This window comes from Hyperolius riggenbachi, chromosome 10 (assembly GCF_040937935.1).
Source record: "Hyperolius riggenbachi isolate aHypRig1 chromosome 10, aHypRig1.pri, whole genome shotgun sequence".
Lineage (NCBI taxonomy): Eukaryota > Metazoa > Chordata > Amphibia > Anura > Hyperoliidae > Hyperolius > Hyperolius riggenbachi.
In genome coordinates, this window is record NC_090655.1 from 257010442 (window position 1) to 257153410 (window position 142969).

Genomic DNA, 142969 nt, shown 5'->3' on the forward strand with positions numbered 1-142969 from the left:
AAATTTTAAGATTTTCGTGACAGATCCTCTTTAAGGCAACAAAAAGAAAACAGTTTCACTTACCTGGGGCTTCTAGCAGCCGCCCTGTGCCCGCGCCATCCTGGAACGACCCTGCGGTCCCCCGCAGCAAATTATTTTTTATTTCGGCAACAGAGCCAGACGCTGGTCACTGCACCTGTGCAGCCGGCTGCATGCATCCTCAATCACACTCCCATCGCCAGGAGCGCCCTGCGCCTGCGTGGTATGCGGAAATCTCAGACTGCGCATGTGCAGGACGCTCCGCTCGGGGCGATGAGAGCGTGATTGAGGACGCATACAGCTAGGGCTGCGCAGGTGCAGTGACCAGCGTCTGGCTCTGTTGCTGAAATTGAACCTAATTGAAACAGCGGAAGCTGGCGGCTCGGCGTGCGCATTGCCTCTGAAGACGTTCAGGAGAGCGAAATGGTCGTAAGGCGGCCCCTATCGCTCCCATCTCACCCCACAGCCATCATATATCTGGTAGGACTATACGTACAACTGCATGCATTGCTGATTGCTTTTTGCATTAGCCAGAAAAATAAAGCTAATTTTATGCTGAATCTCCTGCAAGTGCCGACCTATCTCTCTACCTATGCCATATTGAACTGTTTTGTCTCTGAGGCCTGAGCACGCAATATTTCAGCTTATATACCAGATATATCCTCCCTGAAAGCACCTCAATGCTGATGACACTCTTACACTGAGATCTGCAGTGCTGGTTCTTTGTACCTACTCTGTGATTGAAATTGAAACTAAGCCGCTGCGGGGGACAGGAGGAATGTTCCAGGACGGCGCAGGCACAGGGCAGCTGCAGGGGGCTGGTAGAAGCTGCAGGTAAGTAAAAAAATGTTTACACTTGACTTTAGGTTTCCTTGAAGATGCTAGGGAAGTTCTATATACCATTGTTATTTACCATACCTATTATCAGCTGCAGATGTGGGAATATTAGAAGCTCCCATTCATCCAGACTGAACTGAGGAAAGGAGATTTCCCTCTCTCTGTCTCTCTGTGTCTTTGTTTTATATTCAGCAAACATGAAGAGATTTGAGCTGAATGTACAAAGTGCAGTAAGATAACAAGAGGGATTTATCTTCCAGCAATGTAAGCTGGACACACACAGGACTGATATTCAGAGCAATCAGATCACTGCGACTGTAACAGGATCTGAGGTGAGATACAGGAATTCTGGGGTGGAGAGGGGGACAGGTTATTGTTATGTGTTACAGTCACTGCTATAGACACCCCAATGCCTCAGTGCTGCACCCCAAATGTAAATTAGGAGATGATTGGATGCAGGTGTTTGGGGCTGGAGGTGAGATACAGGAATTCTGGGGTGGAGAGGGGGACAGTTTATTGTTATATGTGTTACAATCACTGCTATAGACACCCCAATGCCTCAGTGCTGCACCCCAAATGTAAATTAAGGAGATGATTGGATATAGGTGTTTGGGGTTGAGGTGAGATGCAGGAATTCTGGGGTGGAGAGGAGGACAGGTTATTGTTATATGTGTTACAATCACTGCTATAGACACCCCAATGCCTCAGTGCTGCACTCCAGATGTAAATTAAGCAGATGATTGGATACAGGTGTTTGAGGTTGAGGTGAGATACAGGAATTCTGGGGTGAAGAGGGGGATAGGTTATTGTTAAATGTGTTACAATCACTGCTATAGACAAATGTGGGAAGCTGTTGCTGGAAACAATTCTGTGTTATGTAGCAAAGTAAATCCTATTAGAATGGAAATCAGATGCATCTCCAAGTATCTATCCTGTGGATAAAGCTGCTAATACAGTTATTCCTCTGGATAATGTGCTGAATATCAGCTGTATATTGTTCCCACAGTGTGACGTGTTTAGTTCCTCTGCATGGAATGTAAGATGTACTATTACCTGCATCACTCAGATTTACTGTAATAAATAAATTGCATTGTTATCATTAATCAGAACGTGGTAAGCTCAGTGTTTGTAGCCGGAGCTCTGTGTAACATTGCAGGTCTGTAGTCTGTCACTGATGATGGTCAAGGACATGCAGAATGCAGCAAACGTTTTATGCAAAGTTTTTTTTTTTTGTAGCTGGAAAATGGACCAATGAAATGAAGCTAACGTGGGATATTAGTTTAACTTTAATCTGCATAATCCTGAAGCAATTTGGACAGACACAGGCTTGATCCCATCCCAACAGGGCAACTTCCCTTCACCTCCATCCACTCCACAAGATTCTGCCACAAAATACCAGATGCCATTGCCGACCTTCACACTACCCGGACTGCAGAGCTGAGTCACAGGAACCAGAAGCAGCAGGGATACCTTTCAGTATGGCCACACTGTAATGGGTGACACCGCAGGGGGATGGGGTGCTGCCCTTGTGTAGGTATAGAGTACAGAGGAACCTTAGCAGAGCAGCCACAAGGCCAGAGAGAACACAAGACCCATTTGTGAAGACTGGAGAGCTCTGGGGGGACAGGTCTGACACAACAAGGGACCTCTCACCATAACAGATGGCTGGGATAGCAGAAGTGCAGAGCCTCAGCAGCACACACTGTGCCTGTAACAGCCGGGACATGCTGGAGGCAGCAGGGGCAGATGGCTAGGATAGCAGAAGTGCAGAGCCTCAGCAGCACACAGTGTGCCTGTAACAGCCGCGACATGCTGGAGGCAGCAGGGGGAAAATGGCTGGGATAGCAGAAGTGCAGAGCCTCAGCAGGACACACTACCTGTAACAGCCGGGACATGCTGGAAGCAGCAGGGGCAGATAGCTGGGATAGCAGAAGTGCCTCAGCAGCACACACTGTCCCTGTAACAGCCGGGACATGCTGGAGGCAGCTGGGGCAGATGGCTGGGATAGCAGTGGTGCAGAGCCTCAGCAGCACACACTGTGCCTGTAACAGCCGGGACATGCTGGAGGCAGCAGGGGCAGATGGCTGGGATAGCAGAAGTGCAGAGCCTCAGCAGCACACACTGTGCCTGTAACAGCCGGACATGCTGGAGGCAGCAGAGGCAGATGGCTGGGATAGCAGAAGAGCAGAGCCACAGGAGCACACACTGTGCCTGTAACAGCCGGGACATGCTGGAGGCAGCAGGGGCAGATGGCTGGGATAGCAGAAGTGCAGAGCCTCAGCAGCACACACTGTGCCTGTAACAGCCGGGACATGCTGGAGGCAGCAGGGGCAGATGGCTGGGATAGCAGAAGTGCAGAGCCTCAGCAGCACACACTGTGCCTGTAACAGCCGGGACATGCTGGAGGCAGAAGGGGCAGATGGCTGGGATAGCAGAAGTGCAGAGCCTCAGCAGCACACACTGTGCCAGTAACAGCCGGGACATGCTGGAGGCAGCAGGGGCCGATGGCTGGGATAGCAGAAGAGCCTCAGCAGCACACGCTGTGCCTGTAACAGCCGGGACATGCTGGAGGCAGCAGGGGCAGATAGCTGGGATAGCAGAAGTGCAGAGCCTCAGCAGCACACACTGTGCCTGTAACAGCCAGGACATGCTGGAGGCAACAGGGGCAGATGGCTGGGATAGCAGAAGTGCACAGCCTCAGCAGCACGCACTGTGCCTGTAACAGCCGGGACATGCTGGAGGCAGCAGGGGCAGATGGCTGGGGTAGCAGAAGTGCAGAGCCTCAGCAGCACACACTGTGCCTGTAACAGCCGGGACATGCTGGAGGCAGCAGGGGCAGATGGCTGGCATAGCAGAAGTGCAGAGCCTCAGCAGCACACACTGTGCCTGTAACAGCCGGGACATGCTGGGGGCAGTAGGGGCAGATAGCTGGAATAGCAGAAGTGACTCAGCAGTACACACTGTGCCTGTAACAGCCGGGACATGCTGGGGCAGATGGCTGGGATAGCAGAAGTGCAGAGCCTCAGCAGCACACACTGTGCCTGTAACAGCCAGGACATGCTGGAGGCAGCAGGGGCAGAGGGCTGGGATAGCAGAAGTGCAGAGCCTCAGCAGCAGCACACTGTGGCTGTAGCAGCCGGGACATGCTGGAGGCAGCAGGGGCAGATGGCTGGGATAGCAGAAGTGCCTCAGCAGCACACACTGTGCCTGTAACAGCCGGGGTATGCTGGAGGCAGCAGGGGCCGATGGCTGGGATAGCAGAAGAGCCTCAGCAGCACACGCTGTGCCTGTAACAGCCGGGACATGCTGGAGGCAGCAGGGGAAGATAGCTGGGATAGCAGAAGTGCAGAGCCTCAGCAGCACACGCTATGCCTGTAACAGCCGGGACATGCTGGAGGCAGCAGGGGCAGATAGCTGGGATAGCAGAAGTGCAGAGCCTCAGCAGCACACACTGTGCCTGTAACAGCCGGGACATGCTGGAGGCAGCAGGGGCAGATGGCTGGGATAGCAGAAGTGCAGAGCCTCAGGAGCACACACTGTGCCTGTAACAGCCAGGACATGCTGGAGGCAACAGGGGCAGATGGCTGGGATAGCAGAAGTGCACAGCCTCAGCAGCACGCACTGTGCCTGTAACAGCCGGGACATGCTGGAGGCAGCAGGGGCAGATGGCTGGGGTAGCAGAAGTGCAGAGCCTCAGCAGCACACACTGTGCCTGTAACAGCCGGGACATGCTGGAGGCAGCAGGGGCAGATGGCTGGCATAGCAGAAGTGCAGAGCCTCAGCAGCACACACTGTGCCTGTAACAGCCGGGACATGCTGGGGGCAGTAGGGGCAGATAGCTGGAATAGCAGAAGTGACTCAGCAGTACACACTGTGCCTGTAACAGCCGGGACATGCTGGGGCAGATGGCTGGGATAGCAGAAGCGCAGAGCCTCAGCAGCACACACCGTGCCTGTAACAGCCGGGACATGCTGGAGGCAGCAGGGGCAGATGGCTGGGATAGCAGAAGTGCCTCAGCAGCACACACTGTGCCTGTAACAGCCGGGGTATGCTGGAGGCAGCAGGGGCAGATGGCTGGGATAGCAGAAGTGCAGAGCCTCAGCAGCACACACTGTGCCTGTAACAGCCGGGACATGCTGGAGGCAGCAGGGGCAGATGGCTGGGATAGCAGAAGTGCCTCAGCAGCATACACTGTCCCTGTAACAGCCGGGACATGCTGGAGGCAGCAGGGGCAGATGGCTGGGATAGCAGAAGTGCAGAGCCTCAGCAGGACACACTGTACCTGTAGCAGCCGGGACATGCTGGGGGCAGCAGGGGCAGATAGCTGGGATAGCAGAAGTGCCTCAGCAGCACACACTGTGCCTGTAACAGCCAGGACATGCTGGAGGCAGCAGGAGCAGATGGCTGGGATAGCAGAAGTGCAGAGCCTCAGCAGCACACACTGTACCTGTAACAGCCAGGACATGCTGGAGGCAGCAGGGGCAGATGGCAGGGATAGCAGAAGTGCAGAGCCTCAGCAGCACACACTGTGCCAGTAACAGCCGGGACATGCTGGAGGCAGCAGGGGCAGATGGCTGGGATAGCAGAAGTGCAGAGCCTCAGCAGCACACACTGTGCCTGTAACAGCCGGGACATGCTGGAGGCAGCAGGAGCAGATGGCTGGGATAGCAGAAGTGCAGAGCCTCAGCAGCACACACTGTACCTGTAACAGCCAGGACATGCTGGAGGCAGCAGGGGCAGATGGCAGGGATAGCAGAAGTGCAGAGCCTCAGCAGCACACACTGTGCCAGTAACAGCCGGGACATGCTGGAGGCAGCAGGGGCAGATGGCTGGGATAGCAGAAGTGCAGAGCCTCAACAGCACACACTGTGCCTGTAACAGCCGGGACATGCTGGAGGCAGCAGGGGCAGATGGCTGGGATAGCATATGTGCAGAGCCTCAGCAGCACACACTGTGCCTGTAACAGGCGGAACACGCTGGAGGCAGCAGGGGCAGATGGCTGGGATAGCAGAATTGCAGAGCCTCAGCAGCACACACTGTGCCGGTAACAGCCGGGACATGCTGGAGGCAGCAGGGGCAGATGGCTGGGATAGCAGAAGGGCAGAGCCTCAGCAGCACACACTGTGCCTGTAACAGCCGGGACATGCTGGAGGCTGCAGGGGCAGATGGCTGGGATAGCAGAAGTGCAGAGCCTCAGCAGCACACACTGTGCCTGTAACAGCCGGGACATGCTGGATGCAGCAGGGGCAGATAGCGGGGATAACAGAAGTGCAGAGTCTGAGCAGATACTTACTGAGGTAGAGGGAAGCCTCTGGATGATCCAGCTTCTCCGAGCTTCTCCTCAGCCCCTCTGCTGCTCACTGGGACCCTCCTCTTCCCAGCCATACTCCCCTCTGTGTAGTAGAGTTGGGCCGAACGGTTCCATGCGAACTTCCGTGGTTCGCGTTCGCGTCCCGCAGGCGAACCTTTGCGGAAGTTCGGTTCGCCCCATAATGCACATGGAGGGTCAACTTTGACCCTCTACATCACAGTCAGCAGGCCCAGTGTAGCCAATTAGGCTACACTAGCCCCTGGAGCCCCACCCCCCCCTTATATAAGGCAGGCAGCGGCGGCCATTACGGTCACTCGTGTGCTGCCTGCGTTAGTGAGAGTAGGGCGAGCTGCTGCAGACTGTCTCTTAGGGAAAGATTAGTTAGGCTTAACTTGTTCCTGTCTGGCTGCATACCTGTGCTGTGAACCCACCACTGCATACCTGTGCTGTGAACCCACCACTGCATACCTGTGCTGTGAACCCACCACTGCATACCTGTGCTGTGAACCCACCACTGCATACCTGTGCTGTGAACCCACCACTGCATACCTGTGCTGTGAACCCACCACTGCATACCTGTGCTGTGAACCCACCACTGCATACCTGTGCTGTGAACCCACCACTGCATACCTGTGCTGTGAACCCACCACTGCATACCTGTGCTGTGAACCCACCACTGCATACCTGTTCTGTTCAGTGGACCCGCCACTGTATACCTTTTCATTGAACCCACCACTGCATACCTATGCTGTGAACCCACCACTGCATACCTGTTCTGTGAACCCACCACTGCATACCTGTTCAGTGAACCCGCCACTGCATACCTGTTCTGTTCAGTGAACCCGCCACTGCATACCTGTTCTGTTCAGTGGACCCGCCACTGTATACCTGTGCTGTGAACCCACCACTGCATACCTGTTCTGTTCAGTGGACCTGCCACTGTATACCTGTTCATTGAACCCACCACTGCATACCTGTGCTGTGAACCCACCACTGCATACCTGTTCTGTGAACCCACCACTGCATACTTGTTCTGTTTAGTGAACCCGCCACTGCATACCTGTTCTGTTCAGTGGACCCGCCACTGTATACCTGTTCAGTGAACCCGCCACTGCATACCTGTTGTGTTCAGTGGACCCGCCACTGCATACCTGTTCTGTGAACCCGCCACTGTATACCTGTTCTGTTTAGTGAACCCGCCACTGCATACCTGTTCTGTTCAGTGGACCCGCCACTGTATACCTGTTCAGTGAACCCGCCACTGCATACCTGTTGTGTTCAGTGAACCTGCCACTGCATACCTGTTCTGTTCAGTGGACCCGCCACTGCATACCTGTTCTGTGAACCCGCCACTGTATACCTGTTCTGTTTAGTGAACCTGCCACTGCATACCTGTTCTGTTCAGTGGACCCGCCACTGTATACCTGTTCAGTGAACCCGCCACTGCATACCTGTTGTGTTCAGTGAACCTGCCACTGCATACCTGTTCTGTTCAGTGGACCCGCCACTGCATACCTGTTCAGTGAACCCACCGCATCAGTGCGCATACCTGTGCAGTTAAGTCGCCTAAGTCACAAAAGTGTTAAGTACCTCACCTTTATCAAAATGAATGAGGCATGGATCCCGGAGGGCTGCTGCCCGCCCCAAGACTAAGTCAGTCCCTGCACACACAGCATCTCTGCCTGCACGCCGTGTGACTGGCTGCCTGGCCTGCCCCAAGAAGACTAAGTCGCTCCCAGTCCCTCCACACAGCATGTCTGCCTGCAGGCCGCTTGACTACCTTCTCCGCCACCACCAACAGGGTCCGGGACTCCAGGCGGATTGCTGAATTTTTTAGGCCGCTGCTAGCAGCGGCCGCTGTAATAATTTTTCTGGTGCGTGTACATGACTGCCTAATTTTTCTGGCTGCACTGCGGGCAGCTGCAACAACAAAAGAAAAGGCATGTACATGCGCCCATTCCCCTTCGTGATCATTACCTTGCCGTGGTGAAGGGGCTTGCGTATCACAATGAAGCAATGACCGGCGCCTAGATGAGTGTCTCGGGGGGCACACCCACGATAATAAGGTCGTTGCCTCATTGTGGTCAGACCAAATTTGATCAGCTGGACAGTTACTGTTCTGTCATTCAGCTACATCAGCCAGGCGACCATATGGGCTGTAAAGCCACCAAAACCTGCACTCTCGCCATGGTGCGCACCAGTCCAGCACGGCCGTCACTACACAAACAGCTGTTTGCGCTGCGTTACACGGTGAGTTTGGTGTGTCAGTGTGAAGCAGTACCTTAATTACACTACCTGATTGATGTATACACATGCAAGATGTTTGAAAGCACTTTAGGCCTGTCATTTAGCATTCAATGTGATTTCTGCCCTTAAAACGCTGCTTTGCGTCAAATCCAGATTTTTCCCGGGGACTTTTGGCATGTATCCCACTCCGCCATGCCCCCCTCCAGGTGTTAGACCCCTTGAAACATCTTTTCCATCACTTTTGTGGCCAGCATAATTATTTTTTTTTCAAAGTTCGCATCCCCATTGAAGTCTATTGCGGTTCGCGAACTTTAACGCGAACCGAACCTTCCGCGGAAGTTCGGAGGTTCGGCCCAACTCTACTGTGTAGCAGTGACAGTTTGTACACTTTTTTAACCCATTGGCTGCTTCAGTAGAGTTCTTGCTTGAGATAAGTGCTCTGCTTTTCACCTCAGTCAGCGGAACTTGTTGTGCTGTAAATTTTTGGAATGCTTTCATCTCTTTCTCTACTAGCACAAAATATAGAAACTGAAAACAGGTGGTGTCTGTTATTGTCTCGCACTGCCCTCTAGTGACAAGTGGCCATAAATACACATTACAGCAGTACTAATTAGAAGGAAGGAAACGTAAGAAAGAATAAATAAAAAATGTGCTAAACTAAATTGGCCCGGAGCACTTGCAAGCCTCTAAATAAATTGGCTGCTAAAGTATTAAAAAATTGTAGCTGCAAATGTGCCCAGAAGGATTTCCAAGTTTGCTGCCATTAAAGTCAATGGGAATTTGTGAACAGTCTGGGAACATTTGCTAACAATGTTTGTCCTTCACTATTTGTGTTTTTCCTTTCACATCACGCAGCTTCCTGCTTCCTTTCACACAACGTGCGCATTCATAATTACAATGTATTCCGCTGCATCTATCAAATCTCCAACAAACATGGAAAATTGCAGTCTCAATAAAGGTACTAGGCAGCAGGATGGTGGTGAAAATCATTACTTTTTACCTTCATACAATTAATTTCTCATCTTTTTTTATGGTGAAGTACACCCTATGAGATTCGCTAGATGACATGAAGTTTGTGCAGGCATAGGGGCACTTTGACTCCCTGTAGACCACCAGGAAATACTTTGTGGGATGTATGGACAAGTGGACCACTAGACTACCAGGGTATGCTGTGGGGGCATGTTGGGACCACTAGGCTACAAGGGAATATTGTCCGGAGACCACTAAACCATCAGGGAATAGTGTAGGGGATGGTGAGACCACTAGACTACCAGGGAATACTGTGGGGGGATGGGGGATCACTGGACTACAAAGGAATATTGTGGGGAGATGTGGAGACCACTAGACCATCATGGAATAGTGTGTGTGTGTGTGTGGGGGGGGGGGGGGGTGAGATCACTAGACCGCCAGGGAATACTGTGGGGGGATCACCAGTCAGCCCAGCCAGCCCTGTATTCAGCCACTCAGTACAACAGCAAGCCAGCTAGCTCAGCATGGCAGCCATCCAGCACAGATGCCAGGCGAGGGGGACAGTTATATTTTGGACACATTGCTTAATTATGTGAAATGCTGCCCATGTATGTTTTTTTTATATATAATAAGTGGGGTGTAACGATCAGTGTAACACAGAGAGGGTCTGATTACCGGTGATCTGCAGTATCACCGAGAATGCAGATATATACCCGATTATTGTTGATCTGCAGTATCACCGATAATCAGATATATCTCTAACCTCTGGACACCTGAGTAATAAGAGTGTTTGGTGCAACAGTAATACTTTAGAGGATTACACCTGAGGGGCAGGTGCAAGGCAGTAAGAAGTACTGCACAAATGACAAGTTTCTTCCGCTAGCCTGAGACTCTCCCGAGGGAGGAGTCAGGCTGGAAGTGGGAAGGACAGAGTGTGAGTGACACCAATGAGGGATGTCACCAACAAATCTGTGAGCTATCTCTAAGTAGGGAGATAGCTCTCGGGGTCGGACAAGCCAGGTCGGTAACAGACAGACAGATCAGGTACAGAGACAGGAGACAGATACGGAATCCTAAGACAAGCAGAGTTTGGCAACAGAGTATCAGATATAGCGAAGTACCAAATCAGAGATCAGAAGAGTAGTCAGAAAAGCAGAAGGTCATAACAAATAATCAACAATGCCTAGTCTTGGGTGTGAGCTCCTTGATCATCAACACCCTGGAACTAGTCTGAAACAATAACTGGATGGTAAAGCTATTTTCTAGTCTGAGGTGTGAGGTCCTTGATCATCAACACCCAGGAACTGGTCTAGATAATAACACAGATAATACAGTTTCCCTAATCTGAGGTGTGAGGTCCTTGATCATCAACACCCAGGAACTGGTCTAGATAATAACACAGATAATACACAGTTTCCCTAATCTGAGGTGTGAGGTCCTTGATCGTCAACACCCAGGAACTGGTCTAGATAATAACACAGATACTGACAAGGTCTGAGTGCTACCACGTAGTGATCGCAACGCCAGACACCAGAGAAATGACCAGCACCCAGTATATATACTCAAGCGCTCTCCAGCGCCTCCCCTAAGTGCTGGACCAATGAAACCTGATGGAATTGTCAGCTGATCGGCTTGGTCAGCTGGCACCCTTCTGACTGTCATAAAGGCTCTGCCTCTCAGCGCGCGCGCGCGCGTCCTTCTGAACCTGTGTGGACTATCAGTCCCAGCCACACCAGACATGTGTTGTAATGCTTCCGCTGTTTTGAACGCGGGGCCAGCCGCACCGCTATTAGAGCATGCGGCGGTTTCCCCGCATTCAGCCATACTGCTGGTAGTGGGCCCCTGCGTGTAAACCGCCGCGTCGGACGCGGAATCCGCCCGCCTTGCTCACAGGGCATGCGGCGGTTTCTCTGCGCTCCGTCAGGCTAGTGGATGCAGGCCCATGCGTACCAGCTGCCATGTTGGACGCGGAATCAGCCGCCTTACTCTGAGTACTCGCGGCGGCTTTTCCGCGTTTTCTCACAGTACACCCCCCCCCCCCCCCCGAGGAGTGGACTCCGGACAGCTCCTACCCGGTTTCTCAGGATACAAAGCGTGGAACTCCCTCCTTAATTTATCCGCATGCATGCGACACTCAGGTACCCATGTTCTCTCCTCAATACCATACCCTTACCAGTGAACCAAATACTGTACTGAGTTCTGTACCACACGTGAGTCTAAAATCTTTTCTACTTCGTACTCAGGTTGGTCATCTACCATCACAGGAGGAGGAGGAATGGAACCCACATGTACTGCTGGCTTAAGCAGGGACACATGAAATGATCTTACACCACGCATGCTGGCAGGGAGATCAATGGCATAAGTAACATTGTTGATCTTCCTGGTTACTGGAAAAGGGCCCACAAATCTGGGTCCTAACTTGGGTGAGGGCTGTTTCAGAGTCAAATGACGCGTGGACACCCAGACCAAGTCTCCTGGCCCGGAATTTCCACTCTAAAGAGCGTCTTTTGTCAGCTTGACCTTTCTGACTTTGAAAAGCCTTCTCCAAATTCTTTTTCACGATCCCCCACATGTTCTTAAATTACTTTTGCCAGGCCTCCAAAGCTGGAAACGGAGTGGAAGCTACTGGCAATGGGGAGAATTTAGGCAACTTTCCAGTCACCACTTGAAATGGAGAAAACCCAGAGGAAGAGCTTTTCAAATTATTGTGTGCAAATTCTGCAAACGGCAAGAACTTGACCCAATCATTTTGCGCATCCGCGACATAACATCTTAGAAACTGTTCCAATGACTGATTAATTTTCTCAGTCTGACCATTGGTCTGTGGGTGGTAGCCTGACGAAAATGACAGTTCCATGCCCATTTGATGCCAAAATGCCCTCCAAAATCTGGAAACAAATTGGACTCCCCGATCTGACACTATGTTTTCCGGAATGCCATGCAGCCGGAAAATATGTATGATGAAAAGATCAGCCAACTCCTGGGCCGAGGGGAGTCCTTTCAGGGGCACAAAATGGGCCATTTTACTGAAACGGTCGATTACCACCCAAATGACCGACATGCCTTCAGACCTTGGAAGCTCACCCACAAAATCCATAGACAAATGGGTCCATGGTTCACTCAGGGTGGGCAAAGGCTGCAACGTTCCCACAGGTGCCAGACGGGAGGATTTGCTTTTAGCACATACTGCACACTCTCTAACATACTCCGTGCAGTCAGTTGCCAATGAAGGCCACCAAGCACACCTAGCCACAAGATATTGTGTTCTAGAGGCCCCAGGATGTCCAGCATTCTTGTGGGAGTGGAACATCTGCAATATCTGGAGACGAAATGGCAATGGTACAAACATAACCCCTTCCGGTTTTCCCTCAGGGACATCCTGCTGAAAGGGACTTAAAGTCTCCGTCCAGTTTTTCCAGGTCTCAGTAGCTGCCAACACTACTTTCTGTGGGATAATAGTTTCTGGGTCTGAGGGCTGTGCTGTCTCTGGCTCAAAGCATCTAGACAAGGCATCTGCCTTAATGTTTTTACTACCCGGAGTGTACGTAATTACAAATCTGAATCTCGAGAAGAACAATGACCATCGAGCCTGACGGGGGCTTAATCTTTTAGCCCCCTCAATGTATTCCACATTTTTGTGATCAGTGTAAACTGTAATCGTATGTTCTGCTCCTTCTAGCCAATGACGCCATTCTTCAAAGGCCAATTTAATGGCTAGGAGCTCCCTGTTGCCTATATCGTAGTTTTTCTCTGCTGGTGAAAACCTACGAGAGAAATAGGCACACGGGTGTAATCTTCCCTGCAGCCCAGAGCGCTGAGACAGCACAGCCCCTACCCCGACCTCCGAGGCGTCAACCTCTACAAAAAATGGATAAGAGGTGTCGACGTGTCTCAAAATGGGTGCAGAGCAAAACAAATCTTTTAAAATGGAGAAAGCCGCCAGAGCTTCGGGGGACCAGTGGTTGGTATCTGCCCCTTTCTTAGTGAGACTGGTGAGGGGTGCTATGACTGTGGAGTACCCCTTTATGAACCTTCTATAGTAATTAGCAAACCCTAAAAATCTCTGGAGAGATTTTAGTCCCACTGGCTGAGGCCATTCCAGGACAGCAGAGACTTTGGCAGGATCCATAGAAAGGCCCGAGGTGGAAATTATGTATCCCAGAAAAGCGACAGATGTCACCTCAAAAATGCATTTCTCCAATTTAGCATAAAGCATGTTTTGTCTAAGCTTGTGCAGCACGAATTTGACATGAGCCCTGTGCTCAGAGAGGTTGTCTGAGAAGATTAGTATATCGTCCAGATATACCAGGACAAATTTACCCAACACCTCCCTGAAAACTTCATTAATGAGTTCCTGAAAGACGGCCGGGGCGTTACACAACCCGAAGGGCATCACCAGGTACTCGTAATGCCCGTCGGGTGTGTTAAAGACCGTCTTCCACTCATCGCCCTCTCTGATCCGCACCAGGTTGTATGCACCCCGCAAATCCAATTTCGAGAAAATCTTAGCATTGGTGACTTGAGTGAATAAATCGTCTATCAAATGCAATGGATAGCGATTTTTTTACTGTGATCTTATTCAGACCCCGGTAATCAATGCATGGACGAAGGCCTCCGTCCTTTTTTTTAACAAAAAAGAAGCCTGCTCCAGCAGGTGACCGGGAAGGACGAATGAATCCCTTAGCTAAGTTTTCACGGATGTACTCTTGCATGGCCACTTTTTCTGGCTCAGACAAATTCTAGAGATGACCTCTAGGGGGCATACAACCAGATAGGAGATCAATGGGGCAATCGAAAGGGCGATGTGGAGGTAACTTATCGGCAGCTTTGGGGCAAAGCACGTCCGAAAATTCAGAATATTGATCTGGTACTCCCTCCACGACGTGAATCTTGGTCTGGCCCAAGGTCACCTTCACTAAACAATGATGGAAACAGTGGGCAGACCAGTTAGTTAACTGACCAGTGGCCCAATTTATCTGAGGGGAGTGAAGGTGTAACCACGGCATGCCAAGGATGACTGTGGAGGTAGTCATGTGTAACACAAAAAAATGTAACTTCTCCCTATGCAGCACCCCTATAGTGACTTCCACCTCTGGTGTCTGAGACAGAGGACGGTTACGTTGCAGAAGGGAATCATCCACTGCCGTAACTTGGATGGGTGGTTTTGCCGGGGTGAGCAGAATACCCAATTTCTTTGCAAATTCGTAATCCATAAAATTAGCCCCTGAGCCTGAGTCAACAAAGGCCTCAGTGACTTCAGATTTATCCTCCCATGCAATTGTACAAGGAAGGAGCAACCGTTTATCATCTAGGGGTAAAAATTGTACGCCTAGGGTATTACCCCCAACTACTCCTAGGCAGTAGCGTTTCCCGACTTCTTAGGGCAATTCTGTACTCTATGACCCCCTTCTGCACAATAAAGACACAGCTGTTCTGAAATCCTGCGTCTCCGCTCCACTTGAGGCAACTTTGACCGGCCAATCTGCATCGGCTCGGGTGGAGGCGAAACGGGAGGAGGTGGAGTCACAGGGGGCGCAGCATAGGATACCATTCTCACATGGTTTCTACCCCGGGTCTGTCTCTGATAGCGCAGCCGGCGATCTATCCTGATGGCCGATGAAATGGCCTCATCAATGGACTTAGGTTCAGGCTGACTTAACATAAGATCAGAGACCTCATCTGACAACCCCGATAAGAAACAGTCTAACAGGGCAAAGGTCCCCCACCTGGCTGATACTGACCACCTCCTAAATTCAGCAGCATACTCTTCTACCGGACTTTTGCCTTGACGTAACAGCTTGAGCTTCTGCTCAGCAGTCGAGGCAATGTCTGGGTCATCATAAATTATAGCCATGGCTTTAAAAAATTCTTCTACCGAAGTCAGGGCTAAGTCTCCGGTGGGCAGACTGTACGCCCAGGTCTGAGAATCACCCGATAACAAAGTTTTAATAAATGTGACCTTTTGGGCCATAGTTCCTGAAGATCTAGGCCTCAACTCAAAGTATGACAACACTCTACTCCTAAAATTTCGGAAATCAGATCTGTGACCAGAAAATTTTTCAGGTACAGGCATACGTATGTCTGTGCTAAGAGGAGATCGCACTTCATCCACAGCCGTCTGGAGGGTTTGTAAAGACCCGGACAACGCATCAATGAATGCCCGGTGATTACCCAGCACTTGGTTGATGTTATCCACCGAAGTGGTAAGTGTGCCCAGACGGTCAGTGGGTGCGTCCATTTGTGTTTTGGTCTGGCGTTCTGTAACGATCGGTGTAACACAGAGAGGGTCTGATTACCGGTGATCTGCAGTATCACCGAGAATGCAGATATATACCCGATTATTGATGATCTGCAGTATCACCGATAATCAGATATATCTCTAACCTCTGGACACCTGAGTAATAAGAGTGTTTTGGTGCAACTGTAATACTTTGAGGATTGCACCTGAGGGGCAGGTGCAAGGCAGTAAGAAGTACTGCACAAATGACCAGTTCCTTCCGCTAGCCTGAGACTCTCCCGAGGGAGGAGTCAGGCTGGAAGTGGGAAGGACAGAGTGTGAGTGACACCAATGAGGGATGTCACCAACAAATCTGTGAGCTATCTCTAAGTAGGGAGATAGCTCTCGGGGTCGGACAAGCCAGGTCGGTAACAGACAGACAGATCAGGTACAGAGACAGGAGACAGATACGGAATCCTAAGACAAGCAGAGTTTGGCAACAGAGTATCAGATATAGCGAAGTACCAAATCAGAGATCAGAAGAGTAGTCAGGAAAGCAGAAGGTCATAACAAATAATCAACAATGCCTAGTCTTGGGTGTGAGCTCCTTGATCATCAACACCCTGGAACTAGTCTGAAATAATAACTGGATGGTAAAGCTATTTTCTACTCTGAGGTGTGAGGTCCTTGATCATCAACACCCAGGAACTGGTCTAGATAATAACACAGATAATACACAGTTTCCCTAATCTGAGGTGTGAGGTCCTTGATCATCAACACCCAGGAACTGGTCTAGATAATAACACAGATAATACACAGTTTCCCTAATCTGAGGTGTGAGGTCCTTGATCGTCAACACCCAGGAACTGGTCTAGATAATAACACAGATACTGACAAGGTCTGAGTGCTACCACGTAGTGATCGCAACGCCAGACACCAGAGAAATGACCAGCACCCAGTATATATACTCAAGCGCTCTCCAGCGCCTCCCCTAAGTGCTGGACCAATGAAACCTGATGGAATTGTCAGCTGATCGGCTTGGTCAGCTGACACCCTTCTGACTGTCATAAAGGCTCTGCCTCTCAGCGCGCGCGCGCGCTTCCTTCTGAACCTGTGTGGACTATCAGTCCCGGCCACACCAGACATGTGTTGTAATGCTTCCGCTGTTTTGAACGCGGGGCCAGCCGCACCGCTATTAGAGCATGTGGCGGTTTCCCTGCGTTCAGCCATACTGCTGGTAGTGGGCCCCTGCGTGCAAACCGCCGCGTTGGACGTGGAATCCGCGCCTTGCTCACAGGGCATGCGGCGGTTTCTCCGCGCTCCGTCAGGCTGGTGGATGCAGGCCCATGCGTACCAGCTGCTATGTTGGACGCGGAATCAGCCGCCTTACTCTGAGTACTCACCGCGGCTTTTCCGCGTTTTCTCACACGGGGGCATCACATTGTCTAGCTTTGAGTAAAAGCAAATCTGAAAATTAAGTTAGAAATTATATCCTATAAGTGGCTGGATAGTGTACTGGTAATGGCCCTGCCTCTCACACAGGAGATCGGGGTCCAAATCTCAGCTCTTCTGAGTAAGTAAGCCAGCACCTATTCAGTGAGGAGACCTTGGGCAAGACTCACTAACACTGCTACTGAGTGTGCTCTAGTGGCTGCAGTTCTGGCACTTTGAGTCCAACAGGAGAAAAGTACTATACCAATACTGGAGTTATGATTTTAATGTGGACCCTGTCTCCTCATTCCAGCAGGGTCCCTAAAGCCATATTCAGCCAGTTGGTGAAATAATACGAATGGGGGGGGGGGGGGGGGGCAGTGCAAGAATGAGGGGACAGGAAAAGCTCAATAGGATCCAATGCCTTCCCACTCCATAGGAAATTATCTGAATTTATTTTTTAATTTAAATCACTTCAGATTTACTTAAAGTGTGGAGGAAACATTGCATGTGCTTTTTATTTATTTTTGTGGGAAGGAACTGAGCAGGTTTCAGCAACATGTATTGGTGTGCGATCCACAGGGACATCAGACAATGCATAGACAGCACTGCCTGATGGGCACACTTATGTATTGAGTGGAGGTTGGTTCTACCCACACAGTGCTGTAATATAGAGCTGTGCTATTCAGTGAAGGTGAATGGGAGCAGCGCTGGAGCAGAGAGCAATGCAGCTGGCAAGGGGTATTGTAAAATGCACTGCCACCTGTGTAAATGTGATCGTGTGCCCAGGACCTTATTATGTTGAAGCTGGCACTGACCCAAATAAGGTTTTTGGGGTATGTGCTGCTAAACGTGATGTCTGGGGCACAGTCTGTCAGCTGCTGGGAGGAGGAGCATGGCTAGAAGAGAATGGGAGTCCCAAGAGAGATATGGAGGGATTAAAGGGAATCTGAAGTGAAAATACACTAATGATATAATGAATTGTATGTGTAGTACAGCTAAGAAATAGAACATTAGTAGCACAAATAAGTCTCATTTTATTTCCAGAACAGGAAGAGTTAAGAAACTTCAGTTGTTATCTATGCAAAAGAGCTTCTCTGAGCTCTCCAACCCAGCTTGGCATGCCAATTATACAGCCACTAAGAGATTTGGGCACAGGGGAAAGCCAATAAACAGCTTACCCTGCTCCATCACAAGTCCCAGCAGTGTTAATTACTATTCCCCTCCAGGCTGCCATGGATAGTGGGGGAAAGATGTAATTCGTCTTCCAGCTAATGCTGGTGGCCAAATGACTGTGCTTTTGCAGGAATTTGGGCTACGTCTTTTGAAGGCAACCAAGTTACTCACTGAGCGACGCTATAGCTATAATTCCTATTATGGCCTATGGTGGCACCGGCTGCGCCCAAATCACCTGCATTGCTTTTACATCACTCCCCCAGCTTGGGTCGGCTTTAGTGCTGTTTTCTGAAGCACTTATCTCAACCTGTCTTTCACTGTTTCTTTTTTGTTTAAGGTTTTACTGCCAGGAAGTTGAAAGGGTCATTAGCCCTGCTCTGTTTCATCATTTAAAATACAAAGTGTAGTTTTTAAACTGCAAATATTAGAGAAAGATGCAATATTATAATAGTTATAGAACTAAAAATAAAAATGAGACTCTTTTTTTGCCACTAATGTTCTATGAAGTATCTTTACTGCACATTAAATTAATTACATCATAAGTCTTTTCCCCCTTCAGTCTCACTTGAAGTGGACAAACCCAGTCCAGACAATTTCTCCAGTAGTTCTGCCTCTTCCAGTCTGGTGCAAGAAACTGACACTTCCTGTAACTATGGAGCCACATCCATACAGCAGCTCTACATCTCCAGCAACTGCCTGGGGCTAAAATTATTATCATAATAACAGAATGTGATATGTCCGTACATGAGGATGTTGTTGAGTGACCGATGATAGTAATGATAATAATAGATTGCTGATTGCAGGTAATTCCACAAATAGAGGCTGCAGTTAGCCTATTCACCACACGATGGCGAACACGTCTCCCAGGTGGAACGCACAGGCAGGAAGAAGTGAATCAATTGACAGGAAGTGGTGTAAGACAGCAGGAATTAGAGGGGACACGTGTTTAGAAGAGGTAATTGTATGATTTCTGTTATACTAGCAAATAGCAGATTTATGTGGGTTAGCTTATGTTATAAATGAATCTCCTATGGGAGTCCCAGTGCTTGGGAGCAGCAGCCACTATGGGGATACACAGCAGCCACTCTGGAGCAGCGGGGAGTCTTACCCCCGGCCTCCTTACTGATCAGCTGCTGCTGCAGCCAGGATATGAGCTCCGGTCTCCTGTGTCAGAGGAGGTGTCTATATCCAGTGTACTGGCCAGCCACTGCTCCTAGTGCAGCACACATGGGGGGATTAGTGGGTGGTTTGCTGTGATTGAGTTCTTATCCATCTACAGAATATTTTTTTGATCAAAGAAAAATATCTGATCTGTCAGTCGATTGATCAGAACTCTGTGAAAGTATGGCTACTTTTATGTGGGGTTTTTGTGCATTGTGAAATGAGGTGTCTGGCTGGTCTGTGGGATACAAGGAAACAGTGTGAATATAATATGTACGTACCATCACAGTATGCAGATGTGTTATCATCAAAATCTTTAAACATGCACTATAAAGAGAATCTTTAGCGAAAATAAACTTATGAGACAATCACCCACAAGTGACAGCAATGGGGAGTGAAGGGGGAAGTGGGATGCTGGATCGGTAGTTTCACCACTGATAAGTGTACAACCAAGATTATAATTTCCTTATTATCTAGCAAAAGGCAGCAGCATCCTGTACAGATCACATGACCACATCACTGAGGATGAACGAGGACCAGAGTCACATGACTGAGAGGATATTCAACCTCACCCTGGAGATCATCTATCTGCTGACTGGAGAGGTGAGGAGGATTCTGGGAGGTCACATGACTACTCCTATCACTATTAATGAAGCACACACCTGACCAGAGAGGTAAAGAGGATTCTGGGATTCTCATCTCATGTGACTTTTTTATGTTTCTTCAATACAGAGTTTTCCCCCAGTGAAGTCTGGTGATCAAGTGACCATCACGGTGCCCCCACCTCACTCCCTGATATCCGAGAGGCACAAAAATGAGAGGATGCTTGAAGTTGCCAGAAAGATTTTGGAGCTGCTCACCGGAGAGGTGAGCGGTGCTGGGAATTATGAGTAATACAAGGGGTTTGTCTGGGTGGTAACGGTATCATTGTGTGCGTCAGGTTCCTATAAGGTGTCAGGATGTCACCATCTATTTCTCCATGGAGGAGTGGCAGTATTTAGAAGGACACAGGGACCTCTACAAGGACGCCATGATGGAGAATCAGCCGCCCCTCACATCACCGGGTAAGAAGAGATTTTAATTTCTTGTAAACTAGTGAGCAGTGCAGAGGGTCCACCTAGATCCCCCCCCCCCCTTTATCTAATAAACACATACAGACAATGTATTCAGTCTATTTGTGTGTTTACTACAGATAGATCCAGTAACAGAAACCCACCAGAGAACTGTACAGGTCCTCTTTATTCCCAGGATTTTCCACAAGAAGATCCCATGATCCCCCACCATCATCAGGTAGGGATAGCTACATCCTCATAGACTACAAACTGTTTGACATGTTTGCCTTCTACGTATGCTGTTATCTGTTTTCACAAATTAAATTACCTCTTGTTTTGTGCACTTAGGGTGGAGAAATAATAGATGTAAATGCTGTGGTTAAAGAGGGTGAAGAAGGGATGTATGTGAGGAGTGATCAGCAGTCTGTGGAGGAGGGTGACATGATGGGGATCAGTACAGAGGAAGAAGAAGAAGAGATGTATATGAGGAGTGACCAGTCTGCAGAAGGTGACATGATGGGGACAAGTCAAGAGGAGGACACTGTTACAGAGGAAAGAACCGGTGAGTAATCAGCAGTAATATAGAGTAATGTGTATCTGTATTGCTGTTATAACTGTCACTGCTCACAGACTGGCCATATTAGGGGTTATGCAGTGTGCTTATATTAGATTTTTGTCATCTAGAACTATAATCCCTGATTAGTAGTAATCTGTACAATACACACATTAAAAATATCATAAGTGATCAGAATATAGGTTAAAATAATCCCAATAAACACAAGAGATAGAACAGTTGGTGCCAGAATATCCCATCTCCTATAGACAATAGAAAATCTGATGTAAAAATAAATCTCAGTGCTGAAACTCAATACTTAGCCCAATCCAGCTGCCATATGACCCCAGCAGTTCATCTAAGTTGTAGATAAAGTCCTTCCAATGTCACTTCTCACAGCCAAACAACTACCCCCCCCCCCCCCCCCCACTTGCCGATCTCTATCCCTCACATGCCGATCTCTGCTCTTCCTATGCCTATCTTCCCTTCTCATGCCGATCTCTCATCATATGCCAATCTCTGCTCCTCCCCACATGACGATTTCTCCTGCTCACATGCTGATCTCTCTTCCTCCTATGCCGAGCTCTCCTCCTCCTATGCCAATCTCTCTTCCTCATATGCCGGTCTCTCCTCCTCACATGCCGATCTCTCCTCCTCACATGCCGATCTCTCCTCCACACGTGCCAATCTCTCCTCCTCACATTCCGATATCTCCTTCTACTATGCTTATTTCTCCATCTTGTATGCCAATCTCTCCTCTTATGCTGATTTCTCCACCTCATATGCTAACATCTCTGCCTCATATGCTGATCTCTCCTCCTCTCAGACCATGCAAAGAATCATCAGGGGAGAAAGACGGGGAAACTTTCTTAGATTTACAACCAAGAATACTTATTAATGAAACACCAATGTGTACAAACACAGTACTCACATTCTGGGCCCTATTCTATAGAACCCAATGAATAAACAGCGTATAAAATCACCACATAAAATGTCACAGGGCATCAATCGTCTGTTTCATATGATTGCCTCTTTTCAACCCTTCCGGCTTTGTCGGAGGTAATCCTTCATTGTAAATATGGCAGCATCCTCATGCCTCTCACGTCAAGTCCCATTTAATTCCTGTGTATATCAGGGTTTACTCCGTGAAATCTCAATCCACTCCCGGAGGTCAGGTACCACAATATGACGTGTCTTCTGTAGAGATCTCCTGAACAGTTCACTGGCGGACAGTTCCCGACGAACTTGGGCCATTCGCATTTAACGCAAATGTTTTTGAAAAAATTAGCTTTCACATTTTTTACATTAAAGTCAATAGTTGCCAACTTTAGCGGTTAATAGAAAGCCGTACTTACGTGCTAGAAACACCTAATTTGCAGGGTATGTTAAGGAAGACAATGGGAAGAAAAGGATTTTTTTTTTTTCAAGAAGACGTTATAGTTTTGGAGAAAATCGATTTTAAATTTACGATAGGAAAAAAGTATACTTTTTAAATGTGGTAAACAACAGCTAATGTACCAATCCAACGGTAGTGTAAATTTCCATTTATCAAAAGAAAGAGCAGTGAATTTCATGACGCGGAAACCCAGTGGCAGTGGCAACGCTTTGGCCAGGGACATATATAGCAGCAATATGGCTGTATAAGGATCCCTGGCAACTTGTCCTATTTTTTTTTTTTTTTTTAATTTGTTTGTTCAGAGTGTCATAAATCTATAAATGACATGAGGTCCCCCCTCCCGAGCATCTTTAACCTCTTGTCTCCCATGCAGGCTGGGATAGCCAGAATGCGTAGCCTCGGCTGAGTGGGGCTTTGCACCCTGAGCTATACCAGCCGGCATGGTCCATGGTAATGGGGGGGCTCTGGGGGGGAGGGGTGGCCAAGCCTCCCCCTTTTCCCTATAGCCCTTGCCCAGTCCATGGACAAGGGGCTCTTCCCCACATCCCTAGCCCCAGGAGGAGGTGAGGGCCGACAACGTGTAGGGGGTTTCATGGTGGCATCTGGGATTCCCCTTTAAGATGGGGACCCCCAGATACCAGCCCCTCCCCAGGAGAAATGAGTATAAGGGTACAAAGTACCCCATACCCATTTCCACAAAGGTTAAAATGAATTAAAACATAACCATGAAAAAAGTCCTTAAAATGTTCTTAATTAACCAGAAATACCTGTACCTTTAAAAAAAAAAAAAAAATCCACACCATTATCCTTGGAAAAGTCCCATGCCAATGTCCTCTCGCTAAGTTGATTGAAGATCTCCGCTGGCCGCCGCCACACATGACACTCCCCGCTGCAGCTCTCAGCTATACTGTATAGCTGAGAGTCCTGTCCTGTGCAGAGGCTCCAATGTCGGCTCCCACTGTCCTCCCTGCCCCGACACCTATCACCCCCACCAATGCTGGCCCCTAGTGCACCCATGGGTAGGGGGTGATAGGTGTTGGTTTTTGTTCCCTTTTGAATGCTGGCGGTACTTTAACTCTAGTGGTAGCATGAGACGGAGTCTACAACCTACTCAAGTGGCTCAGGTAATGCAGCTTATCCAGGATGGCACATCAATGTGAGCTGTGGCAAGAAGGTTTGCTGTGTCTGTCAGCATTGTGTCCAGAGCGAGGAGGTGCTACCAGGAGACAGGACAGTATATCAGGAGACGTGGAGGAGGCTGTAGGAGGGCAACAACCCAGCAGCAGGACCACTACCTCCACCTTTGTGCAAGGAGGAACAGGAGGAGCACTGCCACAGCCCTGCAAAATGACCTCCAGCAGGCCACAAATGTGCATGTGTCTGCTAAAACAGTCAGAAACAGACTCCATGAGGGTGGTATGAGGGTCCAACGTTCACAGGTGGGGGTTGTGCTTGCACCCCAACACTGTGCAGGACATTTGTCATTTGCCATAGAACACCGAGATTGGCAAGTTTGCCACTGGCGTCTTGTGCTCTTTACATATGAAAGCAGTTTCACACTGAGCACATGTGACAGATGTGACAGAGTTTGGAGACGCCGTGGAGAATGTTCTGCTGTCTGCTACATCCTCCAGCTTGACCGGTTTGGCAGTGGGTCAGTAATGGTGTGGGGTGGCATTTCTTTGGGGGTCGCACAGCCCTCCATGTGCTCACCAGAGGTAGCCTGACTCCCATTATGTATTGAGATGAGATCCTCAGGCCCCTTGCTAGACCATATGCTGGTGCAGTTGGCCTTGGGTTCCTCCTAATGCAAGACAATGCTAGACTTCATGTGGCTGAAGTGTGTCAGCAGTTCCTGCAAGATGATGGCATTGATGCTATGCACTGGCCCGCCTGTTCCCCAGACCTGCATCCAACTGAGCACATCTGGGACATCATGTCTCACTCCATCCACCAACGCCAAGTTTCACCACAGACTGTCCAGGAGTTGGTGATTGCTTTAGACCAGGTCTGGGAGGAGATCCCTCAGGAGACCATCTGCCACCTCATCAGGAGGCTGCCCAGGCATTGTAGGGAGGTCACACAGCCACATGGAGGCCACACACACTACTGAGCCTCATTTTGTCTTGTTTTAAGGACTTTACATCAAAGTTGGATCAGCCTGTAGTGGTTTTTCCACTTTAATTTTGAGTGCGACTCCCAACCCAGACCTCCATGAGTTGAAAAATTTGATTTCCATTTATAATTTTTGTGTGATTTTTGTTGTCAGCACATTCAACTGTGTAAAGAACGAAGTATTTAATAACATTATTTCATTCAGATCTAGGATGCCTTATTTTTGTGTTCCCTTTATTTTTCTGAGCAGTGTATATAGGCTGGAATAGTAACCTATTAAACTGCAAGATAGATTGTGTGTGTTTTATAATGAGGAGGTCCTTCTATGATGGCTAATTGAGTTTGGTGGGAGGAGCTTCTTATCACAAATAACTCTGACTTGTATGCAAATACGTTTGATTGGATTAAATTTGCATGCAGGGCAAAGTGTTTGTTATGTAATTTGCTGCCTGTAATAAGCACAACCTTCTGCAGTTCTATGTCTGGCTGATAACTAGTGATGGTCAGTGACATGCCAATAACTCTGAGATGGTGCAAATTGTATGCTAATTATATGCAAAGTTATGCAGCTGGTGTATCTGGTCCATTACCAAGTTACATAAACTTTGTATCAATTTGGAATTATCATCAGCTCACTGACCATCCCTAATGATAATTGTTCCTCCTCTCAGAATTATCTAACAGGAAGTGATGATGTTTCTCTATTTGCAGTGCGGAGTCCCAGCATCAGGAACCTCTCAGAGATTCGTCTCTCTGTATCCACAGACTGTACAACGGATGATGATGACGACACTGGACAAGGGTCTCCTGCAGATATCCTGGCTACCCCAAATATTCCCCCAGACTCCCCTCACCTGTCTAACCCAGAGGGGCCTCATACCCAGCACAGCCCTCCCCCTGCTGGAGGATCTTATTCCTGTTCCATATGTGGAAAATGTTTTGTTAAGAAAGCAGCCTTTGTGAGCCATCTGAGATATCACGCTAGTGAGAAGTCCTATTCATGTACTGAGTGTGGGAAATGTTTTGTTTGGAAATCAAGCCTTGTCACACATGAGAGATCTCACACTGGTGAGAAGCCTTATTCATGCGCTGAGTGTGGGAAATGTTTTGTTCAGAAATCAAACCTTGTCGCACATGAGAGATCTCACACTGGTGAGAAGCCATATTCATGTACTGAGTGTGGGAAATGTTTTCGGTATAAATCACTGCTTGTCAAACATGAGAGATCTCACACTGGTGTGAAGTCCTATTCATGTACTGAGTGTGGGAAATGTTTTGGACAGCAAGCACAGCTTGTCATACATAAGAAATCTCACACAGGTGAGAAGCCTTATTCGTGTTCTGAATGTTGGAAATGTTTTGGTTGTAAATCAAAGCTTGTCAGACATGAGAGATCTCATACTGGTGAGAAGCCCTATTCATGTGCTGAGTGTGGGAAATGTTTTGTTCAGAAATCAAGCCTTGTCACACATGAGAGATCTCACACTGGTGAGAAGCCGTATTCATGTGCTGAGTGTGGGAAATGTTTTGGAGAGAAAGGAAGCCTTGTCAGACACAAGAGATCTCACACAAGTAAGAAGCCCTATTCATGTGCAGAGTGTGGGAAATGTTTTGTATATAAAGCTGCACTTACCAGACATGAGAGAACTCACATTAGTGAGAAGCTGCATCTATAAGCTGAGTGTGGGAAATGTTTTGGACAGAAGTCCTGTCTTGATATACACAAGAGACCGCACTTTGGTGAGAAGCCCTATTCATATGCTGAGGGTGGGAAATGTTTTGGGAGTAAATCACTTCCTGTCAAACAGTTGTGTTGAGTATAGGAAATGTTTTGGCCATAAGTGTTCTTTTCCAGTGTTTCTTTTATATCTTGTAAATTGCATGTGGAAGCATTTACTCAGAATCCCATGGACTCTTTCGTGCTACTGAGTGCATTCGTTTGTAAAGCGTTAAAGTGAACTGAGGTGACATGATGAGATAAACAGGAGTACATGTAGTACTAACTACAGCTCTCCTGAAACCACTCCTGATAATATGAGAGTGATGAAAAGTTAATCATATGCTTTAGTTGGGGTCTGAATGAACCAGATTTTATTTCACACCGATATGGCTGATATGGCTATGCACAATTTAGACTCAAGACTCAAACTCGACTGAACGATTATCTAATTAATTCGGTTATTACAATCAAATGAAAATTGGTGCTGCCAAGTGCCCGCTCGATCAACAATTTCTGGCTGAAATTGGTTGCATGAGTCAGTCGGACATGCTGCAAGATGTAGGAGCGATTTGCTTTATCTAGCGCGTAGCGGTAATGGTGAGCAATATCAGGATGAGGGATGAACACGCCAAAACCCCCGACGCTGTCCCCCTTAATGGATAATGCCCCCCCCCCCCATTGCCCAGTGCACTATACATTACCTGTCAGTCGCTGGCTCAGGGCGCCGTCCTCCGTCCATACACGCGGCCCACATAGTTGCCGGAGTAACGTGGCCACGTGTGTGATGTCACACGTCTCCATGTGTATGCCGGCAATGACGTGGGGCACGTGTTTGGGAAAATGACACAGCCTAGACCGGCGGCGGCCACACACAGTTAATGTATAGTGCACAGGGGGCCACATTAGGGGGACAGCGTTGGGCCAATGAGGTGGTGGATGCGGCGTCACAAGGCCGATTCTGGATCGATTTCAGCATGAAATCAGTTGAGAATTGGCCTGCAGTGTATGGGCAGCCAACAGATCTCTCTCTAATCTGATTCAATTAGAGATTAGTCGAATCTGCCAATCATTGCTAGATGTATGGCTAACTTAAAGAGAATCTAAAGTAAAGTGAATAAAAAAAAGAGTTTCACTTACCTGGGGCTTCTACCAGCCCCCTGCAGCCACCCTGCGCCCGCTCCGACCTGGAATGATCCTCCTGTCACCCACAGTGGCTAGTTTAAATTTTGGCAACAAAGCCAGACGCCGGGCACTGCACCTGCACAGACCTGGCCGCATGCGTCCTCGATCACGCTCCTGTCACCAGGAGTGGAATTTCCTGCACATGCGCAGTACGAGATTCCTGCATACCGCACTCCTGGCGCCGGTAGCGTGATTGAGGACGCCAGGGCTGCGATCATCCAGTCGCCCGGATTTTGGCAACAGAGCCAGTGGCCGGCGTCTGGCTCTGTTGCCAAAATCAAAAATAAGCCACTGCGGGTGACCGGATGATCGTTCCAGGATGGTGCGAGCGCAGGGCAGGGCTAGTAAAAGCCCCGGGTAAGTGAAACTTTTTTTTTTTTCCACTTGAATTTAGATTGCCTTTAATGCTAGGTACACACTATGGGCCTGATTCACAAAGCGGTGCAAACTTTTTCGCGGACTTTTGCGCGCGCAATTTGCCGCAAATTGCGCGCGTAAAAGTCCGCGAAAAAGTTTGCACCACTTTGTGAATCAGGCCCTATGAGATTTACTGTCAGAATAATTATTTCCAACATGTTTGATGTGATTTTTTTATCGTTTCTGATCGATTTCTGATGGGAGTGAATGGAAAACAGTCAGAAATCGATCAGAAATCATATCGAACATGTTGGAAATAATAGATCTGACAGTAAATCTGCCAGAACATCTTATAGTTTGTACCTAGCATAAGACTCCAGGGAAGTTCTATATACTGTACCATTATTGTTTACCGATTATCAGCTGCAGATGTGGGAAGAAGCTCCCATTCAACCAGACTGACCTGAGGAGAGAAGATTTCCCTCTCTGTGTCTCTCTGTGTGAGAGGGATTTATCTTCCAGCAATGTAACGCTAGACACACACAGGACTGATATTCAGAGAGATTGGATCACTGTGACTGGATCTTACAGGGAATTCTGGGGTGGAGAGGAGGACAGGTTATTATTATGTGTTACAGTCACTGCTATAGACACCCCAGTGCCTCAGTGCTGCACCCCACATGTAAATTAGAAGGAGATGATTAAATGCAGGTGTTTGGGCTTGTGGGGAGATACAGGAATTCTGGGGTGGAGAGGGGGGCAGGTTATTGTTATACGTGTTACAGTCACTGCTATAGACAAATGTGGGAAGCTGTTGCTGGAAACGTTTCTGTGTTATGTAACAAAATAAATCCTATTAGAATGGAAATCTGATGCATCTCCAAGTATCTCTCCTGTGGATAAAGCTGCTAATAAAGTTATTCCTCTGGATAATGTGCTGAATATCAGCTGTATATTGTTCCCACAGTGTGACGTGTTTTGTTCCTCTGCATGTAATGTAACATGTACTATTACCTGCATCATTCACATTTACTGTAATAAATTGCATTGTTATAATTAATGAGGCCATTGTAGGCTCAGTGTGTGTAGCCAGAGCTCTCTGTAACATTGCAGGTCTGTAGTCTGTCACTGGTGATGGTCAATCAGATGCAGAATGCAGCAAACGTTTTATGCAAAGTTTTTTTTAGCTTGAAAATGCACCAATGAAATGCAGCTAAGGTGGGATATGATAGGTCTATTTTTAATCTGCATAATACTGCAGCAATTTGGACAGACACAGCTTGTTCCCCATCCCAACAGGGCGACTTCCCTTCATCTCCATCCACTCCACAAGATTATGAAACAAAATACCAGATGCCATTGCCGACCTTCACATTGCCCAGACTGCAGAGCTGAGTCACAGGAAGCGGGAGCAGCAGGGAGCAGGGATACCCTTCAGTATGGCCACACTGTGATGGGTGACACTGCAGGGGGATGGGGTGCTGCCCTTGTGTAGGTATAGAGTACAGAGGAGCTCAGCAGAGCAGCTAAAAGGCCAGAGAGAACACAAGACCCATCTGTGAGGACTGGAGAGCTCTGGGGGGACAGTTGTGACACAACAAGGGGCCTCTCACCAAAACAGATGGCTGGGATAGCAGAAGTGCAGAGCCTCAGCAGCACACACTGTGCTTGTAACAGCCGGGACATGCTGGAGGCAGCAGGGGCAGATAGCTGGGATAGCAGAAGTGCAGAGCCTCAGCAGCACACACTGTGCCTGTAACAGCCGGAACATGCTGGAGGCATCAGGGGCAGATGGCTGGGATAGCAGAAGTGCAGAGCCTCAGCAGCACACACTGTGCCTGTAACAGCCGGGACATGCTGGAGGCTGCAGGGGCAGATGGCTGGGATAGCAGAAGTGCAGAGCCTCAGCAACACACACTGTGCCTGTAACAGTCGGGACATGCTGGAGACAGCAGGGGCAGATGGCTGGGATAGCAGAAGTGCAGAGCCTCAGCAGCACACACTGTGCCTGTAACAGCCGGAACATTCTGGAGGCAGCAGGGGCAGATGGCTGGGATAGCAGAAGTGCAGAGCCTCAGCAGCACACACTGTGCCTGTAACAGCCGGGACATGCTGGAGGCAGCAGGGGCAGATAGCTGGGATAGCAGAAGTGCAGAGCCTCAGCAGCACTCACTGTGCCTGTAACAGTCGGGACATGCTGGAGACAGCAGGGGCAGATGGCTGGGATAGCAGAAGTGCAGAGCCTCAGCAGCACACACTGTGCCTGTAACAGCCAGAACATGCTGGAGGCAGCAGGGGCAGATGGCTGGGATAGCAGAAGTGCAGAGCCTCAGCAGCACACACTGTGCCTGTAACAGTCGGGACATGCTGGAGGCAGCAAGGGCAGATGGCTGGGATAGCAGTAGTGCAGAGCCTCAGCAGCACACACTGTGCCTGTAACAGCCGGGACATGCTGGAGGCAGCGGGGGCAGATGGCTGGGATAGCAGAAGTGCAGAGCCTCAGCAGCACACACTGTGCCTGTAACAGCCGGGACATGCTGGAGGCAGCAGGGGCAGATGGCTGGGATAGCAGAAGAGCCTCAGCAGCACACACTGTGCCTGTTACAGCCGGGACATGCTGGAGGCAGCAGGGGCAGATGTCTGGGATAGCAGAAGTGCAGAGCCTCAGCAGCACACACTGTGCCTGTGCCTGTAACAGCTGGGACATGCTGGAGGCAGCAGGGGCAGATGGCTGGGATAGCAGAAGAGCTTCAGCAGCACACACTGTGCCTGTTACAGCTGTGACATGCTGGAGGCAGCAGGGGCAGATGTCTGGGATAGCAGAAGTGCTGAGCCTCAGCAGCACACACTGTGCCTGTAACAGCCAGGACATGCTGGAGGCAGCAGGGGCAGATAGCTGGGATAGCAGAAGTGCAGAGCCTCAGCAGCACACACTGTGCCTGTAACAGACGGGACATGCTGGAGGCAGCAGGGGCAGATAGCTGGGATAGCAGAAGTGCAGAGCCTCAGCAGCACACACTGTGCCTGTAACAGCCGGACATGCTGGAGGCAGCAGGGGCAGATGGCTGGGATAGCAGAAGTGTAGAGCCTCAGCAGCACACACTGTCCCTGTAACAGCCGGGACATGCTGGAGGCAGCAGGGGCAGATGGCTGGAATAGCAGAAGTGTAGAGCCTCAGCAGCCCACACTGTCCCTGTAACAGCCGGGACATGCTGGAGGCAGCGGGGGCAGATGGCTGGGATAGCAGAAGTGTAGAGCCTCAGCAGTACACACTGTGCCTGTAACAGCCGGGACATGCTGGAGACAGCAGGGGCAGATGGCTGGAATAGCAGAAGTGTAGAGCCTCAGCAGTACACACTGTGCCTGTAACAGCCGGGACATGCTGGAGACAGCAGGGGCAGATGGCTGGGGGTGGCTGTTACTTCCAGCGACTCTCCGGCTGTTACAGGGACAGTGTGTGCTGCTGAGGCGCTTCTGCTATCCCAGCCATCTGATAAGGCTCAATGTACATGTAACCTCGGGGGGTGTTTGGGTTGTATTAGGGGGCATTTGTCACAGTCACGTGTATTACAGTTAGTTTGGGGATTCAAAAATGATAGATCATAAATAAGCTTTGACAAATATTTGAGTTAAAGCAAACTTGTGAGAAAATGACAGAAACACCAGATACTTACTGAGGTAGAGGGAAGCCTCTGGATGGTCCAGCTTCTCTGATCTCCCTCAGCCCCTCTGCTGCTCACCGGGACCCTCCTCTTCCCAGCCATGCTCCCCTCTGTGTAGCAGTGACAGTTTTGGACAGTTTTTACACCTTTTTAACCCATTGGCAGCTTCAGCAGAGTGCTTGCTTGAAATAAGTGCACTGCTTTTCACCTCAATCAACAGAACTTGTTGTGCTGTAAATTCTTGAAATGCTTTGATATCTCTCTACTAGCAGAATATATAGAAACTGAAAGCAGAAGGTCTCTGTTATTGTCTCACACTGCCACCCAGTGACAAGTGGCCATAAATACACATTGCAGCAGTACTAATTAGAATGTTTGCAACTGCAAAGCGCCACAATTAGCTCTACACACTGATAATGTCAAAAAGTATAACAATTTTATTGTATTCAATAACACACTATTAAGTAAATATCTAAAAACAATTAAAATGTTCCTCTCCAACAATGACAATTGCATATATATATATAGTAATGGATCGCACACTATAAAGAATAATGGCTAAAAGCTACTCCCAAAATAATAGTAGATCATATATTGTAGTATATGAAGTTATCCCCTGAGGTGCTCATGAATAGAACTCCCATCAGGTGTAGAACCCGGGTTCCAAAGTATTGATCAGAAAAGTGAGGTCCTATGCAGACCATAATATGTTAAATAGTAAGGCATGAAATGCATATAAACCAGTGCAAAGAAACACATATAATGTATACGTGAATATATAAGTGACAAAGTGCTGTGAAATAGAGGCGACTTTGATACCAGAATCACATAGACCGGGACTAGAGATGTCGCGAACCTCCAATTTTCGGTTCGCGAACCTTCGCGGAAGGTTCGGTTCGCCGAAAAGTTCGCGAACCGCAATAGACTTCAATGGGGATGCAAACTTTGAAAAATAGAAAAAATTATGCTGGCCACAAAAGTGATGGAAAAGATGTTTCAAGGGGTCTTACACCTGGAGGGGGGCATGGCGGAGTGGGATACATGCCCAAAGACCCAGGGAAAAATCTAGATGTGACGCAAAGCAGCGATTTAAGGGCAGAAATGACATTGAATGCTAAATTGCAAGCCTAAAGTGCTTAAAAACATCTTGCATGTGTATACATCAATCAGGGAGTGTAATTAGAGTTCTGCTTCACACTGACGCACCAAACTCACTGTGTAACGCACCGCAAACAGCTGTTTGCGTAGTGACGGCCATGCTGGACTGGTGCGCACCATGGCGAGAGTGTAGGCCGTGGAGGTTTTAAAGCCCATATGATCGCCGGGCTGTGGTAGCTCAATGATAGAACAACAGTGATTGTCCAGCTGATCAAATTTGGTCTGTCCACAATGAAGCAACAACCGTATTATCTTCTTGTATGTAGGTAGGCATAGGTAGGTGTCGCAGTAGTTAGCTAGGCATAGGTAGGAGTCCCAGTATAGGTAGGTAGGCATAGGTAGGAGTCCCAGTATAGGTAGGTAGGCATAGGTAGGTGTCCCAGTAGTTAGCTAGGCATAGGTAGGAGACCCAGTATAGGTAGGTAGGCATAGGTAGGTGTCCCAGTTTTTAGCTAGGCATAGGTAGGAGACCCAGTATAGGTAGGTAGGCATAGGTAGGTGTCCCAGTATTTAGCTAGGCATAGGTAGGAGACCCAGTATAGGTAGGTAGGCATAGGTAGGAGTCCCAGTATAGGTAGGTAGGCATAGGTAGGTGTCCCAGTAGTTAGCTAGGCATAGGTAGGAGATCCAGTATAGGTAGGTAGATGCCTCAGTAATTAGGTAGGAGACCCAGTATAGGTAGGTAGGCATAGGTAGGAGTCCCAGTAGTTAGCTAGGCATAGGTAGGAGTCCCAGTATAGGTTGGTAGGCATAGGTAGGTGCCTCAGTAGTTAGCTAGACATAGGTAGGAGACCCAGTATAGGTAGGTAGGTCCCCTAGTATAGGTAGGTAGGTAGGTGTCCCCGTATAGGTAAGAAGGTGCCCCAGTAGTTAGGTAGGCATAGGTAGGTGTCCCAGTATAGATAGTTAGGCAGGGCCTGGCTGGCACAGTAATAACAATTACCAAGGTCCAGCTGCAACAGATAGGGCTGTATAATTCAGTGAGCAACACACACACACAAAAAAAACACATCAGGAAAACATTAGAGCTTTCAAAAGAGCTGTTGAGGGGTGCTATTTTAGCAATAACAATCAGCCAGGAGCAAGCCAAGAGCCTAACTAATCTTTCCCTAGGAGAACAAGTCCGCAGCAGCTGTCCCTAGTCTGTCTCTAGCAGGCACACAAGCGGGTGTCATGGCCGGCAAACCTGCCTTATATAAGGGGGGGGTGGGGCTCCAGGGCTTAGTGTAGCCTGAATGGCTACAATATGCCTGCTGACTGTGATGCAGAGGGTCAAAGTTGACCCTCATAGTGCATTATGGGGCGAATCGAACTTCCGCAAAAGTTCGTTTGGTCCAGGCGAACACGAACCCCCAAAGTTCGCCGGCGAACCGTTCGCTACATCTCTAACCGGGACATGCATGTGAGAGAACAATACTATATCCAAGCAGAGCAGCATGTAGGAGAGCCAAACATGGAGAAGAGGAGGGAGCCCCCGGTGGACGGCTCCACCAGTATCACAGCAGTCACGCCACTTTGTCATTAAAGGTGGGGTAAACTCCAGTAGTGTTTGGTGTTTATTGCTGAACTAAATAGCGGAGTCGGGAGGTCACGCGTGCACGCTGAGATCAGCGGCACACGTGACTCCTACAGGATGTTGTCACCAGCGGGCAAAAAGGGCTTCCTGCAGAAGAGGAAGACCTCTTTTCTGTGACTGTTCAAAGTCCACCACTACCTCCTCTATATAAATACATATTTTAAGATTTCCTAGTCTTTTTTTTTTTATCCTGTTGGTGCCTCTGTTTGCTCTTATACAATACCTGAGTCCACCCCTGGTGAAGGGGTGCTAGCCTTTTTCCTGATCTACAGAGAGCGACTTCTTAATCTTGAGTGGGGACAGGTCTAATCTCCCCTCCTGCACTTACAGTGGTTGCCTTGGAGGTGACCCAGGCTTGTGAGTATAATTTACTTGCTTTACACATTCATCCTTTACCAGTACCTACTACACTATATTGGCTCTCGGTGACCCTTTTTTGTATTGGCCCTATGTCACTGTGCACCATTAGAGGCAGTATTTTTACATAGCCTCCATTTTATGACATCTTATCCTCCATTTTGTTAGTAAGCTTCATTTCTATATATCTGAAATATTAATTAAAGAAACATAATGGCTGAAGTTGTTTTGTTCTCTTATAACTGCAAGGTGTACACTGTCCTAATTACAGACGTTTTCCACTAAATGGCTCGCCATACATTCTGGGCGTACTTCCAACATAGGAAGTAGCTTAACCACTTAAGGACCACAGGCTTTACCCACCCTAGTGACCAGGCCATTTTTTACAATTAAGGCCACTGCAGCTTTAAGGGCTCGCTGAAGTGCCACACAACTCAGCACACAAGTGATTCCCTCCCTTTTTTTTCTGCCCACCAACATAGATTTGTTGGTGGGCTGTGATCAGTGTCAGGATGTTTATTTTTTATAAATATTTCTTTCTTTTTTTTTTCTTACAATAAATTTTGTTTTGTTTTTTTATTATTGTTTTCTATCCCTCCCTCCAGCCAGCCAGTTACAGCAATCGGCTGCCATAGGCTTCAGCAAGGGGTTAACCACAGTAGCACCACACCTGCATGCCATTTCCAAATGTATTATTTTGTACAAGTATCTGCAATACCTGTACACTGTCCTATACTACTACACATGTGCAAATGTTCTTTTCCTTTATGATAATGTTGTGGTTTTTGACATTTTGTTTGTTCATTTTCATCTGACAACTCTGGGTCTGTGTGCTTTCTTATGGACAGACCCCCTGGCATGCCATGCTATCGGGTCAAATCATATACCATTACGATTTCTGTGTGGTGTTAAATATACATTTAAATACAAATTCCTTTCAGTAGTTTATCAACTATATCAACCTTACGTACTGAGCATTTAATCTCTTCCAGTCCAAACACCGTCCTAGAGAATGGAATAGGAGGAGCCATGATGATGTAACAAATGGTCTGCAACAGATGGTCTGCAACAGACGTGAGGGTTTTACCCTCGCTTAACTACTTCCGGGCCTTAGTGATTGAAATCTACGCCCTGTTGTGATGCCTATCTTGGCTGCCAGGGCGTAGATATCAATTAACCGCTGCTGCAAGCATCAGCCATTTTCGTTGCGCCCGTCGATCTCGCCGCTGAATCCCCACTGTCTCCCATCGCAGCTCGCTCTCTCTGCCTGTCTCTATGACGGCAGAGCCCTGTGAGTGGGTCAGGAGCAGATTTCATTGGCTCCTGGCCTTGCCTTTCAATGTAAGCAACTCCCATTGGCTTACATTGAAAGACAGGGCCAGGAGCCAATGAAAGCGGCTCTGGCCGGCTCACAGGAACTCCGCCGTCATAGAAACGACAGAGTGGGTGGACCAGGTTCACAACGTGCGGCGATTCATCGTGATTCCGCCGTTTCTGTACCAGCGGGCAGAGACTGCTGGTACTTAAAGCCAACGGGTACTGGATTCAAAAAGAAAAAGTCAGATACTCACCTAAGGAGAGGGAAGGCTCGGTCCTAATGAGCCTTACCTCTCCTCTCCCGGTGCCCTCGGTGCTGCGCTGGCTCTCCCGTTCGCGTCCGCCGCCGCAGGGACTTCAGAGGTCTTCGGGAGCACTCGGGCTTCCGAAGATGGGCCGCTCCATACTACGTACGCGCGAGTGCGTCATAGAGGGTGCTCGCGCATGCGTAGTAAGTAAGGAGCGGCCGCGTCATCGGGAGCCCGAGTTCTCCCGAAGGCTTCCGAAAGCTCCCGAAGGCATGCGGAAGTGGCAGTATTTGACCGAACTGGTCGAATACTGCCACGGGGGATCCTGCGCGGGACCGGGCACCGGGAGAGGAGGGGGAAGGCTCATTAGGACCGAGCCTTCCCTCTCCTTAGGTGAGTATCTGACTTTTTCTTTTTGAATCTGGTAAACATTCACTTTAAGTGGTTAAACACATTCAGCGAATCTAATTTTGGATAGATATTGTCGGATTCATGTTTTGAGGGCATTCCTAGTTTGTCCTACATATAATTTGGGACAGGAGCATTTCAGGGCGTAGATCACACCTGGAGACCTACAATTTATATATTGTTTCAAGGGGTAACTCCTAGAGCCTATTGAGTGAGTCAGTGACGTTGGTCTGTTATCTCATGAATGGACAAGTTTTGCATGAAGCAGAAGGATAACTCCCAGAGATACCAGCACTCCGTGCTCTTCCCCCATATACTTCAGAAGTTACTGGGGCATAATCTGTCCTCAAAGTGGTCTGAAACTCCAACATAACATTTAATAAAAATGTGTTTTCCTCCTACTTTTTATTACTCGTACAGTTATCATATTTGCTTTTGTGCACAAGTAATATTGTCTGTTTACAAATTACAAGTTTTCAAAGTGTAGTTTATGTTACCCTGAAACCTGCCATTGCATTTTATTCAAACTGCTTTTTATTATATATTAACATCTTCTAATTAGCTGCTCTGAGCTGTTTGTGTGCTTGAAGCACAGAGAGCTTCACAGAGAGCTCCCTTTCACTTGTTACACTGCGTTTATACACATGTATCAACATTGGAATGCAAACAAAGATCCTGTTATCTCCAGTTTGGAGGCGGATTTGAAGCTGAATAGCAGGACAAAGTGCTTTTGTTTAACCATTTCAGTGATGTTCTGCTAAAAAAAAAATTCTGGGATAGTAGCTTTCAAGCTGTGAGGAATCTTTTAGAGCAAAGTAGAAATGCTGACTTTCAGACAACTTGATTGTGATCGACGGGTATGGGTTAATCTGTCTTTTTAAATCCACACCAGAAGGCAGAATTGGCCAAGCACCTTGCAGGGCCCTATGAATCTGTGGCCACCCATTTTTGTACATGCGACTGAGTCTAATGCTAGGTACACACAATACAATTTTCTGACAGATTTACTGTCAGATCAACTATTTCCAACAGGTCCAATCTGATTTCCGAGCGATTTTCCATTCACTGCTATGGGAAATCGATCGGAAATCAGATTGGATCTGTTGGAGATAGTAAATCTGTCAGAGAATTGTATTGTGTGTACCTAGCATTTCAACGTTGTCAGCCCGTCTGGAATTGTGGCTGATCATTCCATTTCATGTTTTCATTTTGGCTTAGTGGAAAGCTTTCTTGACCTTCCTAGGATAGCCGCATTCAAGAAATCTTTGTTTGAGGTCCTTTGCTTGTCTGAAAATAATCATTGTCAATGCACAATCACCTCAATCTGAAAAACTGGCTAACTGGGATAATGTCCTATAATGATTTATTATGAGTGCTCTGATAGTGCAATAGACTATTTACCGCTTTGGGTTTGTGGAAGAGATCAGGAAGTAAGGGTACCGTCCTCCTGTATCCTGATTTTAACATCAAGACATTCAACTTTTATGGGGGACATCTGCATAGTGAGAAAAATGTTCATATTGTTGGTATTCAATTATGTAAATAAATTGTTGACAAAGATCAGTTGGACCATTCCACATAATAAGCAGGTCATCAGTATAACGATACCAAACCAGGACATAAGGATGGTAAGAGGCAAACTTTTCACCAAACATGATCCCAGAACCCCAGAAAGAGGTTGGCAATGGCCAGGCACACTTGGCACCCATGGCTACGCCAGACAACTGCTTGTAAAATTTGCAGTTAAAAATAAAGTGCTTCAAAAAGGTGTAGAAAGAATGTGTGTAGATCTGATTGCGAGTGGTCTTCCATTTCCAAGAAGTATTTCCTGGTGAGTAAAGCCCATTCATGAGAGATATTAGTGTAAAGGGATTCAACATCACAAGTCATTAGGATCATTCCTGGGGAAGTATGATGTCATCTATAATACATAGTAGGTCCAAGCTGTCACAGAGATATGAGTCCAGGTAATGTGAAGTGAAGTCCACTCAACCATCCACTCAGCAGGGTCGTGAACAGGAACAAGGCAACTCAACCTCCAAGAGCAGAGAGCCAAAAAAAGGTGACGTTCTGCTTGATGATCCAGCAAATAACAATCTTTATTGGAACAGTAAAACACGGCACAACATGTCTGCTAACATGTTTCGGACACACAATTGTCCTTAACCACTTGAGGACCACAGTGTTAACCCCCCCCCCCCTCCTAGTGACCAGGCAATTTTTAGTTAAATAGGCCAATGCAGCTTTAAGGCCAAGCTGCAGGGCTGTACAACTCGACACACAAGTGATCCCCCCCCTCCTTTTCTCCCCACCAACAGAGCTCTCTGATGGTGGGGTCTGATCGCCCCCCCGTGTTTGTTTTTTTATAAATATTTATTGATGTTTATTTAAAATAAAATCTTTTTTTTTAATTCACTTTACTACCCTCCCTCCCCTGGCCAGCCAATCAGCGCGTTCGGCTGTGATAGGCTTCAGCCTATCACAGCCGATCGCTTCCCTGTGTCCCAGGGGGACAGCCGTGTCACGCGGCTGTCCCCAGTACAGCGCTGCTGCGGATCGCAGCACTGTACAAAGTAAATAGTGGATTCGCCGTCTAAGTCTCCCGAGCGACAATTGCCGCTCGGAGACGAGCAGGAGATGCTGCGCGCGATCTACTGCTAGCCCCATAGACCGCCGTTCACGCCAATGGGCGTGGAGCGGTCCTGAGGCTGCTGCACTGCTCATGCCAATGGGCGTGGAGCAGTTGGCAACTGGTTAATCATAGCATAAATCCACACCTAAATACATAAAACCACACCTCCAACAAGGGAAAACGCCTGAAAGGGCGGTCCGATGTTGAGGGAAATGAAATGCACTCTAAAATCATATAATGCACATGCTGAATAAATCTCAGCACCCAGCAATCAGTGTGTGCTAAGGCCTAGAGAAATGGATCACAAGTAGGGATGGCCCTGCTTAGGAGAACTCATGGAGAAGCATGTGATCAATTTGATCAGCTGATAGATTTGTAAGGCTCTGATTTGCTGGTTCTGATCACGTGTTAAACCAGGAAGTCATCACAGCAAATCAGGACCTTACAAATCTATCAGCAGACCAAACTGATCACATGCTTCTCCATGAGTTCTAATCAGGGCCATCCCTAATCACAAGCAAGAGCAAAACAACTATATGGCCCAGAAACAGCACCACACGCATATATATGGGAAAATATCACAATGTTTATTAGCAAATATCAAAAAGGACACTATCAATGTTAAAACATTTAAAAATGATCCACTCCACTGGATATTAAATTACCTCATATATCATACATTATATTGCTCATCATACACATGGGATATACACTCACCTAAAGGATTATTAGGAACACCTGTTCAATTTCTCATTAATGCAGTTATCTAATCAACCAATCATATGGCAGTTGTTTCAATGCATTAAGGGTGTGGTCCTGGTCAAGACAATCTCCTGAACTCCAAACTGAATTTCACAATGGGAAAGAAAGATGATTTAAGCAATTTTGAGCGTTGCATGGTTGTTGGTGCCAGACAGGCCGGTCTGAGTATGTCACAATCTGCTCAGTTACTGGGATTTTCACGCACAACCATTTCTAGGGTTTACAAAGAGTGGTTTGTAAAGGGAAAAGCATCCAGTATGCGGCCGTCCTGTGGGCGCAAATGCCTTGCTGATGCTAGAGGTCAGAGGAAAATGGGCTAACTGATTCAAGCTGATAGAAGAGCAACGTTGACTGAAATAACCACTTGTTACAAGAGGTATGCAGCAAAGCATTTGTGAAGCCACAACATGCACAACCTTGAGGCGGATGGGCTACAACAGCAGAAGACCCCATCCGGGACCACTCATCTCCACTACAAATAGGAAAAAGAGGCTACAATTTGCACGAGCTCACCAAAATTAGACAGTTGAAGACTGGAAAAATGTTGCCTGGTCTGATGAGTCTCGATAGTCAAAATTTGGTGTAAACAGAATGAGAACATGGATCCATCATGCCTTGTTACCACTGTGCAGGCTGGTGGTGGTGTAATGGTGTGGGGGATGTTTTCTTGGCACACTTTAGGCCCCTTAGTACCAATTGGGCATTGTTTAAATGCCACGGGCTACCTGAGCATTGTTTCTGACCATATCCATCCCTTCATGACCACCATGTACCCATCCTCTGATGGCTACTTCCAGCAGGATAATGCACCATATCACAAAGCTCTAATCATTTCAAATTGGTTTCTTGAACATGACAGTGAGTTCACTGTACTAAAATGGCCCCCACAGTCACCAGATCTCAACTCAATAGAGCATCTTTGGGATGTGATGCAACGGGAACTTCATGCCCTGGATGTGCATCCCACAAATCTCCATCAACTGCAAGATGCTATCCTATCAATATGGGCCAACATTTCTAAAGAATGCTTTCAGCACATTGTTGAATCAATGCCACGTAGAATTAAGGCAGTTCTGAAGGCGAAAGGGGGTCAAACTCCGTATTCGTATGGTGTTCCTAATAATCCTTTAGGTGAGTGTAGAAAAGCACTGAAATGAGATCACCAGAGGTGCTCACAGCGAGCTAACCTCAGATATAGAACCCGGGTTCCTTAGTATTAAAGGGAACCTAAACTGAGAAGGATATGGATTTTTCCTCTTAAAATAATACCAGTTGCCTGACTCTCCTGCTGATCCTGTGTCTCTAATACTTTCAGCCACAGCCCATGAACAAGCATGCAGATCAGGTGCTCTGACTCAAGTCAGACTGGATTAGCTGCATGCTTGTTTCAGGTCTGTGATTCAGCCACTACTTTGGTCAATGAGATCAGCAGGACTGCCAAGCAACTGGTATTGTTTATAAGGAAACATCCATATCCCTCTCAGTTAAGGTTCCCTTTAAGCCATAAAGTGTAGCAGGGGAAAGGGAAGGGAAGTGGGTAGGGGGCTATACGGACCAAGGAGCAATAAAGCAATAGTGCAAAATACAGTAAGTAGCATTCACATGAACATATATTGTGCAAGAAATCAAAGTCCAAAAATTGACAAAGTGCTGATTGATGAGGCGACTATGATCCGAGAGTCATAAGTATAGAATGGTACGCTATATTATACCCAGACCATATGGAGAGGTATCCAAGAGGAGGGAGCCACCGGTGGCTGTCCGTTTTTACAAGAGATGCAGGGGGAAGCTCCTGGATGTAATGGCATCTGACGCCAACTAAATAGTGCAGAGAGAGTCACGTGTGAGAGCTGAGCCCAGCCGCACACGTGACCCACATCGGATGTTGTCATCTCCCGGCCGGAGAAACTTCCTGTCATCGTGGAACCATGCTGGAAGTAAGTATATCTGCTAGACCACGCTGGAACACGGAAATAGGTATGCATACATATAATAAATAAAGGGGGCATAAAGGATGATAGAAATAAACAATTCGAAGAGCACTTTGTCACTTATAACCAAAATGTATGTATGTTAAGGGCAGAATACAGGCTACATACATACAATATGCGTAAGTACAAACATTATCTTAGAAACAGCAGCATACATGATAGAGGAACAAGATACTGTATATCAATAGACCAAAAATGAGGCCCAGATAGCAGTCCATAATAGACAGCCAAGTCCAACACAGAGTCCAAGAAAGGAATCCACAGGGTCCACCGAAAAGGAATGACGTATAATAAACGTGACGGTAGACCATAAATGGTGCACCCAATGCATAACGACCAAGAAGTCTGTAGAAAACCACCGTAGTCCAAATGGAGCCCAGAAAACTCTTAATGCAGAAGTCCACCAGAAAGGTCCATATGGCAATTATGATAAGAGTACACAAGATGGGCTACAATCATAATACATCTTTATTTGTACATATGTCATACAATTCTGAAAGGGAAACAAATGTGTTAATATAGATTATAAAAAAGCAGAAAAGTTGGTTTCCTCATTGAGGCCTCTAGGGGACTGGGTATCTAAATTGTAGATCTACCTAGCTTCTCTCTGCAACCGTTTATTAACCAAATTTCCTTTACATATGGAACTTTTTATCTGCTCTAATCCATACATCTGCAGACCAGTATAAGAGGAACCATGACAATGAAGGAAATGGTCAGCAACAGATGTCAACAGATAACAGATATTAGGTGGGGCAAAGTGGCCACCCAGTGCTGCTATCTGGGGTGAAAGGGGACAAACTGGCAACCCAAAACTGTTTTTCTTGGGGTGGAGGGGAGGAAAATATTGCCACCTGCCATGCTTTCTGGGGGAGCTGGACAAAGGTGCCACCTAATGCTGCAGTCTGAAGTTGGATGCAAGGAGGCCACCAACTGCTGCTGTTTGGGGTGATGAAGAATATAAAGTGTCCACCGAATTCTGCTATCTAGGGGGGGGGGGCGCTATATGGAGGGGCGCCAGAAACTGGGGACCAATAATTATTATAATTACAGAATTTTATACATTTGTAGATGAGGATATTGTGCAGCCAGTGACTAAAATTATTAATAATAATAATAGGCTGAGTAAAGGTACTTCCACAAACCGCGCCTGCAGTTAGCCTAGGCAACACAAGATGGCGATCGCACCTCTCCCAGGTGGAATGCATAGATGGGAACAAACGAAGACAAAGACAGTATGTGATCTAAAAGTCAGGAAGTTGTGTGTGGTCTGATGTTAGTCATGAAGACAAACTGAAGACATAACAGTTAATAGGTAATACCTTTGATGACTAACTATACAAGATTTCTTTGCAAGCCTTCAAAAATTCAAGTTTCTATTTCAGACATGATACAGAACTGGACATGAACAGGCAGGAAGTGATGTAACAGCAGGAAGAGAAGTTGCAGGAAGTGGGGAGAATATATGGTTGGAAAAGGTAATTTTGTGGATCTCTTTATATACTATTTACAAGCACATTTATGCCAGTTGGGCATTGCACAGGTTCTAGGATAGATTTATGTAAGTGTGTGTGTGTGTGTGTGTGTGTGGGGGGGGGGGGGTGAGCAGTGGAGGAATTAGTACAAACATGGGTATGAGCGAGCAGTGGGTAGAGTAAGTATAGAATGAAGTCACCACACAAAGGGGGAGGGGGTGCAAGGAGGACCTAAGGAGGGGGCAGCACTATTATCTCTGTTCAGTTATTAATTTGTCTCTCAATTTGTGCAATTAGGGTGGAGAATTGATACTTGTGAATGCTGTCATTAAAGAGAAAGAAGAGACTTATGTGAGAAAAGATCAGTTGTCTGCCAAGGAGGGTGACATGATGAGGACAATTAAAGAAGAAGAAACATATGTGAAGGGTTGATCAACAGTCTCTGGAGGAGGGTGATATGATGAGGACAATTAAAGAGGAAGAAAATGAGACATATGTGAGGAGTGATCAGCAGTCCTTAGAGGGGGGTGACATGATGAAGACAATTAAAGAGGAAGAAGAAGAGACATATGTGTGGAGTGATCAGCAGTCTATGGAGGAGGGTGACATGATGAGGACAATTAAAGAGGAAGAAAAAGAGACATATGTGAGGAGTGATCAGCAGTCTATGGAGGAGGGTGACATAAGGACAATAAAAGAAGAAGAGACATGTATGAGGGGTGATCAGCAGTCTGTGGTGGAGGGTGACATGATGAGGACAATAAAAGAGGAAGAAGAAGAGTCGTATGTGAGGAGTGATCAGCGGTCTGTGGAGGAGGGTGACATGATGAGGACAATTAAAGAGGAAGAAAAGGAGACATATGTGAGGAGTGATCAGCAGTCTATGGAGGAGGGTGACATGATGAGGACAAGTAAAGAGGAAGAAGAGATGTATGTGAAGAGTGATCAGCAGTCTATGGAGGAGGGTGACATGATGGGAACAAGTAAAGAGGAAGAAGAGACTTATGTGAGGAGTGATCAGCAGTCTATGGAGGAGGGCGACATGGTGAGGACAAGTAAAGAGGAAGAAGAAGAGACATGTGTGAGGAGTGATCAGCAATCTATGGAGGAGGGTGACACGACAAGAGCATCTAAGGAGGAAGACATTTTTACGGGGATGACTAGTGGTGAGTGATAAACATTAGATTTTAAATAGACTTATTGAGCTCATTAATATGTCCCCAGGAGGCACAGTATGGATCACAGGAAGCCAATAAGAGGGGGAGTTGGTATAATACTGTGGGCTTTATTCACTGAGCACTTTCAGTGGTGATATTATTATTTCTGGAGGTATTTGCTCATTTTGCATTTAAGTTTATCACCAAGGTGAATTCACTAAGCTGTTTGTTTTTCATTTTACCACCTTCGGTGCTGAAATAAACACCATTCTTAAAATACAGATTAAACTCATAAAATAAAGAATGTATGTCAATTCACCAATGCTCTGTTATGTGGTAATAACATCTAAGCCTGTTCTTATTTATCACCACTCTCAGCGTCTTCTTATTTTACCTCATCTGTGGAGACACAGAATAGTTATGTGAAAATTAAGCCTTTTGAGCATGTTTTGTACATTTTAAAAGGCTACAGAAAAGGCAGCAGAGAAGAAGAAGCGTCAGAGTAATTTCTACAGGAATATTTCCACCAAGGACAGCTCTGAACGATTTTAGTGATGGTGAACTAGTTTACTAAATTACAATCACCAAGATCCCTGCAAGCGACAGTCCTTGTATGTATGTAGGAATCTGATGGGCCTGAGCGCACCACTGCACTGCTGATCATATTTCAGCAACACGGCTCAGCATGTGATATGCAGCGACAACAGAAAGTGCAGAAACAGCCATGTCTGATGGGCTCTGGAAATGGACCAATCAAATTGCACCTCGGTAGGATTTGATTGGTCCGTTTGCAAGCAGCATAAATTTGCACAGAAAATGTGTATCATCCAGCCCTGCATTAAAGGAATACTATCGATTGAAACAACTTTTTTTTTAATACTCTATATTAGTGTACACATTACCACTAGTGCTAGGGGCACTTTATTTATTCACCCAGGTCTCTCTCTCACTATCCCTGCTTAAAAATTCATTTCTCACACAGCTCATAGTAGTTTGGGTCACCCTGAGCTGCTTGGTTACTCTGTCACACAGCTCACAAATGTATTTCACTGTATCACTCTCACAGCATGCAGGAGTCATGAGGAAAAATAGGCTGATCTGAGGTGGTAACAGGTAACTAAATGAGCTGTAATATTGCTGGAATATAACTAGCTATAACAATAGTATGTGTTTACACTCAGACTGGCTGCCTGCTTGAGGTAATTCACTCCAGGCTGCATCCACCTTACAAGCTGCTGAGAGGGGCAGACCACTGTTTACAATTAGCATTATTAGTATCTTTATCAGTCAAGAGAAGCAAAGATAATAAACACACATTGCTAGAATCTTTAACCCCTTACCACCATATCAATAAGAATCTTTCAGCAAGGTGATAATTAAACTATAAACTGAGGAGTTGATAGCAACTCCCCTGTGCAGACATGGTCTTAGCCCTCTGGGAGCCCTCAGTTTTTAGATACATTTGTATCCAACACTGACGCCAAAACTGATGGAGGATTTTACAGCTGAGAGGAACAGCTGTGTGAGGAATCAAATTGCTCCTAGTACTTGTCCTAATGTGTGCTACAACATACAGCATTTAAAAATAAATGCATACATCAATAGTATTCCTTTAACTTGTAATTATTTACATCTCATTGACTAAACTTCCCAGAATGGCATGGGACATAGAAGTGAGAGGGGGACCTGGTAGGATAGGTAAGTTGGCCAGTGGTGGCAGGAGGACAAAAGGATAGGAAGAAGGACAGAAGAAGGCAAAGAGGGGGACCAGAAGGACAGAAAGAGGCACTGAAGGACACAGGAGGAGACACTGGGGTGCACAGAATGACAGGTGGAGGCACTGAGGGTCACAGAATGACAGGAGGAGGCACATAATGACAGGGGTAGGCACTGAGGGACACAGAATGATAGGAGCAGGCATTGAGAGGCACAGAACAACAGGTGTGGGCACAGCATGACAGGAGGAGGCACTGAGGGGCACAGAATGACAGGGGGAGGTACTGAAGGGCACAATGACAGGAGGAGGCAGTGAGGGGCACAGAATGACAGGGGGAGGTACTGAAGGGCACAATGACAGGAGGAGGCAGTGAGGGGCACAGAATTACAGGAGGAGGCACTGAGAAACACAATGACAGGAAGAAGCACTGAGAGACACAAATAAAGGGAGGCAGTGTTGAGGAACACAGAAGAGGCACAGATTGATGGGAGTAGGCACAGAATGACAAGAGGAAGCAAAGAGAGGTATGAGGAGGCATAAAGGTCAGTAGGTGGACACTAGAGGCATAAGGGGAGAGAGGTGGCATAGAAGGGAACAGTGGCATGACGGGGGCAGTGGGAGTGCAAGGGGACGCTGAAGAGGTGGCAGAGAGCAGGGGCAGTAGCGGACACTGGAGGTAACGGTGGAGAGAGGTGCCATGGGGGCTCCATGGATTCACAGGAGGGGGATACTAGAGGCATAGGGGAACAGAGGGGGAGCTCGAGGCAGAGGGGGACAGAGAAGGCACAGGGGGACACCTTGCACAGAGGGGGTACTAGAGGCACAGGAGGACAGAGGTGGCACAGGGGTACAGAGAGGGACGCTGAAGATACAGGAGGACAGAAAAGGCACAGAGGGGGGACACTGGAGAAACAGGGTGGCACATTGTAGTGACTTAAATACAGATTCAAGTTAAGAACAAACCTGCATTCCCTAGTTTAGCCATGAATTGGGGACTACCTACTATTCAAGCAACAGATCTGGCAAGGATGTCAATTCCCATTGCCCAAGTTGAGGCAATTGATTTCATTTGGGGCTACTTTGTCTGGTCAAAGGGTGGTTCACATCAACATTAACCTCCCTGGTGTTCAGTTTCTGCTGGATTTCTGTGCAAAAAGTGATCCAATTAATGTTCATAACCTTTTTTCCTGTATCTTAGCAAAACGTGTCAAACAAGGGTCTAGTATATTATTATTATTTATTTATATAGCGCCAACATATTCCGTAGCGCTGTACATAGTACAAAACAAATAATGGGAAACAAATATATAGTACATAAGAAATTCAAGACACTGTACAGTCATGACATTCAATAATAGAAGTACAAATACATACATAGCTAATGTTTGAGATGTCTCTAAAGTTGGTACATGTGCATATGGTAATTTACAGCAGTATGAGAAACACTAGGAGGAGGTCCATGCCCTTGCGAGCTGACAATCTAGAGCTGGCATGGGCAAACTTGGCCCTCCAGCTGTTGAGGAACTGCAAGTCCCACAATGCATTGCGGGAGTCTGACAACCACAGTCGTGTCTCATAAAGGCAAATGCATTGTGGGATTTGTAGTTCCTTAACAGCTGGAGGGCCAAGTTTGCCCATGCCTTATCTAGAGGGTAGCGAGGAGGAAACAATAGGGAAGTAAACACAGATGTTAATGGGTGAAGCAGTGAATCTTTAGTGCTACCTATTGCACATTATAGGCTTGTCTGAACAGGTGTGTTTTCAGAATAGGTTTGAAGGTTTCCGGGCTCGGAGCATGACAAAAACAGCTGAGGGCGGAGCAGTGCTTTTCAGCGCTGCTAGATTTGGGCGCAGCCAGCACTGCCATAGACTGTAATGGAAATCAGTCTATAGTGCCACTCAGTGAGTAACGTTGGCGCCGCCAGAAGACAGAGCTGAAGTGCTTAAAAAACACAATAATTCGGCCTCCAGCGATCACTGGAAGCCGAATTATTTCATTCACCCACTATCCATGGCGGCCTGGAGGGGGAATAGTAATTACCACGGCCCGGACTTGTGCATAAGCAGGACCAGCCATATACCGGCTGTATCCTGCGCCCAAGTCTACCGGCGCCGATTTCAAATGTACGCACTGAGGGAGAGAGTTCCAATGGAGGAGTACAGCCCGTGAGAAGTCCTGGATGCGAGATTGAGAGGAGGTGACCAGGCTAGAGGACAAGAGGGTCTGGGCAGGAAGGTATCTGGAGATTAAAGAGGAAATGTATGGAGGTGATAGCTTGTGTAGAACTTTCTATACAAGCATGAGGAGTTTTGGGGTAATTGGTAACCAATGGAGAGATTGGCAGAGAGGGGCTGCCTCAGGGGATCTGGAAGAGAGGTGGATGAGACAGGCAGCAGAGTTTAGTAGGGACTGTAGAGGCCCAGTCTGCTTTTTGATAGACCACAGAATAGGGTGTTGCAGTAGTCAAGATGGGAGATGATTAGGGCATGCACAAGCATTTTGATTGCCTCTTGTGAGAGGAAGGGACGGATTCTGGAAATGTTTTTGAGATGGAAGTAGCAGGAGGTAGTTCATGTGTTGATATGTGGCATTAATAAGAGCTCAGAGTCCAGAGTTACCCCTAGGCAACGAGCTTTGGGGGTTGATGCTATTGAGGTGTTATCTACATTGATTGTGACTATGGGAGGTGGAACAGAGAGCGAAGGTGGAAATATCACAATCTCTGTTTTGCTCATATTGAGTTTAAGGAAGCAGGAAGACATGAATGTAGATACAGCGGATAGACATTTGGGGACTTTAGATAGTAGTGTGGAGAGGTCTGGGGCAGAACAATACATTTTGGGTATACATTTTGAGTTTAATAAAAGTTGAAACACAAAAGCAAATCAAAATGAAATTTCAAAATTACTCCCCAAAATCTCTGATTATTTACACTTCCGAGCTGCAGCTGCTCAACCTGCAGTAATGCAAATGTAAAGGTTGCCATACATCTAGTGATGATGGGCAGATTAGTCCAAGAGACAAATCTCTCGCTAATCGAATCTGATTAGAGAGAGATCGGTCAGCTGCCCATACTCTGCAGGCCGATTCCTGATCAATTGCAGCATGAGAATAGGCCACGTCCGCTGCCTCGCCACTGCCCCCCTAGTGTATAAATGTACCCTCCGTGTGTGTATTTATACATTACCTGTCCTGTGTCGCCTAACGTGTGGTGCCCATCTGTCTTCGGAATCCCCATGAAGATTATTGTGTGTAGGAAGCCAGGTCTAGGTGCCCCCAGTATAGGTTAGCCAGGTACAGATGTACCCCAGTATAGGCTAGCTAGGTTCAGGTGTCACCCAGTATAGGTTAGCAAGGTACAGGTGTCACCCAGTCTAGGCTAGCAAGGTACAGGTGTCCCCCAGTATAGGCTAACTAGGTATAGGTGTCCCCCAGTATAGGCTATCTAGGTACAGGTGTCCCCCAGTATAGGCTAGGTAGGTACAGGTGTCCCCCAGTATAGGCTAGGTAGGTACAGGTGTCCCCCAGTATAGGCTAGGTAGGTACAGGTGTCCCCCAGTATAGGCTAGGTAGGTACAGGTGTCCCCTAGTATAGGCTAGGTAGGTACAGGTGTCCCCCAGTATAGGCTAGGTAGGTACAGGTGTCCCCCAGTATAGGCTAGGTAGGTACAGGAGTCTCCTAGTATAGGCTAGGTAGGTACAGGTGTCCCCCAGTATAGGCTAGGTAGGTACAGGTGTCCCCCAGTATAGGCTAGGTAGGTACAGGTGTCACCCAGTATAGGCTAGGTAGGTACAGGTGTCCCCCAGTATAGGCTAGGTAGGTACAGGTGTCCCCCAGTATAGGCTAGGTAGGTACAGGTGTCCCCCAGTATAGGCTAGCTAAGTACAGGTGTCCCCCAGTATAGGCTAGGTAGGTACAGGTGTCCCCCAGTATAGGCTAGCTAAGTACAGGTGTCCCCCAGTATAGGCTAGCTAAGTACAGGTGTCCCCCCGTATAGGCTAGCTAGGTACAGTTGTCCCACAGTATAGGCTAGCTAGGTACAGGTGTCCTCCAGTATAGGCTAGCTAGGTACAGGAGTCTCCCAGTATAGGTTAGCTAGGTGTAGGTGCTCCAGTAAAAGTTAGCCAGCACGATCTTTTTTTTTTTTTTTTTTTTTTTTTTTTCCTTCTTTTTTTCTTCTTAAAGAGGATAATTAAAAGACCCCTTAAGGGTCTAGAGTTAGAACAAGGGAAGGGGATGGGTTGGGGGGAAACTTGTGGGTTCTTAGTCATCTCCGGCTCCTCGAGATTTATGTTATCTCAAATGTTTGATTGTTGCACTGTAAGGCTCGAATTAAGACTGGATAAATGTCATTACACATAACGTCCTGGAATGTGAAGGGGCTTCGCTCCCCCGGCAAACGATCTATGGTACTGCGGCATCTGAAGAAGCTAAAGTCAGACATAGCCTTCCTTCAGGAATGCCATCTTAGTGCTGAACAATTTAAGTACATGAGGAAGTCGTGGGTGGGTCAGGTATACGGGTCTCCCGCCCAAGGCCGCAAGGCAGGTGTCCTGATTCTACTGCACAAAAATCTACAAGGGGTAGTTTCAAACGTAACATCAGATAAGGACGGTCGATGGGTGAGTCTTCAGCTAAAGTTAGCAGGAGAAACCATTACACTATTCAATGTCTATGCACCAACTGATGAGGATAAATCCTTTTTCGCCTCACTATTGACAGCTACCCTTTCATCGGGCCCAGTCAAGATAATCCAGGGAGGCGACTTTAATGCCCTTGCCAATATTTGTGAAGATAGGTCCTTAAAAACTAATCCCAGCCCTTTAACACTTTCCAAATCAGTCCTATTCCAGGATTACCTGCGATCATCCGACTTAAACGATAGCTGGAGACTCCTCCATCCGGATGGAGAAGAGTTCACTTTCCATTCAGCGCCGCATAACGTCTGGTCAAGACTAGATTATTTCTTAATTTCCACACAGGCTATGCCACAAGTTGTCAAGGCAACCATCTCGGATTTAGTTATATCTGATCATGCACCTGTTCAGATAGAATACTCCCCGGTAATCCCTAGAGGGACGGATATTATTTGGAAATTCCCATCCTATTTATATGAAGATGAGGGGTTTGTGAAGCTCCTACTTAACTGGTAGTGGGAATATAAAGAGGACAATAAAGAGCATGCTAAGGATATTTTTTTATTTTGGGAGGCCGCCAAACCTACTATCAGGGGTAAAATTATCAGTTACATAGCAGGGAAACGTAAGCAGTCACATGAAACATATACTAAATCCCTGAAAGACCTACGCTCCGCTCATAAAGCATATTTAGACAACCCTTCTCCGGAACTTAAGATGAGTTGGATGAAGGCAAAATCTATTTCAGATGCAAATTTTAAAACCAGGGAAATGTATATTAGATCCTATAAAGATTTGTATTACTACAAATTTGGCAATAAAATGGGCACCCTGCTGTCAAAATTAGCTAAACCTCCCTTCCAGTCTACTGTGATTGCATCGCTACGCTCTCCCTCAGGCCAAATTATAAACAACCCTAAGGAAATTAATTCCAGCTTTCAAGATTTCTACAAAATATTATATACAAATCAGCCTGAAAGCGGGACATTGGAGGAAAAATTGGCCCTGTTGGCCAAAATACCACTACCCACACTCTCTGAGGAGGAATTACTTGAAATAAATGCTCCAATTACAGAGGGAGAGATCAGTGATGCCATCAAACAGTTAAAAAATAGGAAATCCCCAGGCCCGGATGGGTTTACCCCTGAATTCTTCAAATTATTACGGATGGAATTAGTCCCCTATTTAAAATCTTTGTTCAATAAAATCCTAAAAGAGGGTAGGTATCCTAATTTTGCAAATATGGCCTATATAAAACTCTTACTCAAACCAGGCAAGGACCCTTTGTCACCAAGCTCCTATCGACCAATCTCACTAATCAACCAGGACCTGAAATTACTTTCTAAAATTATAGCTGACCGACTCGCGAATATTTTTCCCAAGTTGATTAATTCAAATCAAGTAGGATTTGTGCGTAATCGCTCGGCAGTAGCCAATATACGTAAATTGTTATTAGTACAGGATTATGTACGGGCTTACCCCAAATCATGCAAAAATAGTGCAATTGTTTTAATAGATGCCGAAAAGGCTTTTGATAACGTGAATTGGGAATGGCTAAATTTGGTATTAGATAAAATGGGTTTTAGTGGGTCAATACGTAGACTAATTCTGGCAATGCAAACAAATCCGGGAGCACGGTTATATACCCCAGGTTTTTTGTCCGATAATATTATTCTGGAAAAGGGAACCCGTCAAGGATGCCCGCTGTCACCACTGTTATTCAACTTGGCTCTAGAACCAATGGCCAGATTACTAGCAATAGAAAACAAAGGAATAGACATTGGGGGGAGTTCTGTATCGCAGGCCATGTTCGCGGATGATGTGTTGCTTTTTCAGAGCGACCCTGATACCCAACTTCCTCGAGTACTTAATGTGATCCAGGAGGTCGGGAGTCATAGTGGATTCAAAATTAATATCACAAAAAGCGAACTGATGTTCCTGTCCTCCGTAGCACCCTCAGTTGATAGGACCAAAATACCAGTGAAAATTTGTACTCAGGTTACATATTTAGGAATAAAGTTCCATAAAGATATTGGCCAACTTTATGCTTTGAACTATCAGCCCCTCATCTCGGACATCAAACGACAATTGCAAAGCTGGGAAACATTGCCAATAAACCTTATGGGGAGAGCAGCTCTCATTAAATCAGTTAGTTTCGGAAGGCTGCTTTACCCACTACAAACACTACCTTTACTATTAAAGCATTTGGATATAAAAATCCTTAATAAAGCTTTTTCGGACTTCCTATGGAGACGTGGTAAGGTCAGGATAGCACTTTCTAAGCTTCACCTCCCAAAAGAGTGGGGTGGTTTGGCAATTCCTAATATTCGCTGGTACAATTTAGCCTGTTTGACGCGTAACATAAGGGATTGGATAAATGGGACTAGTTTCTACTCTAACTGTGCCCTGGAATCAGCTTTTGCAGAACCGTGGGATTTGACTGGTCTACTTCATACCCCTTTAAAACACTTCCCCCCAAAACTAAAATCTAGTAGAACGGTCAAAGATACAATGGTAGCATGGAGAGAGCTCTGTAAATTATTCCGTGTGCCCAGTCGCGTGTCAAAATATATGCCCCTATGGGGTCTCCCAGGGTTCCAAGCTAGTGTTGCTCATGGCGGCTTTTTAGAATGGCAGGCAAAGGGAATAAAAAGACTTGGGAATCTTATTGACCTAAGAGAAGGCAGGTTAATGTCTTTTCTAGAGATCCGCTCCAAATATGGTATTCCGAAACATCATTTCTTATACTATGGCCAACTGCAGTCATATGTCCGAGATGAGGGGGGAAAATCCTCATTGATATATTTATTAAATGATCTCGATAAATTTCTTTCTCCACAAACTAATAAGTTATCTTTATCAACCATACAATCAAATCTACAACAGGTCCGTATTACTACTAAAGCCTTAAATAATTTGACACGGTGGTCGAGGGACATTCCGGGGGAGGACATAGAAAAAAAAATCATGGAAGGATATCGGATATCACGGAAGTTAATCTTGGGGGAAAGTTGGAGAGAATCGCAATTGAAACTTATCCATAGAGCTAAATATGCATTTAACATAAAATATAAAAATCCTCCTCCTCATTATTCCCCAATATGCCCTAAATGCACTGCACCAGGGGCGGACCTATTTCACTGTCTATGGACATGCCCGATAATTTCAGCTTTTTGGGTCAAAGTAACAAACTATATAAACACAATTTGCAAAATTAAGCCAAAAATTGATCCATTACTGCTGCTATTCCATTACAGCCCACCAAATGTCTCTTCTTCGGAGGGTCCTTCGACACCTCAAGCTAACATGTCAAAACTAGCACATTTGATATTAATGGCATCCCGCAAGGTAATTTTTAATAAATGGATCTACACTAGCGTTCCGACGCTGTGGGATGTCAAGGAGGAACTTATTCATTTATTTAAAATTGATAAGTTGGAAGCTTTAACGCATAAAGATAAAAAAACCAAGGCATTTTTCAAAACCTGGAGACAGTTTATCTTAGGGTCTTTTACCAGGCAAGAATTGATTGAGGTTGTTTCCCCCTTCAAAGACACAAAGTGGTACTTAACAGAGCAGTTGATGGGTACACTAGGGAAATTGGAGGTAACATAGAGCTAACTTTCTGAGTAAGGGGGCAGCCGGAGATGACAAGAGTGGGAAGGGATGAGGGAAGGGCAGGGGTTAAAAGCACTTTGTCTTTAAATACTATGTCTATTGGGCTGATATATCTCAGTGTAGAAAGGAAAAATTTACCATTTTCTTCTATTGTGCTATATACTCGCTGAGCTATAATGATGTAGAAGTTATATCATTGCTTTTGACATATATTTCTGACTTTACCATACTTCTGCAAACTTGTTTCTGACGAATGCGTGCCAAAGAGAAAATTCAAATAAAATTTGTTATAAAAAAAAAAAAAGTTAGCCAGCAACAGGGGGCTAGTATATGTGCCCCCCCCCCCCCACTCCCTGGACCAGTGGCGGCAGGGGCGATGCATTGATTACTTTTTGAACTTAGCCTGTGCCTGTTGCTTGCAGTTGTGACTGCGTACCAGACGATAATGGAGGAGAGGATAGATGTGATGGTGGCAGTGTAGAAGCTGGTCATCTGTACACACAGCATTGCTGAACTTCTTTCTTTGCCTCAGGAAGAGCAGTCTTTGCTTGGCCTTCTTCTGGGCTTTGGTGGGATTCTCTCCCCATCTCAGCTCCCCCGCTGTACAAATACATAGAATGTCATATATACAATGATGTTATATAATCCCTGCATTCTTTCCTCAGTAGAAAAATGTCTCTCCCATCCCCTCAGGGACAGGTTGGTGAAGGAGGGCCCACAATTTGAGTCCATCACAGCTCCCTGCACCTGGAAGCAATGGGTATCCCAAAAAACAAAAGAATTAAGAATATAAACTCTAACAGGTCAATAATGAAGGCATTGAGAGGCTTTCTGTTTGCAGCCATTTCAGCAAAGAGTGTTTTTGTTATTTCGACACCCTTCTAGCGTGACACACAAGAATATAATATATGCAAAGTTATGCAGCTTCATCTGGTTCATTTCCAATCTGCATAAACTTTGCATCAACTTGGAATTCTCAGCAGCTCACTGACAATTAATAATTGTTCCTCCCCTCAGATATCTCTAACAGGAAGTGATAATGTTTCTCTATTTGCAGCGCGGAGTCCGAGCATCAGGAACCTCTCAGAGACTCGTCTCTCTGTATCCACAGACTGTACAACGGATGATGATGTCACTGGACAAGAGTCTCCTGCAGATATCCTGGTTACCCCAAATATTCCCCCTGATTCCACTCACCTATCTAACCCTAAGGGACCCATTACCCAGCACAGCTCTCCCCCTGCTAGAGGGTCTTATTCCTGTTCCACATGTTGGAAATGTTTTGTTCAGAAAGCACATCTTGTCAGACATGAGAAATGCCACACTGGTGATAAGCCCTATTCTTGCACTGAGTGTGGGAAATGTTTTGTTTGGAAATCAGCTCTTGTCAGACATGAGATATCTCACACCGGTGAGAAACCCTATTCCTGTGCTGAGTGTGGGAAAAGTTTTGGGCATAAAGCATACCTTGTCACACATGAGAGATCTCACACTGGTGAGAAGCCCTATTCATGTACTGAGTGTGGGAAATGTTTTGCACAGAAACCACACCTTGTTATACATGAGCGATCTCACACCGGTGAGAAGCCCTATTCATGTCCTGAGTGTGGGAAATGTTTTGGGTGTAAATCAAATCTTGTTAAACACATGCGATGTCACACTGACGAGAAACCCTATTCATGTGCTGAGTGTGGGAAATGTTTTGGACATAAACCCCACCTTCTCACACATGAGAGATCTCACACTGGTGAGAAGCCTTATTCATGTACTGAGTGTGGGAAATGTTTTGTACAGAAATCAGAGCTTATTTCACATACGAGATCTCACACTGGTGAGAAGCCTTATACATGTGCTGAGTGCGGGAAATGTTTTGTTTGGAAATCAAGTTTTGTCTGTCATGAGAGATCTCACACTGGTGAGAAACCCTGTTTGGATGTTATATAAGCAGATATAGCACAGGAGAATGGATGAGGTCATGAGATATAGCAAGAAACACATAGGAACTCATGTGCTGTTTTTAATGATTATATTGTGTAATTTCTTAGGCATTGGCTACATTTTAACTTGACTTTGTTATACGGTATTATGATAACTTGGATATCTGTAATTTGATTATCGGGATTTTCTGTGCTGAGATTGCTTCATGTTGAAGTTTCTATTTTTTTGACCAATAAAATATTGAAAATAAGAAGCCTGATTCATGTGCTGATTGTGGGAAATGTTTTGTTTGGAAATCTTCTCCTTTCAGACATGAGAGATCTTACACTGGTGAAAAGCCCTATTCATGAGCTGAGTGTGGGAAAAGGTTTGGGGCTTAAATCACTGCACATCATACACAATAGTCATCATACTGCTGAGAAGCCATATTCATGTACTGAGTGTGGGAAATGTTTTGCATGTAAATTATTGCTTGCCATACAAAAGAGATGTCACACTGGTTGAAACTCCTGTTCATGTTCTGAGTGTGGGAAATATTTTGGGTGTAAACCACTGCTTGTCAGTCACTAGTGTTGAGTGTGGGAAATGTACAGGAAAACAGCGTCCTTATAAATTTGATATTCTTTTTCCACCCTAAAATGCACATGGAACACTTTTATCTATCTGAACAAACACTCCTGGTAACAAGCAAGTGCTGAAAAGCTAATTATTTGTTTTTGTTGGGAGCTGAACAGCCCAGATTTTATGTCACACTGATAAGGATGCTTTGCACAATTTGGAGTCCGAATATAAGCCCTATAAGTGAAAATAAGAATGAATTTTGTATACGGTTGTCACTACACAAAGAATTCAGTATCTGTTAAATTTTTCACTTTAAATTTGCTTTAAAATTTCATGCTGTTCCTTCAGAATGTGTGGATTGGAATAATATTAGAGAAAGAAGCATTTCTCAGGTGAGAGGCCATATTCCTGTGCCGAGTGGGGGAAATGCTTTTGGTATTAATCGCAACTTGCTGCACATCAGAGACATCACTCAGAGGAGAAGCAATATTCATAGTATGAGTGTAGAAATCTACATTTGGGACAGGCCATACTCCTGTGCTGAGTGTGGGAAATGCTTTGAGTATTAATCACAATTTGCTGCACATCAGGAGAAGCAATGTTCATGGTGTGAGTGTGGGAAACATACATACCTGTAAACATGCACATAAATAAAGCACAACTTGTCATATATCAGAGACTCAAAACTAGAGATGAGCACTTGGGGAAATAAATGTTCAAAACGGAATGCTAAAGAACAGGCCCCAAAAAGGCAATACAATTTAACTTTTTCAAGTTAATTAAAATCGGGGGCAACAACAACATACATATGCACATAGTGCCGGAAACATGTTGTGGGTACCTCTGGCCGAGGTGTGTATACATCATACCAAAGAAGCCATAGTGCCTAATAATAGCTTGCACTCGGCCCAAATGAGGGCAAGAAAAGGTGTGTGAGTAGGTGGTGAGGATAAATGTAGCAACCCCCCCCCCCCCTTCCCATATAAACACAGACCCAACATGTTTCACCCAAGGAACGCTTTGTCAGGGTATACATTATATACAGGGCAGGGAGTACATACACAGAACAATAAAAAAAGCCACATAAACACACATAGATACTGTCAGTATACGAGCACAATGTCAAGACATTTGGGATGATTCTTCAACAACACAATGAACTACAACATGAATTACACGGATATGATAAAGAAGGGGAGGCGCCAGAAACCAATTGCAAAAATAGTCTCATATCTTTAATGTTCAAGAAAAGTGCAAAATATGCACAATCATACTCTTCAATAGTGATAAACCTCCAATAACGATAATAATCAGCTTAGGCCCATTAAAGCTTGAAATGTTACAAGGCTTGGTGTTTTCTTAGGAGACAATGCCGCCTTGTTTCGGCCTGAGTAACCCTTCTTCTGGCCTTATAAATACAATGCGTAGCTGAACAGAATCAGATTACAAATAACCCTGAGAAGTAGCAGCAGAACATCTGGACAAGATAAAGCCAGGAAAGGCCGTCCCTAAGGAAGCCAGTAGCCGGAAGTGCTAGGAAGTGATATGACCAGGCAGATTTTTGCAATTGGTTTCCTGGAGCCTTCTATTCTTTGTCACACCTTAACAGCCCAAGTCATAGCTGAATGTTGCCCAGCTCATAATCCTTAAAGGATAACTGAAGTGTGAGGGATATGGAGGCTGCCATAGTTATTCCCTTTTAAGCAATACCAGTTGCCTGTCAGCCCTGCTGGTCTATTTGGCCACAGTAGTGTCCGAATAACACCAGCAGCAAGCATGCCGCTAATCTTGTGATGTTTGACCTAAAATGTCAGAAACCCCTCATCTGCTGCATGCTTGTTCAGGGTCTATGGCTAAAAGTATTAGAGGTAGAGGGTCAGCAGGACAGCCCGACAACTGGTATTGCTTAAAAGGAAATAAATATGGCAGCCATCATACCCCTCTCACTTCAGTTGTCCTTTAACCTCCCTGGCGGTAAGCCCAAACTACGCACGGGCTAGTCGCCGGAGAGGATCGCATGGCCCCCAGAGTGTTTTTTTTTAATACATTTTGTTTTAAATGGTTAAGCTAGCACTTTGCTAGCTAAATATGCCTCTCATGTGCCGCCGGTCCCCCCCACCGCCCGATCGCCCCCGATCACAGCCGGTATACTTACCCCCCAGGGATCCTGCGATGGTGCAGCCTCCCAATCAGCTCCAGGCTTCACTATGGGGAGGATCGGGACTGCACATGACGTCATGACGTAGATGACGTCATGTCCCGATCGTCGCCATAGCGACGACTGAAGCCAAATACTGAAGCTGCGGCTCTCACGTGTAAATATTACCCGTGGCGATCGGGGATATCAGAGGGGTGCCGGGGGGCTTGGGGATCATATTTAGCTAGCGAAGTGCTAGCTTAGGCATTAAAAACAAATTTTATTTTAAAAAATCCTCCCGTGGACGCAGCATCGGAAACTGCGTACCGCCAGGGAGGTTAAATACCCTTATCAGTGGGAGGGTGTGATGTGGGTGTGGCAGCAGGAGTAGCCTCAATAAGTCTGCCCCAAAAATGTAAAATACCTGCTCGGACTTATCTGTAGGACAAATATGTAGCACAGCATGCAGGGCTTTAGGTGCCTTTACATTGTTCTGGAGAGTCATAACCCCAGCAGAGGCATTAAGCATACCTCCGTGTATAGCGTAGGACGCTGTCCAAAGCCACCGCATATATCCACAGAAAGTTCACGGGTCATGGGACCAGAAGTGCGTCACTCACCACAGTGACTGTTGCTAAGCGACAGCAAACACGGACCCAGTGAGCTGCCTACACCCCACTTCCCCAGTGCCTGGATGACTCACTCATTGGCCGCAGACATTTAAGTGGGAGGCACCATGCATCTAGGAAACCTCCCCATAACAAACCCGCCCCTTGATTGCCGAGCTCACATTGAAGGTATAACTCCAATGTCCATCGATTACATAGCAAGAAGTTTTCAATCAGGATGATACCATTTATTGGCTATCTTAAAAGAATAAGAGTAAGCCTTCGGCTATTCAGCCTTCATCAGATTCGAATCCTGTATGCTGACAAGATGTCGACCCTCACAGCTATATTCATGCAGCATCAAAAGGGGATATATGGATTGTTCTTGCAAGCATAAATAGGTGTCATTAAAATACCTTCATTGAAACAAGACATCCAAAAGGGGTGTTGAGAGGATGTTAGCTGATTTATGACAAATAGATAAGCTCCTTTGTGTACTCATTCCTCACATAACTGAGACTCTGCCTGGCAAAGAGGCATAGAAAATTCAGAGTTCAAAAGTTAGCCTCAAGCAGAATGGATGCAATATTGTCTAGGCTGAAAAAGAATTATGGCATTAAATACCATCAACCTCATACCGATATAAGAAATTGCTATCCTTGTTCAAACCATTATCTACAGATGTGAATTAATGCATGCATTTTGTTTCTGCTATTAGTCCTTCTTTCGGTGATGTGAAGCCACCCTGCAGGGCAGTAACCTGGGGCATTCACAGTTTCCTACCCAACCAGTAGTCCACGGGGGGAGGGGTAACATCAGGTCAGCCTAAAACAATGCACGTGGGAGCCATATATCCATAGCCCTCCAAGCATACCCTGTAGCACTAAGTGTCACATGTACCGCACGATAATCATATATCAGAGCACTGTATCATGCATCAAACCCTCAGATTCCCAAAGGAAAGGGTATGTCCATGAGAAGCCTTTGTTTGCAATTACAGAGGTCAAACATTTCCTGCAGTTCTTGACCAGGTTTGCACACACTAGGTATTTTGGCCCCCTCCTCCACACAGATCTCCTCTAGATCTGTCAGGTTTTGTGGCTGTCACTGAGCAACATGGAGTTTCAGCTCCCTCCAAAGATTTTCTATTGGATTTAGGTCTTGAGACTCACTAGGCCACTTCTGAACCTTGATTTGCATCTTTTGGAGCCACTCCTTGGTTATCCTGGCTGTGTGCTTCAGGTCATTGTCATGTTGGAAGACTCAGCCACAGCCCATCTTCAATGCTCTGACTGAGGGAAGGAGGTTGTTTCTCAAAATCTCACAAAAACATGGCTCCATTCATCCTCTCCTTAATACAGTGCAGTGGTTCTGTCCCCTTTGAAGAAAAGAACCCCCAAAGCATGATGCTACCACCACCATGTTTCACAGTAGGTATGGTGTTCTTGGGATGCAACGCATCCTTTTTCCTCCAAACATCGCGAGTGAAGTTTAGACCAAGAACTTCTACTTTGGTCTCATCTGACCACATGACTTTCTCCCATGCCTCCTCTGGATCATCCAGATGGTCATTGGCAAACTTCAGACGGGCCTGGACATATGATGACTTGAGCAGGAGAACCTTCCGTGCAATGCATGATTTGAAACCATGACAGCGTAGTGTTCTACTGACAGTGACCTTTGAAGCTGTGGTCCCAGCTCTTTTCATGTCATTAACCAGCTCTTCTCTTGTAGCTCTGAGCTGATTTCTCACCTTTCTAATGCTCAGCCTCAGTGATACCCCATAAGGTGAGATCTTGCATGGAGCTCCAGTCCGAGGGAGACTGACATTCGTCTTTAGGCATTTTCTAACAATTGCTCCAACAATTGATCTATTTTCACCAAGCTTCTTGGCAATTGCCCCGTAGCCCTTTCCAGTCCTGTGGAGGTCCACAATTTTCTCTCTGGTGTCTTTTGACAGCTCTTTGGTCTTTCCCATGGTAGTAGTGGGAGTCTGTTGAAGGCGGGGTGGACAGGTGTCTTTAAAGAGTTCAGACAGGTGCTACTAATTTAGATTGATTGGAGTAGGGGTGGACTTTTTAAAGAGTAACTGTCAGGCTGCAGAAGCTAATTTAAACCTCTAGTCTCCTGGGTTAAACAGTTTAGAAGGAAGCCAAAAAGACATTACTGAAGATAAAGATCTCTCTTACCTTTGATGTATGCTTATCAGCAATGCTTAGACCTAAGCAAGCCGCAAGCCGCATAACATACTGCAAAGCATTCTGGGGCCCTCCCCTCGGCTGCTAAGGAGAAGACGGGATCAAGTTTCAGCAGCTTCTAAAACTCAGTCCAGCCACAGCACAGATAAATCTCGGGGCAGCGTACACTGCAGGAGTCAGCTATTGTTCCTAGCCACATGGCTCATTAATATTCACTGCAAACTAGTGTTATTCAGTATGAGCTGTTCTGTGATCAGAAGCAGGCAGGACATGACGACACATTTGGCTTCACAAACATGGAACCTGCCATGAGCTGTCAGGAGCATCATTCTCTGCATATACTATATACAAATTCTGTGAAATCCAAACGTGGACAGTGAAATGCATATGTAATGTAAGTACAGCCAATCTTTAGCTACTGATATATGTGTTTATTTTCTCTGAGACCCTATACCTAACAGCTCCTCTTTAAAGGCAGAGTAACATATCTTTGAAATTTTCCAAATCACAGAGTGTTCATATACTTATGTTTCTCACTGTATACCTGTTCAGTTATTTGAGAAAGAAGCATTTCCCAGGGTAGAATCTGTATTTATGTAGTGAGTGTGGGAAATGTTTTCAGGATAAATCAAAATTTTCTGTACATCAGAGAAATCACTCAGATGAGTAGTAATATTCATGGCGTAACTGTGGAACTTCATGTATAAACTACAACTTGTCATATATCAGAGACCTCACATCGGGGAGAGGCCATATTCCTGTGCTGAGTGTGGGAAATCCTTCAGGCAGAAATCTCATCTTGCCATACAGAAGAGAATTTACTCCGGTGACAACTAAAGAGCAGAGTGTGGGAAGTGGTGGCAGTGTAAATCACATTTGGAGTCACATCAGAGATCTCACATAGACCTATTAATGGAGGACACAACAGGGGGTGCTGAATAAATCAGAAATACCCCAGTTCTATAATGGACTGCAGGGATGATTGTCAGTCCCCAGAACCTCTGGAAGCTCCATATTTCAGACAGGTGGGACTTTGCTTGCTGTGAGCTGCAGATGTTGGGATATTAGAAGCTTCCATTCATCCAGACTGACCTGAGGAAAGGAGATTCCCCTCTCTCTGTCGCTCTGTGTCTTTGTTTTATATTCTGGAAACAGGAAGGGATTTGAGCTGGAAGCACAAAGTCTAGTAAGATAAGAAGAGAGGGATTTATCTTCCAGCAATGTTACGCTGCACAGACACAGGACTGATATTCAGATGTACATGCTATCAGGTGACAGAGATGAGGCACCCATGAGGATGAAGCACACAGAGAAAGCAAGTTGGCCAGACAGGTGAGTGCTCTCCACTGAAAATGTTCTGCAGGGTTCCCAAGGGACCATTATTCACATTGGAAGAGGCCTGGGGGGCCCAACAGCCATCTCTGTGGCCCTGTGGGAAAACCCAATGCTATATGGAAACTGTGGTACCTCTATGGAAGAGGAGATGCATGTTGGGAGCTGTGGTGCCTCTATGGAGGGGATGAGCATGCTGAGAGCTGTGGTGCCTCTATGAAGGGGAGAAGCATGCTGGGAACTGTAGCACTCCCATAAAGGAATGTAGGGCTTGCTTGGAGCTGTGGTGCCTCTACAGAAGAAAAGGATAGTCCAGGTGTTTCCTCTATCTTCCTATACCCCACCTTTCCAGTGTTGGGTTCCTTTCTGGTTGAACAGGTTTCTTCAGTACGCAAGTGTGACAGTGAGTGAGTGTATCTGTACTGGGCAAGCACAAGTAAGGTCCGCACATGCCCAGTAAAATTGCCTGTGCACACAGTAAAATAGCCTTGCACAAGTGACTTTATTTTACTAGGCATGTGCTGAATTTACTTGTGCATGCCCAGTACAGATATGCTCGTCCATGCTTGCACAATGTAGAAATGACCCGGTGCTGGACCGCTGGGATGTAAGAAGTTTCCTTTAGTAGTTTTAGACAATATATAGGCAGCACTGCCTGATGGGCACAGTTATGTGTTGAGTAGAGGTTGGTTGTACCCACACACTGCTGCATGAGGTTAATACAGAGCTGTGCTATTCAGTGTAGGTGAATGGGAGCAGCGCTGGAACAGAGCAATGTAGCTGGCAAGGGGTATTGTAAAATGCAACGCCACCTGTGTAAATGTGATAGTCTGCCCAGGCCCTTATTATGTTGAAGCTGACACTGAACCTAATTATGTTTTTTTTTTTAGTACATGCTGCTAAATGTGATGTCTGATGCATACAATCCGAAATTGGGTGTCATAGACATAAATCTGTTATTACATCACAAATGGCTTCCTAGGGTGGAAGTCTACTTTAGTTTATGGTGCTAAATTGGGGGGGGGGGGGGGGGAGTATACAGATAATTGTACCTACATGTGTAACTACAAGTATACTTAAAAGCAGGGCTGTGAAGTCGGAGTCAAGGAGCAATTTTGGGTACCCAGAGTCGGAGTTGGAGGCGGAGTCGTTGATTTCATAAACTGAGGAGTGGGAGTCAGATACTTTTTGTACAAAATCCACAGCTCTGTTAAGTATTAGACTAAGAAGTCGGAGTCGAGGAGTCGGAATCGGAGCAATTTTGGGTAACCGGAGTCGGAGTCGTGGTTTCATAAATCGAGGAGTCGGAGTTGGAGTCGGAAGACTTTTGTACCGACTCCACAGCCCTGCTTAAAAGGACAACTGTAAAGAGGAGAGAATATGGAGGCTGCTCTATTTATTTTCTTTTAAACAATACCAGTTGCCTGGCTGTCCTACTTATCCTCTACCTATAATATTTTTAGCTATAGACCCTGAACAAGCATGCAGCAGATCAGGTGTTTCTGGCATTATTGTCACATCTGACAAGATTAGCTGCATGCTTGTTTCTGGTGTTATTCAGCCACTACTGCAGCCAAATAGATCAGCAGAATGCCAGGCAACTGGTATTGTTTAAACTGAATAAATAAATAAATAAAAGAAAGAAATATTCTTCTCACTTCACTTGTCCTTTAAGGCAATGTTAAATAATCTGTTTCTGCTTTTACGTCTCCCCATCACTAATTTCTGATGCCAGCATGAAGCTTGGCACCTGAATGGTCATGTCTTCATCAACGATACCAAATCTGTCCACATTGTATTTCACATCTGAGCTGTCACCCCATCAGGGCCAGTTCTAGACTTTTTGCTACCTGAGGCAAACTCTTCCTTCCTCGTTGTGTTCCAAGCGTTGTGTTCCACAACTCGTCTCCTCCTCTGTGCCACCCACTGTACACTGTGGAAATACATTGAAGAAAGTGAGGAGCTGTGGAACGCAACGCTTGGAACCCAAAGAGGAAGGAAGAGGTGAGTCATTCCTTCCCCGCCCGCTGCCTGACACACACATGCTGTGCTAATAGCTGGAGGGGGAGAGCAAACGAGGGTGACCCAGGTGAGGTGGGGTTTGACCCTTCTTCAACGCTGTGCTCGCTGCTTCCCCTTCCTGGCTGCTACTCCCTCCAGCTCACCTCATGGCATCATTCTCCCCCCCTACCCCACCCCCCTGCCAGGTGGGTGGCCGTAAGCCAGGTGGTGGCAGGCCAGGCACACATCGTGATTCTGCCTGGTGCCACCCCCAGACTTCCGCTGCCTGAGGAAGACGCCTCACTTGGCATCATGGGTGGGCTGGGCCTGCACTCTGTCCAGTCACCTGATTTCCAGGATACTTCCCATAAGCTCAGTAATAGTGGAGGGAGGAGATGTCTTCCATCACCCGGCTGCCAGTCTGTCAGCTGCTCAGGGGAGGAGCACGACCAGAAGAAAATGGGAGTCCCAGGAGAGATATGAAGGGATTAAGTGGACATCCCAGTCCAGACAATGTCTCCAGTAATTCTGCCTCTTCCTCCCTGGCTGGTGCAACAAACTGACACTACCTGTAACTATGGAGCCACATCCATATGGCAGCTCTCCATCTACAGCAACTATCTGGCGCTAAAATTATTATCATAATAACAGAATGTGATGTGTCTGTACATGAGGATCTTGTGCGTATTAGTAATGATAATTATAGATGGCTCAGTGCAGGTGATTCCACAAACAGAGGCTGCAGTTAGCCTATTCACCACAAGATGGGGACGTTACATCTCCTAGGTGGAACGCACATTCAGGAAGAAGTGAATCCATTTACGGGAAGTGATGAACCACAGTGGGAATTAGCGGGAACACGTGTTTGGAAGAGGTAATTTTCGTTACTCTTTTTTGTGTGTTAGCCTATGTTATAAATTAATCTCCTATAAGAGTCACAGTACTTGGGAACAGCAGCCACTATGGGGATACACAGCAGCCACCCTGGAGCAGCGGGGAGTCTCACCCCCGGCCTCCTTACTGATCAGCTGCTGCTGCAGCCAGGATATGAGCCCCGGTCTCCTGTGTCAGAGGAGGTGTCTCTATCCGTGTACTGGCCAGCCACTGCTCCTAGTGCAGCACACATGAGGGGATTTAGTGGGTGGATTGCTGTGATTGAGTTCTTATCTATCTACATAATATTTTTGATCCAAGAAAAAATTGTGATCTTTCTGTTGATTGATCAGAACTCTGTGAAAGTATGGCTACTTTTATGTGGGGTATTTGTGTATTGTGAAATGAGGTGTCTGGCTGGTCTGTGAGATACAGGAAACAGTGTGAATATAATATGAACGTTCCATCACAGTATGTAGATGTGGAATCATCAAAATGTTTAAATGTGCACATTAATTGTACAATCTCCTGAATGATCAGCTGTGTGATTGATTGATCTGATCGGGTACTGTAAATGGTGGCGATTTACGATGAATATCATTACATTGATTCAAATTTTGGATTGATTCTATTAGTCTGATCAGGTTGCTAATAATTTTCTCTCCAAAGTAATTGTTTACAATCGACCACAGCAGTAATAAAAAAAAAACTCTGGGTCCTAATGAGGCTTCCACTGTCCTCCTCTCTCCCTCCCTTCCAGCGGTGGCTCATCCGAAACCACAGCTGACAAGCCTGTCTGCTGTAGCGCCTGCAATATTTACTTTCCTTTGCTCCAGCACAGACGCAGCAGTGGCTTTCCGTTCAGTCCTCTCTACTACGCAGGTGTGAGTTGCCCGCACAGTAGAGCGGACCCGATCATGTTCGGCTATTTAACCCTGAGCCCGAATGGAAAGGTTAATATACCTCCCCGGTGTTCGAGGGATTCAAGCACTGCAATGGAGGAGAACGGGGGAAGCCTCATTAGGATCCAGAGGCTTCCCCTTCCCGAGGTACATGTCCCTCAGAGGGTCTTTTTTGTCTTTCAGATTTTCTTTAATGGGCACATTTGCACTGCTGAGTGGATTTCAGTAACACGTACTGTATAAGTGTGTGATATGTAAGCAGGTCTGGATTTGCCTAAGGCCAACTATCACTGGTCGCCTCCTGACCAACAGGATACTAACACACCCCCCCCCCCCTCCCCAACATACACACACTCCCCCCAAAGCCCCCCCCCCCCCCCCCCAGTGACATGATGGATGACAGGGACTGGATTATTAATAATTAGTGACAAGACGGAAGGGATTAGATTGTAAGATCCTCTGTGGAGAGTTAGTGACAAGATGGCAGGGGTTAGATTGTAAAATCCTCTGTGGAGAGTCAGTGACAAGGCGGCAGGGATTAGATTGTAATATCCTCTGTGGAGAGTTAGTGACAAGACCGCAGGGATTAGATTGTAAACTTAGATTGTAAAGTTAGTGACAAGACATTTATTATGTAAATGTTACTGCAAATGAACTGAAACTTGAAAATGGACCAACCAAAGGCTTCCGCTGCAAGATGAGCTTTTTCTATTTTACAAGAGATTTTCATACTAATTGTCTGAATTTATTCTGCACCTCAGTGACATCTTTACTGACTAATGTTGACTTTGGTACATGCCTATCTGTGATGTTAGGTACATGGTAAATATTGCTGCTATGTGTTTATGTACTAAGTTACAGTATGTAGTCTGCAGTCTGTTCTGGTGTGAGTGTGAAATAGTAAAGAGACTTTCAATGCTGGAGGCTGCCAGACAAAGTACTGGTCACTTACCCCCATCCCAATCTGATAGAGAAAAGCGGAGGGGTGAGATAAAGTGCCTGTGGACACACACACACACACACACACACACACACACACACACACGCACACACACACACACAAACACACACACACGTTATTTTATTTTTTATTTTTTTTATTATCTTTCAGATTTGTAGTATGGGTGAAGAAATCATGCGTGTAAAACTGATTAAAGAAGAAGAGATGTATGTGAGGAGTGATCAGCAGTCTGTGGAGGAGGGTGACATGATGAGGACTATTAAAGAGGAAGAAGAAGAGACGTATGTGACGAGTGATCAGCAGTCTATGGAGGAAGATTACATGATTAGGACAATTAAAGAGGAGGAAGAAGAGATTTATGTGAGAAGTGATCAGCAGTCTATGGAGGAAGATTACATAATTAGGACAATTAAAGAGGAAGAAGAAGAGATGTATGTGAGGAATGATCAGCAGTCTGTGCAGGAGGGTGACATGATGAGAGCATATAAGGAGGAATACATGATTACAGGGATGAGCACAGGTAAGTGATAAACATTAGATATCTAAAATATATATTAAGCTGCATAAGAACTATGTCCCTGCTGGGCACAGTATAGATCACATGAAGCCAATAAGGGGCTGTAAGAATGTGGGTAATGTTTGGGGGTAGTGGAGACTGAAGTGAATAGTAGCTAAACACTCCCTCTACTAAAACAACTATACCAAGTGCAATTATGCTTTCCTAATCAGAAGGTATTTGCAAGTATTCACATGAGCAAGAAGTTACCCCCATACTGAATACATTTCAGGCAGGGAGTGAATACAGGCTATGTATCTGAATGGCTGGCAGTGAATGACCTGCCATTATGAACGCAGCTCCAGGCATGATGATGTCACTATTGCAATGAATATGAGAGTGACAGAGACCACAGAAAGCCTCCCAGAGTGGTGTGGGGTATCGCGGGAGGTGAGGGGCTGCCTTGGCAGCATGAGGAAGGGGGTCAGTGGTAGCAGGATATGAGAATAGGAGAAAGAACAGAGGAGAAAAGAGGAACAGATGGTGGCACATGGGGGGCAGGAGGAGGCACATTAGGACAGGAATGGGCACAGAGGGGGCACTTGAGGCAACGAGGGACAGATAGGACAGGGGGAGGGGGGGGGTAAGCAGAGACAGCACAGATTTTAAAAATGCAAACGCAAAATGGTTTTTGAACACATTTTCAGAGTTTAAAAACCTTTTCTTTGAATTTTTAAAATCATTTTTTTTCAAAATCTACAAGGTCTTTAAAAAATGTTTTTTGCTTAGCAATTTTGGTGACAATCGCATGTATGAGTACTTTGCTATTAACCTCTAAATCGGTACAAAATTACAAGAAGATTTACGCAAAATTACAAATGGATTACACAAAATCAGTTGAATGTCCAAATGGTCATTACGTATAGCCCGAATTAAGAAAATGTATGCAAAATTTTGCGTAGTCATAATTAGCAGATTAGAAGCATTTTATTATGGCTAATGTTTTGTGAAATGGGACACTTGAACTTTTTTTTTTTACAATTTAAATGTATTATTAGTCAGAATCGGTATATATTTTTTTTTGTTGACTTCCGAGTCTAGGACCCAAAAGTGTCTTCCACTCTGACTCCACAGCTCTGCATTTACCACCTCTCCTTTCCCTTCTGTCTCTTGACCCTGTGTACTCCACTGTACATTACTGTACACAGATTGGTCACAGTGGGGATGACTAAAGGTGGCCATACACTGGCCCGATTCGCCGCCGTTTCGACAGCAGATTCGATCACTGGGATCTGGAAGTTTATCACTGGGCAGGAAGTTTAAACAGTAGAGGGCGCTCTACTGTTTAAACTTCCTGCCAGGCAGGAAGAAGTAAAGCATGCCGGGGCCGGAGACCAGAGCGGAGACGGAGCAGCGGGGACCTGGGGACTGGAGTCGCGCCGGCGGAGCAGGTAATGTATGCGGGCATGCGGGCGAGTGGAGCGGCGGCAGCACCACCACCACTGCAACAGATTGTGAACGGTTTCAGGCTGAAATCGGTTCACAATCTGTTTGCAGTAAAGGTAGCCATACGATCCCTCTCTGATCAGATTCGATCAGATAGGGATCTGTCAGTTGGTCGAATCTGATGGCAAATCGACCAGTGTATGGCTACCTTTAGTGTTACCAGCCTGTAATAAGCTGATAATTCTCTCTGTACATTACTGTACACAGATTGGTCACAGTTGGAGTGATTTAAGGTGCCCATACACTCGTCAGATTGGCAGCAGATAGATAAGAAATGCATCTGATTATCTATCTGATGTGTTTTTAGAACATTTTTTACCAGGATAGAATTCCAATAGATTTCAGTTTGAAATCTATTGAAATTCGATCTGATGGCATTTTTTTGCCATCAGATTTCCATTAAAGGGACACTTAAGTCAAACAAAAAAAATGAGTTTTACTCACCTAGGGCTTCCAACAGCCCCCTGCAGCTGTCCGGTGCCCTCGCTGTCTCCCTCCGATCCTCCTGGCCCCGCCAGCAGCCCCTTCCTGTTTCGGTGACAGGAGCTGACAGGCTGGGGACACGAGTGATTATTCGCGTTCCCAGACACATTAGCACCCTCTATGCTGCTATATGGTATATGATATATGCTATAGCAGCATAGATGGCGCTATTGTGGCCAGGAACGCGAAGAATCACTCGCGTCCCCAGCCTGTCAGCTCCTGTCACCGAAACAGGAAGTGGCTGCCGGTGGGGCCAGGAGGATCGGAGGGAGATGGCGAGGGCACCGGACAGCTGCAGCGGGCTATTGGAAGCCCCAGGTGAATTTTTTTGTTTGACTTAAGTGTCCCTTTAAGGCCAATGCAAACTGATAAGCAATCTCATCAGATCGACCTAAATTTTCCACCCTGCCAGTTCGATGGAAATCCATCGAAATCGATCGAAATCGGCCATCGATCGGTCGATTGGCCAACCGATTTGCAAACGATCGATCGGTCGGCCAGAAAATCGGCTGAGTGTATGGGCCCCTTAAGTGTTACTGGCCTGTTATAAGCTGATATTGCTCACTGTGCATTACTGTACACCAGGGGTCTCAAACTCGCGGGCCATTTGCGGCCCTCGAAACAATATTTTGTGGCCCTTATAATTCGATTCAGTGCTCCCAAGTAATCCGCCGCATCCCCACCGCTAAACAAGGGCTGCAGAGCTCCCAAATCACCCAGGGGGCCATCCGCCGGCATTTCCTGGACATCAATCGCTGCACGGATCGCCACCTCTCCCCGCCACTCTCTGTGAAGGAAGAGTGACAGGGGCGGGCAGAGGCGGCGATGCGCCGCGATTGTGAAATTCCTTATACGGCCCAGCCTCATCCTGTACTGCGTGTACACAGATTGGTCACAGTAGGGGTGACTTAGTGTTACTGGCCTGTAATAAGTTGATAATGGTCGCTGTACATTACTGTACACAGATTGGTCACAGTAGGGGTGACTTAGTGTTACCGGCCTGTAATAAGTTGATAATGGTCGCTGTACATTACTGTACACAGATTGGTCACAGTAGGGGTGACTTAGTGTTACTGGTCCGTAATAAGCTGATAATGATCACTGTACGTTACCGTACACAGATTGGTCACAGTAGGGGTGACTTAGTGTTACTGGTCTGTAATAAGCTGATAATGGTCGCTGTACATTATCGTACACAGATTAACCTCCCTGGCGTTCTATTAAGATCACTAGGGAGGCTGCTGCGCAGTATTTTTTGTATCTATTTTTTTTTTAAAATCGTGTAGCTAGCCTAGCGCTAGCTACATGATTCCCCCCTCCCCGCCGCATCCCTCCCACCCCTCCGATCGCCGTCGGCGCGCTTGCCCATAAGGAAATCACGTTCTGAACAGGATTTCCTTTAGGGTTTCCCCCTTCGCCATGACGACGAGCGGAATGACGTCGCAGGGAGTCCTGATCCACCCCTCAGCCCTGCCTGGCACTGATTGGCCAGACTGCGCACGGGGTCTGGGGGGGGGCCTGCTACGCATCGGGTAGCGGCGAGCGGCCCTAACACGCAGCAAGCAAAGTGCTTGCTGCGTGTTTAAAAAAAAATTATGCAAATCGGCCCTGTGGGGCCTGAGCGGTGCCCTCCAGCGGTTACGGACGAAATAAGCCATCCATACCGCTAGGGAGGTTAATCACAGTAGGGGGGAGTTAGTGCTACTGGCCTGTAATAAGCTGATAATGGTCACTGTACACAGATTGGTCACAGTAGGGGGTGACTTAGTGTTAATAGCCTGTAATAAGCTGATAATGGCCACTGTACTTTACTGTACACAGACTGGTCACAGTAGGGGGTGACTTAGTGTTACTGGCCTGTAATAAGCTGATAATGGTCACTGTACATTACTGTACACAGATTGGTCACAGTAGGGGGTGACTTAGTGTTACTGGCCTGTAATAAGCTGATAATGGTCACTGTACATTACTGTACACAGACTGGTCACAGTAGGGGTGACTTAGTGTTACTGGCCTGTAATAAGCTGATAATGGTCACTGCACATTACTGTACACAGATTGGTCACAGTGGAGGTGACTTAGTGTTACTGGCCTGTAATAAGCTGATAATGGCCACTGTACATTACTGTACACAGATTGGGGACAGTAGGGGTGACTTAGTGTTACTGGCCTGTAATAAGCTGATAATGGTCACTGTACATTACTGTACACAGACTGGTCACAGTAGGGGGTGACTTGGTGTTACTGGCCTGTAATAAGCTGATAATGGTCACTGTACATTACTGTACACAGATCGGTCACAGTGGAGGTGACTTAGTGGTACTGGCCTGTAATAAGCTGATAATGGCCACTGTACATTACTGTACACAGATTGGGCACAGTAGGGGTGACTTAGTGTTACTGGCCTGTAATAAGCTGATAATGGTCACTGTACATTACTGTACACAGACTGGTCACAGTAGGGGTGACTTAGTGTTACTGGCCTGTAATAAGCTGATAATGGTCACTGCACATTACTGTACACAGATTGGGCACAGTAGGGGTGACTTAGTGTTACGGCCTGTAATAAGCTGATAATGGTCACTGTACATTACTGTACACAGATTGGTCACAGTAGGGGTGACTTAGTGTTACTAGCCTGTAATAAGCTGATAATGGTCACTATACATTACTGTACACAGATTGGTCACAGTAGGGGTGACTTAGTGTTACTGGCCTGTAATAAGCTGATAATGATCACTGTACATTACTGCACACAGATTGGGCACAGTAGGGGTGACTTAAGGTGGCCATACACTGGTCGATGTGCCATTAGATCGACCAGCTGACAGATCCCTATCTGATCGAATCTGATCAGAGAGGGATCGTATGGCTGCCTTTACTGCAAACAGATTGTGAATCGATTTCAGCCTGAAACCAATTCACCATCTGCTGAGCTGCTCCTGCCGCCTGTCCCCCCCCCCCCCCCCCCCCCGTATACATTACCTGATGCTGGCTCCCGGGCATCTTCTCCGCATTGCACGGCTCTGTACCGGCTCCATTACGGCGCTTCCTGTGTTACTCCGTGACCAGGAAGTTCAAATAGAGCGCCCTCTATTTGAACTTCCTGGTCACTGCAGTGACACAGGAAGCGCCGGGATGGATGGAGCCGGAACAGAGCCGTGCAGCGTGGAGAAGACGCCCGGGAGCCAGCCTCAGGTAATGTATACTTGATCGGATCGGCCGCCGCTAGCGACGCGCACTTTACCCGCGGGCGATCGAGGGTAATTTCCCGCACGGCGCGATCGACGAACCGATCCGATTTCGGGAGGAAATCGGATCGGCGGCTGCGTTTACCGCGAACGATTGGCAGCAGATTCGATCCCAGGATCGAATCTGCTGTCGAAACGGCCGGGAATCGAGCCAGTGTATGGCCTGCTTTAGTGTTACGGCCTGTAATAAGCTGATAAAGCTGGCCATACACTGGCCCGATTTACCGCCGTTTCGACAGCAGATTCGATCACTGGGATCGAATCTGCTGCCAATCGTTCGCGCTACACGCCGAATTTCGATTCATTTCGTCCGATCCCGTCGATCGCGCCGTGCGGAAAATTACCGTCGATCGCCCGCGGGTAAAGAGCGCATCGCTAGCGGCGTTCGAGTGCCCGACGACCGACGCAATAGAGCCCGCATACATTACCTGCTCCGCCGGCGCGACTGCCCCCGCTCGTCTCCGCTCTTCTCCGCTCTGGTCTCCGGCATGCCTTCACTTATTCCTGCCCGGCAGGAAGTTTAAACAGTAGAGGGCGCTCTACTGTTTAAACTTCCTGCCGGGCAGGAAGAAGTGAAGCATGCTGGAGCCGGAGACCAGAGCGGAAGAGCGGAGAGAGACCTGGGAGTCGCGCCGGCGGAGCAGGTAATGTATGCGGCGGGGGGGGGGGGGGGGAGCGGCGGCAGCAGCACCACCACCACCACAACAGATTGTGATCGGTTTCAGGCTGAAATCGGTTCACAATCTGTTTGCAGTAAAGGTAGCCATACGATCCCTCTCTGATCAGATTCGATCAGATAGGGATCTGTCTGTTGGTCGAATCTGATGGCAAATCGACCAGTGTATGGCCACCTTAATGGTCACTGCACATTACTGTACACAGACTGGTCACAGTAGGGGTGACTTAGTGTTACCGGCCTGTAATAAGCTGATAATGGTCACTGAATTACTGTACACAGATTGGTTGCAGTAGTGTAAACATTGTATACAACGGTAATAAGAATGAGTAAGGGTGGCCATACATTCATTAGATTAGCAGCAGATAGATCATCAGATAGATTTCTGATCTATGTGATGTGTTTAGGATTTTTTTTTTTTTTTACTAGGAACACATTTCCAACAGATTTCATTTTGAAATCTATTGCAAATCGATCTGATGGCATTTTTTTGCCATCAGATTTCCATTAGGGCCAATGCAAAATGATAAGCCATCTCAACAGATCAGCCTAGATTTTCCAGCATGTCAGATCAATTGAAATCAATCGAAATCGGCCGCAAATCGATCGATTGGTCAAACGTTTTGCGATCGACCGGCCGCTAATCGGCTCAGTGTATGGGCACCTTAAGTGACACCACTTTGCTCTGCAAACATAACACACATTTCTTGCTATAAGTACATTTATGCTGGGAATGCACAATGCGGTTTTTTGGCAGATAAATGGCTTTATAGTTTCAAACAGGTTCGATCTGATTTTGATTGTTTTTCTGATCGATTTTCTCATAAAAATGAATGGAAATCGATCGGGAAAACAATAGGAGAATTGATTTGTCAGTAAATCTGCTGAAAAATCTCATTGTGTATTCCCAGCATTAGGTCTGTTGTCACGAGTAAAATATTGCTTACATTGTCTCACAAAATGAACAATTTAGTGATTTTCAGTGTATGGCCTATACCTTTGGTGCACATAACTTGGACTTATATGCAAATATAGTGCAAATTGTATGCACCTAACCACATTTGCTGAGAAATGCATTTGATTGGCTGAATTTTAAGCTGTGTTTACATTTGTATAAATTTGGCATCATCTTGGAATTATCAGCAGATTACTGACATCCCTAATGATAATTGTTCCTCCCCTCAGAATTCTCTAACGGAAGTGATGATGTTTCTCTATTTGCAGGGCGGAGTCCCGGCATCAGGAGCCTCTCAGAGACTCGTCTCTCTGTATCCACAGACTGTACAACGGATGATGATGTCACTGGACAAGAGTCTCCTGCAGATATCCTGGTTACCCCAAGTATTCCCCCAGACTTTCCTTACCTGTCTAACCCTGAGGGGCCTCATACCCAGCACAGCTCTCCCCCTGCTGGAGGGTCTTATTCCTGTTCATCATGTGGGAAATGTTTTGTTAAGAAATCAGGTCTTGTCATACATGAGAGATCTCACACTGCTGAGAAGCCTCATTCATGTGCTGAGTGTGGGAAATGTTTTTTATGGAAATCAGAGCTTGTTAAACACGAGAGATGTCACACTGGTGAGAAACCCTATTCCTGTTCTGAGTGTGGGAAATGTTTCACGAAGAAATCCCATCTGTCCAGACATGAGAGATCTCACACTGGCGAGAAGCCCTATTCATGTGCTGAGTGTGGGAGATGTTTCATACGTAAATCACATCTTTTAAGGCATGAGCGATCTCACACTGGTGAGAAGCTTAATTCATGTACTGAGTGTGGGAAATGTTTTTTTGAGAAATCAGATCTTGCGAGACATAAGAGATCCCACACTAAGGAGAAGCCATATTCATGTGCCGTGTGTGGGAAATGTTTTGGAGAGCAAGGAAGCCTTACTCTACATAAGAGATCTCACACTGGTGAAAAGCCTTATTCATGTGCTGAGTGTGGGAAATCTTTTGTTCGAAAATCAGACCTTAGCAGACATGAGAGATCACACACTGGTGAGAAGCCATATTTATGTGCTGAGTGTGGGAAATCTTTTGGAGATAAAGGAAGCCTTGTTAAACATAACAGAACTCATACTGGTAAGAAGCCAGATTCATGTCCTCCCTGTGAGAAATGTTTTGGACACAAGGCAGACCTTAGCAGACCCGAGAGAGATCACTACCCATGTATTCAGTGTAGAAAATGTTTCATACGGAAATCACATCTGGTCAGACATGCGAGATCTCACACTGGTGAGAAGCCCTATTCATGTGCTGAGTGTGGGAAATGTTTTGTAGAGAATTCTGATCTTACCAGACACAAGAGATCTCACACTGGTGAGAAGCCCTTTTCATGTGCTGAGTGTGGGAAATGTTTTGTAGATCAAGGAAGTTTTATTAGACATATGAGAACTCACACTGGTTAGAAGCCCAATTCATATACTCACTCTGGGTAAACTACTGCATATCTGACCCTTGTGGTGAGTGTGGGAAATGTCTTGACCATAAGTGTTCTTATACACTTTTATTTTTTTTACATAGAAGCATTTTTACACAGGATCCCAAGGACTCTTTCAGGTCAATTAGTGTGTTTGGTTTGTAAAGTGATCAAGTCCCTTAGCTGAGGTGACTTCATGAGATAACTATGGGTACATTTAGGACTAAGCCTAGATAGAACTTGCCTGTGTTTTTTTTAATTGATTCATTGCAAGGTTTGATAAACCAGGTGCTTTAGCTATGCAAATGACGCATGATCTACTGTCCCATGCAGCAATAGCTCCTGAAGAATAAATAAAATTCAAAACACTTTTATCTGACTGAACAAACACTCCTGATAACAAGAGAAAGCTGAAAAGAGAATTATTTGCTTTGGTTGGGAGCTGAATTAACCACATTTTACATGCAAGAATTTTTGAATCAGGATGATACCATTTATAGGCTAACTTAAAAGAATAAGCGTAAGCTTGTGGCTGTGCAGTCTTTGTCAGACTTCAATCCTTTTGACATAACAACATAAGTTGTTTAGGTGATACCTTTAATGACTAACTGTACAAGATTCCTTTGTAAGCTTTCGAAACTTTAAGTTTCTTCCTCAGGCATGTTTCAGAGCTGGATCAGAACCATACAAAGTACTGTTACATACACAGGCTTTATATATGATATTGTAGAGTATTCTCCAGGAAAGTTCTATATACCGTTGCTGTTGTTACACATATAGTTACTCTCATTTCATCTCTTGAGTTTATTTGATCATATGTGGAAATATTATACTAACAAAGAAAGAGAATTGGCTCTTGGGTGCATAAGAAATTATAAAACAATCTTTATTATCTTTACATGTATAATGACACACAAAATGAATAAATATATATATAACTAGAATCCCCTTTAAAAACAGTGAAAGAATCCCACTGGGCAAAATCTTTGGTATAGTAAGGCTGCAGTCCTCACAATACCCCGCAAGCAAAAAGAGTTCCACTCCAACAAAAACTCCACAGATAGTAATTTATAGGCAAAAGAGGTTGGCTGATATGAATCCACTTGTAGGAAGGAAGCTGGCTGGGCCTAAAGAAATCCAGTCACATCACAATGGAGCTGGTTGTTAGGCATATGACAGGCACCCACATCATAAAGGGGTGTATATACATACTGTGACATGTGGCGTTCAAAAGGAGGCTCCCGTAGAGCATATCAGCATAAACATGCAGGTCCCAGAGTCTGAGATCAAGAGCATGTGGCCAAGAACTGGAGCCGCCACAAACTGTTTCTGTACGCTGACATGGATATGTGATTTCACAGTCCCCCAATCGCAGGGATGCAGAGCCTTAAGCAAAGATGGAAGGAGCACAATGTAACAAGCCAAAGGCCCAATGAGGTGAATTGCCAGCAAGGATTCAGTAAGCGACAGATGACAGGCAAGCCATGCAAGGATTCATAGTTACCATCCCATGTGCGTAGATGGATCCAGATGCTGAAGCGTGGGTATGGAGTGGCTCACTGGATAATGCCCAGGGGAGATAGCTGCCGATGTGCCTTACATGTTTCGCCGCACTAGCGGCCTTTTCAAAGGCAGGCAGCAGAAAGAAGCATCACCTCTGAACGCCGGAACGGCGTTTTTGAAAGCCGCTGCGGCCGCGCACGCCCCGTCCACCATGTGGAAATATTACAAGCTCCCATTCAACCAGACTGACCTGAGGAAATGAGATTTCCCCCTCTCTGTGCATTTGTTATATATCCAGAAAACATGAAGAGCCTCCTGCAGAGTGCACAGGAATAGAATCTGAAGGCGGCTGATTGGCTGATAGCTTACTCTTTTTTTCTTTTAAGCTATGTAATAAATGGTAACATCCTGATCCTGATTTTAAAAATCCTGCTTTTATTGATAACTAATACAGTACAATACTATACTTGTTTTATCTAAATAATCTTAGGGATAACATTATAGAACTATTGATATAACCTCACAGAGGAAGATGATTGGCAACTATTTTACATGATAATACTACAAATATGATAGCAGGAATAGATAAAGTATTAGAAGTCAGATGCAATCCCAGGTCATATTATACACCATGCCAAATAATGCAGATACACCCCAATGCCTCAGTGCTGCACCCCAAATGCTAATTAGAAGGGGCTGGAAAGACTATGTGATCATATTGTATATTGTTTCCTCAATGTGAGGTGTTTTGTTCCTCTGCATGTAGTGATAGCATGTATTATTAATTACATCATTAAAATGTATTAAAAATGTATTAATGCATTGTTATTATCAATGAGGCAATGCAAAGCTCATTGATTGGAGTTACACATGTTGTAAATTGTAAGTCTTTAATCTGTCCCCTACAGTGTATATAGGCATAAGCTGAAGCACACGCCGCCACCATCGAGGCACCCCTCATTCAATAAACCAGAAAGTTGGCAAACACCGGTAAGAGACAACAAGACAAGACAAATAACGTGTATACGGAGCTTTTCTCCTGTTGGAGTCAAAGCGACAGAGCTGCTGCCACTAGGACGCGCTCTATAGGCAGTAGTAGTGTTAGGGAGTCTTGCCCAAGGTCTCCTCACTGAACAGGTGCTGGCTTAAAGTGGATCCAAGATGAGAAACTAACTATACCAAGTAACTTGTCTATATATCTTATCTAAAGTTTAGATCGTTTACACAGCAAATCTAGCTGCATACAGCTTCAACAGTTTATGATTATTTATTCCTGTGATACAATGAGTTCAGCAGTGTTCTGTTTGTCACATTACACACAGGCAAGCTGATCGTATCTCCAGCCCTCAACTTGTGAAAACTTCACTCCTCCTTCCTCCTCTCTGCCTCTGAAATCTCTGGCTAGTAACCTCCACCTCCTCCTGCCCAGAATGAGTTCCCATTGCCCTTGCTACATGGGACTGAGTGCCAAAGCACTGTGAAAAAGCTGTGGGCGAGGCTTGTTTAGTTTATAGGGAATTAGAGTATTAAAGCAAAACAAAAAATGTATTTGGCTTGAGGAATGCCCTATAAACTATATGAAAGGAACACAATTATGCAATGAGTAAAAGTTTATCTCGGATCCACTTTAACGAACAGGAAGAACCCAGATTTGAATCCAGGTCACCTGTGTCAGAGGCAGGATTGATCATCTCTCCAGGACCCACTGAGAAGATAAGCTGCTGTCCTCATCCTTCTGGGCATTCTGTATTCCAGGTGTTCCATCTCCACGAAGTCATGTGATTACAGACGGCACTGTCACAATAGAGATAGAATGCCTAGGAGGAAGATGATGATTGGTGTGCAACCTCAGTGGATCATTGACTAACTCCACCCCCCCCCTCCCCCCCCTCCCCCCCCCCCCGCTTCACACTCTGCATGGGCCTGCCAATTCTTCCCTCTCTGCCACATTACCCTAAGCAATGCCCACCCTATCATACACTAACACCACCACACCCTGCTATCATAAGCTCCACCCCTATGTCTCCCTTCAAGCAAACCTGAACTCAGAACTTCCTCTCTGCTGTAAAAGATATGCAACAGCTTAATAACCTTTAAAGAAAAACATTGACTACTGTGTGCGGAGCAGCGAGCTCGAGCTGTTACTGCACGAGCTTCACTGCACTGACTTGCTCTCTGCCCCTATATCCAGAGGTGGTAAGAGTACCGTCTTACTAAGCAGTTTGTCATTACTGCAGTCCTACTGCACAGCGGGCTTAGAAGGACTGGACTGACCCACAAGCTGCTCACATCACCGACCCAGGATCAGTTGTTGTGTTAGGGCGGGCCTGGGGCTGTCTTCTTGTGGCAGTCACGTGATCACGGGACCTACACCTTTATGCCAAGCTCACTAATAGCTTCTGCTATTCCTGCTTTGAAAATTTGTTGTGAATTGGGCCATGGCTTCTGCTGCAGAACCAGAGTTACAAGATTTAATCTGCAAGAAAAAATTGTGAATCGAATAGAAATCGCAATTTCTGACAGAAATCGTGCAATTCAATATTTTCCTAAAATCATTCAGGCCTAGGTGAGGGGGAATTAGACAGGCTATACACTAATTCATACAGGGTGCATTTCTCTGTTTTCCTTTCCACTTGAAAGCAAATCTGAACCAAGATTAAAAAAGACTGATACTTAAGATGTGGAAGTGACTACAGTGTGACCCTCACTGATAAGAAATTTCCCTTTTTATCTCTTTCTTGTTCTCAGAAGCCATTTTCTGCTAGGAAAGAGTTTTATATTTGGAATTTATTATCAGTGAGGGTCACACTGTAGTCACTTCCTGTCTGAGTCAGGACTGAGTCAGCCACTTACATACCTGATATTTAACTATGTAAGTGTAATGATCCGCTCAGCTGCCTGCGCAGGCAGGCAGCTTTTTGACCACTGTTCAGGTCTGCATTCTGCAGGTCTCTGGAAAAGAGACCTTTTGTCAGTTTTGCAGCTTGCTGCTGCTGAGGGATTTGCATACGTTTGTCATGCAAATTGCCTAGCCACATCCTTTGTAGGCTTGCTCTATATATACCATGCGATTCCACAGTACGTCGCTGGTCATAAGGGTTTGTCCTGTGAAACACTCCTGGAGTGTCAGCCATGCTTATCGTTTGAAGATTAGCTTAGAGTAATTCCTGGGACTGCATTAGGCATCCTTGCTAGGGCAGTCAGGATTGTATTTTTGTATTGCCTGTTCTGTCTGTCTGTCGTGCTTGGATCACACTAGCCTCTAGCAGTAGCGGCTGTGGATCCTTCTGATCTACTACTCTCTTGCTGTACTTGGAGCGCACTTGCTCTGACGGAAAGAGCAGTGGATCCAGCTCGCTCTGTTTCTATACTTGGATCACACTCGCTCTGGCGGAAAGAGCAGTGGATCCTGCTAAGCTCTCTTGCTATACTTGTATCGCACTTGCTCTGGCGGAAAGAGCAGTGGATCCAGCTCGCTCTGTTTCTATACTTGGATCACACTCGCTCTGGCGGAAAGAGCAGTGGATCCTGCTAAGCTCTCTTGCTATACTTGTATCGCACTTGCTCTGGCGGAAAGAGCAGGGGATCCTGCTAGCTCTGTTGCCTTACTTGGATCGCACTCGCTCTGGCGGAAAGAGCAGTGGATCGTATCTCTCACTTGTTCCTGTTTTCGTGTATCTGTCTTGTCTGATACGAACGCTTGCTGGAGGCTCGGTGAGGTAACCGTTAAGCAAGCGCTCGTGTTCTCTGTTTCATGTTTGTCTGTCGGTGGTTAGTTAGGCGTGCTTGTCTCTGTTGTGCTTAACACGTGGAGACTGCGCAGTAAACGCGTTCGCTGTTGCGAATGAGTGCGGTGTTCGCGTTTAGATAGCGTTTGTTATTTTCCTTATCTTCTCATTGTATTATTACTGTGCCTTTGCTACTCTCATGCCCTGTCTTGCTTTAGCCTTGTGTCACCTCTGGCAATCGCCGCTCTCATACATACATTCTGTCCCTGTGCTCATTCTCTTTCGCAATCGCTTCTCTTGTGATTGCGTTCTCACTTGGTTTCCTTTGTTGTGTGTCCACCGTCGCAGGTTGGCGGCTAGATTGGTGGACATACATACATTCCTCATCTGTGCTTATTCGGTCTTGTGTCACTGTTAGCAATCGCCATCTCTGGCCTTCTCACCTGGTCTTCATGGTTGTGTGTTCATCGTCGCAGGGTGGCGACTAGATTGGTGGACACACATACCCTCTGTTGCTTTGTTCTCTCTCTTTCAGGGCTATCTTGCCCTGCGTTTCTTCCCTATGTACAATTCCTGTCTGGCGTCTGTGGCAGGGCAGAGGAGCTGTTCCTCTGCACTCCACAGCTCCACCTGCCGACAGGAATTTCCCTCTACAGGTGCGTTGCACCTTTTGCTGGATTCCCTCAAATTATACACTTGTGGAGGATTTCCGCAGTGTCAGCGCACGTCCTGTGCGCTGATCACGGAGAGAATTCCACAATCGTTACAGTAAGGCAGAATAAGAAAAAAAGGAACACAGCATAGTTATTTGTGTGCTTGGCACTGTACATACCCATGTCTATCTCATCGTGTCACATGTCACTTCGGGTATCCTTTAAGCTACAGGAAAATGCAGATAAAGGAATCTAGGACACTGCTGCAGACTGCTTTTAAGATGCACTGGGTGAGGCATTCTGTACACAACTATAATAATCACGCTCCAGTGGCCGGGCGTGTCTTGGTCAACAGTCTTTGTGAAGTGCACAAGCACAGAATGCTCCTAGCATGCCTGCGTATGCACAGAGGCCTGCTAGCCAGCTTGGGTTGGTGATCACTATGGAGGGGCAGCCTGGAGGAGAGCGGAGCTTCAGTGTTGGAGCAGACAACTTCTAGGGGCTGGAAGAAGCCCCAGGTAAGTAAAGCTTAACTTTTTTTTTATTTTACCTCCGATATCTGTTAAGGTGGCCACTAACGATACAATTTACCGAACAAACAATTATGAACAATTCTTTGTATAATCGATTGGAAATTATCGTGTGGGGCCACTAATGCACAAAATTCTCCTAACCAATCCGATCAGATTGATAGTTTTGAATCAAAAATCAGATCAATTTCATGAATCTGATCGGATTGGTTAGGATATTTTTGTCTGTTAGTGGTCCCAAACGATGATTTCCATTCGTTCATACAGGACAGTAGCCCTCCGGGATTCATGCCTCATTCATTTTGATAAAGGTGAGGTACTGAACACTTTTTTGACCTAGGCGACTTCTCTTCTCACTGACAATGCCTCCAGCTGCGCTGAAGGTCCTTTCTGACAGGACGCTTGAGGCAGGGCAAGCCAGAAGTTGGATGGCAAATTGTGACAGCTCTGGCCACAGGTCAAGTCTGCGCACCCAGTAGTCCAGGGGTTCATCAATGTTGTCTACGTCGGCAGTTAAGGCCAGGTAGTTGGCTACCCGCTGGTCGAGGCATTGGTGGAGGGTGGATCCAGAAGGGCTAAGGCGAGGCGTTGGAATAAAGAATGTCCAAATGTCCAACATCACCATGAGATCGCTGGAGCGTCCTGTCCTTGTCTGCGTGGACATGGGAGTAGGTTTACTGGCAGTGGTACCTTTATTGCATTGTGCTGTGACATCACCCTTAAACGCACTTTAAAGCATAGTTGCCAGCTTGTTCTGTAAGTGCGGCATCCTTTCTGCCTTCTGGTGATTTGGAAACATCTCCGCCACTTTGTGCTTATACCGAGGGTCTAGTAGCGTGGCCACCCAGTACAGCTCATTCCCCTAGAGTTTTTTTTATATGGGGGTCACTCAACAGGCTGGACAGCATGAAAGACGCCATCTGCACAAATTTGGATGCAGACATATTATCCATCTCCTCTTGCTCTTCCTCAGTGACGTCGGGTAAGTTCTCCTCCTCCCCCCAGCCACGAACAATACCACGGGAAAGCTGAGCAGCACAAGCCCCCTGCGACGCCTGCTGTGGTTGTTCTTCCACCACCTCCTCCTCATCTGACACCTCTTCCCCACACAACTCTTCCTCCTCCCCCCTCCTCTGTGCTGCCGTAGGTGTTGAGGGTACATCTGGTTCTGAGAATTGATCCCACAACTCTTCCTCCTGTTCCTGTAACTGTTCCTGTCCACGCTCCTCCACAGCTTGATCCACCACTCTACGCACCGCACGCGCCAGGAAGAACGCATATGGGATCAAGTCAGCCTCAAATGGCCACATGAGCCTGCAGGCATTTCGCATGAGTGTCCAGTACTTTCGCCAGAACATCCCCATCTCCCCAGAGTGTGTCCTTCTATTGTAGTAGTAGAGATAGTCGGGCTATCTCAAATCAAGCGTCTCACTGGCAAGTTCTTTCTCCGATGAATATCGGCCAAGCGTGCCATGGCCGTGTAAGACCGCCTGAAATGCCCACACAGCTTTCTGGACTGCTTCAGGATGTCCTGACTCCTGTAAGTCTGGGTACTTAGACACAAATCTCTGAATTATTAGATTGAGCACATGGGCCATGCAGGGTACGTGTCAACTTTCCCAAATTCAAAGCCGAAATGAGATTGCTGCTGTTGTCACACACCACGTTGCCGATCTCCAGTTGGTGCGGGGACAGCCACTGATCCACCTGTTTGTTAAGAGCAGCCAGGAGTAGAGGTGGGCCGAACGGTTCCCGGAAGTTCGATTTGCCCCATAATGCTCTATGAGGGTCAACTTTGACCCTCTGCATCACAGTCAGCAGGCGCATTGTAGCCAATCTGGCTATACTAAGCCCTGGAGCCCCACCCCCCTTATATAAAGCAGGCTCTGGCGGCCATTAGCCTCACTCGTGTGCCTGCTAGAGACAGACTAGGGACAGCTGCTGCAGACTTGTTCTCCTAGGGACAGATTAGTCAGGCTCTTGCCTTCTTAGCTTGCTCCTAGCTGAATCTTATTGCTATAGTAGCTCCCCAGAACAGCTCTTTTCAGAGCTCATCCTGCTCATGTGATCAATTTTTTTTTCTGTGTTTGAAACTGACACTTGTGTTGTTTAGACAGCATTGCTAATTCATACTGTGTGTCCCACTGCCAGCAGCAGCAGCAGCACATTCAGTGACTACCTGTGTGTGTGAGACACTTGTGTTGTTTAGACAGCATTGCTAATTCATAATGTGTGTGTCCCACTGCCAGCACCCCACCAGCATTCAGCAGCACATTCAGTGACTACCTGTGTGTGTGACAGGGAGCTGCATATTGTACTACCCACCCAGTACTGCATTTACCTACTACTAGTACCTGTTGTGTTTAGTTAACCCACCTCATCACTGCATACACCTATGTTTGTGTTGAGTGAACCCACCTCGCTGCACATGACTACCTTTTGTGTTGAGTGAACTTGCCTCACTGCATATCTACCTTTTCTGTAGAGTGAACTCCCCTCACTGCATATAACTACCTTTGTGTTGAGTGAACTCAGCTGACTGCATCTAACTACCTGTTGTGTTCAGTGAACTCACCTCACTGCATATCTCACCTCACTGCACATAGCTACCTTTTGTGTTCAGTGAACTCACCTCACTGCATATATAACTACCTTTGGGTTGAGTGAACTCACCTCACTGCATATCTACCTTTTCTGTTGAGTAAACTTACCTCACTGCATATACCTAGCTTCCCCCCGAGATGGACAAAATGGACAAACCAGGTAGAGGAAGAGGTAGAGGTAGACCCAGAGGAAGGCCACCAGGCACTGGCAGGTCTGTGCGAGGTGGTGTTGCTGTGATTTCGTGCGGACCTGGCCCAAAGTACAGTGCTCAGAAGAAGGCACGTGCCATCACTTCCCAAAATTGTGAGGACGTGCTTGAGTATTTAACACAGAACACCTCATCTCCTGCAGCCACCAGCGCTACAACAAGCACCACATGCGCTGCATTTGACACTTTGCAGGAGTTATTTGGTGGTGGTGGTGAAATCACTGATTCACAGCCACTACTGCAACAACAAGAAGAAGGCGCAGGTACACCACCTCATACGTCTGAGTTAGGGGGCGATAGTATGGACATAACGTGTGAGGAGGGGCATGATGAACCACCTGAAGTTGGTGCAGTTGTGGAGTTGTCTGAGGAAAGCGAAGCTGGGCAGGAGGATTATGATGACGATTATACGGATGCCACGTATGTTCCCAATAGAGGAGATGACCAGGGGAACAGTTCAGAGGGGGAGCCAGAGAGGAGTAGGAGGAGACGACTCAATGATAGAAGCAGAGGGAGCTCGTCCTTAGAAACAGCTGGGGGCAGTGTCCGGCGCCATGTATCACCAGCTATGGCCAGCCAGCCAACATGCCCTTCAAGGTCAGCTGTTGATGCCACCATAGTGCCATCACCCCAGGAGGGCTCAGCGGTTTGGAAATATTTTAACGTGTGTGCCTCAGATAGGAGCAAAGCCATCTGTTCTCTCTGCCCCCAAAAATTGAGCCGTGGAAAGGCCAACACTCACGTAGGGACAAGTGCCTTACGAAGGCACCTGGAGAATAGGCACAAACAGCTATGGGAAGAACACCTGAGGAAAAGCAGCACCCCTCAAAAGACAAGCCACCCTCCTTCTCCTCTTACTCCTTCAGGTGCATCGTCTTCATCTGCTTTCTCCCTTGAACCTTCACAGCCACCCTCCTTCACACCGCCTCTGCCCTAGAGCGGTTCCTGCTCCTCTGCCCACAGCAGTAGCCAGGTGTCCGTGAAGGAAGTCTTTGAGCGGAAGAAGCCAATTTCGGCCAGTCACCCTCTTGCCCGGCGTCTGACAGCTGGTGTGGCAGAACTATTCGCTCGCCAGCTATTACCATACAAGCTGGTGGAGTCAGAGGCTTTCCGTAAATTTGTGGCCATTGGGACACCGCAGTGGAAGATACCAGGCCGCACTTATTTTTCACGAAAGGCCATACCCAAACTGCACCGTGCAGTTCAGAGGCAAGTGGTGTCATCTATTGCGAAGAGCGTTGGGTCAAGGGTCCACCTGACCACGGATGCCTGGTCTGCCAAGCACGGGCAGGGCCGCTACATTACATACACAGCCCATTGGGTCAACCTGGTGACCGATGGCAGCAAGCAGGGAGTACGTGGCTGCGCAGCGGACCGACTTGTCACACCTCCACGGCTTGCAGGCAGGCCTCCTGCCACCTCCTCTCCTTCTCCTCCAGCTACATCCTCTTCGCTGTCAACCTCCTAGTCCTCCTTGGCTGAGTGGCAGTTGAACTCTAGCGGTGCTGCCATCTCCTCTTCCTCTCCAGCTACACAGCCCCATCTCCCCAGAGCCTACGCTGCATGCCAGGTACGACGGTGTCATACAATTTTAGACATGTCTTGCCTCAAAGCGGAGAGTCACACTGGAGCAGCTCTCCTGGCTACTCTTAACAAACGGATGGAGCAAAGGCTGACCCCGCACCAGCTGGAGATCGGCAACGTGGTGTGTGACAACGGCAGCAATCTCCTTTCCGCTTTGAATTTGGGAAAGCTGACACATGTACCCTGCATGGCACATGTGCTGAATCTGGTCGTGCAAAGATTTGTCTCAAAGTACCCAGGCTTAGAGGACGTCCTGAAGCCGACCAGGAAGTTGTGTGGGCATTTCAGGCGGTCTTATACGGCCATGGCACGCTTTGCGGACATTCAGCAGAAAAACAACTTGCCGGTGAGACGCTTGATATGCGATAGCCCAACTCGCTGGAATTCCACCCTGCTTATGTTCTCTCGCCTGCTAGACCAGGAGAAAGCCGTCACCCAGTAACTGTACAACTACAGTAGAAGGACACAATCTGGGAAGATGGGGATGTTGTGGCCCAACAGCTGGACACTGATGCGAAATGCATGCAGGACCATGCGGCCGTTAGAGGAGGTGACCAACCTGGTGAGTCGCGCTGAAGGCACCATCAGCGACTTGATCCCCTACGCTTACTTCCTGGAGCGTGCCATGCGTAGAGTGGTGGATGAAGCTGTGGAGGAGCGGGAACAGGAACAGATATGGCAGGAGGATTTGTGGGAGCGATTTACATCCGAACCACATGTTTCCTCAACACCTGTGGCACCACAGAGGGGGGAGGAGGAGGAAGAAGAGGAGTCGTGTGGGGAAGGAGAGGAGTCAGACTCGGATGACGATTATGAGGAAGGTGTTTCTGTGGAGGAGGAAGAGGCAGCGGCGGCGGCAGAAGAACAACCGCTGCTCCACGTTCCCGTGGAATTGTTCATGGCTGGGGGGAGGAAGAGGAGTTGCATGACGTCACTGTGGAAGAGCAAGAGGAGATGGAGAGTACGTCTGGATCCGACTTTGTGCAGATGGCCTCTTTCATGTTGTCCAGCCTGTTGAGGGACCCCCGTATCAAAAAACTCAAAGGGAATGACCTGTACTGGGTGGCCACGCTACTAGACCCTCGGTACAGGCACAAAGTGGCAGGCCTGTTACCAACTCAACACAAGGCGGAAAGGATGCAGCACTTGCAGAACAAGCTGTCAATGATGCTTTACAATGCATTTAAGGGTGATGTGACAGTACAACGCAATAAAGGTACCACTGGCAGTAATCCTCCTCCTCCTCACCAGTCCACGCAGGCAACGACAGGACGCTCCAGCGATCTCGGGGTGATGTCGGACATGCGGACATTCTTTAGTCCAATGCCTCGCAGTAGCCCTTCGGGATCCACCCTCCACCAACGCCTGGACCGGCAGGTAGCCGACTACCTGGCCTTAAGTGTGGATGTACACACTGCGACTGCGAGCAGCGAGGATGAACCCTTGCTCTACTGTTTGTGCATGCTTGACCTGTGGCCAGAGCTGTCCCAATTTGCCATACAACTTCTCTCTTGCCCTGCCGCAAGCGTCCTGTCAGAAAGGACCTTCAGTGCAGCTGGAGGCATTGTCACTGAGAAGAGAAGTCCCCTAAGTCATGACAGTGTTCAGTACCTGACCTTTTTAAAATGAATGAGGCATGAATCCCGGAGGGCTATTGCACGACCGAAGACTAAGTCAGTCCCCACACACAGCATCTCTGCCTGCAGGCCGCTTGACTGCCTTCTCCGCCACCACCACCAGGGTCCAGGACTCTAGGCGGATTCCAGAATTTTTAAGGCCGCTGCTAGCAGCGGCCGCTATACTAATTTTTCTGGGGCGTGCACATGCCTGCCTAATTTTTCTGGCTGAACTGCAGGCGACTGCAACGAAAAAACAAAAGGCATGTACATGTGCCCATCCCCCTTCGTGATCATTACCTTGCTGCGGTGAAGGGGCTTGCGTATCACAATGAAGCAATGACCGCCGGCTATATGAGTGTCTCGGGTGGGGGTGGCACACCAAAGATAATAAGGTCGTTGTTTCATTGTGGTCAGACCAAATTTGATCAGCTGGACAGTCACTGTTCTGTCATTCAGCTACATCAGCCGGGCGACCATATGGGCTGAAAAGCCACCATCACCTGCACTCTCGTCATGGTGCGCACCAGTCCAGCACGGCCGTCACTACACAAACGGCTGTTTGCAGTCACTGCATACCTTTCACTGCATCTGTGACTGCACATTGTATTATACCTGCCAGTCAGTGCAGAACTTGCACTTCAATGGATAGCAGACTTGCCATCCATAACGGATTCCCGTTAAAGGATTTAAAGTTTATTCATTACAATTAGGGCCTCAAAAGTCCTCCTGAGTCCTGTATTGTTATTTATGGTCACTACCTCGGGGCGGGCGTGCATGCCTGCCTGCTGCCCATCTTGCCTGGATGTGTGGTGGTAGCCGTTTCTTAGGCTCCAACTCCGGAACGCAATACAACCATCTACAGTTTCAAACAATTTAAAAATGCAACCATCTACATTTTAAAACAATTTAAAAATACAACCATCTACAGTTTCAAACAATTTAAAAATACAACCATCTACAGTTTCAAACAATTGAAAAATACAACCATCTACAGTTTCAAAAAATTGAAAAAAATGGCAAAAAACTTGCCCATGCCTGCCTGCTGCCCTCCTTGCCTGTGTAGTGGTAGCCGTTGCTCAGGCTCCACACCGGATTCAAACCCTCATTCCCCGGCCATTACCCGGGGTCACAAATGGCAGACTTGCCCGCCTCCATATGATTCTCGTGAAAGGAATGTGGTGTCATCTTTGCCCGCCATAACTGGTTCTCGTTAAAGGATTTAAAGTACATTCATTTCAAATACACAGCAGAGCCTCGAAAGTCCTCCTCCTGTATTGTTATTTTTGGTCACTACCTCGGGGCGGGCGTGCATGCCTACCTGCTGCCCTCCTTGGATGTGTGGTGGTAGCCGTTGCTCAGGCTCCACACCGGATTCAAACCCTCATTCCCCGGCCATTACCCGGGGTCACAATGCCAGACTTGCCCGCCTCCATAGGATTCTCATTGTAGCGGTACTGAACAAGTACACAGCAAGTAGAAAATGTAATTTAAAAACAAAACGTAAGCTTTTTAACAATACCATGGAAAGTTGAGAAGGCAGTCACACATTACCTGACATCACTGAGTGAGGAAGAGCAATCTCGCGATGTTTTGCAGTAGTCCAGCATGGCCGTCACTACACAAACAGCCGGTAACTTGTCTTGCGGTGCGTTACACAGTTTGGTGCGTCAGTGTGAAGCAGTACACTAATTACACTACCTGATTGATGTATACACATGCAAGATGTTTTAAAGCACGTTAGGCCTGCAATTTAGCATTCAATGTGATTTCTGCCCTTAAAACGCTGCTTTGCGTCACATCCAGATTTTTCCCCGTGACTTTTGGCATGTATCCCACTCCGCCATGCCCCCCTCCAGGTGTTAGACCCCTTGAAACATCTTTTCCATCACTTTTGTGGCCAGCATAATTTTTTCTATTTTTCAAAGTTTGCCTCCCCACTGAAGTCTATTGCGGTTCGCGAACTTTTCCGCGAACCGAACGTTCCGCGGAAGTTCGCGAACCCGGTTCGCGAACCTAAAATCGGAGGTTCGGCCCATCACTACTGAACTGAGCTGCTCGTCTCATTCGTCTCTCTTCTCGATCTTCCTCTGCTGACCCTCTCTGTCAAGCTCTTCACTGGCTGCCAATTAACCAGGAGATCCAGTGCAAACTCCTAACCCTAACCTACAAAGCTCTCCCCAATCTCTCTCCCCAGTACATATCCTCATTTATTTCCAGATACAAACCCAATCGCAATCTCAGATCTGCACATGATCTTCTGTTGTCCTCCTCTAGTATTACCGCCTCACATTCACGTTTACAAGATTTTGCATGCGCTTCACCCCTCCTCTGGAATGCCCTCCCACAACACATCCGTCACTCGCCAACCTTTGTTACCTTTAAAAGCTCTCTAAAAACTAATTTGTTCCGACAAGCATATGCGCTACCTTAAGCCACTTACCATTGTCCTAAGACCAAATTGCACTCCTACTAGGTATCCTATAACACACTGCCTCTATATATTTGTTGTATAATACCCCTCCTCTTGTTTCCCCCCATTCCCTTTAGATTGTAAGCTTGCAAGGGCAGGGCTCTCTCCCCCTTTTGTGTCTTGGAAATCATTATACATTTTATTCATCATGTTACTTTTATCACTGTCATTACTGTCATTACTTTTATCACTGTCATAACTTTTTGTATTTTGTCACTAATTATGTATCTGGTATATTGGTGTACACCATTGTCTGTATTATTATGTACCCCATGTTCGTTTCTTACTTTGTACAGCACCACGGAATATGTTGGCGCTTTATAAATCAATGTATATGCTCCGGCTCCTCTCGCTATATCTCCAAAGCCGCGGCTCACAGGATCGCAGATGCACACCGCTAATCAGCCGTCCTAGCTCAAGACAGCTTCTGGGCTTCCGGTTCCAAGTGATGACGTCACTTCCCTTAGTGCGTCTCACTGTGCTGTAGTAGCCACTTCATGCGCTCCACCAATAACTTCAATGTGCCGTCCGTGACAGTGTCGGCTTCTTAAGTGGAGAGGATGGCTAACTACTTTGTAGATAAGATGGGGCGCCCCTCTATTACTACAAAACCAGCGTCAGATTAACATGTTTAGACGGACTCAGTCGTCTTCATCAGAATCTTAGTGATGTCATCACTTGGAACCGGAAGCTGTCTTGAGCTAGGACGGCAATTTATAATTGTATATGTCCAGCGCACCTTCAGTAATTTAATAATAATAATGTATTCCCAGGTCATATTATATCCCAGCACAAATAATGCAGATACACCCCAATGCCTCAGTGCTGCACCCACATGTAAATTAGAAGGGGCTGGTGATAGTAAGAGACTTGTTGTCTCTTACCCCCACTGGTAAGAGACAACAAGACAAGACAAATAATATTTATATGGCGCTTTTCTCCTAGCAGCCTCAAAGCGCCAGAGCTACAGCCACTGCACGCGCTCTATAGGCAGTAGCACTGTTAGGGAGTCTTGCCCAAGGTCTCCTCATTGAATAGGTACTGGCTGAATTAACAGGAAGAGCTGTGATTTGAACCGAGGTCGCCTGTGTCAGAGGCAGAGCCCTTAACCATTACACTATACAGCCACAATCACCACTGTCATATTTACTGATGCAGCTGAGTGTTAAGGAGAATACAAGGAAGGGCAGTGCTCCTCCTACCTGGAGCACTCGCTGCCACTATGGAGGTACCTGTCATCTGATGGTAAAAGGGTCTTTCAATAATAAACAGTTCTTCTCCAACACAAGCTGCATAATGTCACATATGAAGTCATTGTGTACATCCCAGCCAGGGAATGCTTCATTCAGGAAAACAGTGTCTGATGCTTCTGTGCAAAGCCAGGGATCCTTAGTGACATTTACTGCAGTAACCAACTAAACTAACCAACCACTTATCAGTGTGACCCCTTATCTAGTGACTCCTCTACCTGGTAAAATGCCTCTGTACCTGTGCCATGTGCCATGCTCAGACCAGACCACTAATGTCAGTTAGGGTGTGACAGGAGGCTGTTGTGGAGCTGCAAACTGAGGGCATAGTACATAGGCATGCTGCCAGCAAGTGTAGGATTGTCCAGGTAAGGTGTCACACTGATGAGCTGTTGGTTAGCTTACCAAGTTACTGCAGTATCTAACTAGAAATCCCTGTTTTATAACAGATGGGTATTGACAATCCCTGTTTCTGAAATGTTTTTAGTATAATATTGTCAAACATACTCCCTGTGAGCAGCTGTCAGAGCAGCCTGTGGGAAGTCAGGAGACCTCCATGAAGAGACAAGTTTGTTACCCATCCCAACAGGGTGACCTCCCTTCACTTCCATCCACTCCACAAGATTCTACCACAAAATACCAGATGCCGTTGCCGACCTTCACACTACCCAGACTGCAGAGCTGAGTCAAAGGAGCTGGAATCAGCAGGGAGCAGGGATACCCTTCAGTATGGCCACACTGTGATGGGTGACACTGCAGGCAGATGGGGTGCTGCCCTTGTGTAGGTATAGAGTACAGAGGAACTCAGCAGAGCAGCCACAAGGCCAGAGAGAACACAAGACCCATCTGTGAAGACTGGAGAGCTCTGGGGGGGGGGGCAGGTGTGACACAACAAGGGGCCTCTCACCATAACAGATGATTTGGATAGTAGAAGTGCAGAGCCTCAGCAGCACACACTGTGCCTGTAACAGCTGGGACATGCTGGAGGCAGCAGGGGCAGATGGCTGAGATAGCAGAAGTGCAGAGCCTCAGCAGCACACACTGTGCCTGTAACAGCCGGGGCATGCTGGAGACAGCAGGGGCAGATGGCTGGGATAGCAGAAGTGCAGAGCCTCAGCAGCACACACTGTACCTGTAACAGCCGGGACATGCTGGAGGCAGCAGGGGCAGATGGGCGGGATAGCAGAAGTGCAGAGCCTCAGCAGCACACACTGTCTGTAACAGCCGGGACATGCTGGAGGCAGCAGGGGCAGATGGCTGGGATAGCAGAAGTGCAGAGCCTCAGCAGCACACACTGTGCCTGTAACAGCCGGTACATGCTGGAGGCAGCAGGGGCAGATGGCTGGGTTAGCAGAAGTGCCTCAGCAGCACACACTGTGCCTGTAACAGCCGGGACATGCTGGAGGCAGCAGGGGCAGATGGCTGGGATAGCAGAAGTGCAGAGCCTCAGCAGCACACACTGTACCAGTAACAGCCGGGACATGCTGGAGGCAGCAGGGCAGATGGCTGGGATAGCAGAAGTGCAGAGCCTCAGCAGCACACACTGTGCCTGTAACAGCCGGGACATGCTGGAGGCAGCAGGGGCAGATGGCTGGGATAGCAGAAGTGCAGAGCCTCAGCAGCACACACTGTGCCAGTAACAGCCGGGACATGCTGGAGGCAGCAGGGCAGATGATTTGGATAGCAGAAGTGCAGAGCCTCAGCAGCACACACTGTGCCTGTAACAGCCGGGACATGCTGGAGGCAGCAGGGGCAGATGGCTGGGATAGCAGAAGTGCCTCAGCAGCACACACTGTGCCTGTAACAGCCGGGACATGCTGGAGGCAGCAGGGGCAGATGGCTGGGATAGCAGAAGAGCCTCAGCAGCACACACTGTGCCAGTAACAGCCAGGACATGCTGGAGGCAGCAGGGGCAGGTGGCTGGGATAGCAGAAGTGCAGATCCTCAGCAGCACACACTGTGCCTGTAACAGCCGGGACATGCTGGAGGCAGCAGGAGCAGATGGTTGGGATAGCAGAAGTGCAGAGCCTCAGCATCACACACTGCACCTGTAACAGCCGGGACATGGTGGAGGCAGCAGGGGCAGGTGGCTGGGATAGCAGAAGTGCAGAGCCTCAGCAGCACACACTGTGCCTGTAACAGCCGGGACATGCTGGAGGCAGCAGGGGCAGATGGCTGGGATAGCAGAAGTGCCTCAGCAGCACACACTGTGCCTGTAACAGCCGGGACATGCTGGAGGCAGCAGGGACAGATGGCTGGGATAGCAGAAGTGCAGAGCCTCAGCAGCACACACTGTACCTGTAACAGCCGGGACATGCTGGAGGCAGCAGGGGCAGATGGCTGGGATAGCAGAAGTGCAGAGCCTCAGCAGCACACACTGTCCCTGTAACAGCCGGGACATGCTGGAGGCAGCAGGGGCAGATGGCTGGGATAGCAGAAGTGCAGAGCCTCAGCAGCACACACTGTGCCTGTAACAGCCGGGACATGCTGGAGGCAGCAGGGGCAGATGGCTGGGATAGCAGAAGTGCAGAGCCTCAGCAGCACACACTGTGCCTGTAACAGCCGGGACATGCTGGAGGCAGCAGGGGCAGGTGGCTGGGATAGCAGAAGTGCAGAGCCTCAGCAGCACACACTGTGCCTGTAACAGCCGGAACATGCTGGAGGCAGCAGGGGCAGATGGCTGGGATAGCAGAAGTGCAGAGCCTCAGCAGCACACACTGTGCCTGTAACAGCCGGGACATGCTGGAGGCAGCAGGGGCAGATGGCTGGGATAGCAGAAGTGCAGAGCCTCAGCAGCACACACTGTGCCTGTGACTAGAGATAGCCCGAACAGTTCGCTGGTGAATGGTTCCCGGTGAACTTCCGGGGTTTGCGATCACGGAGAACCGCGAACTTTTCCGGAAGTTTGATTCGCCCCCATAGTACATCATTAGCGTCAACTTTGACCCTCTGCATCACAGTCAGCAGGCACATTGTAGCCAATTAGGCTACGCTCCCCCCTGGAGGCCCTCCCTCCCCCTTATGCAGGCAGCGTCAGGCATTGGACTCACTTATGTGCCTGCAATAATTAAAGAAGGGAGAGCTGCTGCAAACTCTCATAGGGAAAGCTTAGTTAGGCTCTTGTAGGCTTGTTATCTTTCTCCTTGCTGATTCTTATTGGTAAAAATGCACCCCTCAACAGCTCTTTTGAGAGATAATCTTGTTCTTGTGATCTCTTTTTTTTTTGGTGTGGCCCACTTGCATTATATTTATATTCAGCCCTGTCAGTCAGTCGCAGCTGGCCTTTGGCCCCTTAATTCCTACTGTGCCACTGCCAGGCCCAGCACATTCAGTGACTACCTGTGTGTGTGACAGGCAGCTGCACATTTGTAACACCAATCCACTTGTTCACTGTTTAGTCCACCTACCTACGTGAGCGCACGCATTGTTAATACCACCAGTCATTGCACCTGTTCACGGTACGTGTGTGTGTGACAGGTGCACATTTGTAATACCCAGCAGAACTGCATATACCTACCTACCTGTTGTTCAGTGCACCCACCTACCCACGTGAGCGCACACAGTGTGATATTTAATACAACCAGTCACTGTACCTGTTCACGGTACGTGTGTGTGTGTGTGTGTGTGTGTGTGACAGGTGTACATTTGTTATACCCAGCAGCACTGCATATACCTACCTACCTGTTGTTCAGTGCACCCACCTACCTACGTGAGCGCTCGCAGTGTGCTATTTAATACCACCAGTCACTGCATACCTGTCCACTGCACCCGTGTACATTGTATTAGCCAAGTCAGTGCATACCTTTCACTTCATACCCCCCAATATGGACAAAACAAGAGGCAGAGGCAGGCCACCTGGCAGGTCTGTTCGAGGTCACGCTGTCGTGATTTCGTGCGGCCCTCGACCAAAGTACAGTGTTCAGAAGAAGACACATGCCATCAACCCCCAGTATTGTCAGGACGTAGTTGACTATTTAACACAGAACACCTCATCTTCCGCACAGAAGCGTGACATATCTATTATTTCTCAAAAAAGGCGATACCTAAACTGTCCCGTAATGTTAAAAGGCAAGTGGTGTCATCTCTGGCACACAGCGTTGGATCAAGGGTCCCTCTGACCATGGATGCCTGGGCTGCAAAGCACGCTCAGGCCTGCGGAAAGACTAAGTCAGTCCCCACACACAGTATCTCTGCCTGCATGCCGTGTGACTGCCTGCCCCAAGACTAAGTCGGTCCCCACACAGCATCTCTGCCTGCAGGCCGCTTGACTGCCTTCTCCGCCACCACCAACAGAGTCCAGGACTCCAGGCGGATTCCTGAATTTTTAAGGCTAGCAGCGGCTGCTATAATAATTTTTCTGGTTCGTGTACATGCCTGCCTAATTTTTCTGGCTGCACTGCAGCTGCAACAACAAAACAAAAGGCATGTACATGTGCCAATTCCCCTTCGTGATCGTTACGTTGCCGAGGTGAAGGGGCTTACGTATCACAATGAAGCAATGACAGCCGGCTATATGAGTGTCTCGGGGGGGGGGCACACCCAAGATAATATGGTCGTTGCTTCATTGTGGACAGTCCAAATTCGATCAGCTGGACAGCCACTGTTGTTCTATCATTGAGCTACCACAGCCCGGCGACCATATGGGCTTGAAAACCGCCACGGCCTGCACTCTCACCATGGTGCACACCAGTCCAGCACGGCGACAGGGGCAGATGGCTGGAATAGCAGAAGTGCAGAGCCTCAGCAGCACACACTGTGCCTGTAACAGCCGGGACATGCTGGAGGCAGCAGGGGCAGATGGCCGGGATAGCAGAAGTGCAGAGCCTCAGCAGCACACACTGTGCCTGTAACAGCCGGGGCATGCTGGAGGCAGCAGGGGCAGATGGCTGGGATAGCAGAAGTGCAGAGCCTCAGCAGCACACACTGTGCCTGTAACAGCCGGGACATGCTGGAGGCAGCAGGGCAGATGGCTGGGATAGCAGAAGTGCAGAGCCTCAGCAGCACACACTGTGCCTGTAACAGCCGGGACATGCTGAGGGCAGCAGGGGCAGATGGCTGGGATAGCAGAAGTGCAGAGCCTCAGCAACACACACTGTGCCTTTAACAGCCAGGACATGCTGGAGGCAGCAGAGGCAGATGGCTGGAATAGCAGAAGTGCAGAGCCTCAGCAGCACACACTGTGCCTGTAACAGCCGGGACATGCTGGAGGCAGCAGGGGCAGATGGCTGGGATAGCAGAAGTACAGAGCCTCAGCAGCACACACTGTGCCTGTAACAGCCGGGACATGCTGGAAGCAGCAGGGGCAGATGGCTGGAATAGCAGAAGTGCAGAGCCTCAGCAGCACACACTGTGCCTGTAACAGCCGGGACATGCTGGAGGCAGCAGGGGCAGATGGCTGGGATAGCAGAAGTACAGAGAGCCTCAGCAGCACACACTGTGCCTGTAACAGCCGGGACATGCTGGAGGCAGCAGGGGCAGATGGCTGGGATAGCAGAAGTGCAGAGCCTCAGCAGCACACAGTGTGCCTGTAACAGCCGGGACATGCTGGGGGCAGCAGGTGCAGATGGCTGGGATAGCAGAAGTGCAGAGCCTCAGCAGCACACACTGTGCCTGTAACAGCCAGGACATGCTGGAGGCAGCAGGGGCAGATGGCTGGGATAGCAGTGGTGCAGAGCCTCAGCAGCACACACTGTGCCTGTAACAGCCGGGACATGCTGGAGGCAGCAGGGGCAGGTGGCTGGGATAGCAGAAGTGCCTCAGCAGCACACACTGTCCCTGTAACAGCTGGGACATGCTGGAGGCAGCAGGGGCAGATGGCTGGGATAGCAGAAGTGCAGAGCCTCAGCAGCACACAGTGTGCCTGTAACAGCCGGGACATGCTGGAGGCAGCAGGGGCAGATGGCTGGGATAGCAGAAGTGCAGAGCCTCAGCAGCACACACTGTGCCTGTAACAGCCAGGACATGCTGGAGGCAGCAGGGGCAGATGGCTGGGATAGCAGTGGTGCAGAGCCTCAGCAGCACACACTGTGCCTGTAACAGCCGGGACATGCTGGAGGCAGCAGGGGCAGATGGCTGGGATAGCAGTGGTGCACTGCAGAGCCTCAGCAGCACACACTGTGCCTGTAACAGCCGGGACATGCTGGAGGCAGCAGGGGCAGATGGCTGGGATAGCAGAAGTGCAGAGCCACAGCAGCACACACTGTGCCTGCAACAGAAGGGACATGCTGGAGGCAGCAGGGGCAGATGGCTGGGATAGCAGAAGTGCAGAGCCTCAGCAGCACACACTGTGCCTGTAACAGCCGGGACATGATGGAGGCAGCAGGGGCAGATGGCTGGGATAGCAGAAGAGCCTCAGCAGCACACACTGTGCCTGTAACAGCCGGGATATGATGGAGGCAGCAGGGGCAGGTGGCTGGGATAGCAGAAGAGCCTCAGCAGCACACACTGTTCCTGTAACAGCCGAGAAATGCTGAAGGCAGCAGCAGCATTCCCTGGCCCCTCCATTTGGAATGATTGCACAGCACCCGACATTTTGCACCGCATGCTATAGCTGCAGTGGTACAAAAAGAAAACACCCTCAGTATAGGTAGGTAGCCAGGTATGGGTGACCCCTGTATAGGAAGCCAGGTATAGGTGCCTCCAGTATAGGTTAGTCAGGCGTAGGTGCACCCAGTATAGGTTAGCTAGGTAGGTGCTCCAGTATAGGTTAGTCAGACATAGGTGCACCCAGTAAAGGTTAGCTAGGTAGGTGCCCCCAGTATAGGTTAATCAGGCATAAGTTAGCCACGCTTGTGTGCCCCCCGTAAGTAGCCAGCATCCCCCCCCCCTCCCCGGCTGCCGCTCCTTTACCTCCTGGAGTCTGTGGCTTGTCCTGCACCCCAGTCCGCTCCCCTGATCCTCTTTGCTGCATTCCCGGCAGTGTGGCATAAAGCACAGGCATCAGTGGTGACATGAAGACAAGAGAGGAGGAAAGACCTGGAGATGAGACCCATGGAGATCAGAAAGACCCTCCAGCAGATGGGGGATGCTAGCCAAGTGCAGGGGTAGGGGAAGTAATGTCTCCCAAACTCCTCCTTGAACATGGCGGCTCCTACAGCTGCCTAAAACTACAGGAAAATGCAAATAAAGGAATCCAGGACATGTCTGCAGACTGCCATTAAGATGTAACATTGTGTCCACACCTGTAGTGATCGTGCTCCAGCGGCTGGGTGTGTCTTTGTGAAGAGCACAACCCTTTTGTACTCAAAACAGTCACAGCAAGCAGGAATTCCTGTAACTATGGAGCCACATCCTTATGTCAGCTCTACATCTCCAGCAACTGTCTGGGGGCTAATAATAATTATACAGCAGTCTCAGTTATCCGGCACTGACTGGGATCAGCTCATGCCAGGTAAGTGAGCTTCCTGCTTGCTTAAGGCTCAATGTTAAAGATAGGCCTAGCTAATACAGTGCTATACCCCACTATATGCATACCATGACTTCTGTATTAAATGCTATAATTCAGTGATTGAAAGTATATTAACCTTGGAGGAGCTGCAGAACCCAGTCTTTAAAGGGAATATGAAGTGAAAATAATCTTATGATATAATGATTTGTATGTGTAGTACAGCTAAGAAATATAATATTACTAGCACAGATATGAGTCTCATATTGATTCCAGTACAAGAAGAGATAAGAAATGTCAGTTGTTATCTATGCAAAAGAGCTTCTCTGAACTCTTCGGCCACACTTGGTCGGCTACAGTGCTCTTTTCTGAAGCACTTATTTCAACCTGTCTCTCACTGTTTCCTGTTTGTGTAAGGTTTTACTGCAGGAAGGTTCAAAGTATCATTTAGCTCTGCTCTGTTTCATAGTTTAAAATACAGAGTGTAGTTTGTAAACTGCAAATACTAGAGAATAATGCAAAGTTATAAAAGCAAACCTGATATAATGGGGAAAAAATGAATCTTTTCTTTGCTACTAACATTCTATGAATTATCCGTACTACACATACAATTTATTATATATTCAGTTTTTTCCGCTTTAGTGTCACTTTCAGCCCAGCAGAGCCCACAAACAGCCTAAGAAGTTGGCCTTCACCTCTGTAAGCACTGCCTGTGATTTGTGCTGGCTGGATCAGACTGCTGGTTAGTTGAGTTCCAGATAACCGGGACTCTACTGTAATAATAACAGAATGTGATGTGTCTGTAGATAAGGATGATCTGCAGCAACAGAGAACATTATATTATTATTATTACTGTTATTAATATTACTATTATTATAACTTGTTATAAAATTTGGCTGATTGAACAAACAGAGGCTGCAGTTAGCCTATGTGCCACAAGATGGCAACATAACTTCTTCCAGGTTAAACGCAAAGACAGGAAGAAATTGAGCCAAAGACAGGAAGCAGCAGGGAATTAAGTTGTAGGAAGCAAAATGAAGACATTGTTGGACGAGGTAATTGTGTAATTCTTGTCATATACTAGCAAATGTATGCCTGTTGGGCATTGCACAGGTTGTAGGATAGACTGCAGTGGGGGAAGGGGGTAGATTAGTACAGACATGGGTATGGGGGAGCAGTGGGGGGATTAGTACAGACATGGTTATGGGGGAGCAGTGGGGGGTAGATTAGTACAGACTTGGGTATGGGGGAGCAGTGGGGAGATTAGTACAGACATGGGTGTGGGGAGCAGTGGGGGGATTAGTACAGACATGGGTATGGGGGAGCAGTGGGCGGATTAGTACAGACATGGTTATGGGGGGGCAGTGGGGGGATTAGTACAGACATGGGTATGGGGGAGCAGTGGGGAGATTAGTACAGACATGGGTATGGGGGAGCAGTGGGGGATTAGTACAGACATGGGTATGGGAGAGCAGTGGGGGATTAGTACAGACATAGGTATGGGGGAGCAGTGGGGGATTAGTACAGACATGGGTATGGGGGAGCAGTGAGGGGATTAGTACAGACATGGGTATGGGGGAGCAGTGGGGGGATTAGTACAGACATGGGTATGGGGGAGCAGTGGGGGATTAGTACAGACATGGGTATGGGAGAGCAGTGGGGGATTAGTACAGACATGGGTATGGGAGAGCAGTGGGGGGATTAGTACAGACATGGGTATGGGGGAGCAGTGGGGAGATTAGTACAGACATGGGTATGGGGGAGCAGTGGGGGATTAGTACAGACATGGGTATGGGAGAGCAGTGGGGGATTAGTACAGACATGGGTATGGGGGAGCAGTGGGGGATTAGTACAGACATGGGTATGGGGAGCAGTGGGGGGATTAGTACAGACATGGGTATGGGAGAGCAGTGGGGGATTAGTACAGACATGGGTATGGAGAGCAGTGGGGAGATTAGTACAGACATGGGTATGGGGGAGCAGTTGGGGGGATTAGTACAGACATGGGTATGGGGGAGCAGTGAGGGGATTAGTACAGATATGGGTATGGGGGAGCAGTGGGGGGATTAGTACAGACATGGGTATGGGGGAGCAGTGGGGGATTAGTACAGACATGGGTATGGGGAGCAGTGGGTGGATTAGTACAGACATGGGTATGGGGGAGCAGTGGGGAGATTAGTACAGACATGGGTATGGGAGAGCAGTGGGGGGATTAGTACAGACATGGGTATGGGGGAGCAGTGGGGGGGATTAGTACAGACATGGGTATGGGGGAGCAGTGGGGGGGATTAGTACAGACATGGGTATGGGGGAGCAGTGGGGGTGATTAGTATAGACATGGGTATGGGGGAGCAGTTGGGGGGATTAGTACAGACATGGGTATGGGGGAGCAGTGAGGGGATTAGTACAGACATGGGTATGGGGGAGCAGTGGGGGGATTAGTACAGACATGGGTATGGGGGAGCAGTGGGGGGATTAGTACAGACATGGGTATGGGGGAGCAGTGTGGAGATTAGTACAGACATGGGTATGGGAGAGCAGTGGGGGGATTAGTACAGACATGGGTATGGGGGAGCAGTGGGGGGGATTAGTACAGACATGGGTATGGGGGAGCAGTGGGGGTGATTAGTATAGACATGGGTATGGGGGAGCAGTTGGGGGGATTAGTACAGACATGGGTATGTGGGAGCAGTGGGGGGAAATTAGTACAGAAATGGGTATGGGGGAGCAGTGGGGGGGGGGATTAGTACAGACATGGGTATGGGGGAGGAGCAGGGGAGATTAGTAATTCCTATTACTACTATTTTCAAACTTACATCCAATTTATATAATTTAAATTTTTGTGCCTCCCTTTAACTGTTTAATAATTACCACACTGCCCCTAAATTTAAACACCCCTCCATTAGTGATGACATGCAGACTGCAGCATGCTGTGAGTATAGTGCACAGGTAGCTAGAAACCAACATTTTATCCTTTCCTGCAATACTCTGCATGGCCCTACCAGGCACAAGTTACAAGTCACTTTATTCTCTATCAAAAGGCAGCAACATCCTGTACAGGACCACTGAGGATGGACAAGGACCAGAGTCACATGACCGAGAGAATATTCAACCTGATCCTGGAGATCATTTGTCTGCTGACTGGAGAGGTGGGTGGATTTTGGGAGGTCACATGACATAACAGTTATCTCTATTAATAAAACACACAGCTAACTGGAGAGGTGAGGAGAATTCTGGGAGTTCACGTAGCATTATTGTTGGTCTTTCCATACAGAGTTTTCCTCCAGTGAAGTCTGGTGATCATGTGACCGTCACGGTGCCCCCACCCCATTCCCTGATATGTGAGGGACACAACAATGAGAAGATTCTGGAAGTCACCAGGAAGATGATGGAGCTGCTGACAGGAGAGGTGAGCAGTGCTAGTAATTGTGGGATATTATCCAGTAATAGCAAGGGGTGTGTCAGGGTGGTGACTGTATCATTGTGTGTCAGGTTCCTGTGAGGAGTCAGGAAATCACCGTCTGTTTCTCCGTGGAGGAGTGGCAGCATATAGAATGACACAAGGACCTTTACAAGGAAGCCATGACAGTTACATAGTTATATGCATTGAAAAAAGACATATGCCCATCGACTTCAATCAGTAAAATAAATACAACTCTAGCCTGCACCCTCACATATCCCTGTTGATCCAGAGGAAGGTAAAACACCCTTACAAGATATGGTCCAATTAACCCCACAAGATAAAAAAACTCCTTCACGACTCCAGATGGCAATCAAGATAAAAACCCTGACATATTTATACATGTTAATTAGATCTCCTCTAAGCCGCCTTTTCTCCAGACTAAATATCTAACCTTTCCTGGTAAGTGAGACCTTCCAATCCCTTGTATCAATATTGTTGCTCGTCTCTGCACCTGCTCTAAAACTGCAATATCTCTCCTGTAATGTGGTGCCCAGAACTGAATTCCATATTCCAGATGCAGCCTTACTAGAGAGTTAAACAGGGGCAATATTATGCTAGCATCACAAGTCTTTATTTCCCTTTTAATGCATCCCCAAATTTTATTTGCTTTAGCTGCAGCAGCTTGGCATTGAAAATAATTGTTTAACTTGTTGCAGATGAGTGCTCCTAAGTCTTTCTCTATGTTTGATGTCCCCAACTGTATCCCGTTTATTTTGTATGGTGCTAGACCATTGGTATGACCAAATGCATGACTTTCCATTTTTCAACATTGAATGTTATCTGCCATTTATGTGCCGATATAGCCATCCTATCCAGACCCTTTTGCAATATGTCACTATCTCCCTGAGAATTAATGATTCTGCACAATCATCTGCAAAATAGCAACATTGCTTTCTACTTCATCTACTAGGTCATCAAAGAGCACTGTGCCCAGTAATGACCCCTGTAGGATCCCACTGCTAACAGTCACCCATTTTGAATATGATCCATTGACCACAACTTTGTTTTCTGTCCATTAGCCAGTTCCCTATCCATTCACACAGACTCTTCCCCAGTCCTGCATCCTCAACTTTTGCACCAGACTTCTGTGGGGAACAGTATCAAAGGCCTTTGCAAAGTCCAAGTATATCACATCTACAGCATTCCTAATATCCACACTAGTGTTCACCATGAGGGATCTTAGTGACCCCAAACTGTTCATGTTTTCCTTTGCATATGTTCTTATCTGTTACCATTTTAAAGTATCTTTTATTTTTGGTGCACTTAGGGTGGAAAACAGCTAAACACTGTGATTAAATGGAAAGTAGAGACGTATGTGAGGAGTGATCAGCAGTCTATGGAGGAGGGTGACATAACGACAATAAAAGAAGAAGAGAATTGTATGAGGGGTGATCAGCAGTCTGTGGAGGAGGGAAAGATGATGAGGACAAAAAAAGAGGAAGAAGAGATGTATGCGAGGAGTGATAAGCAGTCTATGGAGGAGGGTGACGTGATGAGGACAAGTAAAGAGGAAGACAAAGAGACATATGTGAGGAGTGATCAGCAGTCTGTGGAGGAGGGTGACATGATGAGGACATATAAAGTGGAAGAAGAAGAGACGTATGTGAGGAGTGATCAGCAGTCTATGGAGGAGGGTGACATGATGAGGACAATAAAAGAGGAAGAAGAAGAGACATATGTGAGGAGTGATAAGCAGTCTATGGAGGAGGGTGACGTGATGAGGACAAGTAAAGAGGAAGACAAAGAGACATATGTGAGGAGTGATCAGCAGTCTATGGAGGAAGGTGACATGATGAGGACAATAAAAGAGGAAGAAGAAGAGACATATGTGAGGAGTGATAAGCAGTCTATGGAGGAGGGTGACGTGATGAGGACAAGTAAAGAGGAAGAAGAAGAGACATATGTGAGGAGTGATAAGCAGTCTATGGAGGAGGGTGACGTGATGAGGACAAGTAAAGAGGAAGAAGAAGAGACATATGTGAGGAGTGATAAGCAGTCTATGGAGGAGGGTGACGTGATGAGGACAAGTAAAGAGGAAGAAGAAGAGACATATGTGAGGAGTGATAAGCAGTCTATGGAGGAGGGTGACGTGATGAGGACAAGTAAAGAGGAGGAAGAAGAGACATATGTGAGGGATGATCAGCAGTCTATGGAGGAGGGTGACGTGATGAGGACAAGTAAAGAGGAAGAAGAAGAGACATATGTGAGGAGTGATCAGCAGTTTATGGAGGAGGGTGGCATGATGGTGACAAGTAAAGAGGAAGACAAAGAGACATATGTGAGGAGTGATCAGCAGTCTATGGAGGAGGGAGACATGATGAGCGGATCTGAGGAGGAAGACTTTATCACAGGGATGAGCATTGGTGAGTGATAAACATTAGAGATGGAAAATACACATTAAGCTTAATAAGAAACGTGTCCCTGCTGGGCACAGTATAGATCACATGATGCCAGTAGGTGGGGGAGAGGATGTAAGAATGTGAGTGAGGTTGGGGGGGTGGGGAGACTGAGGTGAAAAGTAGCGAAAAGTCCCTGTACTAAAATAACTATGCCAAGCAGAGCCGTTTTTGACCAATGGCATTCTAGGCCATTGCCTGTGGTGCCATTGATCCTGGGGGGGTGCCATGACGTAGATTAAGCCTCAACCCCCAAACAAAGCCACGCCCTAACAAAGCCACAACTCGTCCATGGGTGTTTGATCACCTGCTTCTGCTGTGTGTGTAGAAGATTGAAGTTTCTTGTTCTGTGGAGAAGCAGCATCGCCATTTAGCTCTATGGCAGCAGCTGGAATATGTCATGTGGTCGTGCATCTGTATTTGTGGACTGAAACCCTCATAGCTGCAATAACCAGCAGTGTCTACAGATTGTTGCACAAATCACTAGAGCTGCCCAATAAATTGCTATTCTTTTCAGGATGAGGAAAATTTAGTTCCAACTCTGATACCTCCTATTACTTCTCACATTCCCTGTGTACATAGTGTGTTTATACCTCATTACTGGCACACTGTGCAGTCACATTACACACATCACACCCCTATTACTTCTCACATTCCCTGTGTACATAGTGTGTTTATACCTCATTACAGGCACACTGTGCAGTCACATTACACACATCACACCCCTATTACGTCTCACATACCCTGTGTACATAGTGTGTTTATACCTCATTACTGGCACACTGTGCAGTCACATTACACACATCACACCCCTATTACTTCTCACATTCCCTGTGTACATAGTGTGTTTATACCTCATTACAGGCACACTGTGCAGTCACATTACACATCACACCCCTATTACTTCTCACATTCCCTGTGTACATAGTGTGTTTATACCTCATTACTGGCACACTGTGCAGTCACATTACACACATCACACCCCTATTACTTCTCACATTCCCTGTGTACATAGTGTGTTTATACCTCATTACAGGCACACTGTGCAGTCACATTACACACATCACACCCCTATTACTTCTCACATTCCCTGTGTACATAGTGTGTTTATACCTCATTACAGGCACACTGTGCAGTCACATTACACACATCATACCCCTATTACTTCTCACATTCCCTCTGTACATAGTGTAGATATAGCTCATTACAGGCACACTGTGCAGTCACATTACACATCACACCCCTATTACTTCTCACATTCCTGTGTACATAGTGTGTTTATACCTCATTACGGGCACACTGTGCAGTCACATTACACACATCACACCCCTATTACTTCTCACATTCCCTGTGTACATAGTGTGTTTATACCTCATTACAGGCACACTGTGCAGTCACATTACACACATCACACCCCTATTACTTCTCACATTCCCTGTGTACATAGTGTGTTTATACCTCACTACAGACACACTGTGCAGTCACATTACACACATCACACCTCTTTTACTTCTCACATTCCCTGTGTACATGGTGTGTTTATACCTCATTACAGGCACACTGTGCAGTCACATTACACATCACACCCCTATTACTTCTTACATTCCCTGTGTACATAGTGTGTTTATACCTCATTACAGGCACACTGTGTAGTCACATTACACACATCACACCCCTATTAGTTCTCACATTGCCTGTGTACATAGTGTGTTTATACCTCATTACAGGCACACTGTGCAGTCATATTACACACATCACACCCCTATTACTTCTCACATTCCCTGTGTACATAGTGTGTTTATACCTCATTACAGGCACACTGTGCAGTCACATTACACATCACACCCCTATTACTTCTCACATTCCTGTGTACATAGTGTGTTTATACCTCATTACAGGCACACTGTGCAGTCACATTACACACATCACACCCCTATTACTTCTCACATTCCCTGTGTACATAGTGTGTTTATACCTCATTACAGGCACACTGTGCAGTCACATTACACATCACACCCCTATTACTTCTCACATTCCTGTGTACATAGTGTGTTTATACCTCATTACAGGCACACTGTGCAGTCACATTACACACATCACACCCCTATTACTTCTCACATTCCCTGTGTACATAGTGTGTTTATACCTCATTACAGGCACACTGTGCAGTCACATTACACATCACACCCCTATTACTTCTCACATTCCCTGTGTACATAGTGTGTTTATACCTCATTACAGGCACAGTGTGCAGCCACATTACACACGTCACACCCCTATTACTTCTCACATTCCCTGTGTACATAGTGTGTTTATACCTCATTACAGGCACACTGTGCAGTCACATTACACATCACACCCCTATTACTTCTTACATTCCTGTGTACATAGTGTGTTTATACCTCATTACAGGCACACTGTGCAGTCACATTACACATCACACCCCTATTACTTCTCACATTCCTGTGTACATAGTGTGTTTATACCTCATTACTGGCACACGGTGCAGTCACATTACACATCACACCCCCTATTACTTCTCACATTCCCTGTGTACATAGTGTGTTTATACCTCATTACAGGCACACTGTGCAGTCACATTACACACATCACACCCCTATTACCTCTCACATTCCCTGTGTACATAGTGTGTTTATACCTCATTACTGGCACACTGTGCAGTCACATTACACATCACACCCCCTATTACTTCTCACATTCCCTGTGTACATAGTGTGTTTATACCTCATTACAGGCACACTGTGCAGTCACATTACACACATCACACCCCTATTACCTCTCACATTCCTTGTGTACATAGTGTGTTTATACCTCATTACAGGCACACTGTGCAGTCACATTACACACATCACACCCCTATTACTTCTCACATTCCCTGTGTACATAGTGTGTTTATACCTCATTACAGGCACACTGTGCAGTCACATTACACACATCACACCCCTATTACCTCTCACATTCCCTGTGTACATAGTGTGTTTATACCTCATTACAGGCACACTGTGCAGTCACATTACACACACCGCATCCCTATTACTTCTCACATTCCCTGTGTACATAGTGTGTTAATACCTCATTACAGGCACACTGTGCAGTCACATTACACACATCACACTCCTATTACTTCTTACATTCCCTGTGTACATAGTGTGTTTATACCTCATTACTGGCACACTGTGCAGTCACATTACACATCACACCCCCTATTACTTCTCACATTCCCTGTGTACATAGTGTGTTTATACCTCATTACAGACACACTGTGCAGTCACATTACACATCACACCCCTATTACTTCTTACATTCCCTGTGTACATAGTGTGCTTATACCTCATTACTGGCACACTGTGCAGTCACATTAAACACATCACACCCCTATTACTTCTAACATTCCCTGTGTACATAGTGTGTTTATACCTCATTACTGGCACACTGTGCAGTCACATTACACATCACACCCCTATTACTTCTTACATTCCCTGTGTACATAGTGTGCTTATACCTCATTACTAGCACACTGTGCAGTCACATTAACCACTTGAGGACCTAGGGCTTTCTACCCCTTAAGGACCGGCCACTTTTTTTCCATTCAGACCACTGCAGCTTTCACGGTTTATTGCTCGCTCATACAACCTACCACCTAAATGAATTTTGGCTCCTTTTCTTGTCACTAATAAAGCTTTCTTTTAGTGCTATTTGATTGCTCCTGCGATTTTTACTTTTTATTATATTCAGCAAAAAAGACATGAATTTTGGCAAAAAAATGATTTTTTTAACTTTCTGTGCTGACAGTTTTCAAATAAAGTAAAATTTCTGTATACATGCAGCGCGAAAAATGTGGACAAACATGTTTTTGATAAAAAAAAACCCATTCAGTGTATATTTATTGGTTTGGGTAAAAGTTATAGCGTTTACAAACTATGGTGCAAAAAGTGAATTTTCCCATTTTCAAGCATCTCTGACTTTTCTGACCCTCTGTCATGTTTCATGAGGGGCTAGAATTCCAGGATAGTATAAATACCCCCCAAATGACCCCATTTTGGAAAAAAGCCATCCCAAAGTATTCACTGAGAGGCATAGTGAGTTCATAGAAGATATTATTTTTTGTCACAAGTAAGCGGAAAATGACACTTTGTGAAAAAAAAAAAAAAAAAAAAAGTTTCCATTTCTTCTAACTTGCGACAAAAAAAAAATGAAATCTGCCACGGACTCACCATGCCCCTCTCTGAATACCTTGAAGTGTCTACTTTCCAAAATGGGGTCATTTGTGGGGTGTGTTTACTGTCCTGACATTTTGGGGGGTGCTAAATTGTAAGCACCCCTGTAAAGCCTAAAGGTGCTCATTGGACTTTGGACCCCTTAGTGCAGTTAGGCTGCAAAAAAGTGCCACACATGTGGTATTGCCGTACTCAGGAGAAGTAGTATAATGTGTTTTGGGGTGTATTTTTACACATACCCATGCTGGGTGGGAGAAATACCTCTGTAAATGACAATCTTTTGATTTTTTTACACACAATTGTCCATTTACAGAGGTATTTCTCCCACCCAGCATGGGTATGTGTAAAAATACACCCCAAAACACATTGTACTACTTCTCCAGAGTATGGCGATACCACATGTGTGGCACTTTTTTGCACCCTAACTGCGCTAAAGGGCCCAAAGTCCAATGAGTACCTTTAGAATTTCACAGGTCATTTTGAGAAATTTCGTTTCAAGACTACTCCTCACGGTTTAGGGCCCCTAAAATGCCAGGGCAGTATAGGAACCCCACAAATGACCCCATTTTAGAAAGAAGACACCCCAAGGTATTCCGTTAGGAGTATGGTGAGTTCATAGAAGATTTTATTTTTTGTCAAAAGTTAGCGGAAAATGACACTTTGTGAAAAAACACAATTAAAATCAATTTCCGCTAACTTTTGACAAAAAAATAAAATCTTCTATGAACTCACCATACTCCTAACGGAATACCTTGGGGTGTCTTCTTTCTAAAATGGGGTCATTTGTGGGGTTCCTATACTGCCCTGGCATTTTAGGGGCCCTAAACCGTGAGAAGTAGTCTTGAAACGAAATTTCTCAAAATGACCTGTGAAATTCTAAAGGTACTCATTGGACTTTGGGCCCTTTAGCGCAGTTAGGGTGCAAAAAAGTGCCACACATGTGGTATCGCCATACTCTGGAGAAGTAGTACAATGTGTTTTGGGGTGTATTTTTACACATACCCATGCTGGGTGGGAGAAATACCTCTGTAAATGGACAATTGTGTGTAAAAAAATCAAAAGATTGTCATTTACAGAGGTATTTCTCCCACCCAGCATGGGTATGTGTAAAAATACACCCCAAAACACATTATACTACTTCTCCCGAGTACGGCGATACCACATGTGTGGCACTTTTTTGCACCCTAACTGCACTAAGGGGCCCAAAGTCCAATGAGTACCTTTAGGATTTCACAGGTCATTTTTGTTTCAAGACTACTCCTCACGGTTTAGGGCCCCTAAAATGCCAGGGCAGTATAGGAACCCCACTAATGACCCCATTTTAGAAAGAAGACACCCCAAGGTATTCTGTTAGGAGTATGGTGAGTTCATAGAAGTTTTTATTTTTTTGTCACAAGTTAGCGGAAATTGATTTTAATAGTTTTTTTTCACAAAGTGTCATTTTCCGCTAACTTGTGACAAAAAATAAAATCTTCTATGAACTCACCATACTCCGTACGGAATACCTTTGGGTGTCTTCTTTCTAGAATGGGGTCATTTGTGGGGTTCCTATACTGCCCTGGCATTTTAGGGGCCCTAAACCGTGAGGAGTAGTCTTGAAACCAAATGTCGCAAAATGACCTGTGAAATCCTAAAGGTACTCATTGGACTTTGGGCCCCTTAGCGTACTTAGGGTGTAAAAAAGTGCCACACATGTGGTACCGCCGTACTCAGGAGAAGTAGTATAATGCGTTTTGGGGTGTATTTTTACACATACCCATGCTAAGTGGGAGAAATATCTCTGTAAATGACAATTGTTTGATTTTTTTACACACAATTGTCCATTTACATAGAAATTTCTCCCATCCAGCATGGGTATGTGTAAAAATACACCCCAAAACACATTATACTACTTTTCCTGAGTACGGCGGTACCACATGTGTGACAATTTTTTGCAGCCTAGGTGCGCTAAGGGGCCCAACGTCCTATTCACAGGTCATTTTGAAGCATTTGTTTTCTAGACTACTCCTCGCGGTTTAGGGCCCCTAAAATGCCAGGGCAGTATAGGAACCCCACAAGTGACCCCATTTTAGAAAGAAGACACCCCAAGGTATTCCGTTAGGTGTATGGCGAGTTCATAGAAGATTTTATTTTTTGTCACAAGTTAGTGAAAAATGACACTTTGTGAAAAAAAAACAATAAAAATTAATTTCCGCTAACTTTTGACAAAAAATAAAATCTTCTATGAACTCGTCATACACCTAACAGAATACCTTGGGGTGTCTTTTTTTCTAAAATGGGGTCACTTGTGGGGTTCCTATACCGCCCTGGCATTTTACAGGCCCAAAACCGTGAGTAGTCTGGAAACCAAATGTCTCAAAATGACTGTTCAGGGGTATAAGCATCTGCAAATTTTGATGACAGGTGGTCTATGAGGGGGCGAATTTTGTGGAACCGGTCATAAGCAGGGTGGCCTTTTAGATGACAGGTTGTATTGGGCCTGATCTGATGGATAGGAGTGCTAGGGGGGTGACAGGAGGTGATTGATGGGTGTCTCAGGGGGTGGTTAGAGGGGAAAATAGATGCAATCAATGCACTGGGGAGGTGATCGGAAGGGGGTCTGAGGGGGATCTGAGGGATTGGCCGAGTGATCAGGAGCCCACACGGGGCAAATTGGGGCCTGATCTGATGGGTAGGTGTGCTAGGGGGTGACAGGAGGTGATTGATGGGTGTCTCAAGGTGTGATTAGAGGGGGGAATAGATGCAAGCAATGCACTGGCGAGGTGATCAGGGCTGGGGTCTGAGGGCATTCTGAGGGTGTGGGCGGGTGATTGAGTGCCCTAGGGGCAGATAGGGGTCTAATCTGATAGGTAGCAGTGATAGGGGGTGATTGATGGGTAATTAGTGGGTGTTTAGGGTAGAGAATAGATGGAAACACTGCGCTTGGGTGGTGATCTGATGTCGGATCTGCGGGCGATCTATTGGTGTGGGTGGGTGATCAGTTTGCCCGCAAGGGGCAGGTTAGGGGCTGATTGATGGGTGGCAGTGACAGCGAGTGATTGATGGGTGGCAGTGACAGGGGGTGATTGATGGGTGGCAGTGACAGGGGGTGATTGATGGGTGATTGATAGGTGATTGACAGGTAATCAGTGGGTTATTACAGGGGAGAACAAATGTAAATATTGCACTGGCGAATTGATAAGGGGGGGTCTGAGGGCAATCTGAGCGTGTAGGCGGGCGATTGGGTGCCCGCAAGGGGCAGATTAGGGTCTGATCTGATGGGTAACAGTGACAGGTGGTGATAGGTGGTGATAGGGGGTGATTGATGGGTAATTAGTGGGTGTTTAGAGGAGAGAATAGATGTAAACACTGCGCTTGGGTGGTGATCTGATGTCGGATCTGCGGGCGATCTATTGGTGTGGGTGGGTGATCAGATTGCCCGCAAGGGGCAGGTTAGGGGCTGATTGTTGGGTGGCAGTGACAGGGGGTGATTGATGGGTGATAGGTGATTGGCAGGTGATTGACAGGTGATCAGTGGGTTATTACAGGGAAGGACAGATGTAATTAATGCACTGGCGAATTGATAAGGGGGGGGGGGGGGTCTGAGGGCAATCTGAGCGTGTGGGCGGGTGATTGGGTGCCCGCAAGGGGCAGATTAGGGTCTGATCTGATAGGTAACAGTGACAGGTGGTGATAGGGGGTGATTGATGGGTGATTGATGGGTAATTCGTGGGTGTTTAGAGAAGATAACAGATGTAAACGATACATTTGGGAGGTAATCTGACGGCGGGTTTGCGGGCGATCTAATAGTGTGGGTGGGTGATCAGATTGCCCGCAAGGGGCAGGTTAGGGGCTGATTGATGGGTGGCAGTGACAGGGGGTGACAGGGGGTGATTGATGGGTGATAGGTGATTGGCAGGTGATTGACAGGTGATCAGTGGGTTATTACAGGGAAGAACAGATGTAATTAATGCACTGGTGAATTGATAAGGGGGGGTCAGAGGGCAATCTGAGCATGTGGGCGGGTGATTGGGTGCCCGCAAGGGGCAGATTAGGGTCTGATCTGATAGGTAAAAGTGACAGGTGGTGATAGGGGGTGATTGATGGGTGATTGATGGGTAATTAGTGGGTGTTTAGAGGAGAGAATAGATGTAAACAATGGATTTGGGAGGTGATCTGATGTCGGATCTGCGGGCGATCTATTGGTGTGGGGGGGTGATCAGATTGCCCGCAAGGGGCAGGTTAGGGGCTGGCTGATGGGTGGCAGTGACAGGGGGTGATTGACGGGTGATTGACGGGTGATTGACAGGTGATTGACAGGTGATTGACAGGTGATTGACAGGTGATCAGGGGGATAGATGCATACAGTAAACAGGGGGGGTGGTCTGGGGGGGGGGGTCTGGGGAGAATCTGAGGGGTGGGGGTAATCAGGAGGGGGCAGGGAGCAGGGTGGGGGATAAAAAAAAAATAGTGTTGACAGATAGTGACAGGGAGTGATTGATGGGTGATTAGGGGGGTGATTGGGTGCAAACAGGGGTCTGGGGGGTGGGCAGGGGGGGGTCTGATGGGTGCTGTGGGCGATCTGGGGCAGGGGGGGGGGGAAATCAGTGTGCTTGGTGCAGACTAGGGTGGCTGCAGCCTGCCCTGGTGGTCCCTCGGACACTGGGACCACCAGGGCAGGAGACAGCCTGTATAATACACTTTGTAAACATTACAAAGTGTATTATACACTTTGTATGCGGCGATCGCGGGGTTAACATCCCGCCGGCGCTTCCGTATAGCCGGCGGGATGTTGCGGCGGGTGAGCGGCGCCAGGCGGAGGCGGAGGATCGCGTCACTGATGACGCGATCGCTCCGCCCATGCCCCTACAAGGACCGCCGCCAATTGTCAATACGGCGGTCCTTGCGGGGTGCACTTCCCGGCCGCCAATTGTCAATACGGCGGTCGGGAAGTGGTTAAACACATCACACCCCTATTACTTCTAACATTCCCTGTGTACATAGTGTGTTTACACCTCATTACAGGCACACTGTGCAGTCACATTACACACATCACACCCCTATTACTTCTCACATTCCCTGTGTACATAGTGTGTTTATACCTCATTACAGGCACACTGTGCAGTCACATTACACACATCACACCCCTATTACCTCTCACATTCCCTGTGTACATAGTGTGTTTATACCTCATTACAGGCACACTGTGCAGTCACATTACACACATCACACCCCTATTACTTCTCACATTCCCTGTGTACATAGTGTGTTTATACCTCATTACAGGCACACTGTGCAGTCACATTACACACATCACACCCCTATTACCTCTCACATTCCCTGTGTACATAGTGTGCTTATACCTCATTACTGGCACACTGTGCAGTCACATTAAACACATCACACCCCTATTACTTCTAACATTCCCTGTGTACATAGTGTGTTTATACCTCATTACAGGCACACTGTGCAGTCACATTACACACACCGCATCCCTATTACTTCTCACATTCCCTGTGTACATAGTGTGTTAATACCTCATTACAGGCACACTGTGCAGTCACATTACACACATCACACCCCTATTACTTCTCACATTCCCTGTGTACATAGTGTGTTTATACCTCATTACAGGCACACTGTGCAGTCACATTACACACATCACACCCCTATTACCTCTCACATTCCCTGTGTACATAGTGTGCTTATACCTCATTACTGGCACACTGTGCAGTCACATTAAACACATCACACCCCTATTACTTCTAACATTCCCTGTGTACATAGTGTGTTTATACCTCATTACAGGCACACTGTGCAGTCACATTACACACACCGCATCCCTATTACTTCTCACATTCCCTGTGTACATAGTGTGTTTATACCTCATTACAGGCACACTGTGCAGTCACATTACACACATCACACTCCTATTACTTCTTACATTCCCTGTGTACATAGTGTGCAGGGTTTCTCGGATAGTACTTTTTAAAACCCGCCCGGATCTGGGTACCCAGATATCCGGATCCGATTCGGGTATCTTGATTCGACCTTGTGTGTACCCGAGTGAATTCATATATCCGACCAAATTACCCGCGGGTACCCGACCTATTCGGGTACCCGGATAGAAAAACCGGAAGTGCCCTTTAAATAGCTTTAATAAGGGATTTTATGGTAAATGATGCATGTAGCATCATGTTTTTTTTAAAGGGAAACACTAATTTATTATTTTGTTAACATAAATTGAAAAAAAAAAAAGGGCCTGTAAATTATTAGCATCAGGATAGGTTCCAGACAGCGGTCGACGGTCGTGCAGCCCACAGTGGCCTCAATTCACGGAGCATTATCAAACGTTTATCAAACACTTTATCAAACGTTTGATTATTTACCTCATGGGTAAAATCTCATTTTAAATTCACTAAGGTGTTATATATTTATCGAATGTTTTACCGATAAAACGTTCAACAAATATATAAACCTTAGTGAGATTTTACCCATGAGGTAAATTATCAAACGTTTGATAAAGTGTTTGATAAACCTTTGATAATGCTCCGTGAATTGAGGCCATTGTGTCCAAAGTCCAACCGCACAACTGGGACATGACCGTTTTCAGCCCAGACACCTCCAAAAAATTACACCGCAATTGTATTTTGGGTTGAATATAGGTGGTGGTATCAGCAGCAGTGGCCTGTGGCACCGTGGCGGTGGAAGCCAGCACCAGCTTGCTGCAGCCTCTTTAAAGGGACTCCGAGCAGTGCAGAAACTATGGAAAGATGCACATCATTTTAAAGCTCTCTTTCACCTCTTTCCAATGATATATAAACCGCCGCCCTACGCCTTTTAGTTTTCGCTATTTTCGCGATTGAAATTGCAGCGGCCGCGATTTCAATCGCAAAAATAGAGAAAACTAAAAGGCGTAGGGCGACAATTTAGGTGTCGCCAGAAAGAGGAAAAAGAGAGCTTTAAAATGATATCCATCTTTCCATAGTTACTTGTATTACACAGAGCGACACTTTCCCCAGTGTCAGCAGCTCCATTCTGCTGAATGGAGCTGCTGACTTTGAGAAAAAGTCTCCCTGTGTAATACAATGTAACTATGGAAAGATGATATCATTTAAAGCTCTCTTTCTCCTCTTTCTGGCGACACCTAAATCGTCACCCTACGTCTTTTAGTTTTCTCTGTTTTCGCGATTGAAATCGCGGCTGCGGCAATTTCAATTGCGAAAATAGCGAAAACTAAAAGGCGTAGGGCGGCGGTTTATATATCATTGGAAAGAGGAGAAAGAGAGCTTTAAAATGATATGCATCTTTCCATAGTTTCTGCACTGCTCGGTGTCCCTTTAAATCCTCATGCTCATCCCTCCTCAAAAAACCCAGAACATCCTCCTCAAACTCCTTGCGGCTAACAGCCCTGAGTTCAATCATGGCGCCTGGAGCGAAAAGCTCGCTGACTGAGGGTAGGCTGCCCGCTGGGGTCGACACTGACACGGCAGACCTTCTGAGGGTGGCCGTAATGTTGCTCCCTGTCCTCTTGCCCTTGCTGCCCCTCCCCCGGCTGCCGGTGCCAGCAGACATAGTACAACTTATACATGATGATGTCACCAGATGATGTGGTGTACTTTTACTTTAATAAAATCGGGGTTGGACTTTAAATCAAATCAGCACGGAGTGACAGACCGTAGACTAGAGGACAGACAGTGCACACTATCTGTCTAATGGTGGGTACACACGGTGCATTCCGGCACTCGATTTCCCGCTCGATTCCCGTCGACTTGATTATTTACGGCGTTTCGATGGATCGTTAGGGTGATTTGGCATACCTTACATGCGAATTGACCTAACGATCCATCGAAACGCAAATCAGACATGTCGGAAATAATTGAGTCGACGGGAATCGATCGGGAAATCGAGTGCCGGAACGCACCGTGTGTACCCATTATAACAACTAACTGCAGTACTATCTACAATACAATAACACAGTAATCCTCCTATTCCCTATACTGTCCTGCTGGCCTGCACAGCACACACAGACACAGACAGGACCTAACTGAGTGAATGAAAGCAAACAATTACAAGCTAGCTAGCTAGAAAAACCAATAGAACAATAGTGTAGTGTGAAGGTGTTTAGCACTCAAATCTTTAGGTTTATCACTGTATACAGCACTTGCTAAGCCAACAGCACTGGAGCAAGTCTGTCAGTGACCAGCCAGCCACACATGCAAGGACGATCTGTCTCATCATGCCAGCCCTCCTTATTATACAGGGGGGCTGGCCAGGGTTCCCTTCTGTGATTGGGTGCTAGGGCTTAGGCTGGGAGGCCTCTGATTGGCTCAATGAGGTCCGGTGGGGCTGGCCAGGGTTCCCCTCTGATTGGTTGCTAGGGCTCCTGCTGGGAGCCCTCTGATTGGCTCAATGACATCATCTCCTTACTTTCACTACCCGGATCCGGATATCCGCGGGTACCCGAGTTATGCGGCCAGATATCCGCAGATAGCTATCCGGATCTGGGCCCAGATATCCGGATCCGAAAAATGGTCGGATACCTGTGTTAACCCAGGTACCCTGGATCCGGATGAGCATCCCTGAAGTGTGTTTATACCTCATTACAGGCACACTGTGAAGTCACATTACACACATCACACCCCTATTACTTCTCACATTCCCTGTGTACATAGTGTGTTTATACCTCATTACAGGCACACTGTGCAGTCACATTACACACATCACACCCCTATTACTTCTCACATTCCCTGTGTACACAGTGTGTTTATACCTCATTATAGGCACACTGTGCAGTCACATTACCCACATCACACCCCTATTACTTCTCACATTCCCTGTGTACATAGTGTGTTTATACCTCATTACAGGCACACTGTGCAGTCACATTACACATCACACACCTATTACTTCTCACATTCCCTGTGTACATAGTGTGTTTATATCTCATTACAGGCACACTGTGCAGTCACATTACACATCACACCCCTATTACTTCTCACATTCCCTGTGTACATAGTGTGTTTATACCTCATTACAGGCATACTGTGCAATCACATTAAACACATCACACCCCTATTACTTCTCACATCTCCTGTGTACATAGTGTGTTTATACCTCATTACAGGCACACTGTGCAGTCACATTACACATCACACCCCTATTACTTCTCACATTCCCTGTGTACATAGTGTGTTTATACATCATTACAGACAGACTGTGCAGTCACATTACACACATCACACCCCTATTACTTCTCACATTCCCTGCATACATAGTGTGTTAATACCTTATTACAGGCACACTGTGCAGTCACATTACACACATCACACCACTATTACTTCTCATATTCCCTGTGTACATAGTGTGTTTATACCTCATTACAAGAACACTGTGCAGTCACATTACACACATCACACTCCTATTACTTCTCATATTCCCTGTGTACATAGTGAGTTTATACCTCATTACAGGCACACTGTGCAGTCTCAGTTTATACCTCATTACAGGCACACTGTGCAGTCTCATTGCACACATCACACCCCTATTACTTCTCACATTTCCTGTGTACATAGTGTGTTTATACCTCATTACAGGCAGACTGTGCAGTCACATTACACATCACACCCCTATTACTTCTCACATTCCCTGTGTACATAGTGTGTTTATACCTCATTACAGGCACACTGTGCAGTCACATTACACATCACACCCCTATTACTTCTCACATTCCCTGTGTACATAGTGTGTTTATACCTCATTACAGGCAGACTGTGCAGTCACATTACAAACATCACACCCCTATTACTTCTCGCATTCCCTGTGTACATAGTGTGTTTATACCTCATTACAGGCACACTATGCAGTCACATTACACACATCACACCCCTATTACTTCTCACATTCCCTGCGTACATAGTGTGGTTATTCCTCATTACAGGCACACTGTGCAGTCACATAACACACATCACACCCTTATTACTTCTCACATTCCCTGTGTACATAGTGTGTTTATACCTCATTACAGGCACAATGTGCAGTCACATTACACACATCACACCCCTATTACTTCTCACATTCCCTGTGTACATAGTGTGGTTATTCCTCATTACAGGCACACTGTGCAGTCACATTACACACATCACACCCCTATTACCATATTTTTCAGACTATAAGATGCACTTTTTCGCTTCCAAATGTGGGGTAAATGTTAGTGCATCCTATGGTCCGCATGCTACATATTCGGCCCAGCGCCACTGACTCTCCTTTCCATAGCATGGAGGAGCCTGAGTGTAGCAGAGAGAACAGTGTGAGCTTCATCTGTGGGTCAGTTTTGCTGCCTCTGCGGGGCAGTTCACCAGCTCATGTGTGGGTTGCGGCATAGCGGGGGCTGCATTGCTGGACCTGGGGACTTGTTGCCTGGTGGAGGAGGCTGCGGGAGGTACTGTTCTGTATGGTGCATGGAGGGGCTGCTGAGCTCTGGGCTGTCATGACGCTGCTCCCTCTCACACACAGACAGGATGGATGCAATGGTCTGGAGGGCGGGGTCAAGGCTCCCGCCCTCGACACCATCACTTCCTGTCATAGCACAGCATGGGCCGTAATTGGCAGCACTCCCAGCCAACTGATGACTTCTATCACACGTTTAGCCTGCAACAGGCCAAGGTGGTCTGGATGGATCGTGCCTCGGATGCTGACAGGAAAGAAGCAGAGCTTTAGGCTGCTGCGGGCTTCCTGCATTGGAGGTATAGAACAAGCACTTGCACATTTGGAGGACTACAAGGTTAAGTATACCTTAGGGCTGCATAGCCAGGCTGGACAAATTGCTGTTGCAGTATCCAGTACTCCTTAAAAATTGCAGCCATCACTGAATAGAGGCAGCCACTTACTTCCTGTGAGTGGCTCTAATACCTCTGCGGGCGGGACTTGGCATTCTCCTCTCCACTCTCCTTAGTTTTGTAGCAAGTAGGCCCACTCTTATCTGCACTACAAGTGAAAATACCCTAGTTTTGCTCCATTCGCTACTAGGAGCCTCATCTGTAACAAGGGAGGAGATACCCAGGAGTGTGTATAATCCTGTGGGAGGACTGTGATGATACTTTCAGTGGTGATTGCAAAGTGGAAGTGGTAATGCTGCATCCTCTGTTGTTTATGTTCACATTATTATTCATTTTCCCCAGGCTGCTTTTTTGTACAGTACTGTATATCCAGGGCCGGTGTCATTCTTGTCTTACAAATGTTATCAGGCATCAACTCACCTGCAACCAGCCTGATGTGAGCAGCAGACCATGGATTTCACACTGACATGTGACGCATGCACCGCCCACTGTTTACTATATCCAGAGTCAGCGTCACATGGGGCCAAATACATGTTTACTAAAACAGTTTTATTATATCAGAGTTTACTATACTAGACTTTGCTCCCATAGACTTATAATAGAGATTAATCGTGACCTGGAGAGGTGGTTTACTATACCAGAATGTTTACTATAATAGAGTTTGTTATAAAAGGATTATACTGTACCAACAATTAACAGCTTATTGTTTCCCCCCTGAATACTGCAGGCATAGTTTGTGTGTAATCTCACATGGGCAACCTTTCCAAGGCTAGTTGTACCATCTGCTGCAGTAAGGAGAAAGCCTGTGCACCCATATAAAATCTCTTCAGCGACACATGTGTTCGTTATCTCCGAGATATAAGGAGTTCATCTTGCGCATCACATAGTGCGCTCCAGCTGCAGTTGAAGTGTAAAGGTGCGTACACACTCCTGATTTCTTCAAACGACGGGTCGTCAGACCCACCCGTGCGTGGCTGTTCTGACGACTGTTTTCCCATGTGTACAGTTTGTCGGCAGGCTGATAAGGCAGGTTTTGACTGATCCACTTGGTGGATCAGTTAATACTAGTCTTATCAGCCTGCCGACATACTGTACACACGGGGAAACTGTTGTCAGAATGGTCGTTTGAAGAAATCAAGAGTGTGTACGCACCTTTAGCAGGGAATCTGGTGTAGTAGCATAAGCCTGCACAGTGTGTTTGCACCCTTGTTATAGATGTAAAGCTTGTGTGTCGTCCTTCCACGGATGGACAGAGTTCTCTCAGCTCTCAGTGCAATAAGCGTGTGCAGGGCCTGTTAAGAAATGCAGGATTAGCTAGGAGAGCAGAAATCACACTCCAGTTTACTAATATGTACAACATCACAGCACGTGTTTAGCAGACTTTGCATGCATATTTCAGCTCTAAACCCATGTCTAGTGTAGCTGCTGGGTTCGTACAGACAGTGTATCCAGGGTTTTATTTGCAGCTGTTCGCACAGTTTGAGGGTGTGTGATTGGTGCACAGGTCACACTGAAAAGATTGCCATGTAGTGCCATTTATAAAGAGGGACTCCTGATGGGTGTGTGTTTACGTGTTGCTGGCGAGTTGGGGAACGGCTCTCCCTGCTGCTGTAAAACTCCCCGGCAGCAGTTGGAGCATATTTTGGGCACCTGGGCCCATATATATATATATATATATATATATATATATATATATATATATATATATATATATATATATATATATATATATGCAATTCACTTTTTCACCTGGGTTTTCTTATGGAAAAAAATTTTTCATCTTTGATTTAAACAGGGCTGTGGAGTCGGAGTTGGAGCAATTTTGGGTACCTAGAGTCGGAGTTGGTGGTTTCATAAACTGAGGCATCGGGGAGTCAGGAGACGGATGATTTTTGTACAAAATCCACAGCCCTGGTAAGTATTAGACTAAGGAGTCGGAGTCGAGGAGTCGGAGTCTAAACAATTTTAGGGTACTTGGAGTTGGAGTTGGTGGTTTCATAAACTGAGGAGTTGGAGTCGGATGATTTTAGCACCGACTCCACAGCCCTGGATTCAAAATAACTTTTTAGCACCTTGCAATGGAAAAAAGTATCAAAAAGTAGGTAAACATTTTTTCTTGCTGGTGGTTTCAAGGGCATTTTATTGACAAGTTTTAGAATCTCACCTAGGAGAAAACTCAGGTGAACAGGTGAATTGCATACGGCACCTGGAGTCAGTCGGTGGTTTCAATAAACTGAGGAGTCAGATGATTTTTGTACCAAATCCACAACCCTGGTAAGTATTAGACTAAAGGTGGCCACTAATGGTCCAATCCTTTTCGTCCAATTTTACCGAATCTATGTAGTACAAGGGTAAACTTAGTGAAGATATTGAATGGATAATTTAGGCAGTTCCCTTATATTACATAGAAATGGTAAGATTGGATGAAAAAGATTGGATTATTAGTAGAGATGGCTCGAATCTCCTATTTTATGTTCGCGAACCTCGAACGCGAACTTCCGCAAAAGTTCGCGTTCGCGCGAACCACAACAGACTTCAATGGGCACGCGAACATTCAAAACTACAAACACTAATTCTGGCCACAAAAGTGATGGAAAAGATGTTTCAGGGGCCTAACACCTTTAGGGGGACATGGCGGAGTGGGATACACGCCAAAAGTCCCGGGGAAAAATCAGGGTTTGATGCACAGCAGGGTTTTAAGGGCAGAAATCACATTGCATTGCTAAATTGGAGGCATAAAGTGCTTTAAAACATCTTGCGTGTGTATACATCAATCAGGTAGTGTAATTAGTGTACTACTTCACACTGACACACCAAACTCACTGTGTAACGCACCGCAAACAGCTGTTGTGTAGTGATGGCCATGCTGGACTAGTGCACACCATGGCGAGAGAGCAGGTGATGGCGGTTTTCTAGCCCATGTGGTCGGGCTGAGGTAGCTCAATGACTGAACAAAAGTGACTGTCCAGCTGATCGAATTTGGTCTGTCCACAATGTAGCAATGGCCTTATCTTGGGTCAGTTGTGTCCCCCAACACACTCATATAGCCAGTCATTGCTTCATTGTGATACGCAAGCCCCTTCACCGCGGCAAGGTAACTATCACAAAGGGGAATTGACACATGTACATGCTTTTTGTTGTCGCAGCCGCAGTGCAGCCAGAAAAAATTAGGCAGGCATGTACACGCACCAGAAAAAAATTATTATTGTTTTTGTTAAAAATTCAGTAATCCATCTGGAGTCCTGGACCCTGTTGGTGGTGGCGGAGAAGGCAGTCACACGGTGTACAGGCAGAGATGCTGTGTGTGGGGACTGACTTAGTCTTCGGGCAGGCCTGATCGTGCTTTGCAGACCAGGCATTCGTGGTCAGATGGACCCTTGACCCACCCAAAGCTGTGTGCCAGAGATGATACCACTTGCCTTTCAACATAACGGTACAGTTTGGTTATCGCCTTTTTTGAGAAATAATTGCGGCCTGGTATCTTCCACTGCGGTGTGTGGCTTTGCTTTTGTGTTCTGCTTTTCCTCAGGTGGTCATCCCATTGCAGTTTGTGCTTTTTCATCATGTGCCTTTGTAAGGCAGTTGTCCTTACGCAGGTTTTGGTCTTTCCACGGCTCAATTTTCGGTGGCAGAGAGTACAGATGGCATTGCTCTCATCTGCGACAGACACACAAAATAATTTCCACACTGCTGAGCCCTAGGATGATGGCACTTTGGTGGCTGCCAACTGAGTGTTAAGTGGGGTGCCAGAATCAGAGCAGGAGGAGGAAGATATGTCACGGTTCCACGCAGAAGCTGAGGTGTTCTGTGTTAAATAGTCATCTACGTCCTGACAGTATTGGGAGTTGATGCAACGTGCCTTCTGAACACTGTACTTTGGTCCAGGGCCTCACAAAATCATGACAGCACAACCTCGAACAGACCTGCTGGGTGGATTTCCTCTGCCTGTTGTTTTGTCCATATTGGGGGGGATAAAGTGAAAGGTATGCACTGACTTGACTAATACAATGTGCAGTCACACAGGTGCAGTGAAAGGTACACACTGACTGCTGGTATAATACAATGTGCAGTCACACAGGTGCAGTGAAAGGTATGCAGTGACTGCTGGTATAACAATGTGCAGTCACACAGGTGCAGTGAAAAGGTGTGCACTGACTGGTATATAAAACAGCGTGCTGTAACACAGGTGCAGTGAAAGGTATGCAGTGACAGTGACTGCTGGTAGAACAATGTGCAGTCACACAGGTGCAGTGAAAGGTATGCAGTGACTACTGCTATAACAACGTGCAGTCACACAGGTGGAGTGAAAGGTATGCAGTGACTGCTGGTAGAACAATGTGCAGTCACACAGGTGCAGTGACTGCTGGTATAACAATGTGCAGTCACACAGGTGCAGTGAAAGGTATGCAGTGACTGCTGGTAGAACAATGTGCAGTCACACAGGTGCAGTGAAAGGTATGCAGTGACTGCTGGTAGAACAATGTGCAGTCACACAGGTGCAGTGAAAAGGTATGCACAGTGACTGGTATATAAAACAGCGTGCGGTCACACAGATGCAGTGAAAAGGTATGCAGTGACTGGTATATAAAACAGCGTGCTGTCACACTGATGCAGTGAAAGTTATGCAGTGACTGGTATTATAATACAATGGGCAGTTATTACAATTATAATACAATATGCAGCAGTTACACAGGTGCAGTGAAAAGGTATGCAGTGACTGGTATAGAAAACAGCGTGCTGTCACACAGATGCAGTGAAAGGTATGCAGTGACTGGTATTACAATGTGCAGTTATTACAATTATAATACAATGTGCAGCAGTCACACAGGTGCAGTGAAAAGGTAGGCATTGAATGTGCTGGGCCTGGCACAGTATAGCAATTAGCAAAGGCCAGCTGCGACAGACAGGGCTGTATATGCAGTGTCAGTGTCACAAAAAAAAAAACACATCACAAGAACATAAGCTCTCAAAAGAGCGGTTTTGGGGTGCTTTACAGCAAAAAATATCAGCAAGGAGCAAGCTAACAGACCTCCTATTTAACGCTTTCCCTGTCTCTCCAATGTCTCTCCCTTCACTTATTAATATCAGCAGCAGACAAAGTGAGAAAATGGCAGATGCTGCTACCTTTTATGGGGGGAGGGGGGGTTCAGGAGGGAGTCCGACAACCTCAGATCCCCTCAGCATGTATTGTAGAAAATGACCTTCACAGGATGACTTTGAAGAAAAGTGTAACGATCGGTGTAATACAGAGAGAATCTGATTACCGGCGATCTGCAGTATCACCGAGAATACAGATATATACCCGATTATTGATGATCTGCAGTATCACTGATAATCAGATATACCTACTAACCTCTGGACACCTGAAAGATGTTTGGTGCAACAGTAATACTTTGAGGAAAGCACCCGTGAGTGCTAGACAGTATCAGATACTGCTTTGGATCAGATTCCTTCCCCAGGTCTGATGCTCCCCAAGGGGCGGAGCCAGGCTGAGGGAAATGGGAAGGACAGAACGTGAGTGACACCAATGGCAGAGTCACTACCAGATCTGGTGAACTATCTCCTAACAGGAGCGATAGTTCTCGAGGTCAGACAGGCCAGGTCGTTAACACACGGACAGATACAGTACAGAGACAGGAGACAGATGCAGAAACCTGGGTCTAGCAGAGTTTGGCAACAGGGTATCAGAATGACAAGGTACAGAATCAGAGATCAGAAGAATGGTCAGGAAAGCAGAAGGTCATAACAAATAATCAACAATATCTAAGCTTGAGTGTGAGCTCCAAGATTCTCACACTCCAGGAACTAAACTAGATAATAACAATGATACAGGTGGTACTGAATTCCTAGACTAAGGTGTGAGCTCCGTGATCATCAACACCTTGGAAACTGTCTAATAACACAGATACTGACAAGGTCTGAGTGCTACCACGTGGTGATCGCAACGCCAGACACCAGATGAATGACCAGCACCCAGTATATATACACTAGCGCTCTCCAGCGCCACCCCTAAGTGCTGGACCAATGAAAGTTACTGAATTTGTCAGCTGACCGGCTTGGTCAGCTGACCCCCTTCTGACTACCATAAAGGCCCTGCCTCTCTGCGCGCGCGTCCTCCTAAACCAATGTGGACTATCAGTCCCAGCCACACCAGTCATGTCCTGCAATGTCTCTGCCGTGTTGGATGCGGAATCTGCCGCACCACTGTCTGTGCGTGCGGCGTTTTCTCCGCATTCCGCATTACTGAGAGGAGCAGGCCCATGTGCGCAAATTGCCGCATTGGGCGCGGAAACCGCCACCCTGCTGTTAGAGCATGCGGCGGTTTCTCCGCGCTCCGACTGCGCGCCAGCTGTCATGTTGAACGCGGAGTCAGCTGCCACACTCTGAGTATTGGCGGCGGCTTTTCCGCGTTTTCTCACAAAAGGATTTTTATTCACCTCCAATAGTGAACAAAATGTAGCTAACATCCGTTTAAGGCATCAGATGTAATTATGGCTCTAGTAAAATAGCTCTCATGCTGCCAAGCAATGGATACACCGCCGGATGGAGTGGGCAGTGTCACATTGGCGTAGTTCCAACAAGGGACTGTCGCTGTTTCGGATGGTATCTCCGTATTACATTACTGCTATGGGGCACCTTGTTTTGGCGCTGAGCACCGTGGGCCGAAACGAACTGCTTCGCTCCTGATTGCCTTTTTCACAGTACAAACGTGATATTTGTCTGTCGTATATAAGGAATAGGCAAGTTGACTATGTCTGCATAGGTATGTCATAGTATAAAAGTGCAGTAACAGGGCAATAGTTGTATGACCATTACAGCAGAGCTCATGGGTACCTATATTCTGATCAGTGTCTTGCAAGTATGTCCAATCAGGACAAAACATCCTCGGGTTTTTCGGGGAAAAAAAGGAACGGTTTCCCCATCCTGTACTCTACGTTTCGCAGAGAACAGCATCACCTATACAATATTTTTCTCCCTTAGTTTTTCTTTTGTGTGTGTAAATTACCTCCTGAGGCACTGCGTCTCCACAGTGAAGTCAGGAAAAAAACATCAGTTTTGTATTTTCAAAAGCAAGATTACCTACTTTCTGTGCTGCCGTCAGGATTGCATCTCTGTCTTTAAAAGACCACTGTTGCGAAAATCTTAACATTTAAAATATATGTAAACACATACGAATAAAAAGCATGTTTGTTCCGGAGTAAAATGAGCAATAAATTACTTTTCTTCTCTGTTGCTGTGACTTACAGTAGGTAGTAGAAATCTGACATTACCGACAGGTTTTGGGCTAGTCCATCTCTCCATGGGGGATTCTCAGCATGGCCTTTATTCTTTATAAAGACACTTCTTGAAAAAGATGCTAGCCAGCCTCCGTGCTCGCTGCACACTTTTTTGGCAGTTGGATGGAGCAACTGCCATTCACTAAGTGCTTTTGAAAAGAAAGAAAACCCTTAAAATCCCCAGTTAGGAGATGGGCTAGTCCAAAACCTGTCGGTAATGTCAGATTTCTACTACTTACTGTAAGTGACAGCAACATAGGAGAAAAGTAATTTATGGCTCATTTTACTCTGGAAGAAACATACTTCTTGTTTGTATATGTTTACATATATTTAAAGATTTTCAGAATAGTGGTCCTTTAAAGTTTAGCATTTTAAATATTAGTGACCTCGCTGGAGCACCCAGAGGCCTTTGCCTCGTGAGCAAACGATGAGCTCTTTCAGTTACAAACACAGGTGAGAAAGTGTCAGCAGGCAGCAATGCCCGCAACAGATCTTCTATAAATTTTGGCACATCTCTATCCTCTGAGCTTGCAGGCACCCCGATTCAACTAAGGTTGTTGCATCTATTGCAGTTTTCCACATCGACGGCTCATTCTTCTGGGGCTTTGATCTGGTGCTGCAGAGTGGGAATGGCAGCTTCATGTTCTCTAAGCGTCTCCTCAGCCTCAGATTGGTTGTGCTTAACCTGCGAGACTCTGTCTCTAGCATTAGATGTGTCCCGCCTCAGTGTTATTAATATTTTTATTATTTATTTATAAAGCGCCAACATATTCCGTGGCACTGTACAATGTAAGAAAACAAACAAGGGATACATACAGGGAGTGCAGAATTATTAGGTTGTATTTTTGAGGAATAATTTTATTATTGAACAACAACCATGTTCTCAATGAACCCAAAAAACTCATTAATATCAAAGCTGAATATTTGTGAAAGAAGTTTTTAGTTTGTTTTTAGTTTTAGCTATTTTAGGGGGATATCTGTGTGTGCAGGTGACTATTACTGTGCATAATTATTAGGCAACTTAACAAAAAACAAATATATACCCATTTCAATTATTTATTTTTACCAGTGAAACCAATATAACATCTCAACATTCACAAATATACATTTCTGACATTCAAAAACAAAACAAAAACAAATCCGTGACCAATATAGCCACCTTTCTTTGCAAGGACACTCAAAAGCCTGCCATCCATGGATTCTGTCAGTGTTTTGATCTGTTCACCATCAACATTGTGTGTAGCAGCAACCACAGCCTCCCAGACACTTTTCAGAGAGGTGTACTGTTTTCCCTCCTTGTAAATCTCACATTTTATGATGGACCACAGGTTCTCGATGGGGTTCAGATCAGGTAAACAAGGAGGCCATGTCATTAGTTTTTCTTCTTTTATACCCTTTCTTGCCAGCCACGCTGTGGAGTACTTGGATGCATGTGATGGAGCATTGTCCTGCATGAAAATCATGTTTTTCATGAAGGATGCAGACTTCTTCCTGTACCACTGCTTGAAGAAGGTGCCTTCCAGAAACTGGCCGTAGGACTGGGAGTTGAGCTTGACTCAATCCTCAACCCGAAAAGGCCCCACAAGCTCATCTTTGATGATACCAGCCCAAACCAGTACTCCACTTCCAACTTGCAGGCGTCTGAGTCGGGCTGGAGCTCTCTGCCCTGTACCAATCCAGCCACGGGCCCATCAAGACTCACTCTCATTTCATCAGTCCATAAAACCTTAGAGATATTTCTTGGCCCAGTCTTGATGTTTCAGCTTGTGTGTATTGTTCAGTGGTGGTCGTCTTTCAGCCTTTCTTACCTTGGCCGTGTCTCTGAGTATTGCACACCTTGTGCTTTTGGGCACTCCAGTGATGTTGCAGCTCTGAAATATGGCCAAACTGGTGGCAAGTGGCATCTTGGCAGCTGCACGCTTGACTTTTCTCAGTTCATGGGCAGTTATTTTGTGCCTTGATTTTTCCACACGGTTCTTGTGACCCTGTTGACTATTTTGAATGAAACGCTTGATTGTTCGATGATCACGCTTCAGAAGCTTTGCAATTTTAAGAGTGCTGCATCCCTCTGCAAGATATCTTACTATTTTTGACTTTTCTGAGCCTAAGTCCTTCTTTTGACCCATTTTGCCAAAGGAAAGAAAGTTGCCTAATAATTATGCACACCTGATACAGGGTGTTGATGTCATTAGACAGAGATGCACATCACCTAATATGCTTATTTGGTAGTAGGCTTTCGAGCCTATACAGCTTGGAGTAAGACAACATGCATAAAGAGGATGATGTGGTCAAAATACTAATTTGACTAATAATTCTGCACTCCCTGTAATGATACATACAATTATATACATCAAATATGAACACTGGTACAAAATACAGAACTGTGATTACAATATCAAATTTAACATGATGACTAAAATGTATAAATGTCTAACAGTGCAAGCAATTAAATTAATAACATTCCAAGACACAAAAGGGTGAGAGCCCTGCCCTTGAGAGCTTACAATCTAAAGGAATGTGGTGGAAACAAGAGGTAGGGGAAGTATACAGTATATGTACAGGCAGTGCGTAATTAGGTTATTTAGTGGTTGCATGGCCTAAACTAGAAAATATGCTTGTCGGAAAAGGTGGGTTTTCAGGGAGCGTTTAAAGATTTCAAAGGTGGGAGAGTGAAGGATGTGCTGTGGAAGGGCATTCCATAGGAGGGGTGAGGCATGTGAGAAGTCTTGTACACGTGAATGTGAGGAGGTAATTGTAGAAGAGGATAAAAGAAGCTTGTGTGCAGATCTGAGATTGCGGTTGGGTTGATATCTGGAGACTAGTGAGGAGATGTACAGGGGAGAGAGATTATGGAGAGATTTGTAGTTTAGGGTTAAGAGTTTGAACTGAATCCTCTGGTTAATTGGTTGCCAGTAAAGAGCTTGACAGAGAGGAGCAGCAGAGGCAGAGCGAGAGGAGAGATGAATGAGTCGAGCAGAAGAGTTCAGTACAGAATTGAGCGGTGCTAGTCGCTTAGTTGGAAGTCCACCAAGCAATACAGTGGGTTGCAAAAGTATTCGGCCCCCTTGAAGCCCAGTCAAAGTCCAGATCTAAATCCAATCGAGAATCTGTGGCAAGATCTGAAAACTGCTGTTCACAAACGCTGTCCATCTAATCTGACTGAGCTGGAGCTGTTTTGCAAAGAAGAATGGGCAAGGATTTCAGTCTCTAGATGTGCAAAGCTGGTAGAGACATACCCTAAAAGACTGGCAGCTGTAATTGCAGCAAAAGGTGGTTCTACAAAGCATTCACTCAGGGGGCCGAATAATTACGCACACCCCACTTTGCAGTTATTTATTTGTAAAAAATGTTTGGAATGATGTATGATTAATTTCGATCCACTTCTCACATGTACACCACTTTGTATTGGTCTTTCACGTGGAATTCCAATAAAATTGATGCATGTTTGTGGCAGTAATGTGACAAAATGTGGAAAACTTCAAGGGGGCCGAATACTTTTGCAACCCACTGTATATTGCAATAGTCCAATCGAGATATAATAAGAGCATGTTCTAACATTTTAGTTGTGTCATGAGAGAGAAAAGGTCGGATACGTGCTATGTTTTTGAGTTGGAGATAACAGGAGCTGGTTAGGGAGTTGATGTGAGGAATAAATGAGAGAGAAGAATCAAATATTACCCCCAAGCACTGTGCTTTGGGAACTGATGTTATACACGTGTTGTTAACATTTATTGTAATATCAGGCAAAGAGGTGGACAGGGATGGTGGAAAGACTATTAGTTCAGTTTTATTCATATTAAGTTTTTAGAAGTGGGAGGACATGAAAGAGGATATAGCGGACAGGCAGTCGGGAACCCGTGTGAGGAGGGAGTTAAGGTCTGGGGCTGAGAGGTACAGTTGTGTATCATCTGCATATAGGTGGTATTGAAAACCAAATGAGTTGATTAAGTTACCAAGACCGTGCATGTAGATGGAAAGGAGGAGGGGACCGAGGACAGAGCCTTGAGGTACCCCTGCAGACAGAGGATGTAAAGAGGAGGCCTGATCTGAATAAGAAACAGTGAAAGACCTTCCAGAGAGGTAGGAAGATATCCAGGAGAGAGTGAGATCCTTTATTCCTATAGATGAAAGGATTTGTAGGAGTAGAGTGTGGTCGACAGTGTCGAATACTGATGACAGATCTAGAAGGATGAGTATGGAATAATAGCATTTGGATTTAGCTGTGAGGAGATCATTGGCTACTTTGGTGAGGGCCGTTTCTGTGGAGTGGTTTGCCCGGAAGCCAGACTGGAACTGATCAAGTAAGGAATTTGCAGATAAATACTGACTCAGTTCAGCATGAATGTGGCATTCAACTAATTTAGATGCAAATGGGAGAAGTGACTCTGGGCGGTAGTTAGCAAGTTCGGTGGGGTCTAGAGATGTTTTTTTAAGTAGTGGTGTTACAATAGCCTTCTTAAGTGAGGATGGAAAAATTCCAGTGGAGAGGGATAGGTTAAACAGCGATAATAGGGCAGGGATGAGGGATGTGGATAGCTGTGGAATGAGATGTGATGGGATAGGATCCAGAGAACAGGTGGTTAGATGGGATTTGGAGATAAGAGAGGAGAGAGAATGTTCGGAGAGTGGAGAGAAACTGGAAAGAGAGCAGTCAACAAGAGGAGTGGAGATGGAGTTTGATGTCTGCATGGAAAACACACTACGGATTTTTGCAATTTTATCTGTAAAGTATGTTGCAAATTCTTCAGCTGATAAGCATGAAGAAGGAAGAGAAGGGGGTGGACGGAGAAGGGAGTTGAAAGTACTGAACAGGCGCTTTGGATTGTGCAAGTGGGAGGATATGAGGGGGGAAAAGTATGATTGTTTTGCAGAAGCAAGGAGTTTTGAATCAGGATGACACCATTTATTGGCTAACTTAGAGATGGATAAACAGTGAGCTTTTGGTTTATAAAAAGCCTTCGTCGGACTTGTTCCTGACAAACACTGAAAAACACAGCTTATATGCACTGACATACAAAGGAGAAACATTCTTTAGCAAACATAAATGTAATTAGATGCCTCAACTGTTACTGAGGAGGCTTTCCCAGGCATCCTGGATAAATTGATAAGATCAACAGTTCCCTCAACATAAAATAAAGTAGACTCTGGTGATGGGGAGACATCGTAAATTCCGAGTTCAAATTGTAACTGGGCTGGTTACATGCACCATTAATTCTAAGCTTAAAGGCCCATACACACGGGGAAGAAGAGAGAGGAGTTTTAAACTTTTTTGTAAGAAATGAAATCTTCATTAGTATTGGTTTTTCTCCAACGGCGTTCAGCTACCCTAGAGCACCCCTTTAGCTGTTTAGTAGCTTTGGTCAGCCAGGGTTGGCGACTGACACGGTGTGGGCGGACATTGGTGAGGGGTACGATTGCATCCATGACTTGCGTGATTGAGCTGTGGTAGTGAGCAGCTGCTGAGTCAGGGTCAGTGAACGGTTGTGTGAGGAGAGGTGCCAGGGCATCAGAGACAGATTGCATGTCTATGTTGTGGTAGTTCCTGCGTATGTGTGAGCTTGCTTGAGGCAGCGTGGTAGGAAGAGAGGGGGAGAGAGAGAAGTTTAGTAAGTTATGATCAGAGAGCGGGAGAGGAGTATTAGTGAAATCAGTGATCGAACAGAGACGAGTGAATATGAGGTCAAGTGTATGACCATTAGAGTGAGTCGGAGCAGTGGACCACTGAGACAGGCCGTAGGAGGAAGTAAGTGACTGAAGTTTAGTGGCAACAGAATTGTTAGCGTCAACATGAATGTTAACCTCTTGAGGACTGCAGGGCTAAACCCCCCTAGTGACCAGGCCATTTCGAGTAAAATTGGCCACTGCAGCTTTAAGGCCAAGCTGCAGGGCCGCACAACACATCACACAAGTGATCCCCCCCCCCTTTTCTCCCCACCAACAGAGCTCTCTGTTGGTGGGGTCTGATCGCTCCCCCCATGTTTATTTTTTTATTGTAAATATTATTGTTCCTGTTTTTTTTTTAAAAAAAAAACTGTTTCTTTAAACCCTCCCACCCTCCCTCCCCACAGCCAGCCAACTACGGCGATCGGCTGTCATAGGCTTCTGCCTATGAGAGCCGATCGCTCTCTTGTCCCCCAGGGGGACAGCCGTGCCACACGGCTGTCCCCAGTGCAGCGCTGCTGCTGATCGCAGCGCTGCACAGTCTAAATAGATGGCGATCACGCCGTCTAACAGTCTCCCGAACGGCAATAGCCGCTCGGAGACTGAAGGCGTGGCGGAACTCCGCCCCCCAAGCAGGAGATGGGCGCGCAGCGTGCGCGCGCATCTCCTGCAACACAGAGCCCCAGGACTTTACACCAATTGGCGTTGGGCGGTCCTGGGGCTGCCGCCGCGGCCACGCCCATCGGAGTGACACGGTCGGCAAAAGGTTAAAGTCACCCATAATAATCGTAGGAATTTCTGAGGACAGGAACTGGAGGAGCCATGCAGAGAAGTGATCTAGGAAGAAGGAAGCAGGGCCAGGGGGACGGTAGATTATTGCGATCTGGAGGTTAGAGGGAGAGTATAGACGGACTGCATGGACTTCAAAGGAAGGTAGAGAAAGAGAAGGAATGGGGGTGAGTGGCTTAAAGGAGCATCTATCAGAGAAAAGAATGCCCACACCACCGCCATGTTTATTCCCACTTCTAGGCGTGTGACTAAAGTGGAATCCCCCATAAGAGAGGGCGGCAGGTGACACCGTGTCAGAAGGGGTCAGCCATGTTTCTGTGATCCCAAAGAAGGTGAAGGCGTTGGAATTGAAAAGGTCATGGATGAAAGTAAGTTTGTTGCAGACTGAGCGGGCATTCCAGAGAGCAGCCGAGATAGGTGGGGGAGGAGGGGGGAGAAGAGGAATATTAGTAAGGTTGTGGCAGTTTCGGTGTGCATGTGGCTGGATGTTAGCAGTGCGATTAGAGTGTCAGAGTGAGGAGTGAGCTGGCCGGACATTCCAGGACACCGGATGACATTTTTGGCTGCAGGGATTCAGTAACTGCCGGTAAAGGCTCTTTTAGCGGCAATTGTCAGGAAATACATTTGGCCGAATTCCAAGCTACATAAATTTGCATAAATTTTGCATCAACTTGGAATTATCAGCAGATTACTGACCATCCCTAATGATAATTGTTCCTCCCCTCAGAATTCTCTAACAGGAAGTGATGATGTTTCTCTATTTGCAGCGCGGACTCCTGGCATTGGGAACCTCTCAGAGGCTCGTCTCTCTGTATCCACAGACTGTACAACGGATGATGATGTCACTGGACAAGAGTCTCCTGCAGATATCCTGGTTACCCCAAATATTCCCCCAGACTCGCCTCACCTGTCTAACCCCGAGGGACCTTATACCCAACACAGCTCTCCCCCTGCTAGAGGGTCTTATTCCTGTTCCACGTGTGGGAAATGTTTTGCTGAGAAATCAAGACTTGTTGTACACAAGAGATCTCACAATGGTGAAAAACCGTATTCATGTTCTGAGTGTGGGAAATGTTTTGTGCGTAAATCACATCTTGCCAGGCATGAGAGAACTCACACTGGTGAGAAGCCTTATTCATGTGCTGAGTGTGGAAAATGTTTTGCACGGAAGTCAAAACTTGTCTTACATGAGAGATGTCACACTGGTGAGAAGCCCTATTCATGTGCTGAGTGTGGGAAACGGTTTACACTGAAATTAAATCTTATTGTACATGAGAGATCTCACACCGGTGAGAAGCCACATTCATGTAGTGAGTGTGGGAAATGCTTTGCACGGAAATCACATCTGGTCAGACATAATACACTTCACACTGGTAAGAAGCCCAATTTATGTATTGAGTGTGGGAAATGGTTTGTCCGGAAATCAGATCTTGCCAGACATGAGAGATCTCACACTGATGAGAAGCTGTATTCATGTACTGAGTGTGGGAAATGTTTTGTGGTGAAATCAGAACTTGTCTTACATGAGAGAGCTCACACTGGTGAAAAGCCCAATTCATGTGCTGAGTGTGGGGAATGTTTTGTCTGGAAATCAGATCTTGCCAGACATGAGAGAACTCACACTGGTGAGAAGTCGCATTCATGTGCTGAGTGTGGGAAATGTTTTATAAGGAAATCACATCTGGTTAGCCATGAGAGATCTCACACTGGTGAGAAGTCACATTCATGTGCTGAGTGTGGGAAATTTTATATAAGGAAATCACATCTGGTTATCCATGAGAGATCTCACACTGGTGAGAAGCCCTATTCATGTCCTGAGTGTGGGAAATGTTTCATACGAAAATCAAATCTGGTCAGACATGAGAGATGTCACACTGGTGAGAAGCCCTATTCATGTGCTGAGTGTGGGAAATGTTTCATGCAGAAATCACATCTTGTCAGACATGAGAGATCTCACACTGGTGAAAAGCCTAATTCATGTGCTGAGTGTGGGAAATGTTTTGTTTGTAAATCAGCTCTTGCCAGACATGAAAGAACTCACACTGGTGAGAAGTCGCATTCATGTGCTGAGTGTGGGAAATGTTTCATAGAGAAATCACATCTGGTTAGCCATGAGAGATCTCACAATGGTGAGAAGCCCTATTCATGTCCTGAGTGTGGGAAATGTTTCATACGAAAATCAGATCTGGTCAGACATGAGAGATGTCACACTGGTGAGAAGCCATATTCATGTGCTAAGTGTGGGAAATGTTTTGTACAGAAATCAAATCTTGTCAATCATGAGAGAGCTCACACTGGTGAGAAGCCCTATTCATGTCCTGAGTGTGGGAAATGTTTCATACAGAAATCACATCTGGTTAGACATGAGAGAACTCACATTGGTGAGAAGCTGTAGTCATGTACTGAGTGTGGTAAATGTTTTGGAATTCAAGGAAGCCTTATTCATTATAAAAGATCTCACACAGGTGAAAAGCCCAATTCATGTGCTGAGTGTGGGAAATGTATTGTTCAGAACTCAGATCTTGCAAGACATGAGAGATCTCATAGTGGTGAGAAGCCCTATTCATGTGCTGAGTGTGGGAAATGTTTTGGATACAAAAGAAGCATTGTTAAAAGAAAGAGAACTCACACTGGTGAGAAGCTAGTTCTAAGTCTAGATAGAACTTGCATTTGTTTCCTTTTTATTTTTTTTCCATTGTTGCTAAACAAACTGCAAGGATTCTCGGGTCTGCCTGTCATTGCAGCGATAAGCTAGCAATGAATTTCATCCCCTTTGCATATCCATGTGTCAGGGATCTCTGCGGCTGCAGACATCAGCTAGCAGCAGGGCTGATCCTATTTGCATATGCATGGGAGTGTTCCATCACCTGCAGAGTAACTGCTCAGTTAGTGGAAGCATTTAGCATCCTGAGTTCCCAGCAGGCTTTGCTGTTGCATTGCATTGTCTAAGCCTAGCTTAGTGCGGCTGGACCCTCAGCCTCCCTATTCGCTGACTCCTGTATCTAGTGTTGTGTCTTAGTTCCTGTATCCTTGTTCCTGTTCCGAGTGTTTGGATTCCAAGCCTGTGTTCCTGTTCATGTTCTGAGTACGTGGATTTCATGCCTGTGTGCCTGCTTCTTGCTCTGTGTATCTGGACTTCGATTCCTGCATACCTGTTAATGTTCTGAGTAGAGATGAGCGGATACCTGATATTCGGGTTGGAAAGTGTCGTCCAGCTCGCCTGCCACCCCCCACTACCAGGGGACGCCGGTCCTCCCGAGAGCTAGCCTGCCCCACGGGCTACCGCCACCGGGGGCCGCCGGGGCTCTCAGGAGGACTGGCGCCCTCCGCTGGTGGGCGGCGGTAGCGCGGGGAGGGTCAGCCCACCACCCGTGAGCCCCAACGCCCCCTGGTGGTGGGCGGTGGTAGCGCGGGGGGGGTCAGGCCAGCTCTCCGGAAAACTGGAGCCCCCGGTGGCGGGCGGTGGTAGCGCTGGGGGGTCAGGCCAGCTCTCGGGAGGACCGACGTCCCCCAGTGGCAGGCGGCGGTAGCGCTGGGCAGCCCGGCACCCGGGAGCCCCGGCACCCCCCGGTGGTGGGTGGCGGTAGCGCGGGGGGTCAGGCTGGCTCTCTGGAGGACCGGTGCCCCCCGGTGGCGGGCGGCGGTAGCGCAGGGGGGGTTGTCAGGCTGGCTCTCGGGAGGACGGGGAGCCGTGGAGGGGGACCCTGGCCGAGGCCAGCGAGGTCCTTCTCCTCTAAGGGGTGGATGGAGCCAGAGGCAGGAGAGTCGATGCCGCGGGGCATGCTGGCTGGAGGAGGGGGGGCGCGGAGGGGGTCCTCCGCTGAGGCTACTGCTCCCCTAAGAGGTGGATGGAGCCAGAGGCAGGAGAGTCCAAGCTGCGGGGAAAGCTGGCCGGAGGAGAGGCCGGGGTGCGTGGAGGGGGTCCCCGGACGAGGCCACCGCCCGGGCACTCGCAGGGCAGCCGGACCGAGTTTGGCAGCGGCCGGGCTCCTCCGACGCGGATTCCCCAATGAGAGCGGCCGGGCCGACTGGCCCCCAGGCGGGGCTCCACAGGTCCAGCCGAGCGAGGCCCCGCTCCCCCCGGGAGGGGGGGGGGGGGTCAGCTTCCGACCCTCCCCGACCCCGCCACCCTCGGGGAGATTGTCGGGAGGTGCTCCTCCGGCGAGAACATGCCCTGTACTGAAACCTGTTAGGGAAAAAAATGTCAGTTTTTCTGGCCAGCTTGGGCCCATGCTGGAGGTGGCGGGGCAAGCTGTCTCAAATGAGCCTGCTCAACCCTCAATGATTTCAGGCGATTCTGGTGCCTCGCTCCCCGGAGGTCCCCTGGAAGTCCCGATGAGAGAGGATTTGAACACCCGGGCCGACCCGGAAGTTCCAGGAGGTTGGGTGGCTTTGGCTCCCCGGCTGGGTGTCGTGCCCCCCGGTTCCAAACCCTACAGACCTGGGCTCGGCACCCTCCGGCGGAATAGCAGGAGCAGGGGGAGCGAGCAGTTGCCTTGGGCGGTTGGGTGGATGGGTCCGCGGGACCCCTCCACGCCTCGTGTGGGGCCGCTGCGGGGCAAGCTGGCCAGAGGAGAGGCCAGGAGCGCGGAGGGGGTCCCCCGCCGAGGCCACCGAAGTCCTGCTCCCCTAAGAGGCGGATGGAGCCAGAGGCAGGAGAGTTCAAACCGCGGGGCAAGCTGACCGGAGGAGAGGCCGGGGGCGTGGAGGGGGTCCCTGGCCGAGGCCACCACCCGGGTTTGGCGGCGGTCGGATTCCTCTGTAGCGGAGGCCCCGATGAGAGCAGCCGGGCCGACTGGCCCCCAGGTCGGGCTCCACAGGTCCGGCCGAGCGAGGCCCCACTACCCTCGGGAGGGGGGGTCGGCTTCCGACCCGAGCCTGCCACCCTCGGGGAGATTGTCGGGAGGTGCTCTTCTGGTGAGAACAAGCCGGCAGGGCTAGGGGCGGAGGTTGGACCCGGCGGGCTGGCCAACCCCCTCCAACAGAGGCAGGTGAAAGCCGGCATCAGTCCTGGACCCCACTGATCGATGAGGAGACCCGCGTCGGGGCAGGGGAGATTTGACCACCGAGCCGTGGCCACAGGGTCCCGGCTGCTGATGGTGGGAGAGCTCTCCCCTCACTGCCCATGGACGCCCGGATCCCTGGCTGGAGATCCTTTGTGAGGCTCGGTTGTCCCAGGTGACTGGGGCCAAAGGCACAGGTGAGTTTGCAGAGACCCGTAGGAAATGAACAGAGGCCTGAAGATGCTGCGGTTTCCTGCTAGGTTGACAGCTAGGTTGACAGCAGGGAGAGGGCACTCCCCTCCCCCATGCTGGCTAGGCTGAGGCAGGCCTGTGGCAGAGCACAATGCTCCGATGGCACCAAGGAAGGCTGACACAGACCCCTGGACCCCTCAGTGCAGCACCCTGCAGCTGGAGGGAGGCCTGCCCCTAGGGGCAAGCTACTCTAGCTGCTGGGGTGGGGATGACCCACAGGGTGGCGAGAGGACCTGATGGAGGTGGTGTGTGCCGGAGAGGTTTCCACGGACCTCCCTGGCCGCCCGCCCCCTCGCAGCCTGCCCCGCCACTCTCTATGGGCTGCCCCCAGCCTCTGTTTTGTGCCTGGCCTCCCCTCTCCCCAGGGGTGTGCCAGGCCACGCGCAGGCTACCTGGTTGGTCCTGCCAGTAGTATATGCTTGTCTCAAAGATTAAGCCATGCACGTGTAAGTACACACGGCCAGTACAGTGAAACTGTGAATGGCTCATTAAATCAGTTATGGTTCCTTTGATCGCTCCATCTGTTACTTGGATAACTGTGGTAATTCTAGAGCTAATACATGCTGATGAGCGCTGACCCCCAGGGATGTGTGCATTTATCAGACCAAAACCAATCTGGGTGCCAGCTCCTATATAAAATAGGTATTCAACTATGGAGAATATTAACTCAGTGAAGCGTTTGTTCTCCTCAGATCGGTCAGATGGGTTCTTAACCAGTCATACCAACAATATATATTTTTAGTATCACATATATCCCCAATGAAATAATGAGTCTCAGACCAAGATCACTTTTTGTCCTAAAATAAATGTATTCTTGTAATAATAAACATAGAATATACAAAGATCACATAGAACAGGGTTATTATAAAAATAGCAATTGTAAAAATATCTAGCAACATTTCTCAGCCATCAGGAGTACATAAATTAAAAAGATACGTACCACCTCTTACAGCATATCTCAGCAATGTCTTATCTGAACAGTGTCTTGACCTATATTTATAGGGGACATCGTACCTAACCAAGTTATGTACTCACGTGAGTTTCAGAGTCGTCACAAGAGACAGACATGTGAGGGGGAGTTGGCCTTGGATGGAGCCACTTGAAATTTACGACTCCAGGGTTTATACACAGTTGAATGGGTCACTTAAAGTTCATTCTCTCTAGGGGAAAGGTAATTTTACAGTTCACCAAGAGTGTATTCTTTCTGGGTGAAGGTTCACCACCAGTTTAGCTTACTGGGGGAAAGGGTATCTATAGTTCATAAGCAGTTCATACGGTTATTATAATTCACAGCACACCAGATATAATAGGATTATTAAACACACACTGCACATGATATAATAATGCAAACAGTTACATTAGTCATATACCATAAGATATGCATATATATGTTTCTCTAATTATAGTTCTTACACTATTTAAGTTTACCTAATGACAACCTGATAATAAAGATTAAATATGTTTGACACGGGGGCCTGGGGGGCACCAACCTCCCCTCCCTGGCCGCTTTGGTGACCCTAGGTAACCTTGGACCGATCGCATGTCCCCGTGACAGCGACAATGCATTTGGATGTCTGCCCTATCAACTTTCGATGGTACTTTTTGTGCCTACCATGGTGACCACGGGTAACGGGGAATCAGGGTTTGATTCCGGAGAGGGAGCCTGAGAAACGGCTACCACATCCAAGGAAGGCAGCAGGCGCGCAAATTACCCACTCCTGACACGGGGAGGTAGTGACGAAAAATAACAATGCAGGACTTGGAACAAGGCCCTGTAATTGAAATGAGTACACTTTAAATCCTTCAACGAGGATCCATTGGAGGGCAAGTCTGGTGCCAGCAGCCACGGTAATTCCAGCTCAATAGCGTATATTAAATTTGCTGCAGTTAAAAAGCTTATAGTAGGATCTTGGGATCGAGCTGGCGGTCCACCGCGAGGCGAGCTACCGCCTGTCCCAGCCCCTGCCTCTTGGCGCCCCCCCGATGCTCTTGGCGCCCCCCCGATGCTCTTGACTGAGTGTCTCGGGGGCCCGAAGCGTTTACTTTGAAAAAAATTAGTGTGTTCAAAGCAGGCCGATCGCCTGGATACTGCAGCTAGGAATAATGGAATAGGACTCCGGTTCTATTTTGTTGGTTTTTGGAACGGGGGCCATGATTAAGAGGGACAGCCGGGGGCATTCGTATGGTGCCGCTAGAGGTGAAATTCTTGGACCGGCGCAAGACGAACCAAAGCAAAAGCATTTGCCAAGAATGTTTTCATTAATCAAGAACGAAAGTCGGAGGTTTGAAGACAATCAGATACCGTCGTAGTTCCGACCATTAACGATGCTGACTAGCGATCCGATGGCGTTGTTACCATGACCTACCGAGCAGCTTCTGGGAAACCAAAGTCTTTGGGTTCTGGGGGGAGTATGGTTGCAAAGCTGAAACTTAAAGGAATTGACGGAAGGGCACCACCAGGAGTGGAGCCTGCGGCTTAATTTGACTCCACACGGGAAACCTCACCCGGCCCGGACACGGAAAGGATTGACAGATTGATAGCTCTTTCTCGATTCTGTGGGTGGTGGTGCATGGCCGTTCTTAGTTGGTGGAGCGATTTGGCTGGTTAATTCCGATAACAAACGAGACTCACCCATGCTAACTAGTTACGCGACCCCCGGCGGTCCGCGTCCAACTTCTTAGAGGGACAAGTGGCGTTCAGCCACGCGAGATCGAGCAATAACAGGTCTGTGATGCCCTTAG

At 47.0% G+C, this 142969-nt stretch overlaps 1 protein-coding gene and 1 pseudogene across 1 annotated transcript; both read left to right on the forward strand.

Moving 5' to 3' along the window:
- Positions 1–19109: 19109 nt before the first annotated feature.
- Positions 19110–77590, forward strand: LOC137535839 (zinc finger protein 721-like). The gene is made up of 11 exons (XM_068257726.1): positions 19110–19161; positions 19851–19970; positions 20100–20234; positions 20308–20431; positions 20560–20657; positions 20768–20981; positions 25195–26149; positions 43755–44494; positions 55517–56394; positions 68121–68490; positions 75607–77590. The coding sequence occupies exons 2-11, from the start codon at positions 19875–19877 to the stop codon at positions 76788–76790; spliced, it is 4794 nt and encodes a 1597-aa protein (XP_068113827.1). The 5' UTR covers positions 19110–19161; positions 19851–19874; the 3' UTR covers positions 76791–77590.
- Positions 77591–101332: 23742 nt separating this feature from the next.
- The window catches only part of LOC137535840 (uncharacterized), a 117369-nt pseudogene continuing 75732 nt past the window's right edge, over positions 101333–142969 (forward strand).

Excerpts from the sequence above, each read along its gene's own strand:
- LOC137535839 (XM_068257726.1), top strand. The coding sequence starts at position 19,875 with ATGACCACATCACTGAGGATGAACGAGGACCAGAGTCACATGACTGAG. Across the intron at positions 20,658-20,767 it reads TGATCCCCCACCATCATCAG|GGTGGAGAAATAATAGATGT; the intron begins GTAGGGATAGCT and ends TTGTGCACTTAG. Across the intron at positions 44,495-55,516 it reads TTTTACGGGGATGACTAGTG|CGCGGAGTCCGAGCATCAGG; the intron begins GTGAGTGATAAA and ends CTCTATTTGCAG.